Source organism: Embiotoca jacksoni, unplaced genomic scaffold (assembly GCF_022577435.1).
Source record: "Embiotoca jacksoni isolate LCO1_2020_lvr unplaced genomic scaffold, fEmbJac1.0.p SCAF_26, whole genome shotgun sequence".
NCBI lineage: Eukaryota > Metazoa > Chordata > Actinopteri > Embiotocidae > Embiotoca > Embiotoca jacksoni.
In genome coordinates this window covers 4,939,729-5,077,982 of record NW_027185377.1, presented here as the reverse complement: position 1 = coordinate 5,077,982, position 138,254 = coordinate 4,939,729, and the positions used below count along the sequence as shown (strand labels likewise).

General features: G+C 41.5%; 15 protein-coding genes and 1 long non-coding RNA gene across 25 annotated transcripts; 10 read left to right on the top strand and 6 right to left on the bottom strand.

Moving 5' to 3' along the window:
* Positions 1–2,802: 2,802 nt before the first annotated feature.
* On the top strand, positions 2,803–8,120 carry LOC138204882 (5-hydroxytryptamine receptor 3A-like). The gene is made up of 9 exons (XM_069160440.1): positions 2,803–2,880; positions 3,991–4,035; positions 4,188–4,297; positions 5,676–5,845; positions 5,962–6,119; positions 6,452–6,662; positions 6,761–6,940; positions 7,135–7,202; positions 7,414–8,120. Exons 1-9 carry the CDS (start codon positions 2,803–2,805, stop codon positions 7,654–7,656), a joined length of 1,263 nt encoding a protein of 420 aa, XP_069016541.1. The 3' UTR covers positions 7,657–8,120.
* Positions 8,121–11,679: 3,559 nt separating this feature from the next.
* On the top strand, positions 11,680–18,514 carry LOC138204881 (5-hydroxytryptamine receptor 3A-like). Its single transcript, XM_069160439.1, has 8 exons — positions 11,680–11,757; positions 13,799–13,908; positions 15,261–15,430; positions 15,547–15,704; positions 16,038–16,248; positions 16,347–16,526; positions 16,721–16,788; positions 17,000–18,514. Exons 1-8 carry the CDS (start codon positions 11,680–11,682, stop codon positions 17,237–17,239), a joined length of 1,215 nt encoding a protein of 404 aa, XP_069016540.1. The 3' UTR covers positions 17,240–18,514.
* Positions 18,515–19,285: 771 nt separating this feature from the next.
* On the top strand, positions 19,286–25,159 carry LOC138204880 (5-hydroxytryptamine receptor 3A-like). The gene is made up of 10 exons (XM_069160438.1): positions 19,286–19,325; positions 19,927–20,093; positions 20,747–20,791; positions 20,896–21,005; positions 21,740–21,909; positions 22,062–22,219; positions 22,838–23,048; positions 23,170–23,349; positions 23,781–23,846; positions 24,161–25,159. Exons 1-10 carry the CDS (start codon positions 19,286–19,288, stop codon positions 24,481–24,483), a joined length of 1,470 nt encoding a protein of 489 aa, XP_069016539.1. The 3' UTR covers positions 24,484–25,159.
* Positions 25,160–26,524: 1,365 nt separating this feature from the next.
* On the top strand, positions 26,525–31,874 carry lrrc59 (leucine rich repeat containing 59). Its single transcript, XM_069160245.1, has 8 exons — positions 26,525–26,702; positions 26,868–26,987; positions 27,114–27,173; positions 27,999–28,157; positions 28,828–28,932; positions 29,027–29,099; positions 29,447–29,638; positions 29,764–31,874. The coding sequence occupies exons 2-8, from the start codon at positions 26,886–26,888 to the stop codon at positions 30,045–30,047; spliced, it is 975 nt and encodes a 324-aa protein (XP_069016346.1). The 5' UTR covers positions 26,525–26,702; positions 26,868–26,885; the 3' UTR covers positions 30,048–31,874.
* nat9 (N-acetyltransferase 9) lies at positions 30,594–35,971 on the bottom strand. Its single transcript, XM_069160246.1, has 6 exons — positions 35,800–35,971; positions 35,381–35,490; positions 35,019–35,159; positions 34,796–34,855; positions 34,500–34,594; positions 30,594–34,388 (listed from the first exon to the last, which is right to left on the bottom strand). The coding sequence occupies exons 1-6, from the start codon at positions 35,874–35,876 to the stop codon at positions 34,239–34,241; spliced, it is 633 nt and encodes a 210-aa protein (XP_069016347.1). The 5' UTR covers positions 35,877–35,971; the 3' UTR covers positions 30,594–34,238.
* Positions 35,972–36,565: 594 nt separating this feature from the next.
* syt15 (synaptotagmin XV) lies at positions 36,566–40,466 on the bottom strand. Its single transcript, XM_069160436.1, has 8 exons — positions 40,460–40,466; positions 40,188–40,377; positions 39,638–39,813; positions 38,487–38,779; positions 37,718–37,885; positions 37,521–37,629; positions 37,168–37,350; positions 36,566–37,027 (listed from the first exon to the last, which is right to left on the bottom strand). The coding sequence occupies exons 1-8, from the start codon at positions 40,464–40,466 to the stop codon at positions 36,888–36,890; spliced, it is 1,266 nt and encodes a 421-aa protein (XP_069016537.1). The 3' UTR covers positions 36,566–36,887.
* A 2,138-nt stretch (positions 40,467–42,604) lies between these two features.
* Positions 42,605–46,165, top strand: LOC138204534 (uncharacterized). The gene is made up of 2 exons (XM_069159828.1): positions 42,605–42,813; positions 43,745–46,165. Exon 2 carries the CDS (start codon positions 43,760–43,762, stop codon positions 45,737–45,739), a length of 1,980 nt encoding a protein of 659 aa, XP_069015929.1. The 5' UTR covers positions 42,605–42,813; positions 43,745–43,759; the 3' UTR covers positions 45,740–46,165.
* Positions 46,166–48,010: 1,845 nt separating this feature from the next.
* Positions 48,011–51,711, top strand: LOC138204768 (chymotrypsin-like elastase family member 2A). Its single transcript, XM_069160242.1, has 6 exons — positions 48,011–48,602; positions 48,729–48,838; positions 49,765–49,859; positions 49,966–50,246; positions 50,833–50,996; positions 51,314–51,711. Exons 1-6 carry the CDS (start codon positions 48,467–48,469, stop codon positions 51,491–51,493), a joined length of 966 nt encoding a protein of 321 aa, XP_069016343.1. The 5' UTR covers positions 48,011–48,466; the 3' UTR covers positions 51,494–51,711.
* Positions 51,712–52,333: 622 nt separating this feature from the next.
* timm23a (translocase of inner mitochondrial membrane 23 homolog a (yeast)) lies at positions 52,334–54,872 on the bottom strand. Its single transcript, XM_069160243.1, has 7 exons — positions 54,470–54,872; positions 54,303–54,361; positions 54,127–54,220; positions 53,931–54,015; positions 53,230–53,288; positions 52,997–53,107; positions 52,334–52,596 (listed from the first exon to the last, which is right to left on the bottom strand). The coding sequence occupies exons 1-7, from the start codon at positions 54,573–54,575 to the stop codon at positions 52,478–52,480; spliced, it is 633 nt and encodes a 210-aa protein (XP_069016344.1). The 5' UTR covers positions 54,576–54,872; the 3' UTR covers positions 52,334–52,477.
* Positions 54,873–54,929: 57 nt separating this feature from the next.
* Positions 54,930–82,629, top strand: LOC138204771 (uncharacterized). Its single transcript, XR_011178819.1, has 3 exons — positions 54,930–56,077; positions 79,632–79,703; positions 82,509–82,629. It is a non-coding gene; the product is annotated as an uncharacterized lncRNA (long non-coding RNA).
* Positions 58,560–76,196, bottom strand: qki2 (QKI, KH domain containing, RNA binding 2). Of its 6 annotated transcripts, none has more exons than XM_069160234.1 (9): positions 75,614–76,196; positions 72,838–72,986; positions 71,466–71,582; positions 67,468–67,611; positions 66,072–66,159; positions 65,576–65,857; positions 64,131–64,154; positions 63,366–63,443; positions 58,560–61,371 (listed from the first exon to the last, which is right to left on the bottom strand). In XM_069160234.1, the coding sequence occupies exons 1-9, from the start codon at positions 75,753–75,755 to the stop codon at positions 61,349–61,351; spliced, it is 1,047 nt and encodes a 348-aa protein (XP_069016335.1). In that variant the 5' UTR covers positions 75,756–76,196; the 3' UTR covers positions 58,560–61,348. The 6 variants fall into 6 exon arrangements, with proteins under 6 accessions (XP_069016335.1, XP_069016337.1, XP_069016338.1 ...); XM_069160236.1 differs by having other exon boundaries at positions 63,366–63,440; XM_069160237.1 differs by lacking the exon at positions 64,131–64,154.
* Positions 82,217–87,500, bottom strand: prph2a (peripherin 2a (retinal degeneration, slow)). Its single transcript, XM_069160244.1, has 3 exons — positions 86,920–87,500; positions 84,934–85,180; positions 82,217–82,745 (listed from the first exon to the last, which is right to left on the bottom strand). Exons 1-3 carry the CDS (start codon positions 87,498–87,500, stop codon positions 82,545–82,547), a joined length of 1,029 nt encoding a protein of 342 aa, XP_069016345.1. The 3' UTR covers positions 82,217–82,544.
* A 2,552-nt stretch (positions 87,501–90,052) lies between these two features.
* tbcc (tubulin folding cofactor C) lies at positions 90,053–91,519 on the bottom strand. Its single transcript, XM_069160241.1, has one exon. The coding sequence runs from the start codon at positions 91,471–91,473 to the stop codon at positions 90,442–90,444; it is 1,032 nt and encodes a 343-aa protein (XP_069016342.1). The 5' UTR covers positions 91,474–91,519; the 3' UTR covers positions 90,053–90,441.
* A 464-nt stretch (positions 91,520–91,983) lies between these two features.
* On the top strand, positions 91,984–102,376 carry bicral (BICRA like chromatin remodeling complex associated protein). Of its 5 annotated transcripts, none has more exons than XM_069160231.1 (13): positions 91,984–92,741; positions 95,039–95,107; positions 95,288–95,333; positions 95,683–95,731; positions 95,855–95,920; positions 96,521–97,804; positions 97,900–97,948; positions 98,075–98,109; positions 98,206–98,255; positions 98,358–98,503; positions 98,651–98,745; positions 98,845–98,947; positions 99,072–102,376. In XM_069160231.1, the coding sequence occupies exons 3-13, from the start codon at positions 95,293–95,295 to the stop codon at positions 99,557–99,559; spliced, it is 2,406 nt and encodes an 801-aa protein (XP_069016332.1). In that variant the 5' UTR covers positions 91,984–92,741; positions 95,039–95,107; positions 95,288–95,292; the 3' UTR covers positions 99,560–102,376. The 5 variants fall into 5 exon arrangements, with proteins under 5 accessions (XP_069016332.1, XP_069016331.1, XP_069016330.1 ...); XM_069160230.1 differs by having other exon boundaries at positions 91,984–94,404; XM_069160229.1 differs by having other exon boundaries at positions 91,984–94,404; positions 94,667–95,107.
* A 4,144-nt stretch (positions 102,377–106,520) lies between these two features.
* On the top strand, positions 106,521–106,919 carry gngt2b (guanine nucleotide binding protein (G protein), gamma transducing activity polypeptide 2b). The gene is made up of 2 exons (XM_069159912.1): positions 106,521–106,604; positions 106,791–106,919. The coding sequence occupies exons 1-2, from the start codon at positions 106,521–106,523 to the stop codon at positions 106,917–106,919; spliced, it is 213 nt and encodes a 70-aa protein (XP_069016013.1).
* A 3,026-nt stretch (positions 106,920–109,945) lies between these two features.
* Positions 109,946–114,638, top strand: LOC138204541 (inactive all-trans-retinol 13,14-reductase). The gene is made up of 11 exons (XM_069159836.1): positions 109,946–110,102; positions 111,200–111,382; positions 111,473–111,714; positions 111,803–111,998; positions 112,496–112,693; positions 112,795–112,914; positions 113,018–113,156; positions 113,538–113,647; positions 113,781–113,947; positions 114,137–114,296; positions 114,469–114,638. Exons 1-11 carry the CDS (start codon positions 109,946–109,948, stop codon positions 114,636–114,638), a joined length of 1,842 nt encoding a protein of 613 aa, XP_069015937.1.
* The last annotated feature ends 23,616 nt before the right edge of the window (positions 114,639–138,254 follow it).

Sequence of the window (138,254 nt, the reverse complement as noted above, 5' to 3'; positions counted from 1 at the left end):
TTGTGCATTTAACAGCGGTTTTGTTTCTCACATCTTGCTCTTTTGGAAAGATGAAGATAAGCACTTACTAAATGCCTTCTCACATACATCCTGGTTTTAGCAAAACTGATGTGGAAATGTTGACTGCCCAGATTTAGATTGTAGACTTTATTAATCCCACATTGGTCAAATAAATGGATGGAATTGCATATATTGCAATTACCGAAGGCCTGCTGTTTGCAAGTTTTGTAATAGTCCAGCCTTGAGGTAACAAATGCATGGACTATTTTTTCAGCATCATTCTGAGATCCTTTCAGTTGGAAAGCTACGATGATCAGCCCACAACCAGTTGAGTGCTATAAGGGTGTTGGCAGTTCCTGGAAGGTTTCCCCCCTTCAAATAGAGGGCAGTGACATTATTGCAGCAGGAAACATCTCCACACATCACAGAGAGGATCTGGGTGCTCACTGACCTCTCGCAGCTGTCATGTTTGCAGGTTTTTTCTTTCTACTCCTTCTCTCAGGTAAGATGAGATCATTTTGTGTTACGCATGCTGGTGTACTCTGAGAATTCAGTTTATTTATTTTTACCAGTAAAGTTTTTAAGTGTAATGGCAGATGCTTCACGCTGCCACACGGTTCTCGTGTGAAATGTGTGTTTTTGACAAACTTCAATTTCACAATGGTCACAGTTGTACCAAAAACAGAAATGTAGATAAGGACAAGAAAGGACTTTTGTCAGTCAAATCTCTGTTGCTGCCCAATACAATGGTGGTTGACTGTACAACTATACAATCCTATGGAGTCATTGCATTATCAGAGAGCGTCCTGTATTTCTTTGTTAAATAACCTTTGGAATTTTTAATTTGTTTTAAATGAGAAAACATGATGGGGTAAAACATAAGTAGGTAGGTGGGCCTGGCCCGTTCATTGTTCGTTACTGACTAAATGTTTTCTTTTAGGAGGAAATACCAACAGTTCAGTGCCCAGTGATGGTCAAAATGCATCCAATCAGAGCATCTTTGTAGGAATTTCAGGTACAAAATAAACACTCAAGTGCACTGAAATGAAACATACATATGCAGTATGTGGACATTTTTGAAAATGAAAACGATAATTTCCTCTGCCAAAGATGGTTTGTTTATTTGTGTTTCTATGTCAAAAACTTGATAAAAAATTGGAGTAAATTATGGATGTACCATGAGGATTTTTTTTTATGATTAAAAAAATCAAACCAACATACAAAATCATAATATCACAACTACCCTTCTTAAGTTGATTCTATTTTTAAAAGATAAATAATTAACTTAAAAGATAAATAAATTACTCGCTTAATCATGACACAATATGTAAAGCAGGAATTGTATATCTATGGACATAATATTTAACGAGAATTGTTACCTCTTGATGATGATCAAAAGAAGTTAAATCAGAGCTCTGAGGAAATTCCAGGTAGATAATAAACAAACAAGTCGAGTGCATGTGTCAAGAAGTGAATAGTTTTTGTTGTGGATTGTAGTCCTGGACAAAAACAAAGTTGAGAAAAGTCTTGAAGGAAATGACAGATGTACTCATGAGCAATGTTTTACTGTAACTTGTTTTTTAAATCCCAACAGTGCAGCCCATAGTACAGATAATATCAGAGCTATGCTTATTTGGTTGACTCTGTGTTTAAAAAATGGTATTAAATCATGATACAACATATGAGGCAAGAGGTATGTATGCATGGAACAGATATAAATTAAGACCTGTGTACTTTTTTCTGACAGGTGGAAATACCACTGTGGAACCAGAGTCTGTTGTTTATCGTGACGATGATCAACAGGCAACGACTCAGAGCTCTGAGAAAATCTCTGGTACAAAATAAACACAACAACAATAAAACAGCAAGTTAACAGAAGTGATACATATATAAATATACAGTATATAAGATTTGTTTTAATGAGTAGTAAAGATATTTCTTTGGTCACTAATCAAGCTATGTCAAAATCTTGCTGAGAATTTGGAGGAAATGAAATATACGCTCATGATGTATTAAACCCTTTCTATTTTTTTATGTCAGATGAAGAACAAAAGTGGATTGAAACAGGTAAAAACTTTCCAAAGCTTTAATGAAACTGTTTGTCTGAATGCGTATTCCTGTATCGGACCAATGCATTGTCACAGTTAAACAAAAGAATAGACTATTTGAGTTACTTTTAGGCATAAAAATTACATTTACGAAAACATTTTTATTTATGTTTGTCGAGTAAGTTATATTACATTTACTCCGTATAAAAAATAACCGTGGCCTGCGGGTCTGAAAAGTGAAGCCAATGCAGAAGTGCTTTCAAGTGCAATACCATTGAGAGGCTATTTCCAAACACCTTTGGCTCAATAGACTGCCATTCAACTCAAAGTCAATCATTTCTTTTCCAGCAGTCATTATGGAGTTATTAGCTAAATTCAGTCCTTCAGATCAGTGTTGAACTGTTGGGTTATTTTCTATAATGTTGTAAGGTTCAGGAAATAGCCATATTTCAATCGCAACATTTAACGTATGTTCAACCAATCTCCGCAATATTTGCGGGAGCTTGCAGTTTTACAAAATAAAAATAAAAATTCACAAGAATGGGACATGAAATGTATGTGTGGACAAATGGACATGTTTGCCAGATATCAGATGATGGACTATTTTTTTTTTCTTTCCTGTTTTATAAATGAACTCTGATACAGAATTTCTCTTGAAATCTTTGCAGAACGTGACCTTCAGGAAGGCAAAAAGTGTAGTTTGAACTATGTAATAAACTACCTGAACCTGACCAAAAATAAAGATCTCTACACCATGGCTCGGCCTACTAAACACCACCGCCGGAGTACAACAGTGTACCTCTCCTTGATTGTCCACGCAATCCTAGATGTGGTAAGCTGTTAAAGGTGTTTAATACTCGTTTTTTCTTTGTAAAAGTAATGAATATTTTCCCATACTATTGCGCCAAATTTTCTTTTGGTCATGAAGCAACTTTCAAATGTAGGTGTCGATCATTTTGACATTTATTGAGATTTTTAGGTTTTGCAGAATTTATAAGAAAAGTTTTATCTATACACTTGCAAACACTACTATCTTGAAATCAAAATTGAATTTGACATTCACGAGCAAGGACCACTGCCTCAATTAAGTATTAACAGAATTTATTGATTATGATTTGGTGGAATACGATGGAGCTGGGTAAAGAAACTGTGTTTGGGGAAGGCTTAATGGAGAATCCACTGCGGCTCACGGACCTCCACATCCCCAAAAAGCCTTCCTCAGAAAGCAGTGATGACTAAGCCATGCACAGGTCTTGGAAGTTGTGACGGCTGTGGAGCAGCTTGGAAGCCCATCAGACCATAACCATGATAAGGTGATCTGGGACTCCTCTGTTTGGGGAAGACATGGCTGGAAGGAGTGGCCAGTGAAGGAAGTCGGGGGAAAATCCAACATGATGAAAGTGGGGGTGTAAGCAGGCACAAATGGAGACGTTGCCGGATTTCATGGTGAAGAAAGCGTAACAGGATTTGTAACTGCAGGTTTATGTGTTTGTGGCTGGCAGAGGTTCAGATGTGGATGTATTGAAATTGAATATGGAAACCACGTTGCTGATTAGGTATGTCTGCTTTTTGGAGTGGAGCCAGCAGTCCTTGTAAATGAGGTAAAGGTCGGATAACCAGAGGTGACAACTTAGAACAAATTGGTTGACGAAGAGTGAACTCAGCATTTCACAGAACACGGAAGAAAGCAGCAAGAACGTCAGTTCCTGAGCGCACGGCAAGCATCTGGGCAAGCAATCTGGTCACGGGGGAGTGCTTAAGCAGGTGAAAGAGGGCACCCGCTTTTGTGCCAGTGACTTTACAGATAGATGATCCTCCTCGAGTGGAATCTCAGATGTAGGACGGTGGAGGTTTTTGTTTTTTTGCTGCAACTTTTGCTGTGTGTATTGTGAATTGGGCTGCTGGAAAGATTTTCACACCTATTATGTTTCTGCGTTCATAGAGAGAGACTGACCAGACTTTCATTTCTCGTGTTCGGATTGAAACGGTGAGTTTGCTCTCTGAGAAAGACTTACTTGCTCCGAAATGGAGAAACAGATTATTTTCATTAAATGTGATCTTCTCAACCTTTCTTTCTCTTTTTTCTCCTCTCTTTTACGCCTCCTGTTTGGTACCTGCACCCCAATTTTTCTTGCACAGTTTTGGCACAACCACTTCATATCCTGGAATTTGAAAGATTTTTGTGAAATCGAATCCGTATACATTCCTACTCAGTCTTTGTGGAAGCCGGATATAGTTATTGAAGAGATGTAAGTTTTAAATGTGTTCACACACTCTCACTTACAGATTTGCATATACAGTTAAAGCAGTAAAATAGAGCGTTATGTTATAAGTCTGACATACAAGGGTGGATCAAGACGTCCTGAGATTGCACCTGTTGTGCCTGAGTGATGTGTACCTCTGTGATGTGCATTGAGCACAGATAAGCTCTAACCTATGTGAGTAAGTACTGCAAGTTTCGTTACTTGAGCAAAATTAGCACCCGAATTTTGCACGTTTTGCTTGAGAGTGCTTCAGAAAGTCAACAGCAATTAGCCGGGCAAGGTGTTTGAGTGACATTTGTGCGACACAAGGGGCAGAACGTCACTGTCCAAAAATGAAAAAGAAGCATCAGGTCAGAAGGGTTTTTGTTGACATTCACAGAGTTGTGCACTGTGAATTTGTCCCCCAGAGTCAGACTGTCAACACCGATTTCTACTGTGATGTTCTGAGGCGTCTGAGGAAAGACATTCAGTGCAAACCACCTGAATTGTGGCGTGATGGCACTGCGGTTCTCCAACATGACAAAGCGCTCACTCACAACGGTTTGAAAAGATAAAAGTATTTTCACTCTGAAAGACACAATTGTCACTTCCCACAACCCATACTTACTGGATTTGACTCTCTGCCACTTCTTTTTACTGAACAAAAAAATTGCCTCAAGTTTCAGCTGCATGCAGAAATCACAGAGCACACAGACCAGGGCAAACAAAAACATGCAACTCAGAAGCTTGTATTGATCAAGTGAGGAAATTGGTATAAATTACTCGGTAGGGTTAAAGCGTCCTCCTGCTCTGTGCCCGTTACGGTGCTAAGGACCGTTCACGTGCAACAGAAGTAGCCTCCCTGGATGATTGGGGGGAGGAGGGGCGGGGCGGGGGGGGGAGGGGGGTATTGCTAATTATTTCATTTTAAATTAAATCTACAAAACAATAAAGCGGTCTGAACACTTTCTGAAGGAATTGTATTCGTGCATCATTCGTGAATGTGTGATGGCACATTTTGAGCACAGACATTGTCAGACATTTTTTTGTAAAAAAAAATCTAAAACAGAAATTATTTATCATGCAAAAAACATTTTTAATTGATTTAATTGAGAAATTACTCGAAAGTTTTCCTGTGAAAAACTAATTGTTTAGAGCTCAAAATACTGTAAATTATAATTTGTGAAAAAATATTTGCAAAATTGTTGGAACAAGCAGACATGATATTTTCACATGTTGGTATAGTTTTATATATTTAAAGTAACAAATTTGAAGAAAATAAAGACTTCATTGTACCATAACTTGAGTTTGTCTTTTAGAGCATAATAGATGCTATACTGTGTGAGCTCAGTTTGACCTGATGTGTGTATTTGTTCTCCTACAGGCTAGAGCAGGACAAATTCTATCAGAGCCCTTTTCTCGGTGCATACCACCACGGTTTGGTCCAATACACACAGGAGCAGGTGGTGCGCAGCACCTGCAAGATGGCCGTTTACAAATTCCCCTTCGACATTCAGAGATGCAACATGTCATTCAAATCTCTCTTGTACTCTGGTGAGTCCTGTTCACAAGTGCTTTCATTTGAACAGGTCATTAGATACCGCCCTGTGCATTCCTCCCATGATGATCTGCTAAGAAACCTCACATTTCTTTTTTCTTTTCCACCTCAGATGAAAGTATCAAAATTGAAGTCTATGAAAATAATACAGCGATCAGAGAGCTGTCTCGCAAGGCAATTATTTCGCAGTACGAGTGGATTTTCATCGATATAACCGTCAACAACAAACCTGTTTCCGATCAGTTTAACCACTCTAAGATTATTTACACTGTAAGTATTTCGGGATGCATACACAGAAGTTGAAACTGCCATTTTGCAGGTTCCACTGTGTGCCAAACCAAGCCTGGCATCCAACATATCAGTAACTTTACCTTGCTGTGCCGAGCAGAGGACAAACACTTGACTGCTTGTGTTTACGGCATGGTTTGGCACGACAATCCCCCACCCCTTAAGAAAGCATGTGTACTTTATTGAGTATATTGTATGTTAATACTTTTCTCCTTTGGCAAAAATTGCCGAATTGCTGATTTACTTAAATGCCGATTTAAGTGGTTTGTCAAACAGAAGTAAGACGATCAACCAACTGACGCATTATTATACAGATCACCATGAAGAGGAGGTCTGTCCTCTACATCGTCAACTTCCTGCTGCCTATCTTCTTCTTTTTCTGCCTGGACTTGGCCTCCTTCCTGATCTCTGACAGCGGGGGCGAGAAGCTCAGCTACAAGGTCACTGTGTTGCTCGCCGTCACAGTGATGCAGCTTATTCTCAATGACATTTTGCCCAGCTCGTCAGACAAGGTCCCACTTATAGGTAAAGAAGATCAGAGTCTTCATATGAACTAGAGCAGTAAATACTGACCCATTGAGGAGATACTTGTCCACGTTAACGATGCTGCTTGCTCCCTTCAGCGACCTACTGCATTGGGATCTTTGCTCTGATGATGCTCAGCCTCATGGAGACAATTTTGGTGATGTATCTGATGGAGAAAGACTCTGCATCCCAAGACGATGAGACGGACCAAGACGGAGACCTGAATGAGAACCATGAGGACAAAAAGGGCAGAGCCAACTTCCACAGCTGCATTAGAGGTAAACTTAATCATGGATTATACAAACCTGGATCTCACCTCAATCTCCCATTGCTGAATATCGTATTGTAATTTTCTGATAAAATGGTATACAGTATATGTTTGATTATAAACACTCATTGACAACATAAACACACAGGTTAATAATATTTTGAATTTGTTGCATTCATCTGTGTGTCTAATATGTCCTTGCAGGGATGAAGAGATGCACTCACTGCGCGTCTGATGTCTCTACTGATGAAACATCATCTGTTGTCAAAGAGGTTAGAGCTGGTTTAACGGGTCGTTCATCCAAATTCTAAAAAACAAAAGTCAAGTATAAGAATTGTTGACCGGGATTAGGTTTATATTTTGAATTTCTAGAACATCACAATCAAAACTCCTGTCATATCCACTGTAAAGGTGAAATAGAGAAAACTAGTATAAGTCTGTCGAGTGTGAAATGGTCCGTAATCTGTCTGTCCTCTTCTGCAGGGCAGCTGCAGCCAACTGACCGAGGTGTCCCTGGTCTTGGGAAAGGTCTCGGACGAGCTGGGGGAGATTGAGAAAACAATGAGTCAACTCAGCAGCAGGAAGACCGAGAAGAAGCGTGGTTACTGGACCAGAATGGCTCAAAAAATCAACAAGATTTTCTCAACTTGTTACGTCACAGCCGGCACTCTGTTTTTAATTGTTATGCTTTCAAAGTGGAGCCTCCCCGAAGACAAACACCAGTGAAGTTAGAAAACATGTTTAAATGATTGTTCATTGAGTCTGTCATCCAAAAACATTGTTCTAATAGCCGACATGTTATAGCCTGGAGTCCGATAAAGACGTGTGTTGTTTCTTGTATAGATACAGTGTGTAGTCCTTCATACATGTTGTTGTATGTTTCACACACTTCTCCACATCTAACACTTACATGTACCAAATATTAGCCAATGACAGCAGTGTGATTGCATGCAATATAGTAGTCTTTGAAAAGTCGTATACACAACGAAAAATTTGGAAGAATAGAATTGTGGCCTTGTGGTTTTATGCCTCTGCAAACTACTTAAGCTGTAGTTTGCATCCATATCTGTGCAAACTCATGTAGTGAAGACTTTGAATGAACCCTTGTATGTGTCACAGGTCAGGCCAATAAAGCTTTTTGACATGAGATAATGCTTCCAATATACTGTATGTGTTGCTGCAAAGAAGAAATAAATTTGACCTTTGACCACTGAAATCATATCATTTTATCCTTGAGTCCAAGTGAACATTTGTGCCGAAATTGAAGAAATTCCCTCAAGGTGTTCCTGTGATATTGTGTTCTCAAGAATTACAAAGGCATGAGGTCACTGTGACCTTGACTTTAAACCTTTGACGACCAAAATCAAATCAATTAATTGTTGAGGGAAAGTAAACATGTGTGCCACATTTGCAAAAAAACTCCCTCTAGGCAATCCTGAGATATCATGTTCACGAAAATGGTCTGACGGACTAGATTTGAATCAATGGAGGAACATTCAAAGGCAGATATTTACATACAGGGACTGTTATGTAAACACGCTTCTCCATCACAATCATCCAAAAGTCTTCTAGTAGGTAGAGAGAATTATCATGTATATCAATACATTTTTACTCATTAAAGCATAAGGTAAACTTTATGATATGTTCCAGTTTGTAACAATGAGCAGTTTTTTTCTGATTTCAAATGCCTTCAAAATCTCAGGAAGAAAACAATTCTGCAGCTTTGAGGAAAGCAGCTAGGTAGGATATTTTAGTAGTACAGATTTATGTCATGGGCCTTTAAAAAATTTACTCGGACTCTAATGAAACTCTTATAGATGTGTAGGGTTATTTTAAGATAAACTAAAAAAAAAGAAAGAAGCATGAACCTTAAATTAAACTGAATTTGACAGATAGCCTGTGACCTTTTCCTGCTGCTTTTTATAGATGCCTTGATGTAGCCAAACGAAAATACTTTCAATCAATGTAATTTTGAAATGTGGACATTAAGTGTAAGGAAAGTACTCATTTCCAATATCCTATTGAAATATTACACTGTAGGCTGCATGAAGTTGTTAACGTCAGTGCAACAATTAAAAAAAAAAACTGTTTGCATTTGCTATTTCCTGCAAACAGTAAAGTGCCAGTGTGGACCCAGTCCATTTAGAGCTTGTAAATTATCAGCAGAAAAGATTTGATGATTGATGAGATTAAACAGCTTGTTTTTACCTCCAAATAAGTTTCAGTAACTGCTTGTTCTGATGGAGCTCTGTTGGTTCCTTGTGCATTTAACAGCGGTTTTGTTTCTCACATCTTGCTCTTTTGGAAAGATGAAGATAAGCACTTACTAAAAGCCTTCTCACATACATCCTGGTTTTAGCAAAACTGATGTGGAAATGTTGACTGCCCAGATTTAGATTTTAGACTTTATTAATCCCACATTGGTCAAATAAATGGATGGAATTGCATATATTGCAATTACCGAAGGCCTGCTGTTTGCAAGTTTTGTAATAGTCCAGCCTTGAGGTAACAAATGAATGGACTGGTTTTTCAGCATCATTCTGAGATCCTTTTAGTTGGAAAGCTACGATGATCAGCCCACAACCAGTTGAGTGCTATAAGGGTGTTGGCAGTTCCTGGAAGGTTTCCCCCCTTCAAATAGAGGGCAGTGACATTATTGCAGCAGGAAACATCTCCAGACATCACAGAGAGGATCTGGGTGCTCACTGACCTCTCGCAGCTGTCATGTTTGCAGGTTTTTTCTTTCTACTCCTTCTCTCAGGTAAGATGAGATCATTTTGTGTTACGCATGCTGGTGTACTCTGCGAATTCAGTTTATTTATTTTTACCAGTAAAGTTTTTAAATGTAATGGCAGATGCTTCACACTGCCACACGGTTCGCGTGTGAAATGTGTGTTTTTGACAAACTTCAATTTCACAATGGTCACAGTTGTACCAAAAACAGAAATGTAGATAAGGACAAGAAAGGACTTTTGTCAGTCAAATCTCTGTTGAAACATACATATGCAGTATGTGGACATTTTTGAAAATGAAAACGATAATTTCCTCTGCCAAAGATGGTTTGTTTATTTGTGTTTCTATGTCAAAAACTTGATAAAAAATTGGAGTAAATTATGGATGTACCCATGAGGATTTTTTTTTTTATGATTAAAAAAATCAAACCAACATACAAAATCATAATATCACAACTACCCTTCTTAAGTTGATTATATTTCTAAAATATAAATAATGAACTCAAAAGATAAATAAATCACTCGCTTAATCATGACACAATATGTAAAGCAGGAATTGTATATCTATGGACATAATATTTAACGAGAATTGTTACCTCTTGATGATGATCAAAAGAAGTTAAATCAGAGCTCTGAGGAAATTCCAGGTCGATAACAAACAAACAAGTCGAGTGCATGTGTCAAGAAGTGAATAGTTTTTGTTGTGGATTGTAGTCCTGGACAAAAGCAAAGTTGAGAAAAGTCTTGAAGGAAATGACAGATGTACTCATGAGCAATGTTTTACTGTAACTTGTTTTTTAAATGCCAATGGTGCAGCCCATAGTACAGATAATATCAGAGCTATGCTTATTTGGTTGACTCTGTGTTTAAAAAATGGTATTAAATCATGATACAACATATGAGGCAAGAGGTATGTATGCATGGAACAGATATAAATTAAGACCTGTGTACTTTTTTCTGACAGGTGGAAATACCACTGTGGAACCAGAGTCTGTTGATTATCGTGACGATGATCAACAGGCAACGACTCAGAGCTCTGAGAAAATCTCTGGTACAAAATAAACACAACAACAATAAAACAAGTTAACAGAAGTGATACATGTAATAATATACAGTATATAAGATTTGTTTTAATGAGTAGTAAAGATATTTCTTTGGTCACTAATCAAGCTATGTCAAAATTTTGCTGAGAATTTGGAGGAAATGAAATATACGCTCATGATGTATTAAACCCTTTCTACTTTTTTATCTGTCAAATGACGAACGAAAGCGGATTGAAACAGATAAAAACTTTCCAAAGCTTCAATGAAACTGTTTGTCTGAATGCGTATTCCTGTATCGGACCAAAGCATTGTCACAGTTAAACAAAAGAATAGACTATTTGAGTTACTTTTAGGTATAAAAATTACATTAACGAAAACATTTTTATTTATGTTTGTCGAGTAAGTTATATTACATTTACTCCGTCTAAAAATAACCGTGGCCTGCGGGTCTGAAAAGTGACGCCAATGCAGAAGTGCTTTCAAGTGCAATACCATTGAGAGGCTATTTCCAAACACCTTTGGCTCAATAGACTGCCATTCAACTCAAAGTCAATCATTTCTTTTCCAGAAGTCATTATGGAGTTATTAGCTAAATTCAGTCCTTCAGATCAGTGTTGAACTGTTGGGTTATTTTCTATAATGTTGTAAGGTTCAGGAAATAGCGATATTTCAATCGCAACATTTAACGTATGTTCAACCAATCTCCGCAATATTTGCGGGAGCTTGCAGTTTTACAAAATAAAAATAAAAATTCACAAGAATGGGACATGAAATGTATGTGTGGACAAATGGACATGTTTGCCAGATATCAGATGATGGACTATTTTTTTTTTCTTTCCTGTTTTATAAATGAACTCTGATACAGAATTTCTCTTGAAATCTTTGCAGAACGTGACCTTAAGGAAGGCAAAAAGTGTATGTTGCACGATGTAATAAACTACCTGAACCTGACCGGAAATAAAGATCTCTACACCATGGCTCGGCCTACAAAAGACCACCACCAGACTACAACAGTGAACCTCTTCATGGGGGTCCACGCAATCCTAGATGTGGTAAGCTGTTCGACCTGTTTTATGCTCGTTTTTTCTTTGTAAAAGTAAGGAATATTTTCCCATAGTATTGCCCAAATTGGTTTTTTTTTGGTCATGAAGCAACTTTCAAATGTAGGTGTCGATCATTTTGACATTTATTGGTATTTTTAGGTTTTGCAGATTTATAAAAAAAAGTTTTATCTATACACTTGTAAACACTACTATCTTGAAATCAAAATTGAATTTGACATTCACGAGCAAGGACCACTGCCTCAATTAAGTATTAACAGAATTTATTGATTATGATATGGTGGAATACGATGGAGCTGGGTAAAGAAACTGTGTTTGGGGAAGGCTTAATGGAGAATCCACTGCGGCTCACGGACCTCCACATCCCCAAAAAGCCTTCCTCAGAAAGCAGTGATGACTAAGCCATGCACAGGTCTTGGAAGTTGTGACGGCTGTGGAGCAGCTTGGAAGCCCATCAGACCATAACCATGATAAGGTGATCTAGGACTCCTCTGTTTGGGGAAGACACGGCCGAAAGGAGTGGCCAGTGAAGGAAGTCGGGGGAAAATCCAACATGATGAAAGTGGGGGTGTAAGCAGGCACAAATGGAGACGTTGCCGGATTTCATGGCGAAGAAAGCGTGACAGGATTTGTAACTGCAGGTTTATGTGTTTGTGGCTGGCAGAGGTTCAGATGTGGATGTATTGAAATTGAATATGGAAACCACGTTGCTGATTAGGTATGTCTGCTTTTTAGAGTGGAGCCAGCAGTCCTTGTAAACGAGGTAAAGGTCGGATAACCAGAGGTGACAACTTAGAACAAATTGGTTGACGAAGAGTGAACTCAGCATTTCACAGAACACGGAAGAAAGCAGCAAGAACGTCAGTTCCTGAGCGCACGGCAAGCATCTGGGCAAGCAATCTGGTCACGGGGGAGTGCTTAAGCAGGTGAAAGAGGGCACCCGCTTTTGTGCCAGTGACTTTACAGATAAGATGATCCTCCTCGAGTGGAATCTCAGATGTAGGACGGTGGAGGTTTTTGTTTTTTTGCTGCAACTCTCCCGATGGCAATTGGAGGGACCTTGGTGAAAGCGGAGTTTGTGGGTTTGCTGAACGGTGTGAAGACCATCTGCTGAGGCGAAGAGGACATCGACGGATGTTTTGAGGATAAGGTTAATAATGGCGCCGATTCCGATGGCGGCATGGAGTTCTGTGGGTCTGAACGGACAACGAGAGCAGACAGATGTGCCGGAGGGGCGGATATTCATAGACGCATGACCGGAAGGGGAGTGTTTGAAGTGTGGTCCTGCTCCCGAAATTCAGATCTTAGTGTAACAGTCACAAGTCAAAAGTCACAAGCGTGTTCTTTGTCATTTTGAATGATTGCCAATCACCAAGATTACCTGATACAAGTCTGTCAGAGGAAAGAAGAAGTGAGTAGTGAAAGAAGAGAGGAGAGCCATGTTCTTTTCAGAAAGTAGTTTCTTTGTTGAGGCTGTGATCAATGAATGATAACCATCATTTGCAATGTCATTCGGCATATAATTGTTTACCTAAATGAAATTATACCAAATTTAAGCTTCGTGCAATTTATTTGCACAAAACTTGATTTAAGAATATGATATAATTTGTCAACTGAGAATGACATTTGGGAAAATAAAGTATTTAATAATACAACGAATGCATTGACATGCATGTGTTGTTTGTAGTATTGTACGATATGAAATCTCATGTTAGTTAACTTGGATTTTATATTACAATTCTTGTAGTGTTATGTTTTATGACACTTTTGCTGTGTGTATTGTGAATTGGGCTGCTGGAAAGATTTTCACACCTATTATGTTTTTACGTTCATAGAGAGAGACTGACCAGACTTTCATTTCTCGTGTTCGGATTGAAACGGTGAGTTTGCTCTCTGAGAAAGACTTACTTGCTCTGAAATGGAGAAACAGATTATTTCCATTAAATTTGATCTTCTCAACCTTTCTTTCTCTTTTTTCTCCTCTCTTTTACACCTCCTGTTTGGTACCTGCACCCCAATTTTTCTTGCACAGAATTGGGACAACGACTTCATATCCTGGGAATTGGACGATTTTTGTGGAATCGACCATGTATACATTCCTACTCAGTCTTTGTGGAAGCCGGATATAGGTATTGAAGAGATGTAAGTTTTAAATGTGTTCACACACTCTCACTTACAGATTTGCATACAGTTAAAGCAGTAAAATAGAGCGTTATGTTATAAGTCTGACATACAAGGGTGGATCAAGACGTCCTGAGATTGCACCTGTTGTGCCTGAGTGATGTGTACCTCCGTGATGTGCATTGAGCACAGATAAGCTCTAACCTATGTGAGTAAGTACTCCAAGTTTCGTTACTTGAGCAAAATTAGTACCCGAGTTTTGCATGTTTTGCTTGAGAGTGCTTCAGAAAGTCAACAGCAATGAGCCGGGCAAGGTGTTTGAGTGACATTTGTGCGACACAAGGGGCAGAACGTCACTGTCCAAAAATGAAAAAGAAGCATCAGGTCAGAAGGGTTTTTGTTGACATTCACAGAGTTGTGCACTGTGAATTTGTCCCCCAGAGTCAGACTGTCAACACCGATTTCTACTGTGATGTTCTGAGGCGTCTGAGGAAAGACATTCAGTGGAAACCACCTGAATTGTGGCGTGATGGCACTGCGGTTCTCCAACATGACAAAGCGCTCACTCACAACGGTTTGAAAAGATAAAAGTATTTTCACTCTGAAAGACACAATTGTCACTTCCCACAACCCATACTTACTGGATTTGACTCTCTGCCACTTCTTTTTACTTAACAAAAAAAATTGCCTCAAGTTTCAGCTGCATGCAGAAATCGCAGAGCACACAGACCAGGGCAAACAAAAACATGCAACTCAGAAGCTTGTATTGATCAAGTGAGGAAATTGGTATAAATTACTCGGTAGGGTTAAAGCGTCCTCCTGCTCTGTGCCGGTTACGGTGCTAAGGACCGTTCACGTGCAACAGAAGTAGCCTCGCTGGATGATTGGGGGGGACAAATTGCTAATTATTTCATTTTAAATTAAATCTACAAAACAATAAAGTGGTCTGAACACTTTCTGAAGGAATTGTATTCGTGTATCATTCATGAATGTGTGATGGCACATTTTGAGGACAGACATTGTCAGACATTGTTTTGTAAAAAAAAAAATCTAAAACAAATTATTTATCATGCAAAAAACATTTTAATTGATTTAATTGAGAAGTTGCTCGAAAGTTTTCCTGTGAAAAACAGTAATTGTTTAGAGCTCAAAATACTGTAAATTATAATTTGTGAAAAAATATTTGCAAAATTGTTGGAACAAGCAGACATGATATTTTCACATGTTGGTATAGTTTTATATATTTAAAGTAACAAATTTGAAGAAAATAAAGACTTCATTGTACCATAACTTGAGTTTGTCTTTTAGAGCATAATAGATGCTATACTGTGTGTGCTCAGTTTGACCTGATGTGTGTATTTGTTCTCCTACAGGCTAGAGCAGGACAAATTCTATCAGAGTCCTTTTCTCGGTGCATACTACCACGGTTTGGTCCAATACACACAGGAGCAGGTGGTGCGCAGCACCTGCAAGATGGCCGTTTACAAATTCCCCTTCGACATTCAGAGATGCAACATGTCATTCAAGTCTCTCTTGTACTCTAGTGAGTCCTGTTCACAAGTGCTTTCATTTGAACAGTTCATTAGATACCGCCCTGTGCATTCCTCCCATGATGATCTGCTAAGAAACCTCACGTTTCTTTTTTCTTTTCCACCTCAGATGAAAGTATCAAAATTGAAGTCTATGAAAATAATACAGTGATCAGAGAGCTGTCTCGCAAGGCAATTATTACGCAGTACGAGTGGATTTTCATCGATATAACCGTCAACAACAAACCTGTTTCCGATCTGTTTAACCACTCTAAGATGATTTACACTGTAAGTATTTCGGGATGCATACACAGAAGTTGAAACTGCCATTTTGCAGGTTCCACTGTGTGCCAAACCAAGCCTGGCATCCAACATATCAGTAACTTTACCTTGCTGTGCCGACCAGAGGACAAACACTTGACTGCTTGTGTTTACGGCATGGTTTGGCACGACAATCCCCCACCCCTTAAGAAAGCATGTTTACTTTATTTGAGTATATTGTATGTTAATACTTTTCTCCTTTGGCAAAAATTGCCGAATTGCTGATTTACTTAAATGCCGATTTAAGTGGTTTGTCAAACAGAAGTAAGACGATCAACCAACTGACGCATTATTATACAGATCACCATGAAGAGGAGGTCTGTCCTCTATATCGTCAACTTCCTGCTGCCTATCTTCTTCTTTTTCTGTCTGGACTTGGCCTCCTTCCTGATGTCTGACAGCGGGGGCGAGAAGCTCAGCTACAAGGTCACTGTGTTGCTCGCCGTCACAGTGATGCAGCTTATTCTCAATGACATTTTGCCCAGCTCGTCAGACAAGGTCCCTCTTATAGGTAAAGAAGATCAGAGTCTTCATATGAACTAGAGCAGTAAATACTGACCCATTGAGGAGATACTTGTCCACGTTAACGATGCTGCATGCTCCCTTCAGCGACCTACTGCATTGGGATCTTTGCTCTGATGATGCTCAGCCTCATGGAGACAATTTTGGTGATGTATCTGATGGAGAAAGACTCTGCATCCCAAGACGATGAGACGGACCAAGACGGAGACCTGAATGAGAACCATGAGGACAAAAAGGGCAGAGCCAACTTCCACAGCTGCATTAGAGGTAAACTTAATCATGGATTATACAAACCTGGATCTCACCTCAATCTCCCATTGCTGAATATCGTATTGTAATTTTCTGATAAAATGGTATACAGTATATGTTTGATTATAAACACTCATTGACAACTTAAACACACAGGTTAATAATATTTTGAATTTGTTGCATTCATCTGTGTGTCTAATATGTCCTTGCAGGGATGAAGAGATGCACTCACTGCGCGTCTGATGTCTCTACTGATGAAACATCATCTGTGGTCAAAGAGGTTAGAGCTGGTTTAAAGGGTCGTTCATCCAAATTCTAAAAAACAAAAGTCAAGTATAAGAATTGTTGACCGGGATTAGATTTATATTTTGAATTTCTAGAACATCACAATCAAAACTCCTGTCATATCCACTGTAAAGGTGAAATAGAGAAAACTAGTATAAGTCTGTCGAGTGTGAAATGGTCCGTAATCTGTCTGTCCTCTTCTGCAGGGCAGCTGCAGCCAACTGACCGAGGTGTCCCTGGTCTTGGGAAAGGTCTCGGACGAGCTGGGGGAGATTGAGAAAACAATGAGTCAACTCAGCAGCAGGAAGACCGAGAAGAAGCGTGGTTACTGGACCAGAATGGCTCAAAAAATCAACAAGATTTTCTCAACTTGTTACGTCACAGCCGGCACTCTGTTTTTAGTTGTTATGGTTTCACTGTGGAGCCTCCCCGAAGACAACAAATAGTGTGTTTAAGTCATTGTTCACATTAGTGTACAATTGGTCCACAACTAATACATCAAAATGTCCCATTAATGCCTTGTGAGGCTTCAAACTGACTTGTTAAAAATTGAATAGTTGTAAATGCAATAAGATCCCCACATTGATGATGAACCTATAATGCATCATCAGAACTACACAGACTCACTGGGGCAAAATCAAGAATTTTTTTAAAATTTCTGATGACTAACAGCAGATTCTTCTGCTGTTCACGATGTCTATCACAGAACCCCAGCAGTGAAATTATCACAATAATCAGGGAGGAATTTGTACTACTCTTTTATGTTGTGTACCTCAAACATTGCACATACAACAACAACCAATGTCAAATTTGGTGGTGGTGACCAATTCTGAGCTAAAATTGGATTTAATTTGTTCAATTGTGTCTTCTTTTTTTCCTCAATGTTATAATGGACACATTTCCAATGTTGAAAATGTCTTTGTTGAATGTTACATTTGTTCACTTTTCACTACACAACGATTGAGCTGTGTTCTTTTCAGCATTTGGCATTAACACGGAAGTCTTTAGCTGTAACGTAAAAATATTTTGCCAGCACGATCAATCAAAACTTAAAGACGTGTCTTATTACTTGTGTACATGTACAGCATGTAGTCCTTCAGCAGTGTTATTGTATATTTCACACACTTCTACACATCTAACACATACCGTATACTCATTATTAGCCAATGACAGTGTGATAGCATGAGTTGTAGTGATATCTATGTATTTAATAAGCAATATAGGCAACACTAATGTTCAATTATCTTTCAAATACATACCCAAAATAGATTTAAATGTGTATTTTAATGGAAAGGTAACTGTTTGGAAACATAAGGCAATATAGTTTAACATGTCTGTTTGAGTAATAACAAAAATATACTATGATACATGCTTTCATCATTGGCTCCGCCTACTCAGCCAACGCCGCCGCTCTTGTTGCAGTTGCAGTCTCAACCGTTTGTTCGCCGGCTCAGCACATGCTCTGCCCATAGAGCATTATGTATTCAATCGGCTCGCATGGGAACCAGTTTTAAATACTCTGTATAAAGTAGAGAGATTTACCTGGCGATGATAGACTTAATCATCACTTATTTGGCAAGTGCTTGAATGTAAAGGATGTGTATGTAAAATTTGTGCACTGTAGATTTAATGCCTGCTGTGTGTCTGTTAGGTGATTTTTCAGGGTTATTCTACATACTAATGTATTCACATGAAAAAAGTCCTGTCATCTGGTGTTAAAATCCAACTGTATACAATAAACTATGTAAAACAAACTTTTATTCTTTGTCTCTCCTTTTTATTGTACTCTCTGTGTGTGTGTGTGTGTGTGTGTGTGTGTGTGTGTGTGTGTGTGTGTGTGTGTGTGTGTACCACCAGTGGGTGGGGGAAACACACACAAACAAAATGATCTGAATAAATGGACAAAACATATGAAGGCAGATATTTTCATACAGGGACTGTTGTGTCAACACACTCCACAATAATAATCCAATAATCCAATCCAAAGAGTGGAAAAACCTTTACATTTTTACTGTATAATCTATATTACTGATTTTCTGATTCCGTATGTTATTCAATAATTTCTGTGTTTTCAGCTTTGTTGTATCAAATAGTCAAATAGGGTGTGTGCATAGGGGAAATACTGTACATCAACAAATCAACTGTGTAAGAAAAAGAAGAATCATGTAAAAAATGTATGACTTGGAGTCCATATGCATCCTCTTTTCGTTGATGCCGCCTTTTAAATCACCTACACTATATCTGATGTGTGTATCTGCCCACTCTGCGGCAGACATCAGTGGTTTCACATCTTTCCTCCATTTGACGTTTCAACCGCTTGATGAGTTAAAAAGAAAAAAAAAAAAGAATAATGGGTTTGCTCCCTCGGTTTGCCCAGCCTACTTCCTGTGTGAGGAACTGGTGATTTTGCTGCAATGTAGTATTTCTGGACAGCGATGCACATTTGCTGCATGCACCCCTCACAGACTGGTTTCTCTCTCAGGTTTGCTCTCATGATGCTGGCTGACTTCTTCTTTCTGCTCCTCCTCACAGGTAAGGTTTTCTGCTTGTACTCTCAGTGTCCCCGTTGCTCTGGATAATCCACAGTGTGAACAGCTGCCGAGGAAATTATCTCACTGAAAAACTAGCGTGGCTCATCAATAATATAAACCCAACCCACAAAAAGAGATGGAGCCGTCTGGTAATATGATTGAAACATTTTACAGCTTATCATTTCATTAAAGAGGGACGTGTGAGTACAAAAGTTCAGGAACTGATTGCTGCGAATGAATAAGACTATTCAGCTGCTGGCTGCTGGTTTTGACTCTTTTTGAGATCCATCTCCTATATAAAGTAGGAGGTGGATCTCAAATAGAGTTTAAACTATAAACACATACTGTAGTGGTTGAGCAGATGACTTCAAATGCCTGCAAGCATCTGCACCCACAAGCTCCAAAAGTTATTACAGACATTTGTGTAGACGATAAGAGACTTATAAAAAAAAATCCTTAACTTAATGTGATAAATTCAAAAGCAGTGCAAAGCTAACACGCAGTTAATCCCTGAAGCTGAAGAAAATCAGCATGTTTCTGCATTTCTTTCTGTTTAATGATTGTTCATCTTTCTCATAGTGAATGTGTCTTCCTGTTTTCAGCAGTCGACGGGGAGTCCTCAGAGACAATCTGCAGCTATCAGGATGTTTTAAAATACCTGAACTTGACCAAAAACAACGAGCTGTTCTCCATGACCCGTCCTGTCCAAAACTACAGAAAGCCCACAACCGTAACGCTGGAAGTTTTGCTATATGCCATTCTAGATGTGGTAAATTAACTTTTGGTTTACGTATTATTCAGATATCAAAAACCTGACAAATGATTTCAATTAAAATTGGTAAATTTGAGTGGATATCTGCCACATAGATTGAAATAGATTTCCTGGCATTTTTTAATTTTGCTGAACAGTTTTCGCTCTTTATCCAAATCTAAGAAGCTCATAGAGGGAAAAGAAAATGCTGTGGTGGAAATCTGTGTGCTTGGATTAATACTGTAATGAATTCACCAAAATACACTTTGGGAATCCGCAATCAAGAATAAAAAATGCAAACTGGCAAACAGAAGAACAGACAAGGAAAAAGCACTTTAATATTCTATGGCACAAACACGACACGATGCATTTCAGGAATGTTTCTTTTAGAAAACAGCCTTTCTGGCAGGAAGTTGGAGGAGCTTGATGCCACTCTCTGAACTATCCATAAAGCCGAGCAGACAATGTGGGTTTTATTTAATCAATAATCTACTTTATCTTAAACTACACATTTGAAGTTGTTTGGATTTTCAGCAGGCATCGCTGCCTCTCACAGCGTGATGTTCGAAACCTGTTAAGGTTTATTTAGCTGTGACAGGCATGATTTCATGGTGCTGCCATGTTCTGTGGCCCAAACAGATTTTCACACGTTTCTCTTTGCTTGTTTGTAGAAAGAGATTGAGCAGAAGTTTGTTCCGTATGTTTGGATATACTTGGTGAGTTTTCTCTTGAATTTGTCTTACTCCTAATTTCTTTCTTTGTTTCCTTTTTCTTATTTTTTGGATTATATTCCTGATTCCTCCCCTGTTTTCTTCCGTAGAACTGGCAGAATGATTACATTAACTGGAATCCTGATGATTTCTGTGGTATTGATAAGGTTTCTCTACCTACTCAAGTTCTGTGGAAGCCAGATCTCACTATTGCAGAGATGTAAGTGTAATTGTGCACTCATGCACTGAGACACACCATAAATACCAAGACACAAGTTAAGACTTAAAATGAGCCTTTCTATTATTTTATTTCCTGAACTTAAATTTTTTTTTTTTTTTTTTTTTTTTTAAATCCAGTCATTGACTGGAGTCTTGCAGAACTAGGGGTTTCAATTTATAAATTTTGTTCTGACCCTTATTTTTTATGAATTGAACTTCTTATGTGATGCGTAGACTTGAGTTATTGCTTTATTCCTCTTGTGATGTCTTGTTTTGTATTTTTTTTTGTAAGTGTGTAATTGATGAACTTGACACCAGGCGTAAGAGCAAAAACTAGCTTTACTCGCAAAACGATGGTTCAAGGTTACAAAAATCACACTAAACACTTTAAGAAGGAACAGGAAAAATCAAAAACCCAGGTGTTGTCCTAAACAAAATCCCGAAGCTACATGGAGCCAAAGGGGAGCTGGAAAGCAAAGACTTTCTGGCAATTTAGAGACGGCAAACTGGGAGTATAAATACTGCGGGGCTGATGAGGAGAGAGGAATTAGATGAGCAGAGGGGCGAGGAAGAACACATGAGGCGGTAGTGTCAAGTCTGAAGAGACATAAAAGGCAAACAGAAAAAACTGTGACATTTGTTATTTGATGGCTCGTTATGTTGCTGCCAGTGTTGGTGTACTCAGTCTAATAGAGCTGTAATATTGACATGCGTGTTGGTTTATACGTCATCCAGGACAGAAGAGGACAAAGCGCCTCCGAGTCCTTATCTCACCATCTCCTTCGATGGAGGAGTCCAAGTTCAGAACGACCAGGTGTTGGTGAGCACCTGCAGGATGCACATTTACGCGTTCCCCTTTGACACCCAGAGCTGCAACCTCTCCTTCAAATCCGTTGTCCACTCTGGTGAGGACCTGTTGTGTTCCTGTGTGGTTATGTTTGTTTGTGAGTGAGTGTGCATGTTCTGAAATCACTCTTTACGGTTCAGTACAGCTTCACCACATGGCGTAAATTCCTGCTTTGAATTCTCATGGTTTCATTTTTCTTCCTGATTTCAGCCAACGAAATAAAGCTCGTACATCACTTGAAGTCTACAGACGCCACTGAGTGGTCGCGTGAGGTGATGCGGACCCAGTCCGAGTGGTTGTTCATCAACATGACGATCACTAACTTTACTTCCGAACTTGGCTTTGAACGAGACATAATCGTTTATACTGTAAGTTATTAGTAACTGTAAATTACAGGTTTTTTTTCTAGTATTTTATTGAATTAAAGAGTAACTAAACACTTGACAGAAAATCTGTGCTGCACTGACCCCCGTTTCAAACCTGTACCTGCTCTGACCCCCAGCAGGCACGGTTGGCTGCGATCGTAACATTTAAGGACCAGTGTGTAGGATTTAGGGGGATCTGTTGGCAGAAATGAAATATCATATTCAGAACTGACAAGAAATGACAAGCCGAATATTGGGTATACTATGTTCTTTGTCCTTATGTCTTCGATAATTTTTTGGTTCTTCTGTTTATTATCGTTTCAACCTTTCCTCTTTTCCAGTTTTTTTTCAGTCCCTCTGTGATTCTTTCCTTTCTTGCTTAAAGTGATCTAAAATATGAAAATCAACAGAGGTACGGGTAAATGGTAGGCAATCAAACACTTTTCTACTTGAAAGAAAATGGACTTTTCCTTCTTAACTCCAGAACAGTTTCTTATAAGCAGATTAGTGTAGATAAGCGCAGTTACTGTAGATTGAGAGTTGCAGGGTCTGACCATCTAATACTTCAACATCTTTCAAACAGAAGTAAGAGGATCAACCAACTGAAGCAATATTTTACAGATCAGCATGAACAGGAGGCCTGTCCTCTACATCATCAACTTCCTGCTGCCTATCTTCTTCTTCTTGTGTCTGGACTTGGCCTCCTTCCTGATTTCTGACAGCGGGGGCGAGAAACTCAGCTTTAAGGTCGCAGTGTCGCTCGCCGTCACAGTGATGCAGCTTATTCTCAAAGACATTCTGCCCAGCTCGTCAGACAGGGTCCCACTTATAGGTAAAGATGACAAAAGGCCCTTTTACACAGAGTAGTGTACAGCTGACTGACACCAAAGTTGACAGTTTAAGAGGACATCATGGTCAGCATCGTTAACCTCCTGTTGATCTGCCCCCCTCAGCCGTCTACTGCATCGGGATTTTTACACTGATGCTGCTCAGCCTCTTGGAAACTATTGTGGTGATGTATCTGATAAATAAAGACTCTGCATCACAAGAAAATGAGACAGACGGAGACAGAAGCCTGAGAGAGGACAGCAGGGACAAGCGGGTCAAAGCCAGTTTCCACATCTGTGAAGGAGGTGAGATTTAGAGAAGAGGAGATTTTTATACTCTATATGTTTATGTTGGAATCTCCAACGATAAAAAAAATATATATCTGCAGCCTTTTGCACCAGCTGAATGTGAGTTTTATTATAACTTTGAGTATAAAGTTGATATCACAGCAACTGCTAGATTGTAATCAGTCAGTTTATGTACATATATAGGAATTCTTGACTCGACCTGGCGTGAAGGAGGGCAGATCATGCTTACGGGTGAATGTCACATCTGACAGAGACAAACAAAGTGTCTGTCGTTGTGGTTTCAAGGCAAAATAAGCCAATACCATTTAGTTGTTTCTATGGTGTCCACCTTTAGTTGGTTTACGCTTGGTGTTCTGAATGTTCTGAAACAAGAACATTGATAATATATATATATATATAATTTAATGTGCTTGAATATGTCCCTCCAGAGGAGAAGAAATGGACTCAATGTGCGTCCATCTGTGATGTGTCTTCAGATGAAACGCCAGCTCAGCTGCTGAAGGTTGGCATTACACTGCACTTTAAATTTTGAGTTTACTTTAGCCTAATAAAGGGTTAGTCTGACTAAAATTTTAAACAACAACAACAACAACAACATATTTTCACAGTGTGATCTTACTATGTAGCCATTGACGTAGCTTTGGTCAAGATGTTGAAATGTGTCACCCCAATAGTACGTTGGCTAACTCAAAAGCAACTTAACGGAATTACAACTCATCACTGTCAGTATACTACACACAAAATCTGAGTGTCAGATTCATCAGCTGGCTGTTATGTTTGGTTCATAATCGCACTAATTAATAACAGTCTCTGAAATCACTTTCTCAGGGCAGCAGCACCCAACTGACGGAGGAGCAGCTTTTCTTTGCAAAGCTCTCAGATGAGCTGAAGGAGGTGGTGAAAACCATGACCGTGCTCCTCAACAGCAGACAAGAAGAAGTGAAGTCAGACTACTGGACCAGAAAGACCAAAACAATCAACAAAGTTTACCTCGTATTTTATATCACAGCTGCTGGTCTGTTTTTAATATATATGTTTTTCACGTGGACGCATGCCTCCAAAGTGAAAGTGCAACATAACGGTATAAAAGACCGAGACCTCTCGCCTTATTATCACTGGCAAGATATGTGACTTTGTCGCTTTGAACTATGAAAACAGAAAGCAATTGCAGCATCTGAAATTTGCATAAAAAAAACAGTTTAATATCAGATTTCTTTAAATTGCCAGTTCAATATCGAAACATACAGATATACACAACAACTACTGTAAAAGTGAGCTTTTCTCCATATTAGTGTCCTTCATCGATGTGCAGATGGCTGTAATGTGATGTGTGTATGGGTGGGGTGGTCAGAGTCATTTTGTTTTCATTACTGCTGGTCATGTGACAGCTCTGTTCTTCATGTCTAAACAATTTTTAAGAGAAAATGTGGGTATTTATGTCGGCGTACACTGAGAAATGTGTGTTTCATAGTTCGTATTATACATCAGTAATAGTTATTAGATATTTATTAAGTTCAGAAGGAGAGGGAAAAATGTGAATATGCTGACCTCGCTGATGGCACTCTCTTAATTTGTCATTATTGGTATATTTCTTTTGTAATTTAAGGTGTGTTGTGTTAGTTCCGTGATATGTGACCAAGTTTAATTTCTTACTATTTACCTATTTAAGAGTTGTGGCATCAGAACTGTGTAGATGGGTGTTGTCCTTCAGTGCTGTTGACTGCATGTCTTGTAATCTGCTGCATGCGTTAGCCTATGACCTCAATCTGATTGTGTTACAAAAATATACCAATTAGCATCTTTGATATGCACAATTGTAATGTTCAATGAATCAAGAATAAAGCATAGAAATTAAGGCATGTGAGAAGCAAACGTGTATCACGTAGTAGCTCTTTCTTTTTCAGTGTAATGTGATGAATGTTTCTGTGTTCATCAATTCTGATTTTCCTCATGAAATCTTATCTGATGAAACCAACACTACATTCGTGAACGTTACAGTTTATTAGAGAGCTGTTTTAGGAGAATGTAGCAGCAAAAATCTGGTAAAATTACACTTTAAAATGCTGCAACTGAACACTGTTTAACACTAAGTGCTGTGAGTTGTGGATTTTAATGTTATTGCCTAAGTGGAGCACTTTAGTTTGACTATAAAAATGCTTCGAGTACATTAGTTGCTCCAACGCCAACGCCCATACATCTCTTGATGGCTTTTTGGTGACCACAATTATTGCATATAAATTCAGCAAGCTGGCTTGATTTCTCATAATTGATAAACTGCTGTCTCTGAATTATTCATCGAACCAATAACTCACACTTCTGATCTTTGATTTGTTTGGCAATTCACTAAAAGCATAACAATTATCACCAACTATGTATTTTTGCATAATTTTTTAATAAATCATCATAGCAGTATTTATTTTAAAAAGTAGTGTTTGCCATAAAAATCATAATCATAAAACACTAAAACAACGCTTGTGGGGAAGGGATTTTAACTGCAATTTTCTTATATATATGAAAGTTGCCATTTTCCATTTATGTATTTATTATGCTAAATAAGCCAAGCAGAAAAGGTGTCATGCTCCAAAAATGATTAAAATAATTTGTCCTGACTTTTAAAACTTTGAAATATTTAATCAATTTGACCTGCAACATAAAATGTTAAAAAAAGAAGCTCTTTGTGAGACCAAGTAGGTTACTAGGTTAGGTTAGGTTAGGTTAGGTTAGGTTAGGTTAGGTAGTTACTTTATTAATCCCCGAGGGGAAATATTTTCGCTACAGCAGCATACAGAAGCAATAAGATAATAATATAAATAATAGAATAAAATAATAGAATAGAATAGAATAATAGAAAAGCAATAAAATAACAGTAAATAGCAGTAAAAAATATAAAATATAAAATGCACAGTATATACAGTACAGTATATATCAATATATATTATATACAAACAAACCAAGACACACAGTCAACAGTGTTATTGTTATGTGATGGATTTTGCCAGAGGTGAGTACTATGTGGACGTTTTAATTAAAATGTTATACTCATTATACTCATTATATTTTATAGTTAAACTACTAATATTCTCCGGCTATGTTTTTTTTTTTTTATTGCGCTGTTTCCGCCGATGCTACAGGGGGCGCTGTTTGTTTCAGCGTCTCCGCGCTGTCGCTCAATCAGTGACGTGGATTTTCATTGAGGCAGTCAGTGCTGCCACCAAAAAAAAAAAAAAACACAGTGAACGTTTTCACAGCTTTTTCCTCTAACTTTACTTTCAAATTTACAAGTCGGAGTACTTATTTCTCTCCTTCGTCTGTCACACTTGGTGACAGTTTTGCCGCAGCTTTCGTAACAGGTGAGTGAAACGTGAAAGTCGCAGTGTTTCCTGAGCTCTGCTGGTCTAAAATATCTGCAATGAAAAAAATAAAAAAATAAAAAAACAACCGATTAAATCGGTTGAAAAATCCTCTCATCTCGGTGTTTATGTGTCACAGTTGTTCTGCCGTGTGTTTTCTCACAGTTCACCACAGACTCCAGAATGAGTAAAAACAGCAAAGTGTTGAACCTGAAGGATAAAATCAGTGGTAATGAAGTGGACCTGAGCCTGTGTAACCTCACTGAGGTGCCAGTCAGAGAGCTGGTAAGTTTCTCATCGTCTCCGTTTTGTGCCCAAAAATATTGCAAAAATTGGGTGTTTCTTCTTAAACATCAAATTGCATCTGACACATACTGTGATTCCCCCCCTCCCCCCCCCCACCCCAAACAGGCCTTATTCTCCAAAGCAACTGTTGTGGACTTGTCTTGTAACAACATAATCTCCCTCCCTGTGAGTATGAACGCACAAATCCCAAACAGATGATTGATCACCTTTAAAGGTGCATTATGTAAGATTTAAGTTCTGTCTTGTAATACCACTTTGTACATTAGGGGGCGATAGTGAGCCACTATAGCGATTTTTACAGCCTGACACGTCTGACAGGTTGGATGAATTTTACGTATTCTTGCTCTGCGCATAGTTAGTGGTTGCGATTGTTGTTTTCTGGAATTGATGACTGTAAAGTCAGACTGTGTGGATTGATCAGTTAAGTCTGTAGTTAATGTTAAAGCTTCGTAGATAGATAAATAGATAGATACTTTATTAATCTCGCAAGGGGAAATTTTTTTCGCTACAGCAGCATATACTAATATAGGACAAAGCAATAAAAATGACAGAATACAAAGTGGAGGTAGTAAAAAAACAATAAATATAAAAAAAAAATTAAAAATGCACATTGTATACAACTTGTATACAAATAAAACTAAACAGCAGACAACACTAAACATTAGTTCTGTTATTAGGAAGACCATTTTCCATTATATTAGAAACTGTGTTTGAAAAATGTGTTTTACTCTTCGGGGGATTGGCTTGAAGAAAGTTATGTCCATCCGTGTTTCTTGAGAAAACTTTAGGAACAACAAGGTTTGCTTGTCTATTGACATCCTGTTTCTACTTTTAATTCACCTGTTTAAATTTGTATTTTGTATTTTTCTAGCCACTAATGTTCAGCAACATTAAACTCCCCTGTAGGCTTTTGCATCTTCGTCTCTATTCTGAACAAAGTGAGAACATCAAGACTGATGTGTGTCTCTTTAAATGGGTTATTTCATGCAGCCAGAGTTCTGCAACCTGACCCACTTGGTGAAGGTGGATCTGAGTAAAAACCAGCTGATCTGTCTGCCAGACGACCTTGGGAACCTGGTCAACCTTCAGCATCTGGACCTGTACAACAACAAGCTGACATCCCTGCCTGTCAGCGTCTCTCAGCTCAGGGTGGGTGCCCACGTTACATTTGTATACACCGTTCCTGGTGGCATAAAGCATCAGTGTCTGTCCAGCTACTGTCAGCTGCTCACACTGATCAAAAGATTTGGTCCCATACAAATAGAGCTATCACAATGTTGAAATTGTGATTCATTGTCATCCAAAAAGTTGCGATTTAATTGTCTTTTTCTGTTCATTTTATGACGCTATTATCGTAAAAGCCTAATCATTGTTTAATGATGCACTTTATAAAGAAAAGGAGCTGTTTATTTGGCATTGAACATGAAATTGAAAATGTAACTTAAACATACAAAGCCTATATTGAAAAATACAAATAGATAACAGGCAATATCAGGCACCAGTAATCAAAATAAACAACGTATTCTGGTTTATCCAACTAATCTTCTCATTATTGATTAAATCATGGCAGAAGAAAGGGGTCAGAACAAGATGATGCCTTTTAAAAAAAAAAGTCGATCATCAAACAGTGAAACTTGATGGGAAAAAATAAAGATTTTTATGTTAGTTTTATTCAGCTGTTTTTGCACAGATGAATGATATATTAGAGATATTTTAGCACTTTGTTCTTGTCAGTTGTAAAACATGCAGTCGGAGGTTCCCTGGTTTCGTTTTCACGTCTGGCTACTTCAGCTCGGTCTGTGTGTGTGTTTGTGCTCAGAGTCTGAAGTGGCTGGACCTGAAGGATAACCCGCTGGAGCCCGTCCTGGCCAAGGCGGCCGGCGACTGTCTGGATGAGAAGCAGTGCAAACAGTGCGCCTCCAAGGTGACAGAGAGACACGCCGTGATCCGTCATCTACTTTGTACATGGTGTTAAAAATGAAAGCATCCAAAACTAAAGGTCATGTTATGTTTTTCAGGTTCTGCAGCACATGAGAGCTCTTCAGGACGAGGTCGATCGTGCACGAGAGAAACGCCTTTTAAGGGAAAAAGGTGAGTGTCATGACATTTTTTTCACTTAAAAGTAACAGTTTTTTTTAATACTGACATATATCTTTTTACCACGTGTCAGTCAGAGTCAGCAGTGTCTCACAACTTACTTGTATTCAGACAATATTTACCGTCTATTTAAAGTAACTATAAGTCAGATAGTATAGTAATAGATTAATTAGTGAACTTCCCCAACAAAGGACACTGAAAATCACTACAAAACTAAAACTTGAATAAAAATGAATGTAAAAGTCAAATTTCCAAAATGAAAGTCCTTTTTATGGACGAATGTGAGGCTGATCTTTCCGACTGAATCTCTTCTGAACACATTTCCTTCATCTGTCCCGCAGAGCTGGAGAAGAAGAGGGAGGCGAAGCAGAGGGAGCGGGAGGCCAGAGAGAAGGAGGTTCGCAAACGGGAGAAAGCAGAGGAGAAGGAGAAGAGGAGGAAAGAGTACAACGCTCAGATGGCGGCCGTGGCAGCGCAGGAGCAACAGAAGAAGAAGAGCGAGGAGAAGAAGAAAAAGAACGGACAGGCTGCAGGTGGGATGTCCATGTTTTGAAGATGATTACATTCAGCCTACGAAATGCTTATTTATTCACTCGTTTCCCTGCAAAAACTCTGATTTATTTCATGCGTCTAATGTCACACGCTTGTTTCATCTCAGCGGATAAAAAGGTCGTCGTGGAATCGGCCCCTAAACCTCGCCGTTCCCTCATTGGCCTGCTGTTTAAGCACCTCCTCCTGCTGCTGCTGGGATTGGCCGGAGTCGCCGCCGCCTGCCGGCTGACCAACCTGCAGAAGGAAGCCATCTGTGTGCCGATCAACGTCGCCGTTGACGTCAGCCTATCCTGGGCCAAAGAGCAGGAGGTCGTGGTCAGACAGCTGGTGCAAAACCTGTCGTCTGCGGCGAAAGAGCTTCTCGAATCCACGCAGACGTCCAAGACCTAAACACTGGTATGCCTCCATCGCAGGTTTTCCACTCTCCCCTGTGAACCCTGGGATTTTTTTTTAACACGCTGAAATCATGAATCTCATTAAAATGCCTGCATCCCCTCGCCCTGTTTGAGGTGCTGAGAGGTGAAAAGTCTGTACAGATAGACGAAGGGGGAGGGAGGGGTGACAGACAGACAGACAGATGTGTTCAAATCATCTTAAATTCCTATGGAATTGTTGTCGCTCTTGTACCCTCTTTGTATTACAGCCTGTTTAAAAAAAAAAAAAAAAAAAAAAAAAAAAAATATGTATTGGTCTTAAATGCCTCCCCGTCGACCGCGTTTTGCACTTTGACCAGCCGCCAGCTCGGTTCGTGTTGTACGTGTGCATTTCACGGAGCGCAGGTCGTGTTCGAGGGCCGCTCAGTGAAACGTCAGGTGACCCTGTCTGTGCTGCACCGCAGTGTCGAGTCACGTGTCAAGCTGCCAGTCAGAGTTGTGCGTCTGCCAGTGTTAGAATTGGCAGTCTGAGCATGTGCAGTGAAGGCTGTGGGAATGTTAAAAAAAAAAAAAAAAAAAAAACTCTCCCCGTCTTTGTCGTGTCACATCAGTCGAACCTCACAGCGAATACGGACCGTCTGGGATGCAAACTAGAGCCCAACTGATATGGAAGGTTTTTATCTTAGGAGCAGATACAACAATAACACAAATGCCAAAGATGCATGAGCAAATTTTAATTGTTTGTCCACCAGAGAGCAAAACGTCCTGCTTGGTACTTCCTGTTTCATGCTCACAACTCTTTAATTTAAAGGATACTTGCACAATGTTTCGTCTTTTTATTTTGGCTCCAACGAACCAGTTATTTAATTATCAATCTTTAGATTCATTTGATTATTTTCTTCATTGTTTAATCCAAAAGTTAGTGAAAACATTTTTCTCATCACTACAGTTTGATGTGATGTCCCTCCGAGTTTGCCTAAAACCCAAAGATATTCAGTTTATTACGATTTATGGCAAATACTCAAATTGGAGAGGCTTCAACCAGAGAATGATTGGCATATTTTTTTGCATGAAAAATCAAGGATGAGCAAGTAAAAAAAAAACTAGAGAGATCAACTAATAAATTAATTACATTAAATATCACTTGATAAAATCATGTAGAAACTCTCAAATATTGTTATGTGAATTGCTCTTTAACATCCTGTATCACCGTTCCTACTACACTTTAATGAAATGATTTTACATGTCAGCCCGGCGGCTAGAAATCCCGTCTCCATCATTTTGCAGATGACGCTGCCGTGTTTCAAGCTTCTCGGTGTGTTTTTCCTTTTTCCCTACCGTCACTGGCTTTAATTAATTTCTTTACAGTCTGAAGAGGAACGAACAGACTCTTGAAACTGGAGAATCCGTATTTAAACTGCATTACCAACAAACAAGCTCCGGAGCTTTGACCAAAATAAACATCCAGCGACGGTTTCAAGAGTCGAACTGATTTCGTACCGCACAGATGAAATGTACCCCGTCGTTAAAGGGTAAAAACACAGCAGCAACATTTCCAAAATTATTCACTGATGTACAGTACACTCTTCTTTAAAGTTTTTTTTTTTTTTTTTAAAGTAAAAACAGCGCTTTGTTGTTTTAAAATTGCAGCAATTCAACTTTAACCCAGATTTTCGAAATCTTTCTGTAGTTGATGTCAAACTCGCGGTCCAAATTCTGAAATGCCTTTTCTTCTTGAAACTTCCTTCCTTAAAAAGCTGCCTTTGCTGCACTGGTTCTTGTACCGCTGTGTCCACGCTTAAACATTGTCTGCATCATTAAACGGCTATGCACTGCAACAAATATTTGACTGATGTGTTTTTAGTAACGGAAGAATAATGGTGGTGGTGGTGGTGGTGAATTCACCTCGGAGCCAGGAAAAGTCTCTCAACCAGGAACAGATCCGTCTTAATAAATGTAAAACTTTGCCTCTATGAAAATACAGGATTAAACATTTAGGTTGTAATTGAATTCTTGAGGTATCCGAGTCACTCCGAGGTAAATTTATCAGCTGCTCTGGAGGTCTCGATCATCACATGAGCATCATAAACAGAAATCCGAGCACTTTAATGACTCATCTTACACGCTGATGGTGATAAAGATCATGTGATATGATCGAAAGCTCCAGACTGGGCCTTGTGTTGAGATACTTGGCCGTTCAAAAAGCGAACTTTAGTCTCATCAGGTGTCTTCTAGTCTGCTGGTTACAATGACTCTGGTGTTAGAATAGAAAATATTGTTTTTCTTCTTTTAAAGATGAACTGACGTAGAAACATTTACATTAATTCGAAGGAATTATTACTGTTAAGAGCTCAGCTCCACAAACACAGATGACCCGAAATTGGAAACAAATCAATTTGTGTGATGAACGAGATCCATTTCCTGATCGTCGTCAATACCGCAAACATCACCGTGAATGAGCTCATCTGGCGACTGTAACTTGAGATCTTAAAGCACCTAATGATGATGGAGAGAGAGAGGTGTGTGTGTGTGAGCCATTCACCATTATCCTGATGAGACTTTCAACTCGTATATTTGTACATAAGTAGTAGAAAACTGGGGTTTACGACGCTTTCAGGGAAACATTCAGGCTTCTGCGATGGTGCAAGAAAGACTGACTGCAACACAGAAAATAAAAAATAAAAAATGAACTGCCGTTAGAGCAAATTCACATTTCTCGAATCCCAGAATCTATCTGATAGATAACATCGAGGTGCCTGCGGAGGCGGTTTCATCACCAAAAATGATCAGGATTCATCCAGTCTGGTTACATAAACTTTCACAGCAGTTCATCCAAACATTATTTCATTATTTCCATCTGGATTATAGACAGTCTGACGTGGTAGATGGAAGTGGCAAAAAAAAAAAAGTGAAATTATTAAAGCACTAACCTGTTAAAAAAATAAAAAAAATCCTGTTTAGTTTTCTTAGGACCTGATGCTTCAATGAGAATTAATCAGCATCTCACACGGCCTCCATAAATAAGAAAATGTCCGCCTGACAGGTGAAACATACAACGTCCTCATAAAGATTTTACATGCTGAACGTTCTTGACTGGAACTGGACCAAATGACACACTGAGGTTTGAGATGATTGCATTTCATCTTCACTGACGGCCTTTTCCGGTTTTCGACGAGAAAAATTATGGGAAATGAAGCCGACTAATGCGGCAATTAGGAGCAATACGAGACTAAATGCGCTCCCGTCGTAATGTACCAGAGATGCGTTTCATTCGGATTAGTCTTTATTGGCTGTGAAACAGAACATAGAAAAACGCTTCTCTTTCCTGATTTATTATTATTGAATGTCATTTTAGGTTTCAGAATACATTCATATTTTGTGCACAAACAAAACTGACAAGCCGAAAATCAAACGCTTTTCCTGTTCTTGAATGCGACTGAATAAAGTCCTGATCCTGGTCTCTTCTGAAAGGAAACTATTTGGAGTTTCGTAAGATAGTCCGGCAGTAGTGACGTTGGGATTTAAATGGTTTTCAGATGTTGTTTTTTTTAGTTTGTCTAAATTGTACGCAGCCACTTCCGCTAGAAACCCCACGACATCGAACACCACAGGAGTTCTCAGTTCTCTAATTTCTCTTCGGCATCACAGACAAAAAAAAATCCTGCAGAGAGAAGCCAACACCTGCCTGTAAAAACTGCAGGCAAGCCGGCCGTGTGGACACAGGAACACGAATATGAAGTTATATATGAACAGCTGACTGGCTCCGTCTGAAGGTAACAAAATCCATCTTCCGGCATGGATATTATTGCTCACTAATTAACACAAAGCAGTCATCTGTTTGCAGATTAAAGACTACGTACATAGTTCACTACGCATGCTCCTGTTGGAGGATGTATTCCCGTCAAAGGGGAGTTTTTCCTTCCAGCTGTCGCTCACGTGGGAATTATTGCATCACACAGCTGTGTTGTAAGGACTTTACTACGTTCAGAGCCCGGACAGGATTTAATTTAATTAAGTCCAATTTAATTCAACCGGCTATAAAAGTTGAACAGCGGGATGTTGTGATATTCAGGCCTACGTTGTTCCAACGCGAGACGCTGCACAAACCAGCCGCGTGTCCCCCCCCCCCCCCCGGTTTACCTCGCGTGCAGAACGATCAGCTTCACAGCCGGAAGTCTTTTAAGAAGCGATTGAGCAGCTCGGCTGCTCACGGCGACAGCAGGTCGCGTCTGCAGCCGCAGGACTGTCTGTAGTCTCTCTCCTTCACGTGGGACGCGTCGTCCCGCAGCTTCGTCCGGACGGAGTCGTCCACCGTCAGCTCCAGGGTCGCCTCTTTGAACACCTTACACACCGACACCTGCGACACACACACACACACACACACACACACACAACAGCGACCGTTGAGTCGTAGTTTTCGGCTTCATCCCGTCACTTCACACGCGGCGAGCTGAAGTCGTCTCGTCACCTCCTGGAAGCGGAGCTTCTTGAACATGGCGATGCTGACCTCGTTGTCCAGCCCGATCTTCGCTTGAAACTTTCGGACACTGAGTTTGGAGACTCCTGGTGGAAGAAAACGCGCTGATCACCAACACACAAACTTCCCCTCACAGATCGTAACCAGTGTTTCCTCCAATGTTTTCTATTCTACAGTGAAGCATGAAGCTTTTTTTTTTTTTTTTTTCCATATGTGATCAAACATTTAACAGATCTTCTGTTTCCCTGCTGCACATAACACCTGTTTGACTTTAATCAGCTGCTCACCGTAGCTCATCATCATGCGTGTCACCTCCTTCCCGATGCCTTTGCCTCTGTAACTGGGCTCTATTTAAAAAAATAATAATAATAATAATAAATGAAATAACTAAACTAAACAACTGAATGTTGCTGAATTGTACACACATATACAGGAAATGGTTCAAATGTAAACACAAAAACAAAGTGCAGGTTGACTGCAGGTCGTTTTTATTGTCACTTTGTGCATCACCTGCTATCATGATCTCCAGCTCAGCCAAGGACGTGTCTGTGGGGTCAGTCAGGAAGATGTTGACATCTCCCACCATGCACTGCTCCTCCTGGACACCGGGGTCCGCCCACCGCTGCTTGTCCAAGACGATGAACGTGCACTCTGGGAAATATGAAAAAATTAAAAAAAAAATTGCCTATTGAGCAAACGAATCTAAAGGATGGGTTTGAAAAAATACCATCTTTTTTTGTTTGTTTGTTTTTTTTCTCCCATTTTTACAGACCGAGAGTTATTTCGATTCTGCAGAGCTGATAAAGGATTTGTGTCGATAATTGTCATAACAATTGTCTCTTCAGAGCGTTTATTGTCGTGTTGTGTCTCACTGTCGTCATCTTCCCTCCAGCTCTTCTGCATGTCGTACTCCTGCTCCAGGGTCAGCGGCTCGGAGGCGGTCAGCTGCTGCAGCTCGGGAGACTTCATCCACTCGTGATACCTGAAAGAAACGAAGTGGATGTTTCAAGATGAGACTTCAAGACTGCTGATGGCGAAGTGGGGTTTTTGATTCACAGCTTCTGATGTGCCACCGAGGGAGCAAAAAACAAACCAAAAAAAAAAACTGCAATTCCTGTTGAGGTAATTCTTCTTGTTTACTTATTCTGCAGGCAGATATTTCATGTGAACCACATCTTCTGCCTCACCAGCAGAGGAATAAGTGAAAGAAAGCAGCAGAGAGGTAAAGAGACAAAGTGAGAGGGCGAAGAGGTTCCCCAGGACTGACTGCACCAACAGCTGTTCGGGTTACCTGGGCACGTGGTTTGCGTTGTAAGGAACCAACACGACTGCGTGTCCCTCCAGTAGAGTGTTCTCGTTTATCTTCATGGTGCCAAACCCAGATCAAAGCTCAAAATGTGACTAATAAAATAACTTTAAAGCAGATTCACGTTTGCAGGACTTCCGTGTTTTCTCTCGGCGGCTGAAACTGCGGCTGCGCTCAGTGTCATGAAGGCAGGAGGCGCCCCCTGCTGGGCAACATCAGGGAAGGCAGTCAGTTCACTCATTCCCCATTTCCCCCACATTTTATCTATTTATTTAATCATCTATTTAGATTTGATTTTTTAAAAAAAATATATTTAACATATGCCGCAACGTCATCTTTAATATGTCCACAGACAAGAAATGTAATACACCAACTGAACCACAGAAATGACAGTTAGTAATAACTCGAGAAAGTCAGCGACAAAACCAGCTAAACTTCCCACTCACATTTGCCTGGATTAACTCAGCTGTGTATAATGTTTTTTTTAACTTAATGATTTGATTTTCTTTGTGTTATAATAATATATAACTATCAATAATTCAAAAATAAAACAAATATTTACAATATGAAAGTAATTGTTTAAAACTGCAATAAGTTTATTTCCTTTTATCTTTTTTGCCCATTTGGGGGAATAAAAAACACGAACATATAATCTTTTACGTTCAAATGACAACTTTATTAGCAAGAGCTAATTATTTACACATCCAGAAATTACGGTGAAACATTATTGTTTATTTTGATTTATGTTTGTTCTCACTTAATGAATTTAAGTCCAATATCCAACCTCTTTTTGCTCTGATTTTGGTCCTTACCAAATTCTGAGGAAAATAGCTGGCTGTAAAGATGCTAAAAGCTAACCGTGGAACTGAAAACGACACTATGGGATTGAAGACATTTCATGCAGCTAAACATTGAGCTTTAGTCAGTTTTGCTCTTTTGTTGGGGTTGGATGCACATTTACAGCAAGAATTTATCTTAACATTTGCAAATGACAGATATACTCAATTAGCTTCTTTTTAAAAAAAATATTTCAGACTTTGTGTCTATCTACATTAAGTGTCTACTGTTGGCTGTTAGGTGGCCCTTCGCAGTCCGTGCCACAGTTTGACCGGCTCCTGTGCCGTGTTGACCATGTCCATCCAGTGCTGCAGCTGAGGGCCCCTGGCGTACATGAAGGGACCCACCACCAGCACTCCCAGCTGGGCCGGAGGCTCTGGGAACAAAACAGACAGAATCTCATTAGAATTTCTTAGAATTTTTAAAAAAAGCATGCGAACCCAGATTTTATTCTAATCTGCAAGTATAGTTATAACCTTTAGACTCAAACTTTAGATAAGTTGGTCTAGCGGTCACCTGAGCGGATGTCGTTCGGATGCTGCAGCTCGAACCTCAGACAGGCCTCGTCCAGGTGCTGAGGTCGCAGTTTAAAGGTCATCCTGTGGTTGAAGCAGGGGTTGTTTTCATCCTTCACCACACAGCTGCGCTTCATCTTCACCACCTCAGTGTGTATCTGTAAGCTCACCTGGACGCACACGCCTGGGAAACACCGACAGATGCCAGACGTGACCAGATGTGCCTCATATTTTCATACTTTGAAGATGTAACGCCGATGATTAGTGTGGGGCTCTTAAAGGCTCCATGTGAAGATATGTTGCACTCGTGGAGCCACATCAACGAGCCTGTCCGGGACCAGAAACACCTCATACCTGCGTCTGTGAGCAGCTGCAGGCCTCGAGCCCTCAAAACCACCACTGAGAGGCGCTGCATAGACGGACTGTAGCTGAGAGATATCTTCACATCGCCCAGCTCTGAACACTGAGAAACAATGATTACCAGTATTTACAGCCACTTGTGTGCACTTGCATACAGTAAATTGTGTGTGCGTGTGGCTGCCGTCGTGCACCTGTGTGTCCTCCTCGGTCTCCAGGTCTCTCCAGAGCACCCTGCCGGCATGGCCGAGCTCCCCCTCCAGAGGAAACAGCACCCTGCCCACGGCGCGCCGTTTACCGTCATGCTCCACGCTCAGCACGCACACACTCAGGATGCTCTGAGGCACACACACTCCTGACACCTGAGGAGCAAACAGGCATGCTGAGTCATCACAATAAATCTGTGCATTTGCTGCACCTGCAGCAATCCCACTAAATGTCATTAAAAAAAAATTCAGGTGAAATTTTTATTTTTTTATAAATATGGAAGCAAAAAGTTTCTCTCCACCATTTATTTGCATCATGGTTTTATGTATTGTCTTAATTTTCAAGGGATATCTTGTTTTTTTGTTTTTTTTTATCTCCACCTGCTCCTGAGGAACATATTTGCATCTTTATCTTCTAAATGCTTCACTGCTAGTTGAAAATAACTGAGGTGAATGACAGCAAATGAAAACAGTAAAGTTGCAGAATGGAAAGCTGAACAAAGAGCTGTTAAAAGGAAATGGTGGCCAAAACTGAACCTCGATTGACCTCTTTCACGCTGCCACTCGAAATGTTATTTTAAAATATTAATCACAGCTTTAAATAAATGTTATACTACAAAAAAATAAAGTGTGTGAGACAAGAGCAGACAGAAATTAAGCTCGAGTAGACTCAACTCATCCGTTCTTTTGTCTCTAAAGTTTCACTCAGTGAATGTCTCAGCAGATTTAAACTTCTGGAAACTTTGAGTGATCTCACCTGGAAAACGAAGCAGTCGTTGAACTCGGGGTCGGGCCCCGTGCCCCGGGCCTTGGCCTGGCGGGGCCGCCGGTCGTCAGGGAGAAGCCGGAGCTCCACTAGCGTGACGTTGCCGTGGAAATGAGGAGGGAGGTTGCCGAGGCGGAGCAGGGAGACCACGAGCTGCTCGCTGCCGTGTCGATACTCCGCGGAGAAGCAGAGGCGGGTGGCCATGCCGGGAGGGGGGGCCACCACCTCCTTCAGAGGGGGAGCGGAGTAGAGGCCAGCCACCACCGTCCCCATCGGGTACCAACCTGAGGACAACAGATCAGTGTGTTGGAGGATTTTTTTTTTTTTTTTTTTTTTTTTTTTTTAAGGAAGTTTGAAGGGTTTCAATGAAACTTTTATTAAAAATACATATCATATGATATTTTAGTCATTAATGTGATTTTTAACCCTCAGAGGGGCCGTGTTGGTCTGACACCTTGTAGGTCGGCTAGTTCGCCCCCAACTTTCCTTTTGGTCTTCGCTGAAATATCTTGAAAATCATTCTATAAATTGCAATGATGCAGCCAAATCTTCTGACTTTCTCTTTGGTACCACTTTGAGTTTAATATCTGTGGTTCAGAGTGAAGAAACTTGACAGGCTTTGGATGAAAGATGGAGGGCTACTATAGATTCATGGTCCCCTGAGGATGTATTGTAATACAAGCACAGTACATATTGAGTTAGCAATAATGCACACAGATTTACCAGATGAAATTCATAGCGTTTTAAAGAATGGAGTCCATTAGCTTCTCATTTTCACCTGACAACAGTTTTTTTTTCCAGCGGAAATATCAGCTTCATGCAAGCATCGCAGTTTACTTGAAAGCAGTCTCTATGCTGACCCTAAATTTAAAGCTGCATGTCCCAGGCAAAACGTCAACATCATCATTGGCAAAGACCCATTTAGAAATATGGAAATAACCCATCCCTAAAGGAAAACGTAAATGCCAACATGCTATTGAATAGATACCGCATCACTTTCGCAAAAGCTAAAACATCCATAACATCAACAGAAAAAAATACATCTTTCTCTAAATCACAGATTTTTGTTTCATAAGTAAAAATTTGTCGAGTTTTAAAATTATTTACATGCCGTGAAAATAAAAAAAGCAATTATGACCTACTCCTCACTGAGAGTGACCCACGATGAGCCAGTATGTCCCGCCGGGCCTCCATCTTCATCTCCTCCTCCTCTTTCTCCTCCTGCTCCTCCTCTTTCTCCTCCCGTTCATCGTTGGTCGGATCTCCGTGGTTTTGTGTGACAAGGCGAGGAGGCAACGTAAAAGGGATCTCACCGGGCCTTTCACACACACACAGACAAATTTGTCATCTGAAGTATTGTAGCTGCATTAATCAAATAACTGAGATGATTTCTATGATTCCAGGTCAGTAGTACTGTTAGTGCTGGTAGGTCTTAAACTTAGTACAATATCCCCCATAAATCCTAATAAATGCATGTTGATTATGTTTGTTGTTTGCTCAGCTTCATTCTTGACCTCAGAAACAGCAGCTGATAAAAACAAGCTGCACTCATTTACAATCACCGGATCTGCTGCTGAGGACGGCGTGACAGCCAAACATCTTTTGTCCATCAATAAATCAAACAGTTTAAGGGGTGATTGTCGAGAAAACTCCCGTGCATATTCGACGTGACATGTTCATCGTGGTACTAACGTGGGCCAGGAGCCCTGCGACACCAGGATCACCGGAGCACAGCATGCTGGTGCTGAAGGCACTGAAGAGAGTAGCTCCTGGTACTGACTCTGCCCTTTCTTCCTCCTCCATAGATAGCACACCGTCAGAGTCAGCAGCAGCAACAGCAGCAGCAACAGCGACAGACCAACAGCCAAAAGCAACACCTGGTCTGAACAAACAAACACACAAACAGTGAAAGTAATGACTCAGGTGTGTTACAGGCAGACGGTTTAATGTAGGTTTCTGCTCACCAGCCATGGATGAGTAACTTTTCTTCTTCTCAGCTTTGACTCAGGCGGACAGACGGTCCGAAGATGAAAAAGCTACCACTTTCATTAGTAACGTGAGAGTTTACTGTTTGTGACCCCAGAGAGCTGTGAGTACGACACAGCTGGCAGGTTCTCAGCATGTGATGTTGTTATCTGCACGGCCGGATTAACCTCCTCAAGGGGCCCCTGGGCGAAAAAAACCAACTGTTGGGCCCCCAGTAACCGTGAAAATAGATGTCAGTTTTTTTATACTTCCCCAAACGTCCAGATACTAACTATTACTCTGGAGCTGAAATGACTTCATGATTAATAGATTGGCATTTCCTATTATTTCTAAGCAAAAATGTCAAAAACTTAACTTATTCCCGGCCCTCAAAGCCAAATATTTCTTAGTTTTCCCCATCTTCTCTGAAGGTAAACCTAAAATGTTTGTGGTTTTATCTGCTAGTAAGAAGAAAATGAAGCATTGTGAGTATTTTAACTTGGGCTACAGGTAATAGTAATTGTCATGTTTCCCTATTTCCTATTGCCACAAAACAATTAAAGAAAACAACTGTCATGTGTTTTGGTCATGAAAATAACTGTTGGTTGCAGTCTTACAGTACTTCAATGATGTTATAATACAACATTGTGTGACGCCTACAAATGTATGGCCACAATTGTAAAGTTATTTTTGTAAGTATTGGGGGAAAAAGGCCATATTTTAATGCATTGTTACAATGACTTTAAATTGAACCCTGAAGGTGCAGTTACTCAATTTGGACACAAGGGGGGAGTATCTGCTGAGGTGAGCAGTAGTCGTGGTGAAGCTGCGGGAGCTTCCGCTCCTCGGGCGGAGAAGAAGAAACACAAACTAACGTCTATGACTTCCTGCTCAAAACAGGTTAGTAACGATTGTTATACTATCACAATGCATTTTTAAGTACTTTAAAAAAAATCTTCTCAAAGTTTACGTTCGAAAATAGTTGGTTTAGTCAGGTTTAGAAACGTATCTGTCCACCACAATGGAGTCTTGGTAGCTCGCGGCTAAACCGTGTAACAAAATGGCGGCCTTATTGTTGACATTATTGTTTACTGTCTCTGAAGCTCCTTGACACGTGCAACCTTGCTGAAGTTGTTTAGCTTAAGTTTTGACTAAAATATGGATGGAAATGTTGGTCGTTTTTTCATTCTGGTCATGTCACCGTGCTGATACTGTACATGTAAATTATTTTGTTCTTGTCGATTAGCCAGTAGAGTAATTTTGCTTCTAATTTGTTTGTTTTTTCATACTTTGTAAGTGTGTTCAGTAAAAAAATAAATAAGTTGGCTCAATCACACGCGCTGTTTTCGCCTTTTATTTTTTCCAACTTGTCCCTCTTTTTTTTTTTCCTAGGATGGCAAAGGAAGTACGGGTCACGCCTTCACCATCCTAGGAAAGCGCGATGGGGCCTCTAGTGTTAAGGGTTTTCTCCCAGATAAACATAGTGGCTAAATTTATAATTAGTTGTGTATATTAGCGCTTTGATAAACTAACTAATCCTGGTTTCTTAACAGCAGACGTGTGAATTTGTACATTGTGAATTGTATTACTCGAGCTGTAATGTAAGTTGTGTGAATTTGTTAGGAGAGATTGTTTTAAATGCAAAGAGAGGAGATTCAGATGATATTATGTTTAATAAAGATGGAGAACAGCCTGCGAAGTGAACACATCTTATGTCTATTTATCTTCTGCTTACTGGCTACTCATATTTGAGGTCTTTAACAATTTCTGTAGGTTTTTCTGTGTTAAAAAGACTCGCGGACCAAACAGTTCGGCTCTTATTTTGTATTCACTCAATGCTTTTAAACAGCTTCCTGTTGCGCAAAGGACAATGAGCGTATAAGTAGCTGCACACACAGATAATATTATTGTCCTGGCAGCCGACACGATCTTAACTCGGAGTCACTGATAAGCCACCAGCCCGCCCGTTGATCACTTACACACTCACGCATCAAAACGTTGAGGCTGCTTCGAGATTGGACAGCAGCTAATAAGATGACCGCTAATCCTCAGGGCTAAAGGTAGAGTAATGGCCCTCTCTCCCTCGCACACACACGTACACGAACAGAGAAAAGTCACCGTGTTCACACCGATGTTGAACTTCACATAGGCTGAGACGGAGGAGAAGCTCGAGCTGGAAAGAAAAAAAAAAAAAAAAAGTCACAACAGGAGTGTGAGGCTGTTATTGTGGCTGGAAACAACAAAAGATGATCTGATTAAGAAGTGAGGGAGGAGGAATGAGGGGAGGAAGAGGAGACATCATTTAGTGCTACCTGCTGGAGAGCCGAACTGGACACGAGGAGCAAATTTAAAGGTAAGAGATTGTTTTTCTTTGTTTACCCAACATCACACTCTGGTTTTGTGTATGCGAGCAGACTTTGAGGTAAACTTGAGTGTTTATTCATTTCAGAGAAGTTAGAAGGTTTTCTGCGTATCTGCAGGTCAGTTGTGGTCAATACATGGCCGGGTCATTTTGGGACGGGCAGAGTGGACGGTTAGTTTTAACATAAATACGATGCAAATATGCATGTTTTTGTGCAACTAAATCCCAAAGCAAGCACTTATTGTTACCGGGTGAAGGGCTGATGATCTGGCATAATCTGCTTTTAAAAAGCACAAAGGGACAAAGAATAGCACGTGCATGCCTCTTGAAGATAAGAAAAAAAAAAACTAGCTGATTTTAATTTCTAATAACCTCCTGCATCTATTGTAGTTTTCTTTTGTTGTCTCTTTTGTTTCTTTGTCTTCTGTCAACTGATGACCAAATCCTCTCTTAAATCTGCCTCGATCAATCTATGGTTTGACTCAATAATCAAATAATCTGTGTAATCTCATTTGGCTAATCTGGGAGAGCCTGTGAATGTGCGGTGACATCTGTGTCGGTGTTCTCATCCAACTCTCGGGAAGAACAAGTGTGTTTCCCAAAATGCTTTTGTAAAGTGGTGGCAATACGGGATATTTTCTATAATAACAATAAGAAACAAAGATTATCAGATGAATCTGTTGCTTCCTTTGGCTTCACACAGCTTTATAAATGGCAGAAAAACAAATTTAGCCCCTAGCTGATGAACATAGTCAAGAATTTAGCAGCTAAATGACTAACTGTTGGCTAATTTCACCCGTTCCTCTGAAAAATGTATAAAACTGTTCATAAAATGTTTCTGCTGCCCCCAAGTGGCCAAAAAAAAATCATATTGCTGGTTCAGAGATGATAATTCAACACAAAGATTTGTCCTTCTTTACAGGTTAGTGCTGTTGCCATGGCGAGGGCCACGCGCCCAGCATCTGAGAGCTACCAGTCGGTCTGCTCTTCGGTCAGCGAGTCGGTCTCGTACTCCAGTGGAGGTGGGACTGACGAGGACGATCAGGCACCCATTTTCTCCCTCTCCAAAAGCTCCATGGATGTTGTCACGGTGACCGGCCTGCCTCACAAGCGGGATCCAGCTTGGACCAGAATGGACCTGAGGCGCAGCTGCAGCACCAACACGCACCCCGAGCAGAGCGCGGTGACGCTGCAGCAGCAGCTGCAACCTCGCATGTGGCAGCACATCAACGCCGCAAACAGCCACCAGTTATCCCTCACGACCCAAAACGTGGACATTCACAACCCGCCCATCCTCAGCGAACGCTGGATCTCCAACATGCAGCGGTGGAGCGAGTGCAGCGGCAGCACACACAGCCGCAGCAGCACTCCGGACTCAGTCGTGTGGAAAGGAGGGTCTCCACGGTCCTGCAGCGTCACACAGGAGACCCCTTACTCTGCTGCGCCGAACTCTCCGATGTCCAAACTAACCTCTCCTCCAACCACACCCTCCCCGTTGACCTCCCCCCTCCACACGCCTACTTTACCCTCCGCGGATCTTCTGAGGTCTTCTTCATCACTAAGACTGAGCACACATCAGCAGGAGGACTTACTTGAATCCTCACCTGCACCCTCGCCCCTGCGGACTCGCACCTCCTCATCAATTCGGTCCAACTCTCCCGATCTCCACCAGCTCACCAGCATAGACGACGAAGGCTTCCTGGAGAATAATTTGCTGGCAGTTCACTTTCCCTCTCCAGTCTCGTCCTCCGTTAGCTTAGCGGAAGCAGGAGTGTCTTCAGATCCCGGATGCCTTGTTGACGACGTGATAAATAAGCTGCCCAGCGAAGGAGCAAGAAACCCAGAGCAAATGTTCAGCTACCGGACGTCTACTTCGGCAGCAGAGGAGCAAGAGTTGAGCAGAGGATCCCCCGTCTGCCATCTTGAGCTGCCGTTGCAGCCGCAGCAAAGCCGTGCGACGGGCCGAGGTTCGAGATCACCACTTGTTTCTTCCCTGAGCGACTCGCGGTTGGGTTACTGCTGCAGGTGCAGAGAGGGCATCGCAAAGGCTCCGATGGTTGAGGTGTTCAGGCATGAAGCTGCAACGGCTTCCCAGCTGAAAATGGTAGACGCAGCTGTGCAGACGGTGTCTCCCAGCGATTCCTGGTCGGACCTCCGGAGGAATATAACCTTCAACATGGGGTCCCCCTCTATCTTGGGTTCGCCGCCTGGGTCCAGACTGAACCTTAAGACCTCAGTGGGGTCCAACTCCAATCTGGTGTCGCCGTCCTCCAGCATGTTCCCGGGTAGCAGCGGAGAGGAACAGGAGAGACAGGGCGATGACTTGGCGTTGGACGTCAACTTTGCTTCATTGCACGACCTGGAGAGAAGGAGGTCGTGTCTGAAGAGCCAGACGGAGGAAACGAGGAACGCGATGGGAAGGAGGAGCAGCATGAAGCAGGTGCAGTGGGACGAGGACGGGATGACGTGGGACATTCACGGAGCAACCGTGGACCCCAAGGAGCTGAGCACGGCCATACAGAAACATATGGAGCTCAAGAACAGCCCTGAACCACTGAGGCCTTCCTTGAAGAAGAGTAAAGCTCCGAAGCCTCCGGTCATATCGAACGTGGTGACGGCCATGATGTCTGAAAAGACTCCACCCTCGGTGCGTATGGTGGAGGGTGAAGGAACACCAGACGCGGAGAGCGGGAGGGAGGTGCACCACGAAGGAGGAAGCACAAAGGAAGAGACGGTAGAAGTTCCTCGAAGAAGAAGCAGAGCAGAAGGAGATAATGCAGAGGAGGTGTACGGAGAGGAAGGCAGCAGCGATCCTAAGTCATCCTCGCACGGGAGGAGACACAGTCGAAAAAAAGGCGGGATCCGGTCGCTGCGGAGGCCGGGATGGTGTGGAGGCTCCACCACGGCAGAAGACTGATACTGGACACCAAGTCCACCCGTAGCTGATGAAGCCTTCAGTTTGCACACGAATAATAAACTCTGAATGAAGCTGGGAAACACTTCATCTAGACTTTCTGTCAGTGTTTATTTAATTTTTTTCCATTTGGTACAACTTTGAAGTTTCACTTTTAGAAAAGTTTTTCTCTTCTCGTTGGGGTCCGCTGTTTAGTCAATGGTAGATGCATTTTTACGGTAGGATTTTCATGATTGCCACCAGTGAATTAGTAAGAAAGCTACCATAGGGTGATGCACTTATTGCTACAAATGTTCAATAAAAAACGTTTGTTTCTGTTTCTGAAAAGATTTGTTTTTTTCATTTTGTGGATAGTTGCTAAAAAAAATGGTACCTCAAATTTTGAGGTTATTGTACTTTACTTTCTATTTTATACACATTTTTATTAGAGCCTGGCTTTTTTTTTTTTTTTTTTTTTTTTTGAGGTAAGAGGTGTTCAGTTGGCTACAATCTGCAGCCTCACAGAGAGATGCCACTACATCCTACGAACTGCTCCTTTAATTAAAAGATGTGACTCCTTCAAAACTCAAAGAGATCATCAGAAAGAAGAAAAAAATAAAACAGAACCGATCTGATTGAACACACAAAGTTGAGTTGTATGTAAACTTGGTGAACCGCGGTGGTGAGGTTTGACCATTCAGGCGCTGCCATTCAGATGAGCGGGCACATTCTCTCTCATTCACCACAGTAAAAACAGATCAGCTCACCAGTGGCTTCCACTGCAGGTATTGTTGTCATATTTTCACAGATGTGTTTGTGTGTGTTGGGAGAGGGCAGCAGGGTTATTTTCATTTATTTAATTTTTGTTTAAAGGGTCGATTTAAATGAAGGCAAACTGGATTTCGTTGTCAGTCAGGACACTATTTGCTCTAAATAATCCACAAAACACACAGTCTGCTGTTTTAACTGGGAACAATAACTCTTTGGAGTTACATGTGACAATTTTGTTGTTTTTATTGTTTGTTTTAACTGACTGTAGCTAAGCCACTACTGGCTTTTTAAGCTGATGTCTTTCTTGGTAATTGAAAGTTAAATTTTGAGATAACGATACACGGTATTGGCTGATTTTGTTTAACATAAAAACATGGGGATCCCTCTGGGATTTGTTTTTTTTACAACTGTGACCAAAGTATGTACCAACTGAGTGAGACTTCTTGCAGTTAAAAAAATAAAATAAATAAAGCTAAGGGTTTACAACCGGAGGCTGTACTCAGACACAGTGGTGCTTTAAATGCTATTGTCACCATGGTAACATGCTCAGGTACAATTTTAACTATGTTCACCATCTTAGTTTAACTTGTTACTATGGAAGTCATACTAACAAGGTTGTCTCTGGTTTTGGTGGGGAGGGAATGGTTGTGGTGGTCCTGTATGATCTTGTGGCTTTGAGCAAAGATAACGTTGATAAAGTATGTAGGCACAAGTCCTACTAGTTTAGATGTAAAGCAGGGGTGGTGGGTGGTGGGTATTGAGGGGAGTAGTATTAGGACTTCCCGAGGTGCACACTCTCACTTTGTTACTAAGGCTTTGTACTAGGTAGTATCTTACTTTGGTGTATGAGCATAGCATGTATAGTGTTGGCATAGCATCCTGTGGATTAGTGAGGCGGTTGGTAGGTGAAGACGGGTAGTAACAGAGTCAGTCGACCCGTTTGCTTTTTATTCTGCATTAATATGGCACTTTTTGTTTACTTTAAAACCCAAAAGTACAGACGAGGCTGATGGGTAGTTTAACTTTAATTCATCAGGTATTTAATCGTAAAGCAAAAATACTGGACAAATTACAATTTTGACTGATGATGGAGTTTGATGGGAAACTTACGAGATCAAGCAAGTAATTACAGCTCATCCTGAGAGGAACATTAATGTCTGAATTTAATTTCATAGCAAAGCATCCTGAAGCTGTTGAGACAGCCCTTGTAAAACTACACAGGTGGACACAGAGAAGAAAAGTCACCAGGATTCATCCTCTGGGAATCATGAATATACATAAAAGAAATTGTGTCCAACCGAAAGCTGTCGAGATATTTCCGTCCCAATCAAGGTGGTGGACAGACAAACTGACAGCTGGAGTCACAGCCGGGCCGTGACGAAACATTTCTTTCTTTGTGGCCTGAGGACTACGGCTTCTTGTCATTTATTGATCAATCGCTAAGCCGATACAGATGCGAGATCAGCCTGAACGATGTCATTTCTGGTCTTCCTCTTTCCTGACAATCATTTTTCACACAAGGTTACGTCCTTTCTACCGAGGATGTTTACACAGGATGAACTGTAATGATTTGGGAATTACAGAGGTCATTTTCAGGTCACTATGTCACTACCACAGGTCACGTGACATGATGTGATGTTTGTTTGTGTACGGCACTGTACTGCCTTTGTGCCGCATGCATGTTGGTGTACTGTGAGCATACTATATGTATGTGAAAGTGCTGATGGGACTCCCCAAAATCCCCTTTTTTCTCAGCTGCAGTGGAAACTCAAAGCTACAGGAGAACTATCCAGCGCTCGGTCTTTGTTGTGACACAGCTCTTTGTCCGCGGAGGTGTGCTGTTGTGAGTGTGTGTGTGTGTGTGTGTGTGTGTGTGTGTGTGTGTACTCTATGTGTACCTGTGTATGTACATCTGCGTGTGCTGGCCGCCTGGTATAAATAGCGTGGGATGTGTGCCGGCCGGTGATTCTGTGGAAGACGATGGCTGTACCAGGACCTCCTCCGCTCCTCCTTCTGTCTCTGTTGCTGCCGCTGCTGTTGAGCAAGGCATCCCTGCCTGCAGCTGCATACACACTCACCCCGGGACAACAGCGACAGCACAAAGTGCTCCACCTGGGTGAGGGCAAGATACACGCCTACAAACATATCAGCGATGAACATGGAGTTAAAAAAAACAACCTAAAAAACGTTTTGAAGTGATTTGTCTTCTCTCGGTTTACATGTCGTGTTTCTGTCCTCCTAGACTGGCCGACGGATTGTGGTATGCCCCACTTCAAGCCCAACATGGCTGAGAGGATTGTGTCCGGGAACGAGGCCAGACCTCACTCCTGGCCCTGGCAGGTCTCTCTGCAGGTAAATCACACTGGCGTGGTTCGGCATTCAAAGGATCAGAAAGTCTTGAGCTGAACAAGAAGCAGGTTTTTATCTTTTCTCACATTGTAATTGATCATTGTTTTTATTGTCGCTTTGTATTTTGGTTTCCCTTCATTTAGTCCAGGGATCTCCAACTAATAGCTCGCAAGCTGGTTAAATATGCGTGTTGAGTATTCATTTGTTATTCACATAAAAGAAGTTTATTCAAGTGGTTTGGTGGAGCTCAGCTATGTGAATAAATGTTAGTTACTTTTGGCAAAGTAGCTCTCAGAGGAAAAAAGGTTGGAGACCCCTGAGAGTATTATTGGGAGTATAAATATCAGTACAGTGTAGAGTTAAAAATGGCCATTAATCTTCAAAGTGCTTGTTTTGTCTAAAAGATATTAAGTTGAATCTGATATAAAACAGAAAATCAGCCATTTCTCACATTTTAGGAGGAGAAACCAACCGGTATTTTTCTTTGATAAATAACTTGAACAATTAACCAATTATCAATCTTTTTTCCTGCTTCCTTAACAATTCATTCATTCGTTGCTTCTGAAATACTTTGTGTGTGTATTTGGCCTAAAGATTAGAAAAGAGGGTTTGTGAGGGTTTTGCCTTTGCTCCTTTACACCACCACTGATGTAGCTTCGGTGACCTGCAGGTCAGACTGCAACTTGTACTGAGGAGCCTCCAGGTGTGTGAACCTGTGTGAGTGTGATCATGAGTACATGAAGGAGAGCAGAAGTATTGCCGAGGCAGTAGATGTGTTATAGTGTTGAAATGTTTCAAAGCATGAAATCTTAAAATCCCCGTGCTTGTGATATAAAGAAATATAAAAACTATTATCTCTGTACTGGCCAGTAGATTCTTCTTGTATATATATTTCGTCACTGAGGAGGCTGTGTGGTCGTCTCTCACAGGTTCGGCCCAGGGGAAGTAAACATTACATTCATGTCTGTGGGGGAACTCTCGTCCACAAGAACTGGGTCCTCACTGCAGCTCACTGCTTCCAGAAGTAAGAAAAACATTCATTAAGAGTCCAATTTAGTTGTAGTTTGATGTTCAAATTGAACACAGTACATGACAGGCATGACTGTATTCCGATTATTTTGATCTCTCAGGGGTAAAGCGGAGGACGCTGGGAGCTGGAGGATCGTACTGGGCAAGCACCAGCTGAGGCGTTCGGAGACGGCAGAGAGGATTTTCCCGGTTAAGAGGATCTACCGGCACGAGAACTTCCGTTACCCCGCTCACAGCGAACTGGACTACGACATCGCCCTGGTGAAGGCTGCCACAGACATCTCCCCTACCAACTTCATCCGCTACGCCTGCCTGCCGCGCAAGCAGATCAGCCTCAAACCGGGGCACTACTGCTGGGTCACAGGCTGGGGGGACACCCGCGGTGAGTGGAGGGAGGCTACTGACAAACAGCTCTGTGGTGGGGCTTTGAGCCGAGTAATAGCATGAGGGAAGCAAAGACAGGCCATGATTTTAATCTTATACATAACTTGAATACCCTTTCTTTCAACCGTGACTGAAAGTTTGATTTTTCAAATTTATATAGCATCAAAATGTTTTACTTTGAAAAGCTTCTGTCTGAGCTTCAGAGGGTTTTAAACTTGTGTACTCGCAAACTTTGACGTGTTTCTTTCGGGTTAACAGATTTAAAAGTAATTTAATGTAAAAATTAGTTTTCTGTCAATTAAAACAACAATTTTGCATAAATGAAATGAGTAAAATTCAGAGGGCAGGGCTTAAGTGTCTGTATTTGTTGGGACATTTTACTCAAATCTCCAAACGTGAACAGCTCGAGACACTAACTGTATAAAAAGTCAGGGGTCGACTGAAGTCTGTCGGATTCATCCTCTGGAGAAGGTGAAAGTCTGTAAAGCTCAATAGATGAGATACTACGATGACGCCGATGGACCAGCATGACAGAAATCAAAATGCAGTCGAAGTGATCCGAAATGTCTTCCAACACATCGCAGGTGGGAAGGAGAACGTGGCTCTGGCAGAAGCCCTGAATCAGGCCCGTCTGCCCATCATCGATTTCAAGACCTGCCGGCAGAAGAAGTTCTGGGGCGACCGCGTCCGAGACTCCATGATCTGTGCCGGGTTCAGAGACACCGAGGGCCCGCCGGCTGCGTGCCAGGTACGACTACGGGTTACAGTGTGTGGAAGGAGGGCCGGGACACACATCAATACAATATCAATATAGTGACATGAGAGGAAACCTTGTCTTACATTCTGGATATCATCATATAGAATAAGAGGTGTCTTTTATATAAAGAAATTGTAAAAAAAAACTAAAAAAAACCGCTGTGTAAATAGCTTGTGAAATCATAATATCGATATCAAAGTATTTGGTTGAAAATATGATATTTGATTTTGTCCATATCGCCCGGCTCTAGTCAGAAGTGAATTTATGTTTGGGGTAAATTTCCCACCTCTCCTCCTTCCGTCCTGCAGGGCGACTCCGGTGGTCCCCTGCTGTGCCAGCTGGGCCGGGACCGCTGGGAGGTGCACGGCGTGGTGAGCTTCGGCCCCATCGGCTGCACCGTGGAGAACAAACCCAGCGTCTTCACCCGCACCGCCGCCTACATCCCCTGGATCGAGGCCACGCGCATCAGGGACTTCTTCCTGCACTAACCGGACTCAGCGCTGACAGCAAAGATAAGCTCTGCTCTGTCTCACAGTCACACTTTACTTCCTGTTCAACACACCGCGTTCACCACTTCACCGTGTCAGTACACGTTCTCAATGTGCTCCGACTGTTTTCTAACACTACAGCGTCTACGCCGCACCGCTCTGCACAGTTCACACTGCTCATGACCTTTTAACATCCAATCTACTTTGTGCAATAAAAGTGTTTAAAAGCAAAACGTATAAGAACATTTCCCATGTTTTTTTTTTTAATTTGAGTTTATGATACAGCACGTTTTATGGAGACACATAAACAGGATCCACTGCCAGTACGGCTGTACAGCGATTTCTTCTCGCGCAGTTAAACAGAACCCGCTTCAATAAATACAAGAGTAGAACCGACCCTGAGGCTTTGTTCTGTGTTCGCACGTCTCGAGTCGCTCTTCAGTCACAGAAAAGTCTTTCAGTCCGAAACCAGAACTTGGATTCATCTGATGATGTCAGAGGTCATATTTCAGGTTGGCTCATTCGACCCAAACGTTTTGGGTTCACCGTTTTCAAATCTTGACATCGAAGAAGACCGACGAGTCGGCGATAAACGATCATATAAGAAAGGTCGCACCTCTGAACGAGACGGGCTGTTCTCATGACCGATCTCCTCGAGGATGAAGACAAACGAAGGGGGAGGCGTTAGCGGACGGTCTACGTCTGGATTTCCGGTGGAACTTAGTCCAAATTTTCACATCGTATTTTCTCGGACACATCTTTTCTTTTTTCTTTTTTTTAATTCCCAGAGGGCTCCTGGAAAGTGTCTGTATGGTGGTGGAACCAGCGAACTGGGACCAACTCGCACTTCCCACAAAAAGCACACTGCATTTGACCAGAGTCTTAGCGCTGTGGTTAAAGGCTGTGTCCTCGACATATTTGGCCCTAATGCTGAAGCGGCCTGCGTGGGGAGGCGGCGGCGGCGGCGGTGGTGGGGGGGAGAGTTTAGTACAGCCTGGAGGACGAGGAGGCGCCGGTGAGGTGGTCCCAGTTGTTGTAGAGAGCGTAGGCGGTAGACAAGGCGAGACCGGCCAGACCTCCGCGGGCTACACCCTTTAATCCACCTGGGAAAATAAGCACAGAGAGTAAGGAATAAAGATTAACGTGCAGCATAACTATCATCACGATTTCAGTAAACAATCATTATTTTTTTATTTAGCCAAAGCACCAGATAGTTCGTGCTCAACACTTCATACGGCATAAAGTGAATTATAACACACAAAAATATCGAATTTGTTTGACTTTTAAGTTCTTTCTCGTGATATATTCATTGTACAACATTATGTATGTCCCCAGAGCTTTTACACAGTATAAGATTAATGAAAGTATAGTGGTGAAGTAAGTACTGCAGTAATTACAACAATATGGTTTGCAATATTTATTTATTTGGCAAAGAAAATACCAAACAATTGTTGGTTTCTGCCTCTTACATGGAAGAATTTGCTGCTTGAAAAAGATACCTACTGCTGGATTTGAAGAGCATCCCCGTTAACGTCCCAGCAGCCACTGTGTTGATGTCATCTTCTGCTCCTCTGGCTTTCTCTATCGCCACACCGAAGACGCTGTATAACAAGGCTGCGGCGACAGAGAGAGACGTCTCATGGGAGGTTTAGGTAGGAGGCACGTCATTTAACGAGAGGAAAATACAGTTCGTCTAAACTAAAGCATATGTTTTTTTGGTTTCGTTGTAGTCTTACCGACGGAGCCCAGAGAGTTGGCCCAGGAAGCCCCCTGCCTGGTGACCATGTTGATAATCCTGGAGAGAGAAAACATTTAGAGGTCGAGGGATCCACGGAGGCCGATTACAAAGATCAGTATCCGGGCAGATCGAGGCTTTTTTTTTATTTATTTATTTTTTTAAACTGATCGGTATCGGCCATACTGAGCTGGGTTTAATACCAATCCTTTGGTTTACGTCATCTGTTGCATGGACAATACACACACACACACACACACACACAACAGTTTGTGGCGCGATGCAAGAAGTGACTCTGACATGTTGCATACTTGCAGCTAAATTGTGTTGAAGTGTGGAAATGTTTAAAAATTAAAAAAAAAAAAATAAAAAAAAAAAAAAAAAAAAGCTGCAAAACAGCCACTTGTAATGTCTAAGATGTGAGCAGTTACCGTGGTAACAAAGCCGCGTTCAATGTGTCATCTAAAATAAATAAAACGCAACGAAATACTATTCAGGTAAGTGGGAAGTGTGATTTTATATATTACAGGAGACACAAACCATCAACACAACCACATTCAAGTCATAAAATATCCAGCGTGGGGAGGGGAGGGAGGAGGGGGGGGCAGTTAAAAACGGAAGTGCAGTCGTTGCCATGGAGACGTCTGACCTCGGTGTCGTCAGATATTCAATATTAAAAAGGACTCGTCGGTAAATACTCACTGCACGTTACGAGGTTTGGACCACGCCATGTCCCGGGTCTCCTTCAGGCCCATCCGGAGGCCGTTCACGGCGCCGAGCGCGGCTCCTGGAGGTCGAGACAAGGACGCAGAAGCAGCCGAGTGAGGCAGGAGACACCGGGGGGAGGAGGAGGGGGACATTTAACGGGTGTCGGTGAGGACGGACCCGGGAGTCTTACCGGTCATACAGGAGCCTCCGATGGTAAAGAAAGCCAGCTCGAACCTCCCTCTCGTTTTGTTGGCCCCGGTAGGAAGGATGAACTCGTCGGTGTCCTGAAACGACATCCGGTAACCGTTAAAGAGAGAGGAAAAACAAAACGCGTTCATGACGATTAAAATCCAACTGGACTTTTACCTGAACCAGGTAACGAGGGTCGACATTCAGGTAAGGGGACAGAGGACTCATCCCAGTCACTGAAATATATAAAAAATAAATAAATATAAATGTTGGCTCGTCGCTCCAGACGTGGTTGAACTTACAGAAACCTCCGGAGGCCGTGAACGCGTTAACGGGACACTTACACGGGACACCGGCGAGCTCCGTGTTGGAGTACTCGGGCGCACCGCCTCCAAAGAGACCCCCGAGGCCTCCTTTCATTCCCCCGGATCCCTGCGGGTTGTTGTCCATGGCTGAGGAAGGATCCCACGGGTCGAACCGGAGAACCGGAGAACCGGAGGGTTAAAACAGGCGCTGGGCTTCGTCGCAACAGTCAAGATCCCGAGTCGAACTATTCGACGACGAGCCGCTGGATTCACCGCCACCGGTCCACGACGTCCCGACAGGCCGGACTTTGTAGTTTTTTTTGGGTGGATGTTCAGGGTGGAGAATAAAACCTCTCCTCGTCGATTAGCTCCCCTTTTTCGAAAAGCACCTGACCTCCAAGCAGCACGCTCTGCCGTAAAGTGACGTCCCGGTGCTGTGACGTCAGCAACACCCTAACCCACCGAAAATGTGAAGAATAAAGGCAATAATGGCGTAAACATTATTTCATCTCATTATTGAGACGCTACGTCGTATTAGTAGGAGACTTTAAAGAAAAAAAAATAATGTTTTAACACCGTCGGTAACAACCACGATTTTTACGATTTTTACGACAGCTCCACAGATCCGGGATCTGTTCGTTTTAGGTGTGAAGCAGGAAGAACGTGACGAAACTGACTTCAGGTCCACTTGAACAAATATTGAATTGTTTAGTAAATAAATAAATAATAATAAATAATAATAATTAAGTAAAAGTAACAATCTTCCATTATGAAGTAAACGTTTTAATTAAGTACAGAATTACAATCAGAAAATGTTTTTTTTAAAGTACTCACTCAGACTACATCAACTTTTATATCAACTTAAATATATGGATATGTTTTAATCTGCAGGTGTTGAATGAATGGATTAAAAAATTGCTCACCAGGTGAATATATCTCAAAATCCTGCTTATGCTCACGTTGCTGTCCCATTAAATGATTTGGAGTTACATGGAAACTTTGACAACATGACAAATTGTGATTTTTCTTATTTTATTTATTTTTTAATTCCCTTATCCCTTCTTACAAATGCTATAACTTACAAACAACAACACGCACACATAATTGCTCTGTGTGTTAGTGGAGGAAGAAACAAAACAAACCATCATTATACACATGGAATAGAAATATAAAAAACAAAGTGGTAATTATTTTTGCAGCTTTTACATTCATAACTTTAAGATATTATATATTTAATATATAAAGAGCATTAAAACGGGACATGATTAAATGGATTTAGCTTTGTGAGTGTGTATCTGATTATTTTTGCTATAATCATTAAATATTTCACTTTCTTCAACACTGTCACAGTTCTGCTTTTAGTTTGGACGGTTTCCTGTTTTACTTTGAAACTTCCTCCTCCTGTGTTTTCTTTAATCCCGCTATTTCCTGTGCACACCTGTGTGTCTCATCGACCCTCTGTGTATTCAGTTCCCTCTCAGTTGTCACATTATTTATTTTGTTTTTGTTTTCTTTGTCCTACCGTGTCCCGATAATTGCCTTCCAGTTAATTACCCTCTTTCCTCCGACTTTCGCCAGTTCCTGAGTTTCTGCCTCCCTGCCTTTCTGCCACCTGTGTTTTTGTTTGCCCGGAACCAACGGAACTACGTGAGTAAAGCTGACAATTTGCTTCAACTTCCTCCTCCTTTGTGGGTCCTCTTAACTTGTAAAATGTCACAAATATATGCTTGGAGTACAACCGATCTTCCTCATTTCCTTAATACATCTGTGAATGGCAACAGAAAATAAGAAAAGCAATATATTACAGTTAAATTTTACACACACACACACACACATTGTTTATTCATTTATAATGCGTCCATTTTTAGCCTCGAGCAATATGGGGTCGTTAAAATATTGAGTAGTTATATCTCAATTCCAGTGCTGCAGGCAGCTAACACTTAATTTAATTCTCGATTAATTGATTAATCACATTGTCAATAAAATGTCAAAACATTTCCATCACCATCGTTCAATGAACACTGTTGCCACATGCTGTTTATTGGCTGCTCACCTGTTGCACTTAATTGTAATTCTGAAATTAAAAACCGCAGTTCCGCGAGTGCGCCACAGGGAGGCAGCAGAGAGCGAAAGTGAAGAGAAGCCCGGTGTTGGACGGTTAAACCTGTTGGTTCTGGTCCTCCTCAGTCCTCATTCTAATTAAGCCTGATTTAATTAACTGCTTTCGTTAAATTAGTTCCCGGTCACGACAGAGACGAGTTAAATCTGCATGCTGCTGTTTGCACTTACTTTTGCAGTAGACGCAGGTGGAGACGCTGCTTTGGGTGAAACCACTCCCACGTGACACCTGTTTCCCCACCTTTCTCATATCTGCTGTACCCATGATGCAAGACCGGGACCACACGCACGCGCACACATTTAGCGCAGCTCAGACACCCCATCTCTCTCCCCCCCTCCTCCCCCCCTCTCCCCGGCCATCTGCTGCCGGTCAAAGGGACGGAGCCACTGAAGGAATTTAGTGTGTTGAATTTCACGAATAACAGAGCATCTTATTTGGATTCTGCCATTGTATGTGTGTATTCAGACGGGGCCAAGTGGAGCGATGAAGTTTGCCATTGTGGCCCAGTGTGGGTGTTTTCAGCCTCTCTGGCATGATCTGTGAGTTAGTGTTCTCTGTGTTACTGCCCAGTGTGCCCACTGTCTTTCCCACAATGCCCCATTCAGCCCTGGGCCTCTCTCTCTTGCTCTCTCTCTTCTCTCTCTCTCTCTCTCTCTCTCTCTCTCTCTCTCTCTCTCTGTCTCACTCCAGCCACTCACTCTCTCAGACTGAGCTGCCACCCATTTTGTCCCTCTGGCTAATCATCATCATCATCATCATCATCATCATCATCACCGGGCTACAAACCAAATTTTAAGTGGTGGGATAAAATAGCTGTGATGTCATCTGTGTTGTCCTTTTCCGCCACTCTTGTTTTCATCCTCTCTCCTTCCTCTCGCTCTCTCTCTCTCTCTCTCGCTCTCTTTTCTTTCTTTCTGTCTCTCTGAGCTCCCAAACACAAAAGACAAGAGAGGCCACGACAGGACCCCAGTGTATGCTGGTTGTCAAGGAGACAAGGAGACAGTGTTGGGTCTTTAAACTGCCTCAGAGGGGTGTGTGGAGTTAGGGGGAGTTGGCCTTATTTACATGGGAAGAGGACAAGAGGAGAGAGAGAGAGAGAGCGAGAGAGAGAGAGAGAGAGAGAGGTTTGAAATACAACTTTTGAGCCTTTCCCTGCAGCTTATAGGACTTCACTGTTATTCAGCTAAAATCATTCCACCGCTCGGTCATCAAATATTTACCAAGCGGAGGAAATCTGGAGCTGTTCATTATGTGGAGAATGCTGTGCATACACAGCAATGTAAATCAACCTGTCTCTTTTCCCCCTCCGCTTTTCTCTTCGTTTTCTACCCACACACACACACACACACACATGCACACGAACACACTTTGATTGTGAGCTGTGGGAGCCTTGGGCCCCAGTGTTGGCAATAGCGAGAGCTGACTGCAGAATACATTACCAGATGCTTTAAGACTGTTTCATACCAGACTCGGAGAACAGGAATCAAAAGGAAAAAAAAAAAAAAAAAACTTGAGTGAAAACAGGAAAAATCTAGACAAGAGTACACACCCATCCTAACACAAATGCACCCCCACCCATCTGTATCCCCCCTCAGACACACACACACACACACACACACACACACACACACACATTCTCTCTTTCATGCTCTGCCTCTCTTGCTATCTCCACTCAGTGCTTCCACTCCGCTCCTTCCTGTCCAGAGGATTGTCAGCAGCGGTCACATTATGTCCTTTCTGTCTCTGTGATCAGGGGGTTGGGGTTGCAGCCGCAGAGCAGGCTCAACTCCAAGCCTGAAGTTCAATATCAGCCCCCCCTGACTCCACAATGAAAGCAGGAAGGGCAGGGAGAGGACGAATGAGCCACCCACTGCTGCATTCACCACACAAAACCCCATGTGAGTTTCTTCTGCTTTGTGTGAGAAAACTTTTAATGTGAGGTTTAAAGGGAAAGTTTTACTTTTAACTTCAGGTGTCAAAGGCTCAATGATGTGGGGTTTTTTTATAAAAAAAAAAAAAAAAAAAAAAAAGTTCCCTTTTTTAAGATTTAATAAGGGCAATTAAAACAAATGCAGCTACTATGACATATGTGGGTTATTAGCGGTGGTTTTCCTGAGACTTCGGGGATGGACTGTGATCCTGTGTAATATTTACTCTGCAGATGTTTGAGGGCGAGCTTGCACAATCAATTTCCCTTCAATTCCCCAGCCGTCCCGTCCTCCGAACCTGCAACCCTCTCCCTCCCTCCCCCTGTTTTTTCTGTTATACATGTGCATTCCTGTGAGAAACCATAGTGAGCTGGGTGTTTTCTTCTCTCCTATTACACACATGGATGTGTGTAGTGTCCACTTAAACAGCAGAGAACAAGAGAAAGAACACAGAAAAAAAAAAAAAGTAGAAGTGGGAAAAACATGTTGTGGCCTTTTCCCTGCATTTTGTTTGCAGTATCTGCACGTTTTTGTTTTTTTTCCTTCCTTCCACCCTCTGGATCTTAAAGGAGTGTTTGGTGATTAGTATGCAGAAAGGAAGTTGATTTGCATAATTAAGTGCTACAGAGAAAAAGCAACAAAGTTTGTTAGTTTTACAACTATGAGTTTAATAGTGTACAAAGAGTTATTTCTGCTCAGAATACTTTAAAAGTTAAAAGATCATCATTCAACACTTTTTTTTTTTTTTTTGCTTTTAGACACACAAGTATTTTTTTTTTTTTTTTAAAGAAATCCAAAGCAGAGACACATACCATTAAAGTGGTTAATAATCACAGAAGTGGTAACCGTTAGTAACCTACACTTGGCACTGAAGAGTAGATTAATGTCGTACTACACTGTTAATTGTCACACTTATAGTATACAAAAGGCACAGAAGGCAAGCGATGCTGATCTCAAAGGCTCAAGTTAATACAGAGAACATCAGAGAGTCCAGTTTATCAGGACATTGAGAATGTGACATGTTTACTAATGACTCATCAAGTCTTACTTATCAAATTATTCCCCGTAATAAGGCATTATGTTGTCATCTGAAAAGGTCATTTAATGTTATTTTCACGTACAAAATAGAATATAAAAATACATTATAAACTTGTTACAGATGTTACGACTGCATGGTTTCTTGTATGTCAAGGCATCACTTGGTGTGTGTCTGTGTGTGTGTGTGTGTGTGTGTGCGCGTGTGTGTGCGTGTGTGTGTAAAACGGTACCACACCCTCGGAAATAAGAAGATACACATGCAAAAATCAACAACAACAACAACAAAACAAAAATATGGACGACCTCATCTCCAGCAGCAGAATCAACCAAACAAACAACAACAATAAAATAAACATCAAATATAACACTGTTCTCCGGAGGCATCCGAGCCTCAAATAAACATTTCAGATGCTGTAAGTTGGAGCTGCGATGCTGCACTGCACTTCCAATTCAAATGAGACACCTTCTTTTCTTTTTTTTTTTGGCACTGAAAAGTGAATTGAGAAGAGTTATGGATGTAAAGTAATAAAATGTAGATGATGACATTTAGGCTGCGACACGTTGCCTGCAGTCTTAATTAATCAGCAAATGATATAATTTCAAGCCGGGCGCGAAGCCACAACGTTGTCGGAAAAGATTTAGGTGTAACATTGTTCCATCGCTCTCAATAAATAAAGGCACTGTTGTTCAAGCTCGTACAATACTGTAGTGTGAAAAAGGCAAAGGCATCGTTGTGTTTAGTCCTCTGGATTTTTGACAAGAGAAGTGCAACCTTCCCTCGGTTTGCATGTGCTGCATCTGTGCTGTATACGTCGAGTCTTTACCTACTAACAAACTCCCGGAGACACTTCGGCATTTTGGCTTCCAGTTAGTTATTTTTCCTCTCCGGGCACCTGTCGTTTTATGGTGGGAAGGAAAAAAAAAAAAGAAGTTTCTGCACTGGCATTTAGCTTGACTGAATAATGGCCCTTTTTTTCTTTCTTTCTTTCTTTTTTTTTTTTGTACTCGCAGATCAAACGTGTCAGGGAGTAATTGAAATCACTCCGCTGAGACATTTTTAACGGTACATGCGGCGCACAATCTTAAAAGCAAGTGACATTTTCAACTCATTTATGCAGCCTGGATGTTTTAGACCCTGATGGTAAGATGAAACACAGAAAACGAAAGCAAAACAGATTTTCAAAAAGAAGAATGCATGTATAAAAAATGTTTTAACACCAATTATAAATGTTATAAGGAAATTGATATGTGTGAGCCTTAAAAAAAAAAAAAAAAAAAAAGCAGACGGGACACGTGCCCAGGGAGGAAAAATACTTAACACATCTTTTCCAGTTTAGTGTTTATGGAGGGTTTCTGTGCTGGATAAGTAACATTATTATCAGTATAGTTACCATGTTATTAATAGTCATTATTATTGCATCGCAGGGCAGCTCGGAGAGACAGTTTGGCATGGCCAGAGATCGGTTTAGGAGTCCTTCACCAGTTTGGGGCCCGTCCCCAGTAAAGTCTACCAGTTGTTAACAGCTGTTACACATCGTGATTTAGGGTGTGGCGTGTTTAGAAAAGGATTTCAGACGGGCTTTGGGCTTTTGGAAGGAAGGCACGTTTGGTAAAGTTTAGGTTGGGACTCTGTGACGGGCGGGGTCCTGAGGTTTATCCCCGTGATCGCTGTCGTCTGGTTGGTTGGTTAGACAGAAGCAGCCGGGTTGTTCCCAATGTTCTGGTCTCTGGTTGGCCGAGCTGGGGGAGTGGCGGGGCCGTGGGCCAATGAGCGCGCCAGCAGGCAGAGATGGGTGGGTCATCAGTGGGCGGAAAGGTCAGAAGGTCAAGGGGTCATGGGTTAGTTGCCGTGGCAGCTAGAGTTAGACGGACAAGAGACGGACAGACGTGGAAAGGAAACAAAAAGGGAACATAAAAGGGGACATAAAAAGAAAAAAAGATAGAAGAGAGATTAGTGTCAGCTAGTGGCGTCGGGATGACAACAAGGCAGATCTACTGCAGTCACACAGCGTGAGGGGAACTTACATAAGAGCTGCACAACACCTTCATGAGCCCCGCGTAACCATTCACAAGGGCTTACATCAACCGCCGGGTGTTGACATAAGGAATGGCCGGCCAGCGGCGCTCACATGCGCTCATGGAGGTGTTTGCAGGGTTTTTCGGAGATGCCCCTCCTGCTGCGAGACTGCTGCCATAGTGATACTACTCATGCTAGCTGGGCTACGTCTAGCACAGACAGACAGCGAAACCATGGACGGAGAGGGAGACGGCATGGTTTCATGTGGGTGAGAGAGTGACCTTTATGTCCAAAGAAAAGTGTCTGGGCCTCAGAAAGACTTTCACTTCCTGACAAGTAGAGCTATTGTTTAGCAGCAGGCATAAGATCTTGGCGATTAACAGCTGTGATTAACTGATTATTGATTATGGTTTGATCCGTTTGCTATGAAGTATTAGAAGAGCGCCTAAGAACTACAGTAAGCAAAGAGACATCGTAAGAGACAGCGATGAGAGGTTAAGAGATGGTGATTTTAGAGGGACTTTAGAAACAATTTAACAATAGACAGACTAACTACAAGAATTTAGAGGCTTTGGTTTTCTTTAGAGATTTTTTTTCAATAGTCATCTTTATTGCCTTTTAGTGTTTTTTTGTCCATTGTGTACAACAAGAGCACCACCGCTCACACACACATATATTGTAGCTAGCTAGTCCATTTCTATTGCATAAAACAGTCACGAGGCCTGTGAATCGAGAAGGTCACCTCATCTTAAATACACAGAGCAAAACACTGCCTTCATTGCCACCTTTGCGGTGGCTAAAACAGTAGTAGCTACACACTTTGAATAAAGTTTACATGGAGACACTTCATCTATAAAAAGCATACCATAAAAACAAAAATAAAAATTTACAAACTAAAAAAAAACAAAACAAAAAAAAAAAAACTACAAGAATTTCCAAGCGATCTTGTTCCATAAGCTTCATATAAGCACTTAAATCCTTAAAATCCCTATATACAAATTTATTTTGCAGCTAAATACATGGTAACAGCACCACTCTGGCTAGGAAATAAAGGAAAGATGTAAACAGCCCCAATGATAAAGTCCAGTGGGCGACTGATAAGACCACAAACAACAGTATTTCATACAAAAGAGCTTGTAACACAGACTTCAGTAGTTACCACACGCTGTGTTTTAGTAGTAAAATCCAAAGATCATAATGAATTGAATGACCTTCAGAAAGAGACAATCACTGTTACTTTAAGTGTCACTTAGGTAGTGGGCATAACACAGGATTTAATTAATAATTAAAAAAAAAAAACATCTGTGGAAGTCTAGTGGAATGAAGTTGGGTATAAATAAAACTTCCCACAGTATTCGTAGGGTCAGAAAAAGTAGTACTGAAGAGATAAACAACAACAAAAAGTTTCTGAGCGAGGACTCCAAATCCGGAGTCACGAGGACCCGAGTCACATGAACGGAGCGATCCATTCTAATTGAGAGGGTCCCGGCCCGCCGGCCGTCCAGTTTAAGTTAACAGGCGGGCAAAGATAACCGCGGCAGCTGTCAGCCCTAACATGGTTCCTCCCTGTCTGCTTACTTATTTCACTTCCACTGCAACAAATACTGTTTCACATTTTACACTGAAGCTGCTTCAGCGTGTGACCTTTCCGCCCGATCCAGTTATTTCTCTTTTTTTTTTTTTCTTTTTTTTTTTTTTTAGGCATGCCGTATTACAGACACATGTAAACTGAAATTGGTCCATTGGTCTGCATGCACACACGCTAACACACACACGCACACGCACGCACACACACGTACACATACACATAAAGTGGCTGGTGAGCTAACTAACCTCTGTCTGTGGTCACTACCCTTTGGTAAGGATGGATTCTCTTGTCGTGGCGTCGTACCTTAGTGGTCATGGCACCTGCTAGCAGCCATTGACATCGCCAAAACAGAACACAGAAGGTTACTCATCAGAAAGACATCAGACAGTCCACCCATGGCACCAACATCAGTGAAACCAGGAATTTACAAAGTGTTCAAGGCTGAGGGTGAAAAGAAGTAAAAAAAAAAGAAGAAAAAAAAAAAAAAAAAAAAGAAATCTCGCCTCTAAGAGACGGAATTTGTGTTGCTTTGTGGTCTTCTGTTCTCTCAAGAAAATATTAATCCAAACCACTAATTTCTCGCTAAGCTTCACTAGTAGATTCAGTATCGGCTGTAAGCAAAGTCACTCTATAGCTCTGTGATCAAAATAAGCTTTAACATAGGTTAAATCACAAACAGCAGCTCTAAAATATCTATGGGTTCACTAAAATGGGTTAAAGATTACAAGCGGAAGCTGAACTATTAAAAAAAGTTAAATAGCTGTCACACCACAACTCTAGTCTGCTAATACAAAGAGGAAATTAACAGGAATGGACACTTGACTACAGAATGACTGTCGAGGAATCTGTCATCCTAAAGTATAAGCAAACCTTGGGTGTTTGCTCTGTGGGACAAGTATGTAGGGGGGGAGGGGGAGGAGGGGGGAGGGGGGGGGGGGTCTCTGCAAGCCAGTCCGTGTGTGTGCTAGGAAGGGTTGCTATCGCTTAGCCTTTGGTTGGGAAAGCCATACCTGCAAAAACACAGGAAGAAGGGACTGTTAGCCCAGCAATGAGCTTCAGCATGCTTAATTGGATATTGAGGATGTATTACAAGAGCTGGATATGGCAGCCAATTTGTCCCAGAAGCGAACTGGGCGGGACCGCGGCAGCAGCAACAACAACAACAACAACAAAAAAAAACGTCCTTTGAACCAGAAACTAATAAAGTAAATCTGATTTTGATTTCGCTGTTTAAGTGCTTAAAAGGATCTGTTGATTTTTAAAAAAAAATTTTTTTAAATCTAATATGTGGAGAAATCTCTCCGTTTTGTTCGGACGATGACTGTAGATACACTGAACAGTAGAAAGTTAAACTTCTCTATCAAGTCTTTCAGATTCTGCCTCATCGTGTTCGATTTTAATGTGGTAAATGAATTCTTATTCGACTGCGTTACGCCGCCACTGTGGTCGGGTCTCTACTTGGAGAAGAGGATAATACATAAAAGGGATTTAAATCCAGAGACGGGCAGTTTCCCGTGTGTTGCTTTGAGTCGGAATCAGACGAGACGATATTTCTTTCACGATGAAAGTAACTTATGTCCGATTAAGCGCAAGTTTATAGGTCGGCGGAGAGGAGGGCCAAGAAGTTGTCGATCATGTTTATCTGCCTTGTGAGCTAACAGTCAGTAATGAATGAATGAATTGGACCGGGTCCCGGTTTGGGTTTGGTTCTCAAACTTGGCAGCTCCGGGTCCGGTTCAGTCACTTTACTGTGCGTTCAGACAGAATGTGACGTAAGTAGATGCAGATTTTTTTTTTCCCAGTGAATGAAAGAAAAGCCACGTCAAGTTCAAATTGTTTCGGCTTGAGCAAAAAAAGAGTGAGCTTTAATTAATCTGCTGTTTAAACGTGCTGAGATGAAAGGCAAACAAGAGAAGGATATTTTGAAGTTTATGCCGGGGATCTGAGTCCAGTCAGACGCTGAGCTGAGCACAAACCCATTGACCCGATCGGCGCGTCCTTCGCGAGCTAGTTTACAGCTAAACTTCTGTACAGTCGGCGGGTTGGTTTTAAACTCAGACTGTGAAGCATTTAAAACAACTCGAGCTGAAAATTTGCTTTGTTTTCTGTCTGAACAAATTCTATAGATGCATGTACATGCCAGGTTCAGGATTTGGCCCGGGCCGGTGCAGAACTTTACCATCGCCCAAAAAAGGAAGTCCCCAATAATCTCCCATTGCACAGTTAGACTTGAATGTCAACTATGAGTCTTTAGTATTTTAGTTTTCTTCAGATCAACGTACGTGTAGAAAAGTTTTTTTTTTTGTGTGCTTGATGTGCTTTCTCGAAATCTTGTGTGACGAGTGGGCAGGATAATATTTTTTAACGCGTGCGCTTTCATTGGTCTCCAGTATCCAGTTCTCATAATACATCCATTGACCATGTATGAGAGTGATAAACTTCTGGTTTTATGTACCTAATACTCCAGTCGAGTCAATCGGGTATTCCAATATGGAGGGCGTGAGTGTGTAGGGATACTCGTAGGGCGTGTAGATGATTCCGGATTCGGGCCCTTGCTGCACCAGCGCCGGATGCGGATTGCCTCCCGGCACGAGGGCGGAGCTCTGGATCTGACGAATCAGAGGCATGAGGGTAGGCGTGGAGACGGGGGCGGGGTTGCGCAGGCTGGGAGGCAGGACGGGCGTCGGGCCCGTGATGATCCGAGGCGCCTGAGGGTTGCCTAGCGGGAAGGCGGTGGCTGTACAGTACACAAACATACAATAATGCGAGTGTGCCCACGCCCACACGCGAGCGCACATACAATAGACAGGGAAGAAGAGGAGAGGACAAACAGTCTATTTAACAGAAGAAACGGAGGCATTGTTCATATATACAGTGGAGTCCTGTACCGAGACCCCTCCTTTGTCACCCACCAACCCTCCTCCACATGTTAACTATGATGTCATCCTTACGCGTCTTGACATTGGCGTCTCTGTAGGTCCCGTTGAGAATGGCCAGCTCCATCAACTGCATTTTCTTCAGGTTGTCTTCCCCCTCAGCCTACACGGGCACACGAAGCAGAGCAGCAACAATCAGCTCACTTAGCCACCGCTGTCGCCCCGCCATTTCACAAATGAATGCACGATTGTGATTCGGTAAATGTCACGGTATGCTAAAAGTAACGTGGACTCATTTAAAAAAAAAAAAAAAAAAAAAAAAATCTGATGTATTCTGCTGGCACTCTTAGAAAATTCAAACGTGTGTGTGTGTGTGTAAAGAAGTTGACCAGACCTCGGACAGAGCCGCCACACCAGACATATTCAGTGTCAAACACGCTAGCTTCTTAGCTCCGGTTACAGCTTGGTGAAAAGCTTGACTGATTTACATTAGGAGAGGAAGGTCAGCTGGGTTAAACTAACACAAATCATCATCAACTTTACCCTTCAAACACACGCGCACGCACACACACACACACACACACACACGCACGCACGAACATAGATTAACAGGTGTTCAGCTCCTGGCAGCTCACGGACACTTTTTTACATCCTTCAATGCTGAGAATTGGCCCGTAGCGCGCCGTGATTAAACGGGAAGTGATTGCTGCAATAGACACCCCCCTGCTGGTCCTTTCAGCCCATTTCTATTGTTGCAAATAATGCAGCGATGGAGACGGAAGGAGCCTTGTGATTTAAAAAATATGTGCTTTTGTGCACGTGTGTGTGTGTGTGTGTGTGTATACTCGTGTTTGGATGCTTACGTTTGTGCCCTATGATTTGTCATCATGTTTGACCACCTTTATGAAGGTATGTGTGCCTGCGGGGATGGGAGGGGAGGGGTGGAGGGGGCGGGGGGGGGGGGTGCGCTAGGTGGGCTGGAGAATGTAAGAAATGTTGAGGAGTGCAATCAAAATGTTCTCTTGTGTGGACAAAAAAAAAAAAAAAAAAAAAAACGGGGAGAAAAAAGAATACTGTAGCCAGTAGTTGGGAATGAAGTGAGTTGTGAACGAGTGAAAGGAGTGATGGAGTGGGGAGAACGAGTGAACAGACCCTCCATTCATTCCCTCAGCCTTTCAAACAACCCGGGGTTACCATAGAAACTCCTTTATGCGTGTTCCCTAATTACCCTAACCCCTTACACATACTCTCTCATACACACAGAGACACACACACACACACACACAAAACACACACAAAAAAAGACACAAACACACACACACTTTTTTTTTTTTTGGGGGGGGGGGCTGACAATCCCCTTCCCCCTTCCATGCATACCAACACCGTGAACTCTCATCCATTCACACAGTTTTTCCACCAGTCCAGTGCGTGATATCTATATCTATATCTGTATATCGTGACTCGTACTCACAGCGGGCACCAGAAGTTTCTTGACCTCGTTGATGGCCCTCTGGAGTTTGATCTTGGCCCGGTTGTGTGTGTCCTCCACTGTGATCAGGACGTGGAGGTCCTCGCTGAGGTGCTCCCAGTTGGGCTTCCCTCGGTTCATCTCCTCCTGGAACACACAAACATTTTTTAAAAAGCTCAGTTTGAATGCGCCACACAAGCTCGGCCCATCACCGCAGAGAGGGGGAACAGGATTTTCTCCTCGTTTGGCTCAGCTTTTGGATCGCCATCAAACTCCACACAAGGCTCAAGGTCGTCCAATACGGCTTCAGAGGCGTATCGAACTCATGAAACAACCATGTTGTTCTTCCGCGGTTACACAAGAATGCTGTTGCATTTTCCTGAAGGCTCTGTGATTCTTTCCATAACATCTTCCCAAATCTCCGTTCACTGTATCGCTGCCCTTCACCTTACCTAGTCCTTGCTCGCTCCCTTTCACACTTCATCGAAACTAGTGCTGAAATAAGGAGTCATATAATTCATTTATATTCAAACGTGAATTGGTTCATTAATGGCCAAAAAAAAAAATTTGTTTAGTATGTCATTATCAAGTATAAATACTGACAGTGTTGCAAATTGTGTTTGCTGTCCACATAGTTACTCATGTGATGGTCAGTTTAGGACAAAGTTGAAATTACAGATAATTTTAATACTTTTTAGTTTTTTTCAAGTTCATCAGATTAATCAAACAAGTTGAAGAATGATTTGGAAACAAGTAAGAAGTATTATTTGTCATGAGGGACTCTGAGGAAGTCTGCCAGTGCTTCGGGCTGTCAGTCGAGCACTTTAGTCGAGACCGAAGTATTTCTGCAAACTCATTTGAAATGGTTTGTAATTACATTTTGTTTCAGTGTTCATGATTCTCAGAACTTTTTTTTTTTTTTTCCACCGGTTTTTGTCGATTGACATTTTTGCTTCAGAGTCAAAAGTTTTCAACAACATGAGGGTTGGAAATTGTCCCTGACATGTATGTTTCCCCCCGCGGGCACCTACATCGACTCAAAATGACCAACCTCGGCAGAACTTTGCGTTTTGTGCTGAGTAGGAAAGTGTTAGCATCCCGACGTGCTGAAGGGAGATGGCGATCATGATACCTGCGAGGCATCAGCACGTTCGCACGGCCTCTGTTGACATTAGCTTGAAGCACAGCTGTGCAGGAAGGAGCTGTGCGCATTGTTTGCAGAGATACGCATAAATAGACAGATAGTCCACTCGTATCTGTAGGCTAAATCTACAGTCCGGGAGATGCTCAGCGCCTAGGAAGAGTGGAAACGAGCTCCTCCTGAGGAACAACAACCTCTAAAGCGCTCAAATTCACACGTCATAGCTCGTCTGTTTTATCGGTATAAAAACCTGACATGTTAAAATGGTGAAGTGTGGTTTTATCTGAGGATTATGCGAAGGACTAATTCTTGACTTTTGACAGTGGCTTCATAGCCAGTCCAGCTGTTTCCCCAATTTGCAGTCTTTTCATGTGAAGCTAAGCGAACTCTCTTTAGTATAGTTTTATATTTATCACACAGACAGAAAAGCTGCATCCCTGTAACTCCCAACAAGGATGTGAATACGCCTATTTCCCCCGGAGCTCTTTCTTTAAGTACAGCTAGTAACGACGTTTTGTACCATCAACAACTAGATCTTTAAAAATGTGAATAGATTCATCTGTAATTAAAAGTAACTGTTGGTTGCAGCCCCAGTTTAAGAAAAAAAAAAAAAAAGAAAGAAATTATGAATCCTTCTGTCTCGGTGTGACGTCCTGACGGATCGTATCCTCTGTGGCTGTTTTGTCAAGTGAGATGTATCATTCTGAAGAACACTAAAAGTCAACATCTTTCTCTCTTCTCCCCCAGTTGCCTCCCACTGTGTCTCTGTTTTCCTTCCTCTCTGTCTCAGTGTGTTTCTGTGAACGTCTCTCTCTCTCTCTCTGAGGGGCGTGCAGGGTAGGGAATGTTCTGGAGAGAGAGGTGGAGGGAGGGAGGGAGGGAGGGGGGGGGGTGGAGGGGAGGAATGCTGGACTTGCTCCACCTGCCGTTTGGAAAGCTGGAGCCGACTCCGTCCAACAAGCAGACACCAGGGGAGAGGAAGGGAGGACAGATGGACCGAACACCAGGACAGGAAAGAAACACTGAGCACCAAAAACTCATTGTGAGAGAAGGACGGAGAGACTCGATAGATAAGTACGTGGATATGGAGTCTGAAGAGTGAACGCTTCATGCTAAATGTCTGTGGTTTGTACTAAATATTCAGTTTACAATCACGGCCAACATTAAAAAAAAAGAAAAAAAAAAAAAAAAAAAAGCATAAAAATCTCACTTAAGAAGCTTGAAACAGTAAATGTGTTCGTTACAAAAAGGACTGCTCAGTTGTAGCCGCTGATTATTTTTCCATCAATTGCCGAATGATTGATTAGTTGCAGCTCCACTCTCAAGTGTAGGCTGACAGAGCTCTTGTACATTAGTAAACCTCAGCCTGTTACTTGCGATGCACTCCGTAAAGAGGTGTTTTTTTTAGCGTCTGAGGGATTTTGCAATGTTTTTGCAGGTGTCTAAAAATCACATGTACTCTACATGACTGTCGAATATTTTCCAAAGCAAGTCGAAGCTGTTTTAAAATCTCCGGATCTTTCTCAGCTCGCTTCCTTCATGTCCTCTTAAACGCATCTCAACATTATGATTTTATTTATCTCTGTCAGTTTAGTCTTTGCTGTGAGCAATAGTGCATCTAAAACCGAGATCGATTTTAAATACAAAAAAATTTAACTTTGATAATAATGACCCATCTCAGCCAAAGTTTCTGGAAATTGATTTTCCGACTATTCTAAGATGAATGAAAACCAGCGACGGCCTTCAGCCTGCTATTACCAGACCCAGCTTCACTGTGTGAGTGTATGGGTGTGGCCACTCTCCATTGAGGATGGTTTCCAGTCACCCTACGGGGTGTAGACCTCGGCTTAACTGTGAAACTATTGGAGCAGCCTTAACCAATCTGCATTGACCACTGTATACCGTCTGTGGTGCGACGAAAACTCTTTTCACCGCCATTTTTGGAACTGCTTTGTCATCGTACTTAGCCATCCTGAGCGAACTGCTCGGCGAACCTTCATGCGAACAGGGTTGCCAGACTATAATAATAAACTTTATTTGTATAGCGCTTTTCTAAACTTCAGTTACAAAGTGCTTCACATAAAATAAGCCATTAAAATGAAACAACACACCAAAGACTGAGCAATAGTCGGGCGGAGCCCGACTTGTGTCTGATAGGTAGTTTTGCTTAGTTTAAGACTAGAAACAGGGGAAACAGCAAGCCTCCCTTTGTCTTAAGGTAACAAAATCAGCAGCTTTAAAGCTTATTTATTTAATTTGTACAAAAACAAAGTGCATGGAGAACACGGGGTGGATTTTGGTTCCATGTAAGGCGTTTCCCCTTGTTTACAGTCTTTATTTCAAGCTGAGCTCATCGGCTGCATATAACTCTGTCAGCTAGAAAACAATGAGCGTATTTCCCTAAATATCAAAATAATCCTTTTGAAATAAATGTGATGTAAACATGCAAAAAACAGACCGAGGGTTTTCCCTCCCGTTGCAAAGCTGAGGTGCAGCATCCAAGCCACGCCGAAGCTGAATCTTTGTGGAGTGCATCCACCCTAAATGACTTTTTCCCATCTTTTGTTTTGGCTTTTTAGGGTGTTGTTTGTATGTTTCCGCAACAGCTTTTCCAACGTTTTGGAAAATCTTTAATACAGATGTGGTTATAATAATGGCCAAATGAATTGAAGAACTTAAAATTTGCCTCGGGGAGGACATCCAAAACCCCCACCAAAGAGGTGCATCTACTCTTTCCACAAACTTTGGAGAAAACGCCGATTAAAACCTGATTAAAGAGTTGTATTAAAAAAAAAGAGCCATGAAAAGTTAAAAGCACGTATCGTCTGTGGTATCGTGTGTGTTTTCTTAGCGCGTTTACCTTTTTCTTGTCTCTCATGGAGCCCTTTCCTCGCACCATGATCTTGCAGCCGGTCTCTGCCTCCAGTTGTTTGGCCGTCAGTCCGCGAGGGCCCAGGATCCTGCCGACAAAGTTGAACTACACAAAAGAGCAAAAATACACAGATTAAAAAAAACCAACAAAAACAGACAAAACAAGCCTGCAGGAAGACATCAGAGGTCCAACCTGTGTTTTGACAAAGTGTGTGTATTTGTATGAGGTCCGAGTGAGTGCGCCTTTGAAGTTTGTGCATCTGCGATGTGTTTGTGTTACCAGGAGAGACAGAAATAGCTCATTATATGGGTGCTGGCGGGTGCTGGTGGCTGACAGGACAGCGCCGTTCTCTTAACCTTATCTGTCACTAAGACTGAGTGATTAACTAGACAGCTGCCCCTCTGTGTGTGTGTGTGTGCGCGCGTGTGTGTGCGTGTGTGTGTGCGTGTGTGTGTGTGCGCGCGTGTGTCTGCCACTATTTCTCTGTCTTTCTGTGCTACTCTCATAACAATTGTCCAGCCTCTTCCCTCCTTGACTCCCCCACTAAAATCTCTCGGAGTTCGCCCTCGTGTTGACTTCAGTAACCTTTGCGACACATTTCGACCTCTAGGACGACCTTCAACTCTCACCACCGCGCTCAAACCGAGATAGAGGAACTGCTCTCTAAATTTAACCTTAATGTCAACCGTTTTCCAATGTCCTCCTGTGGGTATGTGTGTGTGTGCGTGTCCTGTTAGTGTCCTGTCATGTGAGTGAGGACAGCTTGTCATTGTATTTGGTGATTGGCGAGCTGATGCATGGAGAAAAAAAATCATGTGAGCCGCTCAATCTGGATCAACGCAACTCATATTGAAGTGCTTAGCTGTACTTGGCGTGAGCGGGGAGGTGCTGGATGGCAGTCTCTTCACTGCAGCGCACTTGTCTTTATATTTGTGGAAATAAACCTAATCCACCTTTTTAAGCTCCTATAAATATTTATGGTGTAAATCCAGGGCGGAGATTTGTGTCAGTGCGGGAATTTATGTCAAAAATATTTCCCCTTAGTGTAAATAAAACTTACATTAAAACTAAATCTTCAAATGGTACTGCAAATATTTCATTCTTATCCTATTGGAGACACCGGCCTCGGGTTGTTATTGATCTATTTTCAGTCCACATGACATCACTGGGTGTGAGCAAAGATGATCTCAGAATGAAATCGGCCTTTAGATGAAATGTAAAGCAACAATGCCCCTGAGATTAAGAGCCACGCAGACTTTTTCTGGCAGCCTTTCCGTAACTAAGAAGAGATAAAGCGGCGACAGCGTAAAGTAAACAGACAGTCCTGAAAAGGTCAAAGGTCACTGATTTGTCCACTCACGTCGGGGTACTCTTTGACCGGCACGTAGAGCTTCTCCTGCAGCTGAGCCACGGGGCCGATGGCTTCGGGAAGCTCCTCCATGTCCCGGCCGTTGAACATGCCGCCGTTCAGTGTGTCGTTGTACATGTCTTTGCGTACCCGGCCGATTTCTTCGGAGACAGGGGCAGAAATAGAGAGTTAAGTCGAGTACATTGAACTCTGTGCGGGGGGGGGGGGCAAGTTTCACATTTCCTCAGACTGTCCGTTTCTTAGGACCGATGACTCACTCTCACCAGAATTAAAGGAAGCTCTGAGTGCGACAGATAGGCCGAGGGACAGAGACAGAGAGAGACAGCCAGACAGACAGATAGACGGGGCACACGCATTCTGCACCACAATGTAGAATCTAACTGCTGAATGTTTTGCAATCAGGCCTCCTCTATTACTGATGACCTCTCCCCGCCGTCCCCTCCCATTTCTTTCTGTTTAACACACACACACACACACACACACACACACACACACACACACACACACACACACACACACCGTTCTCACTCTGTAAATATCACGAGAGAAAAACATACATGTTTGTGGGGGTCACAGCGACCTACTCTCACCAGCAGAAGTTCTAGTGCGGCACAGTTGTTTACCAACCACACAGAAAAGGCACTGAAGCACTCACAGCGTAAGGTTTATTTTCTCCATTATTGGTTTGTCAAACAGTTGTAACAAACATTTCCCCAGAGTTCCCGCTGACGCCTGGAAATGTCTTATTTTGTCCGACTATCAGAGCAAGATTCAGATAAAAACGGGAAAAAACAGTACAAGACGCAGCCAGAAATGTAGCTTTTCAAATTACTTAAATAATAAATCACTTTTCAAACTAGCTTCCAAAAAATGTCCTGAATTGTTGTATCTCCTAGAAAGCATTAAAAGATACAGAACTTCAAAATATGTTTACCAGGCGCAAATCACCGACGTCCACTTTCCCTTTTGAATTACAAAACTAAATAATCAACAGATTTTTAGCATTAAGATCAACTTCTAAAAAGGTCAAATTTGTGTCTGAAGTTTGTTGCAGAACCACCATTATAAATGAGACTGTGTTTGTCTGCCTCTGTGTTTGTTTAGGGTTGTCTCAATGACCAACACTAGCCTCTGATGCCTTTGTAATGACACACTAGCACAGTAATAACCGACTACTGCACCAGACAAACACATAAGCAACCACCCCACACACACGCACACGCACGCACGCACACACACACACACGCACGCACTCACACACACACACAGCCCTGGTTTGAACTCGCACACACACACACACACACACACACACACACACATGCACACACGGTAGAATAACTGCCCTGAGGCACAAATATCATCTGACCTAAGCAGGCTGACAGGCATGTCTCCCTGCTCTGAGAGTGATAAGTCCGACCATAATAACTACAGTAGGACGCTATAATTACAGCCGCTGCTGCAGTGACAACCACGATCCTCTAATAACCTATTCTGACCTGTTGCAGACCAAAAGTGACTGCGCGCAAACAAATCTGCACAGACAAGCTTTTGTCACACCAGCTGGAGGAAAATGGGAAGTGAAAGAAGAACAAGAGAGAAGTCGAAGGAGAAAAAGATAAAGGGGGGTCGGGGGGGGGGAGCAGGTCTTATCCTAACACTTCAACCTGTCAAAGGTTTTTATATATAGACCGGACAAGAGTGCAATGTTTCAACAAACATGAAGCCTGACAATACCCTGCACCAACTTTTTTGTTGTTGTTGTTTTTTTGTCCAGGATGAAAATGGGCATGGCGTATCCCTTTTTTAACACTAACCATGGGTGTCACTTTATCACGTGTGCAGGGCCGAATATGCTCAGCTGTCAGTCCCCGACATGAGTACGACTACGAGAGATGTGAAGTTGACCTATTTGTCGGGCCGAGGGGGGAAATCGTCTGGTATGAGACCCAAACCTTGCTGCGTCATGAGACCTGTCAGGGGGGCACAAAGTGAGGACCTGGGAGATCCTGATGAGCCACAACAGAAGCACCAACAGGCCTCAGTAGCTCGTAGCGACTGTAGGAGCATGACATTGAAACAAGGGGACACAAGTGGCCTTTAACAAATAAGAAATTGTGCCTCTTTACAAGGCTGTGATGTCTGTGTTCGTCTTGTGCTTGCAGAAATGCTGGTATATCAACAAGTGAGGTGCACTTGATGAGTTGTACAGGCAGACTCTAGAGGGGCTGTAAGCAGCTTCAAGTCAAATTTTTTCTTTTTACACAGTGACATGCTCTCGTTCCTGCTCAGGGATGGGCTGCAGCATTCACATAAGCCTGCGCATTAGGTCACTGGGAAAGACTAACAACTGTCTGTTTGTTCCCATCACCAACTGCCCCTGTGTGAGGAGAAACAGAGAGAGAGAGAGCTCATCTGGTGCTCTCAACACATTTAAATGACTAAAACCAATTTTCACACTTGGGTTTGTGAGATTTTTTTCCAAGAATAAGGATTTACAGCCAGATCTCTGTGAATGATCCGGGTGAAAAGTAGTCTAAATACATGCAAGTGGGATAGTTTATCACTTAAGTTTTGGGGGGATTAGGACTGCTGTCATGTTTCCAAGGAGCCAGTGAGGAATTCCTCCGGTTATAATGGCTTTTCAATAAAGTCAGTACTTTTTAATGAACCATCAAACTCAACGAGAAAAGATTGACTCATTCCCTCTGTAGTGAGACAAGTGGTTAGTAATGGAGGGAGCTCAAAGCGCAGACAGAAGCCGGGTTACCTTCATCCAGCAGCCGCTCCAGATGCGTAAAGATGCCGCTGAAGTTGGGCAGGGAGCTCATCACCTTCCTGTCGTTCATCAGCTGCATTAGATAGTCCGGGTTGGACTTGGGTCTCTCCTTCACCTCTGTCTCCCCAACCATGGCTTTTGATTCAATAATAAAGTGACCTAGCTGCTTAAAAAAAATAAAAATAAAAAAAAAACTTTTGAAAAAGACACACACACACACGCCCCGAAAAGCGATGCGAGGATCCCTGGGGACTCCACCGGCCGCGACCCGCTGACCGCTTCTCTCTCCGCTCCGGTTTAATCGACTGTCCTTTCGGTTAAGGTTCGTCTGTGAGTCCCTCTCTTCTTCCAAACGGTTCCCCCCTCTGCCCGACTCTCTCCAGAGTTTGAAAAAAAGTTCCTTTAAGGGGAGAGTTTGGCTCTTGTCTGACACTTTTAACGGACTCCGCGCACTTCTTCAGCGACTATAAGTCTACAATCAGCTCGTCTCCTCCGCCCCGGCTGCTCCGCTTGTGTCCGCCCGGTGTGTCGGTATTCTGCAGCGGGGATCGACTCCCTATCATATGATTACAGTATAGCGGCAGCACGAGTGGGCTGTCGGGGTCGCGCAGCGCGTCGCCGCTATATCAGAAGGGAGGAGGTGTCGGAGGAAGCTCGTGCCCGTGCCCTCAGCAGCCCCTTAGTGCCCCCGCCCGGCCCCTCTTCCTCCCTCACGCTCACGCACGCGCACACACACACACCGTATAACAATATAACAGCTCTACATAGGTATGTACACCTGTTCTGCAACAGTCACTGTCCATCACTCGTCTTGTGAAGTGTGTGTGTGTGTGTGTGTGTGTGTGTGTGTGTGTGTGTGTGCGCGCGCGCACACGTGCCCTCCAGAACTGCACTTTTGATGTACTTGTACTCAGTGTGATTGTATATTTTTCGACTTTTACTCACCGACGGAGGCAAACATTTGTACCTTTTACTCCACTACTTGTATCTACAGCTATACAATTACAATGGCATATAATTATATAATTTATCGTGGTGGATGAGATCAAACTAATGTGCAAGGTCCTGCATTATTTAAATAATACAAAGAGGCATCAAGTTGTACTTAAAATGTCAAAAGTAAAGTACTGCTTCTGCTAAAAAAAAAAAAAAACATAGTGACTCAATTGTGATTATCCTCATTGTTACTAAATTATGCATCACTATGTAAGGATCATTTTATCATTAAAGTGGAGATAGATTTTACTACTTTAAATGTCTTTTCTAGTTGTGATAATTAATGGTTTGGGAAAGATTTACATATTATACATGTACATTATACATATTTTGACATTTCTCATATCTTTTATTTTATTCAGAAATAGCTGTCTTCAACGAAATCCTCCTAAAACATCTGAAACATCGCATGGTGTTGCTTTTTTGTTGTTGGAGGAAATCACAAGCTAAAAGCATTAAAAAAAACAACATGCAGGTTTAACATAACATGAATAATTTTCTGTTGGTTGACTAATTGATTAATTCTTTCAGCTTTTATGCATGTATGCATATGTGATGCGTTGTAATAGAATTAACCAGACAAAAGTGTTAAAAAGAAAATAAAAGAACCTCTTGCGTGTTAATGTACCAAATGATGATTGATGTTACACCAACAGGGGCAATTCAAGTGTTCACACACTTGCAGACTTTTGCCAAGGATCCTGAAATAATACGACGGTGTGTCGGGTGCATCTGTTCTCTCTGGGTGGCTGTTGCCACTTGGGCAAGAGAAATGTTATTGCTGGGGGAACAGATAGGTGCGAAGGTCTAAACTTAACTTGCCGTAAATCTCACACACACACACACACACACACACACACACACACACACACACACACAGGCGAGACAATATGTGTGCCTATGCATGCCTTGACTTGAGCCTTTTGTCAGTCGCTGCTGGCCTCCCACCTGGTTTCTCCCCTCTGTCCACTGTTATAGACAAAGTGGTGTTTTTCTTTTTTTGTCTTGTAGGACTAAACGTATGTTTGAAGCGCTCTCTCTCTCTGTGTGTGTGTGTGTGTGTGTGTGTGTGTGTGTGTGTGTGTGTGTGTGTGTGTGTGTGTGTGTGATGTGTGATGTGTGTGTCAGAGCAGCAGGAATTGTAACGGGGCAGCAGTGTTGGTAATGGCTGGTCAGCTGGTATGGCGAGTATTCAGGGCGGGGGCAGTGCATTGTCCTCTCATAGCTCCAACAATGCCCCTCTGAGCAGGCCACACATCTACCAGTCACGGGCCTCTCTCTCTCCCTCTCTACCTCTGTCTCTGCTTTTCTTTCTGTCTGCCATATTTATTCAGCCCATAGTGGAGTGTAAAGTGAGATGTGATAGCAGCGTCCCTGACCTTTGGCTCAAACCTCAAGGTCAGCCGGTTAATATTAGAACACGTGTCACTCACGGCGTCACTGCACAGGCATCACACCTTGGATGCTCATTATTGGTTTGAATAATTAATAAACAGCCCAAATGTTGCATATATTCATTAGTGCTGTTCTTTTATGCATAATTTATATTTACGCTGCATCAGTTTATCAGTGATATTCTGGATGCATTGCTTTTTTTTTTTTTTTTTTTTTTTTTTTTTTTTATTACACTCATCCTTATGTATGATCTACTGCAAAAGTTTATTTTGATATTCAAAAATTTGTTCAGTTTCAATAATCGATTCATTTAAGCTATCAATGAAGCAACAATTTCTCTATTCAGTGGGTCCAGTTATGATTTAGTCAGTTTTATATGATTGTAAACTGAATATTCTGAGTTTGGATTATTGGTTGGACCATACAAGTAATCTGAATATGTCACTTATGTCACAATTAGTTGATTATTCAATCAACAAAAAACTAATCGTCAGCTATTTATATTACTGATTAATTGTTAAAGTAATTTTTAAAGCCAAAAAGTAATCTGTGGTTTCATCTTCTCTTATGTGAAGATTTGTTTGTTTCTTTTTGCTGTTTTCTAGTACTGCAAACAGTGTTTTGGCTGCACAATAGAAGCCATGCAAAGATGGTATTATGATTCTTTAAATCAACATTTATAGACCAAACAATCAATTAAGCAAGAAAGACATTGCTAGAGAAAATGTTAGTCTGTTGCAGTCCTTTTTCACTGCTATCTGACAGTCTGTATGATTATTAAAAGATCGGTCAACATATTAATAAACAATGGAACTTGTTATTATCTACAGTCCTTATGTTACTAAAAGGTTTTTTTTTTACCATTTAAAATTTACACTAGGTAAGATTTCACAGGCTGTGGCCATGTCGAGTAATATTTCTTCATTTATTTGGATGAGACCTTGCTAAATTAAAGGATTTAACACAGACATGCATAATTATGTTTTGCATGATTTTAATAAACAAACAACTAAAGCAACTGTTCTTTAATTTAATTTATTAAACAATTAATCAGAGAAGTAATCACGAGATGAGTTGATTATGAAAGAAACTTTTAATTCCAGCCTTATTTATTTTGTTTTCTCCCAAATGTCTGGAGCGATGAATGTGTTTTTCAAAGAGGGGTCAAATGGATAAAAAGAGACTTACTTGTGTTTTTACATCACTGCATTTAAATAAACGTGTTTGCAGTTGTTTCATACATTATGTTTGAACAATTAATCCACTTTCTTCCCTTTTAAGTTTTTAACAGAGAAGACCATTATCATTAATGGAAAGGACACCCCCTTGTGGGTGTTTGATGTAACTGAAGCTGTAATTCAAACAACAAGCCAACACATTTTTCACAGAGGAAGTCTGAAGTCAAAATAAATCACATCTGAAGAGACGAACTGTAAAAGTGGGCTGTAAGCAATAAACAAAACAGTTGGAGAGTTTGTGAAATCCCAGATTAGACAGTCAGAACCGAAAGTGAATCGGCTGGAAAACTAACGACATGTAAGATTGCTGTTGGAGGTCTTTCATGAATCATGTCCACACACAGTCTGCGTCTGATTTTGTTTCTGTTTGTTGCCTGCAGTCACCAACAGAGAGCAGCATAATCCTGAGGACACGCAGGATGCTGTCAGCACATTATTTGGTTCCAAAGGAAGTGAGTAAATACTGAGAACAATATTAAATGTAATTTGAACAGTCACATATTTTAGACTTAATGTCGACACATGTATTACTGTTGAGTCAAAATAGTGCTGACATGGAGGCTGTTTTGTGATGATATATGAGCTGAGACAAGTGGCTGCCTTAAGGAACTATGTAGCCACACTGCATGGGAAGTTAAATTTACTCGAGTACTACTTAAGTACAACTTCCAAGTACTTCTTCTTTAAAACGTTTAATTTCTTGTCCACCAATCTGTTTATCACACATAATACATTGTTGTAGAGTAAACAACCCAACAGTATACAGAGATGCAAAAATGATCTCTACTACTGTAGTCTAGTGTACTGTTTCTACATCAATAACAATGTTTCAGTAATATGGTAATAGGTGTTACATAAATAGGGACCATTTTCCATGGGTTAAACTTTGAATGCAGGACTTTGACTTGTAATTGAGAACTTTTACTGTGTTTTAATGCTATGTTTACTTCATTAAATGGTTTGAATACAGACTCAAAGTGTCAGGAGACCAGCAGTGGAAAGAACTGCAAACAATTAGTCAAATACTGTGTTTAAGTAGCTTTATATTACAAGATACTTTTACTTGAAGTATTTTTCTTTTTTTAATAAAAATAAAATAAAAACCATAAATACTAAACTAACCAGTGTATAAAATATTGAGTACAAAGTGACAATTAGCTCTGTCTTAATCAGCTACAACAATAAAAGGCGTCAGTAATAATAATCACATGATATTAAACTGATATGAGCCTTTTTGTTGCATAATGAGTACTTTTAATTTATACTTTCCTACTTTTGCTTTTAAAATGCAGCACTCTCTCTTGCAGTGGTGTGCTTTCACCTGGTGGTACTATTATTTCGTGAGTAAAGGATCTGAATTTTCCTTCCACCACTGTTTGTGCATATCTCCTATCATTTTGTTGGTGGCAAATCTCCAAATCAGGGCTTTATCTTACTTTCATGTTGCTCTGAGCTTCACTTTCTCCTGTTTGTCTCTGACTTCGAGTGTCTCCCTGTCCATGACGTGCAGCAGGACATCACCTGCTCACCTGGTGGAGGGGCTCATGCTAATCTAAAGCCGATTACGCTTCTTATCTACTCAGCACCGGTTGTGTGCTTTGGTCCAACAAAAATACCGGGCAGAGTTGGCCTCTTTACCGTTCCTGCTGACTCTTGACAGCTCCCCCCCATCTGCTCTAACTAAGCCATATTGGCTTTGATATCATGGCTCCTCATTCCTCATGGCTGGGCGCTGCAAAATATGTGGATCTTCAGTTCAGATGCCCATGTTATTAATGGATTGTGTTTCAAGCTGATGGATAAACAGTACCTCTCTGGTTATTATTTATCAATATGTGGAAGGATCACAGGATTTGTTACGGGCATCCTCTGAAGTCAGAGCTCCTTCTGGACAGAAGGACGGAAACTCCAGAATACACTTTACGAAGAAAACATGCCCATTATATTTTTTGTGAAGGCATCTGGTGTGTAAGCCCCCCAACACACACTTGTCCTTACATTTGACATGTGAAGAGTCATCCCATGTCCATGTGAAAGCAGTAATGCCTTAATTGCTCTTATCCTATTGACTTAATCAGGAACCTTGCGGCATAGCATGCTTCGCGTCTTGATCTCCAGTCTGCACAACTCAAGGTCGAGGAAACACAACATCAGCGTTTTACTGTTGGATCACATTTCTAAAATCCTTTATTCATGTACACAAACAGCATAATCTGTTTCTACACAGAAGTCCAAAAAAAAAAAATCCATTTGGAAAAAAAGAAGGTTTACATGGATTTAAATAAAAGATTTAGCTTAATTACTTTTAAAAAATGTGTGGTTTTTTTTTCATAATTTCTACACGATGTACAAAGACCCAGTTGTTACAATATACATATATATGTGTCAATAAGTGGATACAGAAAGCACAGGGGAAATGTCAGAGGATCTGAGATTATAGTACAGGGGTCAGGAGCTAAGATTTAGCTGCCGATTTCAGTCGTCCTCCACAGTTTTGGAGTTGCCTCATGCTTCTATCCGGGGCGAACCTGCTGATTCCCATTCCTCACTCTTCAACCATGTGCTGCAACATTCATGCCTAAATCACGCTGATTCCTTCAATTCTGAATTTGTACTCCATTTCGGGATTTAATCCAGTCTTCAGAGGTGAACCAGAATACAAAAACACCTGAGTGCAGGGTTTGTTTTGTTTGCTTTGTCTACATAGGCCTACTGTAACAGCTACCAGCCATAACATTATTGAAATGTCAGCAAAAATATAACTCTGTGTTTACTGGACTGTAAATATCCTCCATCTGCACCTTTGGCCTCCATGACAGGGGGGGGCTGCATAGCAACCACTATCCCTGCCAACCTATGTGACAACAATACAAAGGAAACATTTAATGATCGTGAAAATGATCAATTCATTTCACTTTTATACTTGAGTTATAATTTTGAACTCTTTTGTGAGAAAGCAGCCAAATCCAAATCCAAAGAGTATTGGAGACCAGAACCTCTTTAAAAAAAACGTGCTGTGAAGCATAGCTTCAATTTGAGATGAATTAATTTGGTTGGGGAAAAACCAAAATTAAAAATCATTACTCATCCTACTCATTATTTCTCTATGTATGAATATACAATGTTATTTATTCAAGGAGTCCAGTTGTAATGAGTCCATTTAAAAGGAGTTCATAACCAAATATGTGAGCAGTTGTTAACTACAATATAAATGTTGGTAAAAAAAATCTCACACTACCCCTTTTTCTCCTCGTCAGGTGGGAGAGGTGTCAGTTTTTGCAGGTGGGGTTAGCTCAGCTCGCAACCGCTGCCTCACCCCCTTCCTCCACCTTGCTTCCTTTGCCCACGGACTTCATTTTGTCCATGATGTCGGTGAACGTCTCCTTGACTGTCTTCTCCAGGATCCATCCCTCGCTCTCGCTCTCTGGGTCCTCCGGGTTAACCAGGGTGGACAGGGAGCTGTCTACGTACTGCAGGCCGATAGTGACGGCAATCTGCAGGGGACGGGAGGGACACATATCAGGTGAACATGCCCTGTGTCACTTTATCAACTTCTGGAGTCTTTGTTTGTAACATGCCACATAAAAAGAAAAGAAAAGAGCTCAATGAACATGCTTAGCTTTAAACAGGAACACAGTGGTGGAACAATAACATTAAAAAAAAGGCACTCACCGTGTTAAAATGTATTAAATACTATCAAGAATAACATTTGTTATCATTATTATAAGTGAAGGAAGTTTCAAATCAGAGCTGCAACAATTAAATAATTAATTTGTCATTCAACTTGAATTTTAATCAGCGATAATTTTGTAGATTATTGCAAACATCTTTCCTTAAATACTACAAACTGTAACATTTAACCTTTCTCTATACTACAATTAAAACATTCATATATCATTTACATGTCATACAGAAATCATACAGTTTATGTCCAGTTTGCGGCTTCATCTTTCATTTCAGAAAGTTGAGTATCTTTGGGTTTTACACTCTTTAGTTGCAGCCTTATTTTAAATATCCTTCAATAGTTTAGAAATAATTTTTATAATTATATTTTATACTGCACTTAACACAAAGGGATTGTGATAAAGTAGACAGACAAATGTAATGTGTTCAACACTGTCTGAAAGTGTGAAATTCAAATATGTTGTGTATCACTGGGTATGAGTTATCTACAGTAATCTACAGCCAGGTTTACCCGCTCACTCAAAATGTTAAGAAATCAGAATCGATATGTCGGCGCAGAAGATCGAGTTTGTCCTTGTTACCTCCCGTAGATTAACCCAATACTCATTATCTGTGTCACCATGGCGACGTTTGCATAACTGTTCTTAAATCTGTGAGTCCTGTGATCAGCTTCCACGTTTCGCCCTTCGTATGCTGGTTTTCTGGGAAAGATATGTTGAGTATTGTCTCGTTGAGGTGACACAGGAACTCAGACGATTAACAGTTATCGCTGACGTGGGTTGACCTTTTACCACGTTTGTCTGTTTTGAGCTGTAACAAGAAGATAATTCGGCCCGTAGAAACAACAACAGGTGTGGACAAGTGTAGTCTGAAGAGATAGTTGAAGGGAGGACAGGTAACATGTGTCTGCCACAGGATTACCATTCGGGTAGAGAGAAGCAGGTGAGACGCCGAGGGTAAGCTGCATGCCCGTACATGCCAAAAGGTGATGAATATTTAGGTAAAGAGGATCGAGTCGTTGTGGGAAGGAGATGCAGTAAGTGTATATTGCTGATGGCGGGGGTGGAGCGTGGCGAGGAGGAATGAAGAAAAACGCCAACTGGGTCCAAAATTTGCATGTTTATACACAAGACTTCTTACTGTCGGGCTAATCGACTGACTTCAGAACCTTTTGCTGTGTCCCCTGTGGGTCTTTTGGAAAATAGATGAATATTTTACGCACATGGCCATCTCACTTACTGTATGTGTTACTTATCGTCACTTAATTTGGAGGTTTGACCCTCAGTGTTGTCTCGTTTATCTGCTGAAGGTGAAACTCCCTCAATCGTTGGCTGAAATCTGAGTTTAAGTTTGGATTCTTGTTTTGAGTTAGTGATATCCCCACTAGTTTTGAGCAATCCTCAACTTACACAAGAGCGATGTGGAAACTTTACACCTTAACCCACTGAGAATCTAGTTTTCTTGATACAAATATTTGCATATCTATACATTTCCAAAAGTTCCTCTATGGATGACGAGTGAGGCACAGGGGCTGGTGTGGAAGTTACCCAGACATGCATTTGCCAAACCGACCAGTTTGTTCCAATGTAAAAACAAGAAATGCTGCTTGTAAACACTTCAGATACATCATAAATCTCCCCTGTGTCAAATGGAGTGGGCCCATTGTTGCCTCTTGTGATCATTTGGGTTTAAAAAAAAAAAAAAAAAAAAAAAGGCACTACAACTGACACTTTTACCAACTCTCAAGTAATATTGTTTGTTTTCTGCCTTCAGGAGACATTAATGAGCCCATACTGTTTGTAGCATGACAATAAGATAAAGAAGATGCTGTACTATAAAACTTAACCAAGCAAGCAACATAAACATCACCCACTCACAAGGCGAAATGAGTGGGTGTAGGTATTCTACTAAGCCTAAACCAGGTGGAGTAAACTGTCTGTTCCATCTAAACCATTTGAAGTGAGGTGAAACAGTATCATATCTGTGTGATCAACTGACCTCCAACATGGTGACCAGCACCACCAGCGATCCGATGGTGTTCATCAGGCCTCCATAGTAGGATAGCAGGGCGTTGCGGCAGCCACGCCGCCACACGTTGAGCTCCTCGGTGTAGTGGTCGTAGCTGTAGTGGGCCGAGTTGTTGGTCATCTGCCCTTGGATGCAGGGCCTTGGGGAGGTGGGGTTGCAGCAGCTGAACGGGACTCCATCCATCAGATACTGGCCATCCACGTTGCTCCCAATGCGGCTATGAGGAAGAACCAAAGTGTCAAGTGCCATTATATGATTGGTTGGAGGTGAAGGTGGGATGAGATTAATGGTCAGGAGCTGGTCGTTCTAAATTTGTAGTATGTTTGGGCTAAAATTACACAAGGTATAATTAGAAAGTTTATGTTAGACTTCCAGGAATAACCATAACGTGAGGTTTTATTTTATCTTCTTGTGACAATACAATCTTTTGAGGCCCCAGTAAGTGGTGAGTAAGTCGTATTTTACAGTATTATGCAATCCAATAAAATCAATTTTATCCAACACAACCCCACACATTCTTACCTCAACAATTCACAACATTTAATCAACACCTTTCTGAGGCTACAGCATAAATTAAGCACTAAAATCTTCACAAAACTGGCGAGAACAATCGATGTACAGTCATCATTCAATTAAAACTCATCATCTCATCTTCCCGCTTGTTTCACAAACTCCAGAAAATCCTAACTGATTATGATTATTGCACATGTAGCACATATTCAGTCTTGTAGGTTTAAACAACTGCAAGTAGCAGGAAAACAACAACCTAAATGTGTAGATTTGGGTCAGTGCCCAATCTGAGGAGCAGATCTTAACTGTGATTGATAGTTGTAGGTCAATGGAAAGACAAGTGTGATTGGATCACAAAGAACTGCTAGAGTCAGCCATGAACCACGGATAACATCACCTGATGAAACCCCAAAATAATGCCCCAGATAACACTTTGTCCTAAAAATACTGGATAGATTAACAAAGATCGTGATACCAATCAAGTCATTATTGATTAGAAAGCCGGTATTCATGGTGATACTTCGGGATATTCGAGCGAGAGTTTGTAAGCCAGTGAGTATTGTTTAGCATTTTGGTAATGAGACTATCACTCTTTGTTTATGTTGATGTTAAAATCCCTGGAGACAAACAGTTTTACTTGGCAGTGTTGTTCCTGTAGTGCTGCCAGCTCTTCTGCTGATAGGACAGGACACTGCTTCTTGAAGGACATGGCGCTGTAATCCTGAAGATTAAACACTAAATACGTTCCAGCACTCAAAACTGTCTTTTTCGCAAAAAGTTTAGTGCTACTTGTTGCACAAAATCACTGCAGACACAAACATGTTGACACAAAGAGGCCACATACTGGAACAATATATTCCTAATCCTGCTTCTGCCCTTTTGACTGTATCTATTTCTGCACCTATTCACCAAAGCCCCTGTTCCTTTATCCATGAAACTGCCTAGTAAACTCTTTTGCCCACCCAGACCCCAATGCATCCACCTCTATCCTACCTGTGGCTGTCTCCATTTCTGTGGTGGTAATCCTGAGTGGATGAAAGTAAATAACACACCTGCTCTGACCTTCTTTCACCTCCAATCCACTTATACTGGACTCTAACTTTACATTACATTTCATTTAGCTGACGCTTTTATCCACAGCGACTTACAACACCGATGGTACACCTTCGGGAGCAACTTAAGGTTCAGTGTCTTGCTCAAGGACACCTAGGCATGTGGACGGGAGGAGCTGGGGATTGAATCACCAACCTTCCTATTAGTGTGCAACCCACTCTACCGTCTGAGCCACAGCCTCCCTTTAGATCAACTGCTCCTGAAGGACCCCACCTAAGCAGCCTCCAGCTTGGTGCACTCGGGTTCAAAGGCAATCCAAAATTAGCTGTTTTACTGTCACGTCAATTCTGAAGTTTATCGTGAGAGATTTAGCTTTTAATCTTTGCCACTTACTCTTTGACTTCCTTCGAGCTGAAGTCCAGGTAGCGGTTACTAACCCACTGAATCTCAAACCAATCTCTGTAGTTGTCGTTTCCGCAGCAACGAAACTCTATCTGCATCAAGTCCAGGGTCCTCTTCATGTAGCAGCGACCCGGTGTGTCCGTGTCCTTGTAGTACTTCATGCCGTTCCTCAGCCCCTCAGCCAGGGTGAACTGCAGAGGGATCCTCATCAAGAAGCACAACACGGCCGTGACGAGCAGCAGGGAGTTGAACACCACGCAGAACACCAAGAAATGCTTCAAAATGGGCTTCCACTTTGCAAATTTGGTAGGGTCCAGTGAGTCGTAGCAGACCTTGCCCCCCAAGGCGTTAATGCTGCAGGCTATTAGGCCCATAAATATAAGCAGGTTGGGCAAGAAGTGGCTCTCGTTGTTGTCCATAAGTTCTGAGCGCTTTCGCAGCTCGATCTTGAAGAACAGGCCCATGCTGAAGATCAGCACGCCGGCCATTACAGCAAACCAGTACATGAACCAGACTGACTGAGCGAGCTTCACTCGCTTTTTCAGATCAAACTTGACCAACATCAAAGCCATTGTTCAATCTGTGAAGTGTCCTCGCCTATAAAGAAGAAAGTCAAACGTTGATCTAGAATTGCAGGAACTCCGAGATTCCCAGGTTGGCCCTTAGTTTAGGTTAATGTTCTTGAATATGCCAACCTGCAGTAGTTCTCTCTTTCTCCTCTGGCTGGTCCAACAGGACAGTGGGCAGGAGAGTCAGCTCAGCCTGGAATCCATCCCACGGCACCGGAGCAGAGGTGAAGAACTCAGGAGGACCCTGGAGTAGCACAGGGGTCTTATTTCCTCAAAGTTTTCTCCATTGTGACAGAAATGTCAAATTTCCCCCAAACTTCTGCTGTTTTTCCTTCACCAACACTCAGGTGAGGCTAATCGTGATGCTCCGTTCTCCTGGAGAGGTGGAGGATTGCCGAGGATCCTCATGATTAAACTCAAAGTTGCAGTGCGTCATGCTAAGCCCCTGTAAGCAGCCTGATCCAATTTACTGAAATCCCTCCACACAAGATGAGCTAGATATAAGCTGTTGCCAGGGGCCATAATTGGTTTGAGTGTTCACGTGGTCACGGTCGCCTTGATGGAGCACACCACGAGCTGCACTGGCATCAGCTTAAGGCCAGCAAAGATCACGGACATGAAAGTGGTGCTAATAGTGGAACATACCCATTCACAGGTATGGGGTCCACAAGTTCAGCACAAACCACATGTCTTCACACTGAAGCAAATAGGCTGAGTAAAAGAAGCCCCAGTAACCCATTGACAGAAACAAAAGAGCACTGAGGCTCCGACATAAACCGTCGCTGTATGACTGAACGTTGGAAGAACTTTACATGCAGCTCATATCGGGACCAAATGCAGACAATTTGGATAAAAAAAAAAAAAAACATAATTAATAAACAAAAACATACTTGCAGAAAACTTTATCTTGCAGGCAAATAAAGTCATTTTAGTGCCGTCAATAATTATTGTCACTTCTTATCTTGTCAGTTACAATCAAGACTGTCTCTGGCACAGATATGAGCCAGATACTTATGCTGAGTAAAGCCAGGGTTTCTTTGCGAGGCAGCTCGTTTCTCAAGATTACAAAGTGTAACAAACCATCTGCCGCATCAGGTTAGGGCTTCCCCGGTAGTCTTTTCGTCTCGCCCCTTAAGGCCGGACATTTGAGCCGCAGTGTTATGAAAATTTGATGTTAAATGTTTGCTTCCTTGAAATGTATTGCATCAAGCCCCTCTGTTTTTTTTTTTTTTTTTTAAATGACTGTTCTTATGGGCTAAAATCATGTTATCTAGTAAGCTACATGTCTGCAGAGAGCATTAATTAAGAAGCTTCCTCCAGAGTGTCTTAGAGGTCAATTTAGGACAATTTTGTCTGCGCAGGATTTATTTCTTAAACTGCACTGTAACTTTTATCCAGCTTTTAGCTTGCTTAATGTTTTAATGACTGTTTTTTTTAATGTTTTAATCACGTCTTAATTGTTTTTAAATGTACTTTTCTTTTGCCTTATGCTTTGATGCTTTAAGTGGTTTTATGTGAAGCACTTTAAATTGCCTTGCTGTTGAAATGTGCTACAAATAAAATTGACTTGTCTTGCCTTACAAAACAAGAACAAACTGGACAGGGTTGTTAAACTGGGTGGGACGAAAACTGGGAAACCAATTTTGTTCCTCCTGCTCTGCTGTTGGACCACCCTGCATCAACCCTTTGGCATATAGGGGTGTGCATCTTACCTCCAGTCTGTCATCTGCTTCTCTCTGCCCGAAGGGTAATCCTGTAGTAGCCACATGGCACCTATCCTCTCCTCGGTATCACTTACAGGACCTAGACGAGTACACCATTGTTTGTTCCAAATGACATACAGCTGCAGCTTCTTCAGACGCCTTAATTTGAAAATGATTTTTGTGTCTGTACGTCCTCTGCGTAGCCAAGGTGGCAACCGCTTGGGGTGAAAAGTGTCCAACGCTTCACGCTGCTCTTTTGGGCTGTTTTGAGTGCATCGTCCTGGTCCTTGACAGTGTGAACGCACTTCTGCAATTAAAAAAAATAGCGAGTGTTAGTACACAAGTGCGCCATTCGGAAGACGGCACATGATTTGAGCTTGTAAGATCGTAGCAGATCCGCTGCACCTGCTATGTTCTGAGTGTTTACTTTTATCTTGAAGGGGGGAGGTACGGCACGTCCGGGATGTGGACAAAAAAAGAGACATCCCATCATTTGTTCCCAGCTGCCTTGAGTAACTTCGCAAGCTCTGATCGGTCGGGATCGGCCCTTTATGTCCCTTATTGATTTTCCGAATGATGATATTTATGATGTTTTTACGATGCATCGTGATTTTGTGTTTAATTTTTTATTCAGATTTTTGTCATGTGGTTTTTGATGATGTTCTGAGTGCAATGCAAATCCTCTTTGAGGCAAAAACTTACCTATCTTGTAGGTTGGATATGAAAATCTGATTATATAGATTATGTTATTAATTTGCATTGTTTCGTAAGTGGACTGAGTCTATTTGAATTTGATGTACAACGGAAGAAACGTCGTCATCATCACGAATAAAAACACAAGGCTTCAAACAGTTATGCATCAAGATGATTTATTTGCATTTCAGTGAGCTTTGAACTTTCTGCTAAATTGTAAGTGGCGTACACACATATTTCCCAAACAATTAAATACATAAATATGTGATTAGCAGGCCATTTCAAAGTGGAAAAAAAATCAACTTGCCACTGTTTAAGTTATGTCAGACCTTTCTTTAAACTTCAGTTCCTCTCAATAAGCGGATGCAGTGATAAATCAGGTGGGTTCAGCCTCAACCTTCGACAACACGGTGAAAGAACACCTTCATGCAACCAGCTGATATTCATGAAATAAGTTGGGACCGTAAACATGAGCTTTCACGCTTAAAGCAGTGAAGCTTTCGACTGACATGTTAACCTGGAAAATAATGCCTTTTAAAAGTTCCTTTCTAGGCGTCCCAGTGGGTTTGTCTATCTGCTTCTGGAATGACAGCCCAGTTCGGAGAAGTTGTTTCTGCTGCGAGCCAGTTGAAGTCGTCCACCTGACTCCAGTTGTTTCGGTCCCGGTCCAGGCCCGACAGAGCAAAGTCCTCGTCCAGGGTGGGATAAGACCAGGAGAACGGGGCGAAGCTCACCCCGCTACAGTCCTCTATGATGGCCCGACTGGTGACGTGCAGGTACACCCGGGTGTCGGTGGTGTGGTGGGTCCGCAGCTGCTGGCAGGGGAAGACCAGCGTGCTGTTTCTGCAGTGATCAATGAATATCGAACTGGACACGGGCCCGCACAGGATCTCGCAGCCGTCGATGTGTTTCAGGTGCAGCGTGCTGGGGGAGCCGTACAGACGGACCTTGCAGTTAGTCAGGTGGGTTAACAGCAGATCTCGTTTTTGGATCTCCTCAGCCGTCATAGTCACAAACTCGTCGTTCTTGTTCGAGAAGCCACACTGCTCGGGGGGTGCAGCTGCGCTCCCCGAGTCCGCGGGCGGGCCGGCGTCACTAGCGGGCGCGTCCGCCGCTCGCGACGGGGCTTTGTCCGCCGCTTTGGTGCGACCTCGGAAGGCGAACTTCTTCTTGGGCAGCGCCACCTCTCTGGCCTCGGTCAGGGAGGTTTGGAGTTTCTGGAGAGCAGCCTGGGCTTGTCTTAGCTCGTACTGCGTGAGAAACGCCAAGCTGTCGCTTAGGAATTTTTGCAGCTGCAGAGTTTTGGCCGTCGCTTCCTCCAGCTTTTGACTCACCGCAGCCCGGTCGGCTCCGGAGCAGCTGGCCAGCAGCTCCTCGACGCACGCCCGCTCCCCATTGAAAGTGCTGGAGAAATACTCTCCCTTCTCCTCCGCGACAGACTGTTTCTCTTTGGCTTCTTTCCTCCGCTCGGCGTCCTCCAGCCTCTCCTGGTGCCGTTTCTGGAGTCGCTCTTGCACCCTGGCTGCACAACTTTCGCCGGCAAACCCATCTTCCTGACCAACTTCAGTCGCCGCATCCATGTTGTTTTTGTTGTGAAAACGTCACTCCTCCTCCTCCTTCTTCTTCTTCTTCTTCTTCTTCTTCTTCTTCTTCTTCTTCGCGGCTTTCCCAAACCAAAGATAAAAAAGTGCACAACGCCCCCTGCTGCATCGGAGCCTGCATAGCAGAACATCATCGTTTGGACATTTATTGTGAATTTAGGGGGGAAATATTGAACGACACCTTTTACTATAAACACTTTATCAAAAATATGTCTGGCAATTTTATTTTCAATTACTACGGTCTCCGTAAGCAGCAGTATACTAAACCGTTAATGTGTGGGATATTTTAAACCATTAAAGGGTTAAACAATGGTGCTGGGTTAAGCGGGCCTATTTATAATTGTACATGGGTATATTGGTAATACTAGTGAACCTTTATTGATGTTGCTTGTTTGGATAAAATATTTTAGTTGTGAGAGTTGGCATCAAATACTATTTTAAATCACTTATAATGTTTTAAAATACGGATTAAATACAATAATGTAATTTTAATGAAATAATAGAAATGCAAGATTTATTTCTAGTTTTTAAAATAGGTAGTATTTGTATTTTGTGTAAAACATGCAATAAGTGATGATGCAGCCTACACTTACTGAAAAAAAAATCAGTCTGTCATGGTTTTGTGTTAACTTAGTATTTTTTAAATACTTTTATGCAAAATAATTTAAACTGTTTTTACATTTAACCCATGTTTGCTAAAATCAACCTTTTCACTCATCACATTATGCTAATAATGGCATTTATATAAAGTTACAGCACAGCAAAAGAAGAGGAAGACAGCTTACTATTTTTGATGAATATTTTTTTTAATGTGATTTAGAATATAGTATTTAAGTCTAAACACATTAAAAACAACAAATTTTTAACTTTTTCATTCATCTAAAATGTTGTTGCCTCCTATTAAAAAATGTGCTCGTAGGTAAACCAGGCAGTATCTCACCTGAGGGACTTAAAGGTGTGGCACACAGAGGCCCGCCCTCTACTGTCAGTAATGATTAAGTCTAATTTATCAGCCTTTCATAAAGGCAGAGAAACATGTTATTATAATTAATACAAATATATATATTTTTTTTTTAAAAAAGTGTTTATTAATGGACTTGTCGTTGTTTGTGTATTTCCTATTCAAATGTATGGAGCCGCATGGTGCCGTTGAGGACTGGTGATTTTGGCGTGTGTGCACTACCCCAACAAACCCGTGCGGTGATGGCGAGGAAACCCCGTTGACAAGGCACTGCTTTTTCATGACGGTGAGTTTCCCTTTGAGTGTATTATAATTTTGTGATAAAAATTTCAAGGAAAAAACACACACAACCTCCTTCCTCCCTTCCTTCAGGGAGGGAAGAGGGTTTGAGCGGAGAGAAAAATCTATCCGAGACAGAACAGGGACAGTGAGGAGGAGAAAAAAAAAAATATATATGAGTGGGAGAGGGAGAAAGAAGGAGGAGGAGGAGAAGGAGGGGGGGAGCAAATTAAAAGTTGCCAAATGGAGATATTGGGTTTCAAGAGGAGTGAGACGGGAGTGAAGGGTTCGCCTCTTTGAGTCCGTCTTTATGTTATGCTAATCGGGATAAATATTTATGGCTCGCCGCGGTTTGGTCTTTTCGCTTTTTCGACGAAATCCCGCCGACGTTTTCCAAACAGGCGCCGGCCGTCGACGTCGTTCGGCTAGCTAACCCAAGGCATAGGCCGGTGTTTTTTTTTTTGTTTGTTTGTTTTGTTTTTGTTTTGTTGTTTTCCTCGGTTTTTATATATAAATATATTTAAAAAAAAAGAAAAATTAAAAAAAAAAAAAAATGCGCAGCTCGGCGGGCCGTCTGACGCGGAACACGGACCGGCTCGGAGCGACGCGAGCGCCCGGATTGGAACGCGGCGGTTCGGCGTGTCGAGATGAACGTGTCGTTGTCGGCGGAGGAGACTCGCGGAGGAGAAATGAGAGCCGGGGAGAGAGAGAGAGGAAGAGGAGCACGTCGGCGGCGGCGACGGGCGTTTGGTGCCGCTGCTTGAATGCGATTATCGTCCTGTCGATTCGGTCTATTTTTGGACATTAAAAAAAAAAAAAACTTGCGAGCTGTACATTTTTACCGTCTTTTGTTTTTTTTTTAAACACACACACGCACAAAAAAAAAAAAAAAAAAAAAAAAATAACCTGCGGCGGCACCGTGCGGCTTGACAGGCGGGGAAGAAGGAGGAGGAAGGAGGAGGAGGAGGAAGGAGGAGGCCTTCTGCTACATGCTACGGTCGGAGACGGTGAATTTGGGCTCTAAAATCGCACAAAAGCGGGCAAACGTGTCGATAAAAAGACGGCTGATACCGCGGATTATGATCAAAATTGACGTTACACTTACAAACCCGGTGTTTTCGAGGCTTTTTAAAAAAAAAAATATAAACACTAAATCGCTGTTTTTTTTTTTTTTTTTATTGTTTTTTTTAAAAGGTGGTTCTTTTGGATTATTGAGAAATATAGTGGTTTTTTTTAAATTTTTATTTTTTATTTGACATATTCTGGTGCTGTTTGTGAAATAAAACGTTCACTGTTCATCGTTTGCTTTGCGTTTTTTGTTGTTGTTTTCAATGGTCGACATCGCTTCCTCACAACTTTGTGAAGGACGAAGGAGCCGTGGCTGCTCCATCCACCAAAAAAAAAAAAAAACCTAGTGCATCTGTCTAGGTTATTAAAACCATCTTTTATTTGCTGTAGTTAAATTTTTTGTTGTTGTTGTTTGTTTGAAAGTCGGTTCAAACAGCCCCGTTGGTCTTTTGTTCTCCCTGAACCAAAGATGGAGGCTGAGCGTGTCTCTGCCTCCGGCATGGCAACAGCCATTTTGTTGCATTGCAGTCGGACCGATTTGCACACAGTCGGGACACAGAGCCTACATTTTCTCCCGGCTCAAAAACAACCTTTAATTTGAGGTAAATGTGACTATAACGATTTTTTTTTTTTAATTTATTTATTTTTACAACACTCTTGTCAGCTCGTGCTCCACATTAAATACTATAAATTATAACATCACAACAGATCATCCCTGTGTTTGATCAAATAAGTTCCATTGTGTGCTCGTTTTTTATTATTTATTTTTTTTAACTTCCCTTCTATTACTAGACATTGTTTTTTTTTAAATTTTTTTTTTAACTTCCCTTCTATTACTAGACATTGTTTTTTTTTTTTTTATAGCCGGCTGACAGGACATGAAGCCGACACTTCTTCCAATGTGGAGATGAAACTCCAAACGACCTCTCTTCACAGTGGCTGTGAATGAAGCAGCGTGGTGTTATTTACACTCAAATGCCCATTTTCTCTGCAGACAGAAACCAATGTGGGGCAGCAGCGGAGGAGGAGGAAGGGTGACGGGTGGGAGTTTGTGTCATTTGTAGGAGGGCATGAAGGCCATCCCGAATGTACTGAATATAACAAATCGGTCCCCCCCCCCCACACCTTTAATTTCACACGCTCATCTTTCCCGTTTCACTCTCACACCCTCTGATCTCACGCGTATTTTTTTTTATTTTTTTGTAATTTTACTAAATGCAGTTTCTCACCCTGCAGCCCCCAGCCCTGTTACAGGAGAGAAAAGGGGTGTTAAATGACTGAATCCATGCTTCCTGCTGGAGATCTGTGAGTCAGATATCCTTACTACAACCATTAAAAACACACAAGCCTTTACAATCTCCAGCGCTCCTGACTCAAGAGTATAAACAAAAACAAAGTGATCGGTTCAGGTTTTTCTTCACTGATTAGTGAAACGATCAGTCCTTGGTGCGTGCAAAGTTTAAATTTCCCCTCATATTCTTTCAGGTGTCATGGACGATGAGGACGATCGCCGTCTTCTGGATATTTTAGGGTAAATAAAAAACAAAAAACAAAAACAACTTTCACTATCTGCATCGTATAAGTTCACCAGGCAGTTCACATGAAGGTCACACACTTTTAACGTCCGACCTTGGATAGTTAGGCAATATTACCACGGTTCCTCTGTGAAGTCAGAGCTACGAGTATCTGCAAGCTTAGTTTTCCTCTTTTTAATTGAATTAGGGACGTTCATAATCTAAATGGTCCGCTCACAAGAGATCTATTGTAAAGTATTTCCGGACGAGTTAAGCGATCTGTAAGCCACACACACGCAAGTGAGAGGAAATACCTGTGTTAGGTGTGTTACAGGCCGATAAAGGTTTCTTCTTTACGCTTTTCAGAGATGTGGATGCACTGAATGACTATCTCCATGGCAACAACAGCAAGTCTGTAAGTAACTCTGGCAGAATTTATTGTCATTCAACGTTTGAATAACTTCTTTACATAGTCACATCAATACAGGAAGTCCACTCAGTCTTTATTTGTCTTTTTTTTTTTTTTTTTTTCATGCAGATTGAAGAAGATGATGTGACAAATGCAGCTTATGGGTCAGATGGATCTTTTTTTGCGAGTGACACAGTGAGTAGACCCATAATTACCTTAATCCAACCCAAACCCAGATTTAAGAACCATTAGAGATTTTGTTACGGATGGCGGATTACAGTTTGAACCCAGTGATTTCTCAGGCTTTTAGTGTGGAAATGAGTAGAAATGCCATTTTTATGATTTGCATAGTATGGAGATGATCTATTAGAAAATGATTAAGATCAAAGAAAAGTCATGAATGTACAAATGCCTGATTACAACAACCCAGTTGGTCCAAATTAGCTGAAATACTCTTTTGGATTTTGCTTTGTAAGGAAACAAAAATGATACGTGATTCAAAGTTTGTAGATTATTTACTTTTTTTTGTAAAAAGCATCATTAAAGCTCAGTTCACACTAAAGATTTGCAAGGTGATTATTGGAAACTCGCAACTACTCAGTTACACCAAAGCAACTAGACCGCCCACTTGGGACTTGACAAGCTGAGTCGCAGGTGACACCGTCAGCTGGCTGTAGTCGAGCTTTGACTCGACACTCTACGACAGTTTTGTGAATCTTTGGTCTGAACTGGGCTTTAAGATGCGGTCCATACGAAAACAGTTTCCCACCATCTTCTCTTAATGTGTCCCGTCAGTCTGGTTCCAACACTGGCCTCAAGGATGGCTCTTCTGCAATGGGCGAATTTGGCGAGGATTCAGCCGGGGCAGGCCTCCAGCTCTCGAGCAGCCTCTCGTTCATCGAGGATGAGTTGGGGCCCGGGACCTCCCCTGGAGAGGTGGATCTCGTGGGAGAGGACCAGCCCTTTGACATCCTCCAGAAGTCTCTCCTGGAGGCCGACATCACGGAGCAGACGCTGGCCCAGGAGGCCCTACTGGACTCCCAGCCCGCTCCCACTCTGGTGCAAGCTCCGGTTCCCTTCTCCTCCCAGCTGGTCTCGGGGGGTTATGGAGGCGGGGTGGGTGTGGTAACCACGACGACAGCTGCGTTCCCCACAGGCCAGATCCTGCAGGGAATGTCCACGGTGCCCAACGGCTCCGCCCAGCACATCCAGGTGTTGGGCTCGTTCGGGTCCGGCGGTGGGGTGATGACTCTGAGCAGCTTGGAAAGAACTCCTCAGATTGTGCTCAGGCCGGGAGTGTCTGTAGCTCCGGGACAGACGGCGACGGGGGGTCAGGTGTTTGCCCCGACCCAAGGGCAGGTAGGCCAAGTCGGCTTACCTTTCAAAAACATCCCCCTTCAAAACATCATCATCCAGAGAGGCCCGGGAGGGACCCAAACTCTTGTCAGACCGATCCAGCCTAAACCCCTTCAAGCTGGGGCTCAGACTGTCTACAGCCTTGGTCTTCAGCCCACTCCCACCACCATGGCGAACGTAGTGAACGCTAACACTGCCGCTCCCGGGGGACAGTACGCGGCGAACGGCTCCATCGTAGTGCAGCCGCCCCTGGAGCAGCAGCAAGCGCAGGCCCAAGCGAATTTAACACCCGGACAGTTCCTGCTACCCGGCTCGTTGGCACTCACTCCGTCCAGCACCATCCACAACGGCCCCGCCGATTCCAACCCAAATGCCCTAATTACCAGTCAAAACACAGTGCAGATTGTTGCGGGGCAGAACTTCAACGCGCCACCGGGGGGTCAGCTCATTTTGAATCAGGGAGTAGTGAGCGGGAGTCAGGTCGGAGGGAACGTAGCTCAGACGTGGACGGGAGTTTCTTGCGCGAGCTCCACACCTGTGCAGGCGTCATGCGCTCCCGGGCGCCTGACTCTGGTTGGCCCGGCAACGGCGGGGATCGGCGGTCAAGGCCAAGTGTCGGCCGGTCCCGTGCAGCGCCTTCTCGTGACTCAAACTCAGAACTGCACATCTCTGTCCCCTTTAACTGGCAACGTGACACAGGAACAACAACAAGACTACAGACAGGTATAATTGACGTTAACGGTGGCATTTCATTCATTTTCATTCTGTCATTTTTTTTTTACATTGCTGCTTGACCGACACGACTTTTTATTTTTCAGAATTCTTCATCACCTGCCCTGAAGCCGACACATCTCAGCAGCATACATGGTAACAAAGCCTTTGATGTTTTTTGCTTTTGTTTTTTTTGCACGATGTGTTTTTTTTTTAAATAGAGTGTGTGTTTGAGTGCATTCAGCTGCTGATACGGTTGTTTTACGTTTGATCTCTTTTTAGCCATGAAAACACAAGATTCAACACTAAACTCTGAGGTACGCCGGTTATTTGTTCGTGTAGATTTTATCGCGGAAAAAGCTTGACAGGAAATATAACATGACAATTCTCATATGTAAACTTTCCCTTCACAGGTCAGTGCACAGAAGAGGCCGGCGCCTCTCCCGCTCACAAGAGGAGGAATGTGAGTGGGGTTTTTTTTTGGACTTTGTTGCGCTTTATTCAGTTTGTCATTTGTCATCCAGACGTTTAACAAGCGCGTCTCTTTTCCCGTTGCCTCCAAAAGGATCTTGCAGCAGCTGAGGAGGGATCACGCTGGAGTTCAGACATCGGATCGACGTCAGTTCACCTCAGTTGACGACGCGCTGCTGAGACTCCTCCCTTACCACGTGTTCCAGGGGACTCCGCCCAGCCAGGACGAGTTCGCAGAGGGTACAGCCTTAAAATTATTATCTTGATCCCAAATCTGCAAAGAGAGCAGAGAACTAGCTCTCGACCGGAAAATAACATCTGCCAAATGGGCGTGTTTTTAAAAAAAAAATCTAAATACCGTTTCGTTTTTTTTTTAATCGTTCACAGTGGATGAGGAATTTGAGGCAGTTGCAACTCAGGTGCTGAAGAGGACCGAGGCCATGGTGAACAAGTACAGACGACTACTAATGGTGGAAGCCGAGGTGGGTGCAGGCGTGAGCACACGGTTGCATACGCACATACATGAGTGTCATTGTTGTGACATGCGCGGGGCTAACGGGTCACCTCTCCCTGCACTGCAGCGTTACAGTCCCTCATCAGAGATGGTGATGATTGACAGGACCTTCAACCAGGAGGAGCGGAGCAACCTGACACAAGACAAACGCAATGTGCTCGTGGATCCAGGTAATACATTTTTTTTTTTTTTTTTTTTTAAAAAGACGAAGAGTAAAGACATTTCGAGCAGTTCATTTTTTTTTTTTGACAGAAAACTTGTATTGACTCTTTGGGTCTTCTCTCTGGTTCATAGACAGCTTCTTGGAGGAATTCTGTTGTGGGATGAAATCCAAACTTTTCCAAGACCCCATCCCGTCTCAGTCCACGTCCAGCCATAACTGGAGTCCGTCAGAACTGGGCTCCGCCGAGCCACCGTACAGGACAGACACCCAGCCCGGTTATGGAGACCCGGGAGGGGGCGGGGCCGCGGGACCAGGTTCAACGGAGAGACTCCAGCCGCCGCACGCGGAAAACAAGAGCGTGTTTGAACTGAAGAGGTCGCAGCAAGGCTTCGGGCCCGGCAGCGCCGTCGGCGACAGCCTCCCCGCTGCCGCCGGTTACCCCCAAGGTAAACCCACACCTTTCGCCGCGACGTCGGCAGGACAGACGCACTACCAGGGGTCGCAGCACCTGTCCTCCCACCCGATGCAGCCTCAGTCCACCCCTCCGCTCACTTCGCCCCCCGCCCCTGACACAGATTCTGCTCTAGAGGCGGCAGTCAACAGCATCCTGGAATGTTAAGACTGTTGCTCCGACTCTTCCCTCATATCTGGTTTCAGCATCTTTTGTGTGTGTTTGTATGAGTGATTTTTTTTTTTTTTTTTTGCTGTCAAACTGTCCTATGATATTTTATTGTTTGTTTCATACCCATACAACCCTGTGTGAGGAGAGGTTAACTCTTCGTTCAGGTCTGCGTTCTTTGCGATACGCGGCCATGTAGCATGTACGTCGTTTACGGTGAGGTTTTGAGGTTTTTTTGTTTTTTTTTGAGGCATTAAGTCGGAGTCAGTGAACACAGGTACTTCCAAGTTACCTATGAAGATCCGGGAATGTGTGCAATGCAATGAACTAACAGATGCAAAACCTTCTTTTGTTTACTTTAACATTATTTTAAAGCTGAAGGGTCTGCGACTCCGAATGATCGAGTGTTCCTCTCTTCACACACCAGGTAATATTTCGTGGCCAGTTGATTTATTTACATCCACCAACCCCTTCCCCCTTCCCCGCCCCCGCCCCCGCCCCCCACTACCTATGCTGAACAAAAGGGATGAGGAGGAGGGACAAAGTGAACAACTCTGTGCCTAATTCTAGGATTTTATATGGACGTGTTTACATGAAGACGCTCTATTCAGAAATATCCATTCACTCACTTCCTTCCTGCATTACCAACAGTGCGCATACACACACACACACACACACACACACACACACACACACACACACACACACACACACACACGCTTTTTGTACAATGTTTTAAGTCGACTCGTGGTTCAGAGGTGTAGATTTCTTTTAAAATGAAGTTCAGTAGAGACACATTCACATAGACAAATTGCACTAAACATACCGTTGCTTATTTCAGGAACTATACAAACACGAGGCTCTCGTCGCTGTACAGCGTACGCTAGGCTACAGAGAATGTGAAGATGTGGAGCTGAACCAAAAGCGACTTGCCTGCTTTCACCTGCCTGCAACAAGGATAACCTCTTAATCACACTAGAAACCAGTCAAACTAGTCCCACAGACACACACACACACACACACACACACACACACACACACACACACAGCTCCAGGCGGTGTTACTGACTCAGCAGTAATTTTTTTTTTTTTTCTTTTGCTTAAGTCCCGTTTTCTTTGGCGTTTTTCTTTTGTACCTTAAAGGTATGTGAGTCCCGACACAGACACAGGACGAACTTTAGTCTCAAACCATTTCACAGTGAGTTCGTGTCCGTGGAGCTAAAATCCTCAGATTGAGGAAGATATGTTAGAATATGTTGAAACTTTTTTTTATTTCGATTATGATGTCTTTTTTTTTTTTTTTTGAAAGACGACTGTTTCTACTTGTTGTAATGTGTTCCCGTCACGTGAACATGACGCAGTCAGCTTAAATTGATTGTATGTTTGTCTGCCCTCTGCATATAATTACATATTGATCATACGTGTTTATCTATGCTTTTACTACCTTGACGTGTCTGTCAGTGTGTTGACCTGCATCCTCACACACTGGTCTATGACTGTTCCCATCGGTTGTGAGATTGCCATCGACTTTATTCCCGAGTGGGTTTTTGTTTTCTCGGTTCCCCATGATGTTTTTCTCACTTTGCCGTCATTCTTCTCAAGCATTTCTCACGTTTTTCTCTTTTTTTCCTTCTCAGCAGCGCAACCAAAATTAGTAGGAGAGAGTGTGGTCTCGTCCAGAATCCCCCTCAGATCTATTTGTTTTCTTTGTGCCGGTGATAACAGCTCTAAGGCTGTCCATAAAACCAACTGTAGATTTTCCTCTGAAGCAGGAAAGGTTTTGTCTGATTATTTTTCTTTTAGCTTTTAGGGCCAAAAACCTAACTGATTGTGATCATTTTTCCTGATAAAGAATTCATCCTAAACGTTGACTATGTATGTCTGTTTTTGAAATACATTTCTGCAAACAAATCTGCACTATGGTGTACGCAAGAAAAGATGTTCTGCCGAAACCAACACAGGACCAAAGGTTAGGTTAAATGTACTAAATGTTGTTGGGGTTGATTCTGGATTACACAACCTTTCTCTTATGAACTGTGTGTGTTTGTGTGTCGGCAAAATGTGCTTAATAGGCTACACGAGTAGACTGAAGGCCTTTTATACGGGTGATAGAGAACCCATCTCTCTTTTTTTTTGGTCTTTTGAGTGCCAGTTGCCGTCGCAGCCTGCCTGTATCTCTGCCTCAACCCCTGTAGACCTCTTCTATCTACCAGTGTAAACTGAGAATACTCTTGCTTTCAAAGTAAATCTCTGACGACGAGTGAGAGTCAAGTGAGATTTGGCATTCGCTCCTTCAAGTGATTGCTGCAAGATTTTGTGCCTCTTTAGCAGTTACATCCACACGGACGTCAGTTTTAGGCTCGCTCGATGTAGAGACATGTCCTGTGTTGGTAAAACATTGTGTTATCTGGATGCATATCACGGTCTTGAGGACCTGGTAGGAACATACTGTGCTTTTTTTTTTTTTTTTTTTTTTTTTTTTTTTTTTTCCCCTCCCATATTGTTAGTGCAGAGATTTGTTTTTCTGCCTCCATTTTCACTGTTGTTTTTGTCTCACTTGATTTGTATAGTTTGGTGTTTTGTAAGAAAAGAAAATGAAAAGTTAAACACAAAATATTTATAATTTTGTATGGAGAAAAAAGTGTAAAAAAAACCCACAAAAAAAAACGTAAGCAAATGGAAATTATTTTTTATTGTGTTGGCCAAGAAGCAGTGTCAGGAATAATTGTTTCAAAATGCTGTCATTTCTTCATTTGTAGCTAATGTGTGTTCACTACAGCAGCAAGGGAGTCAACAATAAATTCATTTTGAATACAACTGGTCCAGTCTGGCTGAGAACCTCCTTCAGAGTCCCTCCATTACTATTCAGAGAGTGTTCACACACTGGCACTGATGGACCAGGCATGCATAATCACATCATGTGACAGAGGAAGCATTTGCAAAAGAAAAACAGATTTGTAACCCTCTGCTACGAGACTACAATCTTTTCACAGACACTGTTGTCAGGACATTCAGATTTCATGTTTCTCTACATCGCAGCTGTCAGAGTTGCATTTTATCAAGTTCAAAATCTGTTGGTTCCCTTTAATCCTTTCATGGGCTCCGGCACCAATGCCTCAGCACAAAAGAGCTAAGAAAACTCTGCATAGCAGACATTAGACTGCCCAACCCTCCTGGTTTTAGTAACACAACTCAACAGTGACACTTAGTGGAGCCCGTGGGAATGAAACACTGGGCCACTGATTACTGAAATTAGTTTTACTCCCAAAAACCCCAAAACAAAAAGTAATTTTGGCACTTTTCACGTGAACATTTTCCCTTTAAAAAATTTAAATAAGATACAAATAAAATCAATTAATAAGATCGTTATGATAAACATAGTTGTGTAAATACAACTCCAATTGGGAAGTTGGGACACTAAAATGTAAATAAAAACAATGCAATGATTTGCAAATCACATAAACCATTATTTTATTGCAAATAGACTAAAGACAACATGTCAGATGTAACTGAGAAATGTTGTTGTTTTGTGAAAAAATATATGCTCATTTTGAATTTGATGCCAGCAACACTTCTCAAAAAAGTTGGGCCACTGTTTAGCATCACTTCTTCTTTTTTGGGGGGATTTTTGGACACCGTACAAAACTTATTTTTTTTGGTCACAAATTGGTCTCACTAGTTCCCGAACGTTTACAGAGTGTTGTAGTCATACTTTTGTATATCGTCCAAAAATGACAAAAAAAAGTCATACTACTTCATGGCATCCAAAAAGTCATGAAAACAATCGTATAGTGTGCCATCCAAAAAGTCATAAAAACAGTCCTATGTCGTATGTCGTCCAAAATTCATTAAAAAAAAGTAATACTACAGCATGTTGTCCAAAATGTGATAAAAAAGTCATACTATAGCATGTCGTCTGAAATATGATAAAAAAAAGTCATACTATAGTATATCATCTGAAATATGACAAAAAAAAGTCATACTATAGTATGTCGTCCGAAATATGATAAAAAAGTCATACTATAGTATGTCATCCGAAATATGATTAAAAAAAAGTCATACTATAGTATGTCATCCGAAATATGATAAAAAAGTCATACTATAGCATGTCGTCTAAATTATGATATCATAGTCCCATATCGCTCTATTCAAAGTCACCAAAATCAACTCGTGTTAAAATACTGTTTTTATTAATGGAGTCTGGTGGCTTCGAGCAGAGCAATATTACAGGTGTTTTCTGCCCAAAACAGAAAGGTCTAACATTGTATGAATCTTTTCCATAACACTGTCAGACACTCATAATTACACTGAGCTAAAAGTCTATAAAGTGTACATTGCACAGCGGTAACAATTAGATGAAATCTCGGTTATTATTGCCTCTTCCACTAAGCGGTTACCTGTTCAGGTGTATGTTGTATGTCTGGCTGCCGTGCTGCTTTCTCTGATTTAGGGCACGTGACTAACACACCGACTACGGTGCTATCTACCTGAGTAAGGAGGGAGCATGGGGCAACCAAAGTCACAATTGGGATGGGGGAGTCACACAATTAGGTTTTCCTCAACAATGGGAACTAAATTGAAAATACATTTAAAAAAATAACAAGAGACAGAACCTCTGACAGTGTTTATAAAAGGAGGAACATATTTCCCACTCTTGGGGACAGATTGGTATTTTCTCAGTATTGTGGGGGGGGGGGGGGGGGGGGGATACGAGCCCTCCATACAAGTCTGAGGTTACGCCCATGGCTTGACACGTTCACTCGTAGGAAGAGAAGAAACAAAGAGGCTCAACACCGCCATCTACAGGATAAAGTGGATCAATACAGAAAGTATTTATAAGTGGAAAACGTGGCAGCGATTGACATTATTTTCGAGGAAGTGCTAAGAGGTGGAGCTTGGCAGTCCTCTTCTGTTGTGAATTGCATTGACAACTTTCATTGCATTAATTCATTAAAACATCGATGCTGAGCTCAGTATTTATCAGAATAATTATATTATTATCATTCTTGTTGATTTTAAGGGGAGGAAACAGATAAATATGTCCATCAACCCAGCTGTTTGGAAATACTGCCAAGATTCTCACACTACACCAAAACAATATTTAAATATTTCGTTTTTCCACACCCACAGCAAATATTATTTTTCATGCATTATTGCCGAAAAATGTTGGTCCTCATGTTGTTGTTCAGGCATGAACAATTTCATACTACCATTTAACAGGGTGTATTTAGCATTTTAGCTTGACAAATGTGATGTTAACTTCAAAATATCATAAAAAGTAAAAAAAAAAAAAAAAAAAAAATCCTCCCCGTTTATAATGACAATAAGATCACTACCTGTAAATTGTTGAAACAGGGAATTCAAAGTGGAACTAAAACAGAAAAGAGGAAGGGGAGCTTTCTATCAGGTGGTCAGTGACACTGCAGGTCTTCATATTGATAAGGAGCGTCTCCACACCGCTGTTAATCCACAGTGACGTCTCTGGAGTTAATCTTGAGTGGATGAGACTAACCCAGATACTGAAAATGGCTTATTGTGACTCCTTGCTGAAGGTTTAGTTGAGGATCAGTAGCTGGTCATGTCTCAGATGAAATGTCAGTTGGAGGTGATGGGCGTAGAGTAGAGGAAGTAAGAAACTTCTGCTCCAGGAGATTGAGTCTCAGCCTGTTTTCAGTTGACAAAAAGCTGCACACTGCCCTGAAAGAAATCACGTTCAGTATCGGGTGAAAACGTCTTTACCACATCCTGTTTATTAGCAGGAATAAAGATGGAAAGAGAGAAAAATGCAGCCACACTTTCAACAAAAAAAATGAGCGCCAGGCCTGCATTATAAATGTCTGCATTCTCACTCTGTGTTGATTAGAACGATGTTAAAGATTGAGAAACTTACTCTTCTGTCTCCCACTTCTAAACCTGGTTTTCTTCCTGTTAAAAGAGAGTTTTTCCTTCCAAACTTTCTCTCGTGGGAAATAAAATTCTGTTGTAGCTTTACATCAATCATTTTTTTCTTTGATTTTACCTGATTTTTTTTTTTTTTTTTTTATAGGAGTTTGGTGTGGCAGAGTCTAGTATACTATGTTAGATGCTGTAAGAGGACTTTTGTTGTTATTTGGCTCTATATAAATACAATTTAATTTAATTTAATAAAATGCAAGATTAAAGTAAACAATCAAACCAGTGAAGAAGACTTCCTTCCTGCCTTGTGATGCTGATGCTGATGAGGCCTTTGTCACTGAGTACATACGATATTAATGTCATATATTTTCAAAGTAAAAGTACGATTACTACTTTAACTTAAGTGTTTTCATTTGCTTTGATATAATACTAATGAATAGTGAAGTTAAAGTTGATCCCACCATCTTTTGTACCACAGTTTGCAGTTGGTAACATGATTCGATGTGCACACGTACATCATTTCTATTTCAGTGTCTCACTTTCTCCACCCTGTCGTCCGCAGATTTTAAGGATCCGAGTTCTCGTTGCTGTTAGGGGTCATAGCTCCTGATTGTTTAATCTCATCACGGGGGATTGGTGACATCTGGTCCAATCCTGTGCCGACCTCGCCCAGAAGCCAGCAGCAGGGATCAGCTGGGATGAAGAGCAGTGGGACACCGCAGACCAGTCAGTGCGAGGAAGCGACCGGACCACAGCGAGGCATACAGTCGATGTGCTCTTAGGAGCCAACACATTTCTCTCATTGTTGGGGATCCCGCCATTCAACAGGTAAAGACGAGATGATTGAGACATTTCTTTTTGCTGGTCTAATGTTTAATTTGTCAAGGGTTGGGGTGTTTTTAAAACTGAGGATTTGAAGAAAAGTATGAATATTAGAATATTGTAAAAAAAAAAAATCGACAGAGTGGCACTTGGACAAGAAAATCACGAGAGTAAACTTTTAGGAATCTGTTGCCACATTTAACATCTTTTAAAACAAAGACCTTGATCTCTTCTTACAGCCAGGATGGCTCGGGATATGTCAGATAAGGAAATCTTGAAAATGGAACTGGACCAGTTGAAGAAGGAAGTTAGCACACCAAGGACAGCAGTAAGTAACAAAATTAACAAAATCATCTGAAATGTTTTGCTACTAAAGCCTTTTTTTATATATATCAAAACAAAGTGGAAAACAAATAGGGGAGATGAATGCGCAATGAATTTGTAGCATGCATATTTAAATATTTCCATGTTTTTACTGAGCTTGCTTTTGTTTCATCTTTCCTCTGAACTCCAGGTGAGTGCAAACTGCGCAGAGACAATTGCTTTCGTTGAGGAACTGTCACCCAATGATCAGCTGATTAAGGGCGTTCCAGATGACAAGAACCCCTACAAAGGAGACAAGGGAGGCTGCATAGTAACATAGCACAAAGACATCCAGGGAAAAGTCATTGATTACACCGCTGTGATATCCCTGCAGATGTCTTTTGGATTAAAAATGTACAGTAGAAAGAAGACGTGTAATTGTATTGCTACCAGGAGACCCCGTCCCCGACTGGATTACTGTATGTACCTGAGCATTGGACAATGTTTCTTTGTCACTTTGTAATTAAATGCAAATAGCTGTACAAAGCTTGGACCTGGCCTGGCTGCTGTGATTTTTTTTGTGTGTGTGTAAAATATACATGAGCATATCTCACTTTTATTGAACTCATGCACTTTCATTTCATTTTATCATATTAATTGATGTTAAATGGCTACAACTCAATTAGTGTCCAACTTCTCTGACAGTAAATCAGACTTAACATGGCGCTCGGCTGCGTCGCTGCACAAAGCGGGGCAAAGTCACAGGAGTTGTGCGGTGGCTGATTAGTCTAATTTCGTAATAGGATTTCTGTGCTACAGCACAGTCGGTCACACAGGCCAGTTGACATCAAGCCGTTTCCTGTATCAAAGTCTTTAAACTTAATCCACGCTTCATCCCAGCCTCCATTTTGAGCTCTCCATCCAATTAGTGTCGTTTTCAATCCGGGCATCGACAAATAAGCGTCATTTGCTTGACATTTGCAACAGAAACTATGAGCTCATGTAGCTCGTGGGTGTAGCTTTTAGGAGTCCAGTTTTAATTTCTATATTCAATAAGAATAAGAAGCTGAAGCTGCAGAAATCACAAATCAGAGCACAGATGTGTATGTTTCTGAGATTCTACGAATACAAAATAATCATCGACAACACAACACATCGTGATTATAACAGTGGATGTGTATAACTGGTAAATTATAATCATTTGCCTATTTATGAATTGGAGTAATCGAAATTAAATAAATTTCACCGAGGTTAAGTGGAGAAAACCAGTGAATGTTATCTGAATTAAAGTAATTTGCCACTTTGAAAAGTTATATCGTGGGCAGTCTATATTTATAAAACACAACATATACAGTAAGGCTGGACAATATATTGATATTTTCAAAAAATTGTGATGAGACTAGATATCCTCTTTTTTAATTTAGTTATAATAATACGGTGTTATGGAATGCGTTTTGTCTTTTCCTGGTTTTAAAGGCTGCATTATTATTTTTATTTTTTTTATTTCACTTTATTAATCCCCGAGGGGAAATTTCTTTGCTACAGCAGGGGGGCTCTCAGGGGGGAGCTGCTGCAACAGGCTGCCACTAGCGCGGCGCCAGGTAACCTGACCTGAGGTGCATGTTTTTTTTTTGGATGATGGGAGGAAGCCGGAGAACCCGGAGAGAACCCACGCAAGCACAGGGAGAACATGCAAACTCCGCACAGAAAGGCCCAGGACCGGATTCGAACCCGGAACCTTTTTGCTGTGAGGCGACAATGCTAACCACTGCACCACTTTTACAGTAAAGTGGTCATTTTCTGAACTTACCAAACTGTTATATTATTTGCCTTTACCCATTTATGTATAATATCCACATTACTGATGATTATTTATCAAATATCTCATCATATAAATATTTTATGAAAGCACCTGTAGTCATCCAAACAATATCACTGCAATATAGGTATCGACGCATTTGGTGAAACATATCGTGATATTTGATTTGGTCCATATCGCCCAGACCTAATATATAATATTATTATTATAGTACAAAAGAATCAATGATGTATTAGTATACACATTTCATGTTATCTTAGTGTTAGGAGTATAGCTTCATCTGTATTTTACATCCTATGACAAGTCAAAGTGCTATGAAAATGGAAAAGAGGAAAAGGGCAAATTGAAATATCCTGAGTTTGGTTAAATATGACTTTTTATGAGAACATTATTCAGGAAATTCATTACTCTGAGCTGTCAAACACAGATGGAACAGTTGGGACAGTAGTAAGGTACTCCAGTCAGACATACCAGGACTCCAGCATTAAACAGTGCCATCTTGATGTATTTTTACCTGTGCTTTTCTGTTACAGTATAAGAAGTCAAAAAGTCTACCATAAGTTCAGTTTCAAATTTTCTGCTACCTAAATTTGAGATTCCTCGAGACCAACTTAACAGCTTGTTGCTTTGTCGTGATTTGTGTTATCTGTGGCTGCAGTTTAAAGTCAACTGAACTAGTGTGTAGCCGGAGTGCAAAGTCCGCGTATGCATTACATGAAATGACAGTGTGTTGAGTAAGCTATGCCACCACGAAGGTCACATGACAGTGGTTTTACGTTTGCTATGCTTCTCCAGGTAGTACTACACACTGTGGACACAGCAGGACGACTTTCAGTGTCATTAAAATTATTTTTCACAATGAAATGTCTTTCCAAGACTATGACTCAGTCACCATGGACACCAACTCTGTGCTTATCAGTGCTGAAATGCTGAAACCCACAGATCTCTTTCAGCTACACTGTTGTAAAGACATAAAACTAGTCCGCATACGTATAAAGTCTAAGATGATTTGTATTATCTATGTATTATCTTAATTGCCTTATTAGATAAGAGCAATTATGAATACATCTTATCTATCTATGTTTCCTGTGAGCTCTTTGGAAAGACTGAATATACTACACACAACCAAATGTGTTGTTACCTTTAAGCTACAATCAGAAGTGTTGTAACTTGCTGAACAGGCTTTGGACCTTTTTAATATTCTGCAGAATCCTAACGCAGTTTATATTTGTAAAAAAGTGGAGTTTACGCAACATGAAATGATGGATAAGCAATTATCCTTTGTCTAAATGTTGATATTGTAATATTTGCACTGTCATCACAAAATAATGGGTCTTATACCACTTTATCTTTATTGCTTGTCACAACAGGAATGGTGTTACATATCATACTCCGGCCCCCCCTCCTCCAGACCTTTGGTACAACATCATAAAAGGCGTTCAATGAAAGGACCAGCGTTCAAAATAAAACCCGTAATAAAGCTGCTGTGAACCGTCTGCTGCAGGCCGACGCTGAATCCAGAAACTGTTGATTTCATTGTCGCCGAGATGTGGCTCTTGATTTTCTTAGTGTGGTTGGTCGTATGGGCCGGCGGCACGTACTGGTACCTGTTTGGGAAACCGAGCCCTTTCTCCCTGGAGTCGGTGAGACCCCCCGGTCCTCGGGAGTTTGACCAGAAGAAGCGTGACAAAGTCATCAAGCAAGGTAAAGTGATCGCAGATGAAAATGTTTGCACGAAACATCGGGATGAATTTGGAGTATTATGATAAAAAAAAAAATCAGCTAAGCTTTGCGAGTTTTGTATCATCTAACAGGATACAATAAATTCAACAATTATGATATCATATTACAAAGTTATGGTGTGACTTGGAACAACTGCAACCCATCCTCACCAGGGAGAATGTGCACTTAAATATGTAATATATAATCTGAAAGCTAAACTTTCTTTCAGATTAGAAAAACTTGTATTTCTTTTTATTCCATATAACAAATACAGTTCTATATTGTCCAATCTGCACACGCAGATACGTTTTCTATATTTATAAAGCAGAAAAGAACCACTAAAGTGAACAAGACAAGACAAAATGACCAAACTAATAATAATCACTATGTCATAATTGTCAATTATCTATTGTCGTGTTTTTTTTTTCTCCTTTACATTTTTATTGCACATTAGCCTATAGTTAATAGTGCATAGTAGAGATAGACAGAACAAGTGAGGAGGAGTGACGTGCAGTAAAGATCAGGAGTCAGACAGGAGACTCTGTTAAGGGCAAAGTATCCCATGTAGCATGCAGCCTAAACATTTGGCCATCAGATCACCCGTAATTTAATTGTTTCACTTTATTTTGCATGTTCTCACCCCTTTACTGCAAAAAGTATAGAAATCCATAATACGTTTACAGTCTCATCCATTCAGTTCATATGTCCCAGTAAGCCCACATGACTACAATAAATCCAATGAACTCAATGGATCAAAATGGACGCTTTGAAAAAGATCCACTAAAAAATAAAATGTCATTATGGTTTAGCTGTATTTCATCTTGTAAATAGTGTTGTTGAAATTCATGAGGTTTATTGCCAACAGGAGAACACAGTTACAATCATGACCTCCGTGTGTATGACAGGAAAGGTGTGCAGTGCAACCTTCATACTGTATCATATAATGCAATTATGCAACACATTTGGATGTTCTCAGATGTCTCACTGGATCACGATGACATTTACAACGCACCTTTATGGTCACTGAACTAGAATGCACTTTACTGTGTTTAACATCAGTTCTGCGTGTTTCTGTGCAGGTTTCAGTGTCGACAAAGTGCCCAAGAACCTGGACGTCATCGTCATCGGCAGTGGTATCGGAGGGCTGACAGCTGGAGCCACGCTGGCCAAAGCAGGGAAAAAAGTGCTGGTGCTGGAACAGCATGACCAGGCCGGAGGCTGCTGCCACACGTACATCGAGAAAGGCTTCGAGTTTGATGTTGGTAAGACGACTTCTGTGACCGACACCGTTCACGTTCTCCATTTTAAGGAGCAGTGTGATCACTTTCTGTTTGCCGCTCTTTTGTCTCCAGGGCTTCACTACATCGGTCAGGTCCATGAGAACAGTCTGTTACGCATCGCCTTTGACCAGATCTCTGAGGGCCAGCTGGAGTTTCAGGAGCTCCCTCAACACTTCGACACCATCCAGATCGGCCTGGGCCGGGAGAAACGGGAGTACACCATCTTCTCTGGTAAAACTGAGATGAAAGCCCACCTCATGAAGCAGTTCCCTGATGACACCGAAGCCATCGAGACGTTCTTCAATATCATGAAGGTACTGTTTGATACATATTTAAGATGATATGTCCAAATCTTAAACTATGAATTTAAAACCCTTCCAAACTTCCCCTGGTGTCACACAGGTCTCAGCTAAGAAGACCCACTATCTGGCATCCCTGAAGCTGATCCCACAGTGGGTGTCCTTGTTCCTGCTGAAGTCCGGCATTGCGGACCTCGTCTCCTCGGTCTTCCGCCTCTCTGGCACATGTGCAACAGAGCTGGTGAACACCCTGACTAGCAACAAGGATCTCCAGGTCATCTTCGCTTACCTATTCTATGGTAGGTACTCAGGAGGATTACTGAAGCGGAAAACAGGCTTCACCCTCAATACAATGCAGACGGAAAGCAGGAGAGTGACACCATTGTTTTGTACTTGTCCTTCAACAAGTTGGATTTGAAATGAAACTATGACTATGAGGTTAAATCCCGCTTATAAACACCCTCTAATGCTAAACTAACTGTTATTAACTGGTAGTTAATGCATATTACTGCAATTACTAATGCCAACAGCATACTTAATAACTATTAAATAAGACACAAATTGATACCTTAATGAACATAAACTAAATGATTACTTAACCATTAACTAATGGTATCTTCTAATGAACTGATGGATTTTGATGTGATACCAGGCTGTACATATGTTATCCAGGAACACAACCCAGACACATTACTGATTACAAGCTCAGACATAAGTCTGATAAGTTACTGTATGCAATATGAGTTGATGCAATATAACAGTACAGTCATTAAACCTTTACTCTGCGTACATTTAGGTGTGCCTCCAAAGGACTCCAGCATTCTGATCAATGCCCTCCTGGTTCATCACTACAAACGCGGTGCCTACTACCCAAGGGGAGGCGCCAGCGAGATCGCTTTCCACATCATCCGCACCATTCAAAGGTATGGAGGGAACTGCCTAGTCAGAGCTTCCGTCTCTGGGATCCTGGTGAATGAAAAGGGAGCAGCCTATGGTGAGAACTGAATTCAGCTCATTTTTCACCTGTTAAAAGGCCAACATGTGGTCAAGTAAAGACAGATTCAAGGCTTTTTTTTTTTCTGTTCTGCATGACAGGTGTGAAGGTGAGGAAAGGTCAAGAGGAAGTGGAGGTTCATGCACCTGTAGTCGTTTCAAACTGTGGCATCTTCACCACCTTCCAGAAACTTCTTCCCCCCGAGATTCGAGTCAAACACGGTGAGCAACCCGACTGATTCTCAAGTAAAGCTTCTCATAGATATTTCATTATGACACGAGTGAAAACGTTTCAAGGTGATCATGAACTTCTCCCATATTATAGACGTTCAGGAAAGGCTGAACATGATGAAACATGGCAGAGGATCATTCCTGGTCTTCTCCGGCTTCGATGGAACTGAAGAAGAATTAGGCCTTGTGTCCACAAACTTCTGGCTGTTCAAGAACAATGACATGGACAAGTCGTAAGTGTGCAGGAGCGCTGCTTACACAGAGCACAGAGGTCGCATTGAGCAACCACAAAGGGGTGCTATTGTATAAGAAGAAGCAATACAGGAAAAAAAATAACTGTAAAAAATAAGTGTAAGCCTGCCACCACATTTTTTGTAGGTCCATTTCCTATTTAATTAGAGAAACACCGAGTACCTGAAGATTTACAGAAAACATTACAAAAAGAAACGTAATGTACACGATGCTGCATTTTCATAGTTAACCAAGACAGAGTTCCTTTCTTTTCCGCTAGATGGAGTAAAGGATCAGTCCGGTTTCAGCTCCAGGACTGATTCTTGTGTAGTTGGCCACACTGATGATAAAACTTGATGGTTTTTTTTGGGATCATTTTTCAGGATGGAGGACTTTTTTGCATTGAGCAAAGAGGAAGCACCTGATAACATCCCCATGATGTTCATCACCGTCCCATCTTCCAAAGACCCTGAAGCCAAAATCAGACATCCTGGTACGCACAAACACAACGTTTTCTACAGTTTAAAGGCTTGAAACTAAATAAACTACACGAATATCATCTTATCTTTGAGTATTTTACATGATCTGTCATAAATGACCAGAAAGTTTGTGTCTCGTTTTCACAGGAAAATGTTGTATGACCATCCTGACCATGGTTAACTATGAATGGTTCGAGGAATGGAAGGACACTACTGTGCGCAAAAGAGGTGATGAATACCACAACTACAAAATGAGATTTGCTAAGAACGTCTTCGACTGGGCCTGCACTATATTCCCCAAAATCAAAGACAAGGTAGGATTTGTCATTTCCTGTCATACATTCACATATACACGCATGTTTAACTGTGATTCTTTTGTCTTTGACGCACAAAAGTATCCAAAAATATTACCTCTATAACGTAAAAAAAAAAAAAAAAGTTGTTCGTTTTGCTTGTTGTTTGACATCGCCTGCTTTGTGACATCTGTACAACTTGTTTTTCAGTTGGTTTTCCAGGATGTTGCGACCCCACTGACCAACATGCACTACCTGGGCGCTCAGCGTGGAGCCATGTACTCCGCCGAGCACAACCTGGACCGTTTCCATGCCGAGGCTGTGGCCCGGAACAGGTGCAACACCCCCATCAAGAACCTCTACATCACAGGTATGAAAATTTGCCAGAGGATTTGAGGTTAAAATCTACCACTGGCATCGCAATCCCTTAGATTAATTCACACTTGAAAAACAGAACGGCAACAAAATAAAATCCTGATCGAGAAGGAGGCTCAGAGGGATTTCCATCTAAACTTGGTTGTGTGTGTGTCTTTGTGTGTCAGGCCAAGATGTGTTCAGCTGTGGGATCGCAGGAGCGCTACACGGTGGACTCCTCTGCGCCTCCACTGTGTTGGGTCACATCGTCTACATCGACCTGCTCCTCCTCAAGAAGAAGTTGAAGAGGAGGAAAGCCAGAGAGCTGGCCCAGCTGGCTAAGAAGAAACTGCAGTGAGAGCGCTCTACTTCCCCTGCAGGCTCATGGTGAAACTGCTCCAACACGGTGCAGCAGGACTCTTCTTTATTGTGGGAACCTTGAGGGAACACCACTCACCACTGCGTTCTAATTCTACTCAGATATTACCTCATAAAGTCTATAGATATATATAAATGTCCGTAAGGCACAGGGAATGGGTGTGATCTCCTGTTTGTACTGAAAGGAAAGAATTCAGCTGCAATGAAAAATACAAGTCCTAAACTAGCAAAATGAAGGACAAAGACGGCTGGTTCATAAAATGTTTGTATTTTTGCATCACTTTTTTGTCACCCTTAGTACGAATGACTTTAGTCACAAATTTAGAAGTTTTCAATTATTTTGGCTTTGTTTTTTTTGGACTGGGTTCGTCAGGAATTATCTTAACATGGAAATATGCTCAGGAGTTGGCATGGAGCACTGGGGATGCAGGTAAAGCCTGTAGATGATTTTGGTTGTTGAGTTTTAACAGGACTTTTATAAACGAGTCTTAACATTCAACTGGATTTTGCAAAATGTAAAAACTTGGAATATCGCAGTATTTGAGCTGATATTTGTTTTACAGGTTGTTCTCAAGAAGGAAGCTGCAGAAAACCACAAAGTGGTCACTGTACTACCCACTGTAACCCCCATTATTTTAATATTATGTGTGTATATATACATACATATATATATATATATATATTCTTATTAGATTGTGTACACACAATGATTAAGTATTAGTTTTTATAATCATATTTGCTGCTTGGTTTTAAATGTTATTGTAATTATTGTGATCTCTACATCATCTTTAACTACTGTATCATGTTTGTTTCCCCTCAACTTAATCTAAAACTAAGACATTATGTTAAATCACCACTACAATTTTCAGATTTTCTAATGCCTCTTGTGATGTACAGATTTGTTTTTCTTGACATAAGATGTATCTTTTTGCTTTTGCATTATAAAAAAAAATGCATGTTTAAATTTTTCCTACATGCTCAATAAACTTGATAGAAAAAAGAAAGAAATGGTAAAATACTGCTAAATAATAATGTTAATGTAAATAATGACTCTATCAATAATAATTATAGAATAGCAGCAGGTGAAATGGGCGACCACATTTACGAGTAATTGAAATATCTCTTACAGGTGAACCGAGATTATAAACCCCTCTGGGTTTAGTTCCCACCTATGTTGTTCTGACCTGATTTATAACCCCAGTGTTGTTTGGTTTACAGCTGAAATCAAATGTACAGGGGGAAACCTCAGACTTCCTGTGCTAAGTGAACATTTCCTCAGTAAATAGTGGGCAGTTTAGCTGACAAACTGTGCTCTGCAGGAGACGACCGGGGGGATCTGAGGAGATGAATGCCCTCTCTGTCCAGACAAGAGGTGGGATGCCAGTACCTCTCTCGCTCCTCCATCCCTCTGCTGTACAAACCCGGGGAAAGCTCTCACCGCAGCAGCTACAGCTCTCATGGACAAGCTGCTAGTGTCACCACCTTTCTCTCAATGGTTTAGAATAAAAAAAGGCTAAAACTTAAATTCAAGAAATGAGAAGAAAAATGGCAGGGAGGAGTTAATTGTACTGACTTTGCCTGGTTGGAAGTTCAGTAGACCATAAACATATAATTACCATGGCACGATAAAGTGCACAACTTCACCAGAAATAAACGTGACAGTACCTCTTACTTTCCTCTGCTGTGCTCTGTCTGACTCACAAACAGACCCACCTAAACTCAGTTTAGCCACCTTTTGAGTTCAGGGATCAGTTTGACCCGTCCTTTTTTTTTTTTTTTTTTTTTTTTTTCCTACAATGACGTGGCTCCACGAGTCAGCCTGTTGGTTGGTCAGTCTGCCCACTAATTTGGTCCAGGCTGAAATATAACTCAACAACTACTGGATGGATTGCACAGTGTATAGAGGATGAAGCTTACTGACCCAAATGACTCCCTGACTTTAACTCCAGTCAATGTTTTTGTTTTTAATGTCAACAATTATCGGCTGGTCTGCCCTAAAATTTACTGATTCATGTCTCCTTTACAACTTAAGTGATTTTTTTTTTTTCATTTAGCACCACCATCAGATGGTCATTTTGTCCAATAATTCACTTTTGACTTGATACTTGCAAAACTGATATTCCCACAACCTTCACTGTACTTTGTGTTTAGTGTCTATTAGTTAGCATTGGAGCTGATTGGCCTATCACACATATACTGCTACCGATATATAAGTAGTCCAATATAAAACCTTTTTTTACAAAACATAATGCAGAAACAAATGATTGTCATAATTTAGAAATTGATCTATGTGTTGTTGGTTTTTTTTTTTGGAGTTATTTCTAATTATTACATTCCCAATGATGGACTGATCTCATACCAAAATAAACCTTATTATAAATAAATATTTAATGTTTATAAATATTATAAACATTAACATGCTACCGTCGCAGTGTCACGTCACCATGTTAGCATGCTGAGGTCAGTATAAAAGGTCTCAGCTTCACAAAGCTGCTCATGACGGTGCATTCTTAAACTTTTTAAACTTAATATCAATCAACTAACTTCATTTTTTTTAATATGGCATCATATTGATGTTGAAAGAATAAGTTGCTTGGTAAGAGGGAATACTTTAAAAAGTGTAAGTGTTGAAGTTTAAATCTGTTAATGTCTCGCAGGATAAGAGGTTGACGTAAACAAATATTTATCACTGACTCTAAAACTGAGAAATATCAGCCATCTATTCTGCTATTTTAAATATGGAATAACTGTTTGTACAGAGTAGTATATGTTATTACAAGTAATGTATTTTGGTCTGGATTCCATGTGGTGCTTTTCAAGAAGATAAGAGGTCAAACTGCCCACGGGAGGAATATTCTCATGAATTATGGGGAAAAAACACAAGGTAGTGGCCGAATTAATTTCTTTTACAACCTGGCAGTTTAAAAGTTTTCCTCTTTCAGAGTTTATTCTTGTTCTATATAGCATTTATTTTACTGTTGTCCACACTCCTCTCAAAGATCAGATATAGGATTATAGGGGATTTATGCCCTGATACTAGAGGTAGCATAGTTTTTGTTGGGGTTTTATACCAATATAGATTCCTCTCTTTTGGGTTCTGTGGTGCATGGAATTGGAATAATTTACCCTTGAAAAAAACTATGAAACCATGACTACGTTTAGTTTGCCAGTTTTTACATTTGTAGACCATTTTGAACAGTTAAACTTTCAACTTTGCAAAAACAAAAATGTCTTGCACTTTAATTGCAGAGTACGTACAGAGAGCAGGAACTAAAGAGGAGACCTGACCTCTATTTTCACTAAAAAAGACTTCCATAGTCTCAATGGCAAAGCAACTCATGTGAGCTAAAATGGATAGATCTGAGGAGAAATCAAAGCTCTCGTTGACCAGCACTACCTCAACCCCCTTCCTCTTTTTTCCTCTTGCAGGCGGCTCCCACATGTTTAGGCATGCTCTCAGATCGGGAGAGGCCCAGGGGTCAAATTTTAACAAAAGCACTCCACTCTTTCCACTGTCTCGGCTACTCTGTCTTCCCTTCTCTACTCTGCAGATGAACACCACTGGATTTAATGAATGCGACAGACACTGTAGTTCAATGCTCACCCAACAACAACGACACCTTAAAACATTTCATTTACATAAAGCAAACATGAACTCGCAAACACTGGAGCAGCAGGATTGGCTCAGCTCAGTATTCGTGTTGCTGGGCTCTCGACACTCCGCCTCAGCCAGCTTTCCTTCTTTTCCAGATGTTGAAGCTCCTCCCCGCTGGCCGGCCGCAGCCTCCCACAGCTTGAACCCAGCCAATAGCCACAGCTGCTACCAATCTGAAGGCTCTCATAAGAAAGTTTCAGACGACCCAGATGAGAGGAAGACCCGGTCTGAAGATAGCACCCAGGATCAGACTGGTCTTAAAGGCATATGAGCAGATGATAGAAAAAAAAAACAACACCAGACGATTTAAAGGTCCCTCCTACCATGTTCTAGTAATTTTTGATGCTACTGATAGATTAAAATGTTCACACCAACTTTGAATTTAATGTACAACTTCAAATTTACACCTAGAGGAAAAATGTGTTTCTTCACGTCTGTTTCTTTTGACTGAACCAACTCATACTGTGGCTGTTTTGCTGCTCTGCACATATCCCAGACCTCAAAGACCTCGTCTCTGATGTCGGAGAAAGGCTGCTGCTTCAGGCCAACTTTCTGTTTAACAAGATGGAAAATCCAAGGAAAATGGCAGCCTCTCCGATTCCCTTTCAAAATCTTCCTTCAATCTGAAACACAACTAGTCCACATGTCTGCAAAACTTAGTGCAACAGATTTACATAGTGTTTAAGTTTGTTCTGCATTCCAGACCATAAACCTTAATCAGTCATGTCACTGGTTCATCTAAAGGTTGAGAATTACTTGATTAGTCAGAAAACAACTGCTATCTACTTTGATTATTGATTGTTGCTGTATGTACGGACAACCCAAAAACATAACTGCTCTGTCCAAGATTATTTCCAGCGCGGAGACCATTGACTTTATATAAAAGTGGACGTAGCTTCCCGGGTCTGAAAAATTAGTTTTCTGGCGGTCCATCTAAAATAAATAAGCCTAAAAAAGTTGTGTTTTTGGGGGCGTGTCTGTTTGATTGACAGGCCTGTGTTGCAGTCAGGTTTTGTGCTGTCGGTGGGCGGGACGTAGTATTGCCAGGTTTCCAGTCAGATCCACCGCTCGCTGCCCCCCAGCTCGTCCAATAATTGTCACTTCCGGCTCTGAGCTGGCAAAATGGCGCCGGGCAAAATCCGAGCTCGACGCCTCATAACGGCCGTTCACAAACCAACGGGTGACGTCACTGTTGGTTGCCACTTGGCGGAGACATCAAAATCTAAGGTGGCTAATCTTACCTTTGCACCATACACGCATCCAACCTGTGGATTTGCAATCTCCTTCTCAACCTACCATCTGAACTAGGTGCAAGGAATCGATCTTGGTCGGCTTCTTCTTTCCCTTTACAGCTGTTTGTAATATTTCCTGCAAGGCTGCTCTGCAGATTTAATTGTAAATTATGTTGCACGCTGGAGAGTGAGAGAGAGAAAGACAAGAGGCAGGAATAGAGAGGCCCAGAGAAAGGAAAACATTTGGAGTTAACTTTGGTAAAGCAGTACAGAGTATTCGCCCAATCAAGAGGAACAATTTTTTATGATGGTTACACACGTCCATTTCTGCACTTAGCATTAACAAACAAATGACCTTTGATATCCAGGTAATCTTTAATCCAAAAATGGCAGGATTTCTGCCCATTTCTTTGAAGCATTGCAACAGAGTGAATGAGAGGGAAACAAAAGTAATCACCTCCTGCCAAACCACAAAGTCACACTCCAAGCGTACTGTAGTTTTGAGCTGCACTGAGGTTAAGAATCTCTGGCTTTAATCCAGTGTTAACAATATTAAATGGCTGTCAGGTTGAAGACAGGAATTCAAACATGTTAATATTAGATGACAATATTACATAGGATTTGTGCCATCTTTAATGTGGTTGAATCTCTTTGTTTCTTCACACCCATCTGCACTGAGATTGCAGCTCCTCCTTCCAAGCGGATGCTTCAGAGGTGATCCAGAGTCTCAGGTTTCACAGTTTAGTTCCTCCCCTCCCCTCCCCCCCCCTCCCCTCACCCCACCTCCCTCCACCCTCATCATCCTAATGCATCTGCATTTGTCATCCCTGCCTCTTTCTGCCTTGTGTTTACATGGTGATTCAGCTTGAGAAGTTGGGGTGAGCCTAATGCTGGAGACGGTATTCACTAGAGGGGACTCTTCTGTGGGTGTGATCCCAGCCAAACCCTCATGAGGAGAGGACTCCTCAACACATGATTACGATGCATAAAAGTATAATGCAGTTTCTATGTGACCTTTTTCCTTTTCTAAATCAAATATAGAAAGTGTTAAATGCTGCGCAGGCTGTACGACCCCAAGGGGCAAAATGTGAATTTGGGTTACGTAAAATAAACTTAACCCGATGAGGTTTATTGCCTCAACTGAAAAGAAGAAGGCTTACGTTTCTAAAGCGCACTTTCACCACACACCTTTTCCGCCTTTTGCAGAGTGTTAACAGTTTGCTGAGACATGGTCAGGTCTTGATCTTCACACACACCAAATGTTTACCTTCCCACTTAACACAGATATGAGTAACATTTGGCCAGAAGGTGGCATGCTCAATTCCTTTGTGGACTATAAGAGGCTTGCAATTCTGATATTGATACTCATGGCTGGTTTTGTGGTCAAAGGAATCACAAACAAAAACATACCACAACACAATCTGCCGATGCTATTTTTCTGTGGTTCAGGATGTTATCTGTTGCGCCTGCATCTAGGTCTCCAGCTGACTGACACCAATTCCTCAGTCCTGATCTGCTGTGAAGGGTAGGTTTTGCCCTCCCATGGGTGTGTGTGTGTGTGTGTGTGTGTGTGTGTGTGTGTGTGTGTGTGTGTGTGTGTGTGTGGGAGGAGGGGGAGGGCTGTTTCCTCTGACCTCTGCTCACTGGCCCCACGTCTGAGGGCAAGGCCTCACAGCATGATGATCCCAGAAGGGTCGTACCTACATGTTTTTACTTCAGCACTCAGGCAGGATTAGTTTAGACCACAGCTAATGAATGAAGAAAGGCTGCAGATTGCTGTTTTGTGATGAGATATTCTGGATCATGATTCATCCTCACTGAACTCATATGTTTGGTCTCCCAACAGGCTGAGTGTGATTAAGCTTCCCCAGTGAAAATGCTGCACCACAGACAAAGACTTCACTGGGACCACAAGGAGAGACTCCACCTTTTTGCCTTCTGGCCTGTAATTTTTTCCTGCAACGTAAGCCGTCAATCCGAGCCGGTAGTCACACACATATTTGGCATATTAAGTTTTCTTACTTTTCTGCATTAGATGGCCTAATTGTGCATTCTCTCCTGTCTTTTTCCTGCCTTCAGACATTCATTTCGTCCACTGGTTTTCTAAAGAGCCCCTACAACAGAATAAAACCAGAGAACAGATGTGACACAGCTGTCAATAATTATTTTCAATAGTGACACTATAAAACAGAGTATATTAAAAAAAAAAAAAATACCTGTCACAATTTCCCAGAGAGCAAGGTGTCTCAGATGTCTTGTTTTGTCTGGCTAACAATCCAAAATATTCAGTTTTCTATGATAGAAGTCAAGAGAAATCCGAAAAAAATTTTGATCTGAAAAGCTGGAGTCCGAATTGTTGCAATTAGTTTAAAAATAACTCAAAATGCTGAACAAGCTAATTGCAGGACCTCTGCAGGAGAGGTGAAGAATCCACAGGTTTATTCAGAGGACCTTCCCTTTTAACATATGAAACATAGATTATCAAAGTTGAAAGAGTTCATCAGAAAACTGAGGATAGCTGAAGTTATGAAGACTGTACAGCCAGCTGACGTGTGTGTGGGTGGAATATACGTAGCTACAGGTGATATAAAAGAGGTAGCCTACTTGTTATGGCTTGTACTGCCCTACAGATACCGGGGACGAGTGGAGAGAGCAGGAGTCTCACACACACACACACACACACACACACACACACACACACACACACACACACACACACACACACACACACACACAAAATAATAAGGTTTACCATTGCACAACTGACTACAATAGCGGTAACAGGAGTTTATGAATGACAACAAGAACCGGTGGTGGAACAAGTACCAAGTTTATGGACTAGGAAATAGTAATCTGATAAAAAAAAATAATAATTGGGACTTTCTCAACTAATGAAGTCGGACCATGACTTAGTGTTATTTTGTCAAAGTATTCTAATTTACAAGTCAAACAAAACCACAGTAAAAATACTTACAGCATAATATTTAAAATACATATTTCAGCGGCTCACAGACGCACACAGGTAAAATCCGGTCGGTTTCAATGGAGATAATTCTCATATTAGAGCGTCTTGTTTCACTCTTTTCAAACAAATGTTTGGCCACACTCCTGGTTTAAGATAGCTGGCATCTATTGAGAGCAAGTGAGCATTGTTGCTTCTAGGGATAACCAGCATGAGGCATTCAGGTGACATCTGTTAATTGTAGCTACAGAAACCAACCTGGGTTTCACTCTTCCCCTCTAAACTGCATGAATTCTATGGTTTGTACCAACATGTGTAATGTATATATATTTTTTTCTTAAACAGGATTTGAAAGTCATTGTATGGTTAAAATTTTTGGAAAATACACAGCCATAATTACAGGTTAGTTAGATTACTCAATAAAAAAACTACATATTTCCTGTAAAAAAATGTCTTAACCTTGCCCTGTGACTGCTACAGGACAAACGGGTGCACCTCCACATCAAGCCACAAAATATACCGCTTGTTTGAATGGCAAGTTTTTTTTTTTTTTAAATACGATAAGTAAACACGGTATCACACAGTCAGTAAATATATTCCAGTACATTTTACTTTTAAGTGAGTGTGTGGATTTTATTTGTCCCAGTAATCTGTTTTGAGTCCAGTTGTGAAATCGTTAAATGTAAGTCATTTGGTAATAATGAGAGAAGCTCTATGAGATGAAAAACAATATGTCGAAGGTGGCGAATATAGACTTCTTTTCTGCGACTGACTGAAAAAAAAAAAAAAAAAAAACTCGCAACTGTTTGCATTTTTCCTCCTCAAGGTTTTGTTTCCAAGGCTGAAGTCACAGCGCGGAGCTGAGCAGAACGCAGCCAGCACAGCACAGCACAGCAGCTTTAAGTGATTCCAGATGTTTTAAGAATTGAACTCATGTGCGCTGCGAGAACAAAAAGATGTTCCCCTCTCTCTCTCCACCCCCCCCTTTTATTTTTTTCATCCCCGCTGCTCTCTGTTGCTGTCATCGTTCCTTCCCTCTCCTGCTTTCACTGAAAAAGAAAAGCACCTGGAGAATGTAACGTGTGTTTTGGTGGAACACTGAGGACACAAAAAAAGTAAAAATAAATAAATCAAAAAGCCTTCCCTAAAGCTGTGATATCAAATTTCAAGAATATGGAACAAAAAGGTTTGGAAATTAAAAAAAAAAAAAAAAGTCACAAAAAAAACCCAGTCTTGGTTAGACGCAGGAGGAGTATCTCAGGGCTATAATCTTTTCTTCAACTTTACTGCTGTTAACAAAGCAATGAAAAAGCTCAGCACGTGACACAAAAACTACACTGCACAAGTAATGACAACGCTTTCTCACAGCGCAAAGGCAGACTGTATGATTTCATGGTGTGGTATTCGTCTTCCCTATGATAAAACAGTCCTATGGGCAAGACGGGGAGAGGCTGGGTGGGGCTGGGGCTGGGTTAAACCGGGAGGAGGAGGAGGTGGAGTCCGACACGGGGTCTGCACACCTCCCTCGTGAACTCTCACGATGCCCCTGGGTGGCTACTCTCTCTTTTTTTTTTTTTTTTTTTTTTGGACTGGGTGCTTCTCTTCCTCCGACTGCTGGAGGATGTTAAAAGGAGAGAAAGGAGGGGGGCATTCAGGGAAATCAAGAACGTCAGCAATGTGCGAGACAGGTAGAGACAGGACTAAAATTAAAGGAGAGAAAGAAAGAGAGAGAGAGAGAGCACGAGAGAGACAGTAAAATGAGTTAACCGAGGTGGAGAGGAAAGCTGCAGACAAAGACAAGCAGATGAAGCATTAACAATAAAATCTAGAGCCACAGTTTAAAATGTCTGCTTTTTGGCAGATCATTTTTTGTGTTTCTGCAGCTGCAAGGCGAGCATAGGAATCCTATCATGGCCACATACAGCATCGTTATTATATCAAACCATATTACTATTTCTACTGGACATTAAAAGGGGAAGCAGGCTGCAGTTGGTGTCTTGTAAAGCGGCTGAGCTCCAGGAAAAGTGAGCAGAGGAGGAATGCAGATGTGTTGAGTGTCTCGACATGTTGTCGGGAGGCAGTGGACTGAGAGGAGTCCAGCTCTGGAGGTTTACGTCCCCTGTAGTCTCATAGGGTTAATATCCATGATCTCTCTATAGGAAAATGGCTTTTACCTGCGAGAATAAGTCTTCCATGTCATAACAGATGTCAGTTTTTTTTTTTAAATTATTATTCTCAAGGTTTTTCTTTCATGATTCTGGTGTTTGTGATGTTACACAAAGGTTTTATAAACCAAACAAGTGTCCTAAAAGTAACATTAGCGCAACAGCGACCCAAGTGACTCTGCAGCAGTCCAAAGAGTGTGGCGAGACAGGAAGCTGTGGATCCTGTGTTGAATGCGGGTGGCCACTTTCATTATCAGGTTAAGTATAACCATTAAACTTAATATAAAGTCTCACCTCTTTAATTGCTAGTCACAATCTGAAGTAACTTGAGAACTCAGTGACACTTTACCCAATTTGCCCACCTTTATTCAAGTCTATGAAGCTCCTTGCTTTACCTCAGTGACATCAGGTCTTGCACATTAATATATTTTGTCACGTCAGATAACATTCTGTTATGGGACCTTCAGCTTCTTCCCTGGGTTAGAACAATGTGATTCAAACCATCTGTTTTAGATGAAGTCAGATATTTAGTGAACTGCACATATGATTCATTCTGCTCAGACCTTGCCTCACAAAAATGTTTCTTTCATCCCGTTAAACGAACCCAACTTGCTGTATTTGTCAGTGAAGAGGATGTTTCATGATAAAACATACTCTGCTTTTCTTTTCAGATTCCATATTTTCATATACGTTGCATCCGCAACAGAAGCAGCATCCACCCTGCTAGAAACTGGGGCTATAATTTAATTGTGTCAGAGGGTAAAATAAGTGCACACTGGTCCACCATCACCATACACACTCAATTTTGCCAGCACGAACTGCTCCTCCCGCTCTTCTTTCCCCTCTGTGGTTGAGTCTTAAATTTTTTGTCTCGACACTGTTTTTGTTCCTCCTCTTTGCACCTCAGCCAAGTATACTCCCTTTGTTGATGTGGCAGGCCTGGGAAATGAAGAGTTGATACTTCATGTTCGGCAAAGAGGAGCACCTCCTCTTCTCTTCTTTTTATTTTTTTTTTTGGACTTACTTGCTTGCAAACGTGGACAGAAAAGAAAAAAAAAGAATAACTTGGGAAGCTAACACACTGACACAGATTGGCAGGTTTGGTGGTGGTCAGCAAATATGTGTCTTTTTCTTTATGATTATTTTACTTTATTTTTAACATTTTCTATTTATTTTAGAGTAAAAAAAAGAAAGTTGCAAAGACGTGTTCGAGTCTTTGCATCCCAGTCTGTTTATACACAATTTAACAATTCGACAAATGCTGTCACTACAACCCAAACTTCATCTTTTTATTTGACTGTCTGGACTACAAGAAAAAAAAAACAGATGCTTGAACTATTATTGATAAATGATTTGATTTCCATTTACAGCACCAATCATGAGCCAGGAAAAAGAACAGGACTTTCACTGCCTTCGTTTTCAAAACCTCCTACGAGCAAATCTGTCCAGGCGAGAGAGAGGCAGCTAATAAATGACAGAGCAAGGTGCGTTTCATCGCCAGTGAACGAGCTCTCAGTGAGTTTCCATTGTGTGATGTGGAGAGTGGAGAGAGAGAGAGAGAGAGAGAGAGAGAGAGAGAGAGAGAGAGAGAGAGAGAGAGAGAGAGAGCGGGAGAGAGAAACCAAACATTTTGCCTTTCGTTGCAAAGCACAGCTGAACATAAACCAGAGAAGGACATGACACTGAGCTAAATATGGGCAACCGGCTGGAGCCAATCAGCACATGTGCATCCATTAGCCCCACCCACTCCCAACTCTCCCTAAACCATCTATCAGGGCTCTTTGGAGTCAAACGTGTGACGTGGAGACCTCAAAAGCTGCTGTTTCTTCTTATCATCTCGAACCTGTTTGGCTCAGAGCGTCTGTTCTCTTCTCTTACATACAGTGTTTTCTATGGTATTTCCTCTGAGGAGTCAGTCGCAGAGCTTGTGTCCTTGCCGAAGCACTAAGGGTCTACTGGTGAACAACAAAGTCCAAACATGGCTATCTCCGGGTCCTGAACACTTGGACAAAACTGGAACTGAAATGTAATAAAGTGATTTCGTGGCTGAAATTCAAAGCAATGCATTGATTTTCAAGTTGAGTAATTAAGTTTCTGTCAGCAGAGCAAAACAAAAAAGTATTAAAAAAAACAAAAAACAGAAACCAGCTCCAAACTTGCCATCACAGTTAAAACTTGGACACCAGGGTGCATTTATTTTAGCTGTGATGTGGAATCTTAACTCTGATTGTGTAGTTTTACAGCTGACGGCAGCCAAATATGGGTAAATTCTTGCATTGTGCTTCTGTCCTTTAAGGTGTTGCCCACTTGAATGTGAACCCCACTCCCCCTTAAATGTGAGCAACTGCCAAAGTCACGTGAATTGTGTTTCTCCGGATCGCAGACAGAAGGCGTGTTTATATCTGGTTTGGAAACAGTCATGATGATTATCTCAAACTGCAGAGCTGCTTTTCACTTTAAACACTCTGAGACTGTATAATATACACACACAATATACCTGGTTGCCAGGATGCAGTCGTGTCAGCATCTCATGAAGCCTAATTGCCAGTTCTCTGTGTTCAACATATAGACCTGGAGTCGCCTCCCTGCAGTGGGTTCATACGAGCAGGGGGTCAGGATTTACACATCCACGGTTTGACTGAGACCTTAACTCCTCCCGTTTGAGGCCGTCTAAAACCTGCCGCCCCATCTCCGTCACCCTCACCTCTCTACCTGCCGTATGCTCCCCATTAGCAGAGGGGAAGCAGGCTCCATCACTGGGGAGCCTGATGCTGACTTAGTTTAATCTGCTGAATAACCCGCAAAAAGCCCAGTGGCAACAATCAGCACTTGGCTCAGGTAGTAAAGACCCTAAACTTCACTCTAGATTTAATGCCAGTGAGTTTACATTCACTCGGTTTGCTCACTTTGGGAGCAGGAGGCTGAATTTAGTCTCAGACAATGAAAGTGGTCCATTTTCTTTTGTCAGCCTCATTTAAACCTGCAGTGCAGAACGTTTGTCTCCCCTCCTGCCACTGAGAGGAATTACAAAACCCCTGTCGACAGGTGCTGATATCATAGACTCATCTACTCTGTCGCGGTGGATACACAGCGGACAACTGAAATAAAAGGCATCACAACTAAATACATTTTTTTTTACAAACAACCATTATAAACATCCTCACCAAACTACTGTTACATCTTGAATTGCACATCTGATGAAGGAAAAATATCATCATAATCATATGTTGTTTAGCGGAAGAAATGCAAATATTAACATTGAACATACGCATATTTCTGTTTATTTGTTTTGTTGCTGATAAAATGTCTAATTTTTCCTAAAGCTTCATAGACACCATCATGTAAGAACAGTTGTGCATTAACAACAACAAAGGTGGCCAATCTTTTCCATATTAATTTTCCACAACCATAAAACATTACAGTGCAGCCATGTTTAGTCTTAAATAGGGGCCTTTGAGACCCGCAGCCCCCTATTGTACATTTTGCAAGGGCCCCAAACTGGTTTCTGGCTCCCAATTAAACAACAGAAGCACCTAAAGCTATTGTAAAACACCCAGGGGTGCTCAAACACCTCAAATAAAAAGCCCTTGATCTTCTCAGTCACTATATAACAAAGGCAGCCAAAGAGGCTCTTTTAAACAAGGGCTTGCTACTGTGAGGGCCCTTGCAAATGAATCTCAACTTACTCTAATAAACACTTCTGTAAAATGCGTTTTTCCCTTCAAACAAGCAGAGGCTGATCTTTGATGTAGCGTTATGATGGCACATCCATCTTTATGAGAAAAGATAACAGATGTGACATGCCAAAGAGGAGTATCAGATTATTTAGTGAAATTGTGAACAAGCCACACTAAATATTTCACTTTTGTCTTCATCGAGGAAGATTTCCAGGAAGACACTTGTTTTAGTTCGAGTATCGATCTCACACTTGGCTGCTGCAATGACAGTGTTCGCTCAGGTTGCAGCACCAGCAACCAAAAACATCTGGTTTTGTCACTCTTGGACACGGTCTTAAACATATCTCACTAGGATGTGACTGGAAAAGAAATCAGACTGAGGACATTGTAGAAGAGCAAAAGAACGCAGTGTTTGGAAAGGTTTTGGGAGGATCGGTGTACCTGTGTTAGAAGCATATCTAGAGCGAGGTGGATCAAAAATAGTTAGTCTGAAGAACTGGAAAACGGTTTCTGTTTATTTGTGCAATATTTCCATTCTGTTGGGGGGCTTCTGTGGATCAATAAAAGCCTCGACTAATGTCAACAATTTATGAGATGGGAACTCTAGGGTTGTGCGATGTCTAACAAACTGACATATGCCGATGCCATTGTCCATCAACATACTCTAGCGGACTGACAGTTTCCAACTTAGACCTTACTACACTTCGCTCAGCACCCTTCTGACTTCTCGCGGAGCGAGTTGGTAGTCTGCTGCGGCTATACCCATTAACATGCTGGCAAGTCAGGAACGTCACGATTGATCTCCGAGCTTCTTTCTACAGCATTTTCTCTTTACCATGTGTAGAGTTATTAGCTCTCCAAGCCAGTAAGCCTGCCAACGGTCATTTGAAAATCTCAGTAGGGGTCACATCTGTGGGATAACAAAGCTAAAGTACATTTATTTTGCTAGCGAATCCACTGAATGTGAGAATTTGTGACCAGACCATGAATCAGAATGAACTATTTTATATATCAAGGTTTTATCAGTTGGTATGAATGACTAAAATTTTGGATATAGGTATAGTAATTTGGTGTCCAAAGAACTGCTTCCAGATTAACATTAGTTCCCCAAAGAACTAAACATCTGATTAAAAAAAATATGTTGGTGTGGATTGAAAGTTCTCATTAAATGATTGCACCTGAACACCTCCCCAAATTTTTTAATTTAAATCTTGTTTAAACATTAGCCAGATCAGACAGAGGAAGAGGCAGTAGAGCGAGTCTTTATCAATCCCTTCGCCTCTCCCTGACATCTTTGTCTTTGCCTCTTTGTCTGCTTATCTCTGTCTGCCTCGATCCCTTTCCATCCCTCCTCTTCTTCTTCTTCCTACGTACTCTCTCCATCTCTTGACTCATCCAGGCCGGAGACCAAGAATAATAGGAGACAGGAAAGAAAAGTCCAGAGCGGCTGAGTGCGTGGGGCCAAGAACCAAACCCAGTGGCCTTTTTTTTTTTTTTTTTTTTTTTTTTTCCTCTTTTCTATAACCCTCTAATTTTGCATGTATTTTAGGATGAAGGTTTATAGAGCTCAAGTCTGAGTGCAAAGCCAAAAGCTTGGGACTGACTAGGATATTCAGTCACTGCCCTCTCTACTCATGAGTCACTTTCTCATAAGAGGTAAATGGTTTTGCTGCAGCTCTTTTTCAACTGATTGTGGTGTTGAAGTTTAATCTGGGGTAGAAGTAAGTGAATATGGAAAATGCTCTTTTGGAAATCTTTAAAATAGGTCATCACTGCAATATTGCAAGGCAACTGAATGATTGGAAATAAAAAATAGAGGTGTGCATTCTTCTTTTTTCACGACAAGCGAGAAAGACTGTTTTGTCTTTATTTGACATTTTAACAGATGCTGTTAAATGCAGAATTGCAGGAGACAATGCAGCCTTTAAAAAAAAACAAAAAAACAAGGGAAAATCTGTACACAGATCACCTGGTTTCAAAACTATACAGGTGTCCACGCAACATAACTGTAAATGAAGTTGCAACTGACTGCAAACTCGTGTCTACAGCCAGCCATAAACATGTCTTTCACTGAGCGATCAAAGTTACAGCATTAGGCAACCAAATTCTTCGACTTCTTGTATCTATTTCAAACTAAAAGCCCGTATTTCAAAGTAAAAGCAGTTTCATATACAGTCAAGCCATATACTAGGTTTGGACCTAGTCTTGTTTTCTATTTCATTACATTACATCAGACTGGTGTTTCTATTTTTGATGGTCATATAGAGTAGATATGACCAGTATTAAATCTAGCACAACATTAAGACAAAGGACAATAGACATTTTACATAATGCAATATATGTCGTTCACTCCCTTACCCTGCACCTACTACTACTCCTACTACTACCACTACTACTATTACTAATGCCCTGCATACTGTAAATTAATACAATTCTTAATACCGACATTAGTATAGTTTATAAGTCTAATTTGGAAAGCACAATTCAAGCACACACCCTTCCCACTCCACCACTGCCATTCTCCATACTTCCTCTCCAGGCAACATCTGAAAGCTGTTAGTCCTACAATTTCAGGGTGACATAGGAGGCAAGCATAAATCTCAATACCTCCTCCTCCAACAGCAGCAGCAACAGTGGTTTGTGAACATGTGGCTGGCACCACGATACCTCATTATGCATGAAATGTCTTCTCCTGAAGGTGAATTTTCAACATGGCAAACAATTTAAGCACCAAAAGAGTCTGAATCTGAGACTGTAGGTGGTGACATGCTGTCACAGATTTGACTTTAGCTGAGGGAAATTATTTGGACTTCATTTAAAGATTTTTTAAAAATCTTCTCTGCATCTTTCTCTGCAATTTTTAAGATGTATTAATTACTGCAATTACGCGATATCAAAAACAGAGAGAAAGCAATGACAAAAGGAAGGAAACTGCTGCCAATGTGTGTGGTCAGGATATGTTTACTTAACTGAAAGATACGGCATTCTCAAAACCACTAGTAAGAGTAAATGAGGCCTGAAAATATCAACAAAACTTCACAATACCTGAGCAAAATGTACAAAACTGTTCGCCTCGGCTTTTGAAAAACTGCATGAAACAGTGATTAAGCAGTCACAGTTTTTTTGTGTACGCACGTCCAACAACAACTTTGTTAGTTTATTTAAATATCTCTGCAAAGAGAGAGAAAGCGTGTAACGTGGCAACTTTACACAAATCCTCACCATGAAGAAAGGAGGTGAAAATAAGGGAGGAGGAAGAAGCGAGGAGGGAGAAGAAGAAGGCGGCTTTGGCCATTTAAATGGCTGGAGTTGTATACACTGCGTCTGCTAAACAGTGGGTTAAGAGAAGTAATTTTTACCCGTGCTGGATGTTAGGGGAGGGAGAACAGACCACACTGCATTCTTTTGTGTTGAGGTCACTTTTTTCTTCTCAACCATTACGAAGTGCTCAGTCGACTTCAGGCCGGACTGCAAGCTCGCTCTAATGGAGCAGTGAGGGATCTACTGCACATGCTCAGAAGTGACAACGTCCGCGGGTGTTTCCTCTTTTTCCAAAACAAACAGCATTTCCGTCTTCGAGGTGCTTAATTACAGATTCCATCCCTCATGTTTTCATAAATGAGACAAATTACAAAAGATTTCAGCATGCGATAAAATCTTAAACAGTCAATGGAATTAGCTCCTCTGAAAAGGATCCACCTGCAGGTATCTGGGGTTTTACACTGTAAACAGCATCACGCTACTTCCACCTTTGATCTGAAACACAAAAAAAATCCTAACTTGCAGACAAAAGCGTTTCAAGACAGCCAAACGTTAGCATAGCTTGCTGGAGCTATTTGAACAAACGACCAATACCGCTGTTTTTTTCCAATAAGGACAAACCCTCCGAATTGTGTTTTCACCACCGCCGTCAATCAAAGGACTCGATCAGAAAACGTGCTCACAACAAGGCCGGAAAGACATAAGAGATGAGACAGAAGACAGAAATAAAGAGGAGCAGAAGAAATGCCACCGATGTCTGTGATAAAAGTCCAATTAAAATACCAATGATTGGGAAGGATTTCTAAGATTTCAAGGAAATAAAGTTGCGTGACATGAAAGTAAAAGTTACACAAAAAGAATTAGCAGTGCTAAAAACCTTCATCACTGAGTAACCTCCTTACACTTTGGGGGAGTAATGGATTACGCTTTCTGGACAACTTTCCAGTGCACGTCAGCCTTTAAAACACTTTTTATTTTTTGCCAAATCAAACAAACAACATAGTGAGTGTCGTTTACCTCCACACATCATTCCTGTGGTTTCCTGCTCGGTCCTGGAGGGAGACACTTTTTCAACCTCATGTCAATGGTCTGGAGGTCTTAAAAAAACAAGGGCATCATGTGAAGAGTGATTTTACACCACACTGATAAAAGAGCAACAAGTTGACATCAAGTATCAGACTTGCAATCTTGTGAAATGATGAGCAGCATCAACACGTGAAGGGTTTTCTAAATATTTAAGGAGGAATTTAGTTAATGAAATACTGTCATCATTTTCCTTTGCTCGCATATAACGAGCAATTAAAAGCACATTAAACAGTATTTTTTTTTTTTTTTTTTTTTTTTTTAAATCTGTACAATTTATGGACACATATGGTGCACAAATCATAACACAAGACAATGTAAAGTCATTCAGGTCCAATATTTAATGAAGGTTTGCTTTGATGCGTTTGTGACGGCAAGCTTGACTTTACAATTATTTACTTGCATTGTCAACATCTTCTTCTTCATCCTGGTTATTTTCTTGTCATTGAGTTGGATTTGATTGATGATTACAGAATATAACAAGGTAAAGTAATGTGCAGAGTAAAGAAAAGAGCTGAAAATGGACTAATTCACTTACAGTTTTACCTTATTATACTTAATATAATTTAGTGTAATATAAAATTGTATTGACTTTGTCCCTTGATATAAAGAGAGACTCACGGTTCAATAAATATTTTGCCCACCTGGAAACTGATGGTGTGATATTGAGATTAAATGTCTGATTGAACCAGAATGAATTTGTGAATTAGTTTAAAAATTAAGATTTGGAAGAAGAGAAAATCTTTCTTTATCCTCTTCTTCAGTATTGCAGAAAAAAAAACTATCCAGAGGACATCGTAGCCAGGTTGACTAATACCTTTAACTTCTGCAACACGGAAAATCCTACAAGATACGACTGCCAAGGCTGTGATAACATGACAGCTTGTATTTTACTGTCTCTCAGTAAAAACTCTGGCAGGCCAAACCTTTACTAACAAGACAAACTAAGAGGAAGATTAAAAGGTTGACATTTTTATAAACACGGAGAACCAAAGAGTTTATGGATAACATACATACATACATGACGGAGCAACAGTTTGAGATTATAGACATACCAAAATATATACTATATATTTTAGGTAAAAGGACTTTTGACTGTGTTAAGAATATTCCCAGAGTATCTTTGTCTTTGCAGAGTAAAAAGTAGGACGTTGTTGAATTTCGTTTCCGCGGCTGAGGGGAGAGTATGAGTCATCAGACAGATGGGAATTTTTTCCCTACATAGTTACAGGCTTCCCTATTTCCATTTCCAGTGTCTCTCAGTTTTAGGTTACCTGCTGTGTATTTTACCTCTTTTCTCTCTTAGTTTTATAGAAATAATGAATTTTTAAAACTTCTACTTTCCAAACCTGATGTCTCCGCCTACTCAAACCTTCATTCTCTCTTTGCTTTTCTATGGTTTTCTATGTTGCTCTGCCTTTTTCTTTTTCCCGGCTTTCACCTCCATTTTTATCAAATGTGTACATCTCCGTAGGCCGCAGTATTTGTGAGTGCTTGCAGAGGGGTGGCAGACAGCTGGAGTAACGACATTTCCAGACGGGATCTCTGAGCTCATTTCCCCCCAATGATTCCTCGCGAATTCACTCTGTGATAGAGGTTAACTTTGGCCTCAAATCACGATTCTTAGACACTATTTATACGTTAAATGTTTACAACTGGTGGTACAGAGGAGAAATAAGCATGACTAAGAGATATGCAAAATACATAAGACAAAAAGACCTCGGAATAAAATAGAAAAAAGATCATTTAAAAACAAATTTAGCCTTTGGTTAATCGTGGTTTTCTGTGAGGATCATGCAAAAGAGAAAAAGAACGAAGGATAAAAGGACAAGAAATGGATAGTGTCATAAAAGCACTGACTAACTTTCCCAGATGTTGGGAAAGACCAGAATCAAGCCACCCTGAAGAGACTGCGGATCAACTGGAAACACTCATCAGAGAAGAATGAGAGGAAAATTTAGATTTCATCAAATACCAGAAATTTAAAAAAAAAAGTTTTAAAAAGCAGGTTTTAGTTTAATGATTTTAAAAGAGTGTGTGATATATCTACTTTGGAAACAGACACACACAGATGAAGACTTGTGTCACTTTTTCCTTCTTTTTGTGTGCGTCTCTCATCCAGAAAAATAATATTCCTTCCCGACATCTTTGTGCTAACTCTCCCCTCTCTGCGTTGCAGTGGGCTCTGCCTCATTTTGAGCCATTGTGGCAGGGAAATATGACACCCACATGCACAGTGGGGCTCTTTGGTTTTTGTCTTGTGGCCTCTGACGCTCTCCTAATCAACATAAATGAAGGGACACTATGATTCTCGATTACTATAAATTGTCAGTGGGACGTATGGGGACGTGTCATTTGTTGCGGAGCTGTTACACATCATTTATGGAGTTGTTTTCGACAGAAACTCAACTGTACCCATTTAACAATCAGTTGTTGTAGAAAAGCAAACACTTGTTAAACTTTTTCTTGAAAAGAACATAAACTAAGTAGAAAAATTAACCAGAGCAGTGACTTGATGACACACTAAAAGCAGCCCTTCAGATAAACCTTTCACTGTCCCGTTTGCTCTTTTTCTCCCTACTTTTTTCCTTGTTTTTTCGCGGTGCCACGCTCGCCAGCAGCCTCGCACATTATCTGAAGTAAGGGAAGGATCCAGTCATACTTTCCATCCACTCTCCGCGTCTGACTGGATGTCTGCGCCGGTGGGGGGAAGGGGGAAGGAAGGGGGAGGGGTGGGCGGTGGATGGGATGGGATGGGAGAAAGAGAGAGGAGGCAGGGCGAGAAAGAAGGAGGGATGGAGAGCCGGAGAGAGTTGGGATGGGGGCTGGGACACCGGAGAGAGCCAGATGCAGGGACGGAAAGAAAACCAGGGCAACGAAACGGCCCAAGCTAAAATGTGTGTTTTGTGAGAGAAATGAAGCCAACAGATAACTGCGAAGCACATCTTACATTCAATCATGAAAAAAGTAGTGTTGTGGGTACGAAGAGGAAATTAGTTATCTGGGCTTTTAGTCAAAAGATGTGCATTTAACATGAAGCCATCACTGATTGGCTAATAAAGGACGTGGCTATAGGTTTGTCGGTTTGTAGGTTTGGGTTCCTCACCAATTTATCTCACGCCCAAAAGGGGAGGTAAAACATTATGTCATGGTGAGGAGAACTCTTGAGAGGAAATACAGTCTGGATGATTTAAATACTTGGGCATCCATTTACTTTTTGTACATATTTTTATGCATATTCATTTTCACTGTGATATTTTTTTTACATCCAATCAATAACAATTACATGTGAAGGACTGTCAGATTTCCAAATTGATCATATGTGACAGGAGATTAAACATTTGTTTTCGTTGTTGTTCTGTGTTAGACGCAACATTTTCACATCATTCATAAATTCCAATAATAAACCACTATTCGGATAGCTAGTATTGATGATATCGATAAAAAGCCACTAAATAAAGACACAGCATTCCCAATGGGTCAGCTTTACTTTACATAAAAACTGGAAACAGTGTTCGTAAAGCTTAAACTGACCATAAGGATGCGTCTCAGTCATGTTAGTACTTCAGGTATCAAATCAGTGACCTAAATCAGTGGAAAAAATGACTAAGTTGCAGTGAACTCTTCCAAAATCTCCTGGAAGATTTCTTGGTGTTTTGTAATAAAAAATTGTGTTGTGCTACCTTACTAGAGGTGATTCTGCATCAAATTAAATAAAGAAATTCATTTAAATCATGATTATTTCATATTTAATAGTGTTTGCAGATAAACAGTGTTACAGGTTGGGAGTAAACCTGATAACAGCCATTTAGAATTTAAAGACATACTGTGCAGTGACTGATTTGATTTTTGATACTGTACAATTTTCCACATAGTACCCTGTAATTTTGCCTACAGCAGGTGGTGGGCCCACAATGGGCCTCTGCTTAAAAAAAAAAAAAAAAAAAAAAAAAAAAAAAAAAAGCGAGGAACGTCTGTGCAAAAACCCATGATTGCCAATAATTAACAAACATTATAACGACCTGGAACAAATATTTAACAGCAAGTAATAGTGGCCCTTATTGCAAATTGCCGTTCAGACAGCGAGTCACAGGAGACAGTACAGTTGGGGGTTTTTTTTTAAGTGGAAAAACAAATAAATGCCCTGTGGTAGCTTAAATAAGGTGGAAGAATATTGCCTCCAGGCACTTAGTGATAGAAAAGAAAGACAGACAGAGAGATAGAGGGTTTGGCTTTGTTGAGTTCAGAGCAGTGGAGGCTCACAGGCTTACAAGTAGAAACACGTGGACACGGCAGGCAGATGCTACGTGTTGCTGGCTGTGGCTCAGACAGCTTGCAGTGGAACGTACAGTTTAGATCTGTTTAGTGACTTTGCATGGTTTTCTTAGTCTTACTGCTGCATGCAAAGAGGCCCTCTTCAAAATATGAGCTTAATTTATTGCTGATTGCCTGAAGTGAAGTAATCCAACTACATCCAGCCCTCCGAGCATCAGTGCAGGACATGTTTGTGTGATTTGAGCCCTCCTGATGGGGTCTGCACCGCTTTCAACAAACACACGATCCCCTCCGCCATCAAACAGCAACCGTTTCCGTCCATAAACTCTCGTCCACGGGAGGCCTGTTGTTTTTCATCGTGAAAAACAGTTTCCCTATTCTCATTAATGAGGAAGAAGGCCGTTAAAAAAAAAAAGTCGCAGCAGCAGTTTGCGGAGACACCTTTTCCCACAACCTGTTACATCTCGGGCTCGAGCACTTGCACAAGCTGCCAATGACAAACGTGGAATTTCCTCCCTCGAGTCTACAAAGCATGGTGGCTCCGATTCCATTATTTTTCTACTCCCTCTGTTCTGACACAAGAATTATCTTCTCACGGGTGGATTTCTACGTTGGCAATAAGAAGAGGTTGGATTGTTTCAGATTCTCTTGGACAGGGAACCAGATCCCAGAAAAGATATGCTAAATATCTCATCCCACAGAGAGGAGAGACGACAGGTAGCTTCAAGCTACAATGGTGGAGTGTGAAGGCAGTTAAAATGCTATAAAATCATTGTGGGATGCGTCCACCCAAACCATCGGTCTGAGCTCTTTATATTATGGATTGCAGCAACTGGATTCCAAAGCAAACACTAGAAAATTACCAGTTCTATTTAAACACTGTCCTGCGAGCTTCAGCTTCATTTCGCTCGGGGAAAGTCTCTCTGAAAGAGTTGCTTCAAAACCGGATTCCTCATCTAATGTGACCTGATTCATTGCATTTTAAACATTCAGAAAATGAATTAAAGCAAGAGAATAAAACAAATACACATATTGTTGAGGAAAATGTAGTTTTTAAGTTAGAATTACAGACACAGCACACAGGAACGAGTCTTATCAAATGGGTTTCCTCTCAAACAAACACACTTCCCTTTTTCCATTGGATTTACAACACTCTGAAATCTGTGGTGTACTTTAACAATCCCCATCCTTCTCTTTCTTATCCAAAAATAAGCTAATAAAAGTCACTCAAATGGATGTATCTTGTCCTGGAGCAAAACGCTCGCTAGTAGCCATTTCTAAGGGAT

Excerpts from the sequence above, each read along its gene's own strand:
- LOC138204882 (XM_069160440.1), top strand. The coding sequence starts at position 2,803 with ATGGCTCGGCCTACTAAACACCACCGCCGGAGTACAACAGTGTACCTC. Across the intron at positions 5,846-5,961 it reads CAAATCTCTCTTGTACTCTG|ATGAAAGTATCAAAATTGAA; the intron begins GTGAGTCCTGTT and ends TTTCCACCTCAG. Across the intron at positions 6,663-6,760 it reads AGACAAGGTCCCACTTATAG|CGACCTACTGCATTGGGATC; the intron begins GTAAAGAAGATC and ends TGCTCCCTTCAG.
- LOC138204881 (XM_069160439.1), top strand. The coding sequence starts at position 11,680 with ATGGCTCGGCCTACAAAAGACCACCACCAGACTACAACAGTGAACCTC. Across the intron at positions 15,705-16,037 it reads ACTCTAAGATGATTTACACT|ATCACCATGAAGAGGAGGTC; the intron begins GTAAGTATTTCG and ends ATTATTATACAG. Across the intron at positions 16,527-16,720 it reads CTTCCACAGCTGCATTAGAG|GGATGAAGAGATGCACTCAC; the intron begins GTAAACTTAATC and ends ATGTCCTTGCAG.
- LOC138204880 (XM_069160438.1), top strand. The coding sequence starts at position 19,286 with ATGATGCTGGCTGACTTCTTCTTTCTGCTCCTCCTCACAG. Across the intron at positions 20,094-20,746 it reads TATATGCCATTCTAGATGTG|AAAGAGATTGAGCAGAAGTT; the intron begins GTAAATTAACTT and ends GCTTGTTTGTAG. Across the intron at positions 23,847-24,160 it reads AGATGAAACGCCAGCTCAGC|CTCTGAAATCACTTTCTCAG; the intron begins TGCTGAAGGTTG and ends ATTAATAACAGT.
- lrrc59 (XM_069160245.1), top strand. The coding sequence starts at position 26,886 with ATGAGTAAAAACAGCAAAGTGTTGAACCTGAAGGATAAAATCAGTGGT. Across the intron at positions 29,100-29,446 it reads ACGCCTTTTAAGGGAAAAAG|AGCTGGAGAAGAAGAGGGAG; the intron begins GTGAGTGTCATG and ends TCTGTCCCGCAG. Across the intron at positions 29,639-29,763 it reads AAAGAACGGACAGGCTGCAG|CGGATAAAAAGGTCGTCGTG; the intron begins GTGGGATGTCCA and ends GTTTCATCTCAG.
- nat9 (XM_069160246.1), bottom strand. The coding sequence starts at position 35,876 with ATGAAGATAAACGAGAACACTCTACTGGAGGGACACGCAGTCGTGTTG. Across the intron at positions 35,160-35,380 it reads CTGGAGGGAAGATGACGACA|AGTGCACGTTCATCGTCTTG; the intron begins GTGAGACACAAC and ends CATATTTCCCAG. Across the intron at positions 34,595-34,795 it reads ACGCATGATGATGAGCTACG|GAGTCTCCAAACTCAGTGTC; the intron begins GTGAGCAGCTGA and ends TTCTTCCACCAG.
- syt15 (XM_069160436.1), bottom strand. Across the intron at positions 39,814-40,187 it reads TCGCAGGGCTCCTGGCCCAC|GCCCGGTGAGATCCCTTTTA; the intron begins GTTAGTACCACG and ends TGTGTGTGAAAG. Across the intron at positions 37,886-38,486 it reads ACGACTGCTTCGTTTTCCAG|GTGTCAGGAGTGTGTGTGCC; the intron begins GTGAGATCACTC and ends TTTGCTCCTCAG.
- LOC138204534 (XM_069159828.1), top strand. The coding sequence starts at position 43,760 with ATGGCGAGGGCCACGCGCCCAGCATCTGAGAGCTACCAGTCGGTCTGC.
- LOC138204768 (XM_069160242.1), top strand. The coding sequence starts at position 48,467 with ATGGCTGTACCAGGACCTCCTCCGCTCCTCCTTCTGTCTCTGTTGCTG. Across the intron at positions 48,839-49,764 it reads CCTGGCAGGTCTCTCTGCAG|GTTCGGCCCAGGGGAAGTAA; the intron begins GTAAATCACACT and ends CGTCTCTCACAG. Across the intron at positions 50,997-51,313 it reads GCCCGCCGGCTGCGTGCCAG|GGCGACTCCGGTGGTCCCCT; the intron begins GTACGACTACGG and ends TCCGTCCTGCAG.
- timm23a (XM_069160243.1), bottom strand. The coding sequence starts at position 54,575 with ATGGACAACAACCCGCAGGGATCCGGGGGAATGAAAGGAGGCCTCGGG. Across the intron at positions 54,016-54,126 it reads CGGAGGCTCCTGTATGACCG|GAGCCGCGCTCGGCGCCGTG; the intron begins GTAAGACTCCCG and ends CTCGACCTCCAG. Across the intron at positions 52,597-52,996 it reads GATGCTCTTCAAATCCAGCA|GTGGATTAAAGGGTGTAGCC; the intron begins GTAGGTATCTTT and ends TTATTTTCCCAG.
- qki2 (XM_069160234.1), bottom strand. The coding sequence starts at position 75,755 with ATGGTTGGGGAGACAGAGGTGAAGGAGAGACCCAAGTCCAACCCGGAC. Across the intron at positions 71,583-72,837 it reads CGGTCAAAGAGTACCCCGAC|TTCAACTTTGTCGGCAGGAT; the intron begins GTGAGTGGACAA and ends TCTTTTGTGTAG. Across the intron at positions 67,612-71,465 it reads CCATGAGAGACAAGAAAAAG|GAGGAGATGAACCGAGGGAA; the intron begins GTAAACGCGCTA and ends TGTGTGTTCCAG.
- prph2a (XM_069160244.1), bottom strand. The coding sequence starts at position 87,500 with ATGGCTTTGATGTTGGTCAAGTTTGATCTGAAAAAGCGAGTGAAGCTC. Across the intron at positions 85,181-86,919 it reads AGCTCGAAGGAAGTCAAAGA|CCGCATTGGGAGCAACGTGG; the intron begins GTAAGTGGCAAA and ends TCTTCCTCATAG. Across the intron at positions 82,746-84,933 it reads TGCTGGTCACCATGTTGGAG|ATTGCCGTCACTATCGGCCT; the intron begins GTCAGTTGATCA and ends CGTCCCCTGCAG.
- tbcc (XM_069160241.1), bottom strand. The coding sequence starts at position 91,473 with ATGGATGCGGCGACTGAAGTTGGTCAGGAAGATGGGTTTGCCGGCGAA.
- bicral (XM_069160233.1), top strand. The coding sequence starts at position 95,293 with ATGGACGATGAGGACGATCGCCGTCTTCTGGATATTTTAGG. Across the intron at positions 97,949-98,074 it reads ACATCTCAGCAGCATACATG|CCATGAAAACACAAGATTCA; the intron begins GTAACAAAGCCT and ends ATCTCTTTTTAG. Across the intron at positions 98,256-98,357 it reads CCGCTCACAAGAGGAGGAAT|GATCTTGCAGCAGCTGAGGA; the intron begins GTGAGTGGGGTT and ends TGCCTCCAAAAG.
- gngt2b (XM_069159912.1), top strand. The coding sequence starts at position 106,521 with ATGGCTCGGGATATGTCAGATAAGGAAATCTTGAAAATGGAACTGGAC. Across the intron at positions 106,605-106,790 it reads TTAGCACACCAAGGACAGCA|GTGAGTGCAAACTGCGCAGA; the intron begins GTAAGTAACAAA and ends TCTGAACTCCAG.
- LOC138204541 (XM_069159836.1), top strand. The coding sequence starts at position 109,946 with ATGTGGCTCTTGATTTTCTTAGTGTGGTTGGTCGTATGGGCCGGCGGC. Across the intron at positions 113,157-113,537 it reads AACAATGACATGGACAAGTC|GATGGAGGACTTTTTTGCAT; the intron begins GTAAGTGTGCAG and ends ATCATTTTTCAG. Across the intron at positions 113,648-113,780 it reads AGCCAAAATCAGACATCCTG|GAAAATGTTGTATGACCATC; the intron begins GTACGCACAAAC and ends TCGTTTTCACAG.